The following is a 144,179-nucleotide window of genomic DNA, read 5'->3' on the forward strand; positions in this document are numbered from 1 at the left end:
TAGTTTAGTTTAAGTGAAAGTTGTGTTGAGAGATAGTAAAATGTAAAGTCTGAATATTCAGTGGGCTATGTAGACACATCCCTGCACCCTCCTGGAGCTCTTCTGGAGTTAGTACACACATGCACACCTGGAGGAATAAAGACTCAAATGGTGACAGAGCTAATTCTTAAAATTTTAGCCTATATTCCACAATTGTGGCTCCACACTTGCTCTTGCAATATTGGTTCTGAGTGGATATTTCTGACTGTAGAAGTCTTTCTAACCAAATGAACGATTTGAATGTATGAGGAAAGCAATTTTTTACTTCAACACAGTTTTTCTATATTGATCAAAATTTCCAGAAATATTCAAAACAGAATATCCATATTTTGATGTTGTTATCCAGAGATGTGGATTCTCTTTGTTCATTGACTGAAATAACAAATAAAAATGTGTTTGAACATGCCCAAGCTCACTGACATGAACATAAAATCCAGATTCTTAATTATCACCCAATGATATGATCCCACCATTTAGCCCTGAAGTTGCCATTTAAAATGGATTAGACAAAATATTTTTACTGCTTTCCCATTACTGATGATATTATCAAGGCTAACTTTTATGGAGGGAAAAAAAAAAAAAAGTTTGTTTTCTAAAGTTAATTAGCATGAAGATAAATCTTTTTACTTCTTAGGGGAATACACAGAAGAATGAACTAAATATAATATTTAAAACTATTTTATCCTTCAAGAGTTACAAATTTAGACAATATCTTTCATTCAATTTAACTCTACCTTCACTGAGTCTCTTAATCACAGGGTTGGCTTGTTGTAATATTACCTCTGGATATGCACAGTGTCAGTAACTAAGGCTTCTGAGTATTTTTTTCTGGATAATTTAAACCAGTGAAGTAAACTCAGGAGGTGACAGTCAGATGCTTTGTCTCGTGTATGTTTTTCCTTAAGTATAGGTGAGTTCTTTTATACTCGAGCAAACTTATTTTAGTCCAGACATGCAAGGAGGCAAATGGGAGTTAATCCAAACTCTCGTAACAAATGACTTTTACAGTTGAAGTAATTAACTGTTTCTCCCTATCTCTTCCAGGCTTATCACCCTGTTCAGATGAATGATGACATCTCATTCACAAAAGCACAATGCAACGTCCATAAGCAAAGTTTACAGTAAGTATTTTGCAGAATTAATTTGAGAAGTGTTGAGGGAGAAATACTTCAGGCATAAAGAAACTGTATTAGCTAATGCCTTATTGTTTCTCATGAAATTTAGAAGACTTTAAAAGGATGTCTCTAAATACTAACTCAAGACCAGCAAAGCTAGTGACCATACATATTATGTGTTTGGTTTTTTTGTTTGTTTGGTTTTGTTTGTTTTTGTTTGTTGGTTTGTGGTTTTTTTCCTGTTGTTTTTTGTTGCTTTTTTCTTCTTCTTTTTTTTTTTTTTTTTTCCTACCTATCTCCCTGCAGTGCTGACTGCTACTTATTCATAGAGTGCTATCTAGGCTTCTTAGTATCTTTATTTCTGTGTAAAGGCTGAAGTATTTGGTCATTAGCTTTACCGTTCTCTGAATATTAATGAATCAGGGTGGATTCGTTTTAAACTGAACTGATTACAAGATACAGGAAGTTTGGTACTTTATAACAATGATCTCTATAGGAAAGATTGGTACAAAAAGTGACACAATGCTGTCACAATGAACACTTTAAATAGTGTCATACTAATAATAGCTCAGATATTTCTGCACTGAACTGTACTGTTCAGGCCGGTTGCATTCTAAAAGCTACCTAACACTACCTTGGTGCCTTTTCTACTGCTATACAACTGTTAATATGATTGCAATATATATCTTTCTATATTTAGTTCTCATACTCCACTAGAACCAGAACTCTGTCTTTTGTTCTCTTAAGAGAATTGTGCTTAAAAATGTTTGTAACCTTTTTACAATTACTGAATTGGAATACATCTGTTGTAGTTAGGCTAGGTCATCTCTTTATTGACCTTGAAGGATTTGGAGAACCTGAAACCTCAAATAATCCAAAATATTTTAATTACTCCCTTATCTTTCTTCTTCTTCATCTGTATTAAAGTTTTCAGTCTAAATTACTTCTCTCCTACCAACTTAGCCACAGTATCCAAATCTTTGTTTACTGTAACAGTTTACTTGTAAGAGTGCCTGTAAGGGTCAGATGATACTTAGGCTCTATATTGAATACTCAGAGAGAAGGAGAGAATTTACAGTCTGAAAAATCCACCCCAAAACCATTATTATTCAATCTTAGAAGATGGCTGAAGGAGAGCTGAGGGAATAAGGAATTAAAATAATGAAAAGATGTAGATAACTATTAATCATGCTAAGACAATATTTGATATTAATGGACCTCTGAACCTTTTCAGAACAATTTTGTTCCCTTTAGCAAACCAGGGAAGCATTCAAAGTCCACGGGAAACTTCTTCTACTTCCCGTGTACACAGCTCTTGGCATAGTCCTCAAAACCTCCAAAGCATACCTGAGTTTGCAGTGGGATTCTCACATTGTTTATTTACTTCTAGGGTTAGACCCAATAGTGCTTTCAAAAGCAGAGCTAGAAAAAAGCAGGGAGATGAAGAAATTATATTCTCCCTCATGTGTGAAAGCCTATTGCCTAGATCACCCACCCAGGCAGTGGTAAATGATGGTTCAAACATCTCCTTTGCTCAAGTCAGACTGCTAGTTGGAGGGCATGTTGTCCACCTTCTAGAAGAAATGTTCAGCAGATGAGTTGCAAAGTATCTAAGGTTGAAATAATTACATTTACAAAAATTTTTCAGGACACAAAGACTACCCTTCTTAGATAAAGCATACCACAAAATGTATGGCTTCTGAATGTGTATTAGTTTTTTTGTGATATATAAATCTTTAAACTGTCTTAAATTCTAGGTCCATCTTTCTAACTTATGACCATCTACCTTTCTGAGCTCATTATTTCTTTTCTCTTCTTATGGTGTGAAATGTGGGGCTGTTATATGCAGGGACAGGAGCTGGATTCAATGATCCCTTTCAACTCAAGACATTCTATGATTCTATGTTCCTTTTGCTCTTCAGGCTTTCTTGTCTTTTTTTTTTTTTTTTTTTAATTACATGCATATGTTTATCAATTTGTGAAGGAACAGCTGTTTGTGATAACAGTCACATCTCTCTATTCACTCTTTGTGTTTCTTACAAAAAATGTTCTTATCATGACAGTAAAAAATTACCCCTTTAGTAAATGGCTTATGGTGTCATATTGTTAGAAATTCTTCACCTCATCTTCCATCTATACGTAGTGGTAACTAAGATTATGTCAAAATGGTAGGTGTTTTTATACAGTATATTACATCTGTGTCATGTGAGGCCATGTCCTAGTTCCTGGTAGCTCTTGGCTGGGTAGTCTGTCTCTTGATTGATGTTGGGATAATAATTTGGTATGTATCGTAGGAGAGATACCAGGACCTGAGATGGGGATTCATGACCTATGAAGTGAATAATTTAAGGACAAGGACTGCTTTGCAGAATGCATATATTGTAATCTAATATTAATCAAAACAAAATTAATAACTTACATTTTCACTTACCTAGTAGATATGAAGCTGAGTAAATGAATTTAACAGAAGTGAGACTGTAGCATTGACCTTAATGTCTTGACACCAAAATTGATGGTGTTTTACCTTAACTAGGATTTAATAGAAGGAGAGGTCATGTATGTATCAATTTGTTAAAGAGAAAAAATAAAACAAACCAATTGTCAACAACATTCCTTACAAACCCAAATATTCAGCAGGGATGTTACATTTTGGTTTGTTTTGTCTTGTAACAAAATAATGAAAAATTAAATTCTACCACTTTTTGAATGTTTTTGAACATACTTTTAATTATTCACCAAAAAACATACTACCATCATGCACAAAGCAATCACATACTATGCCTAGGCATCTGTTTGTACTAATTACCAGACACAAACTAAACATTTGAGGATATAATCACACTGAAATATATTGTTCAGAGAAAGTATGAATCAAAACATTGATAAGTTGCATGATGAAAATATAAATACATTAATGAAAAACACTGGAATAGAATAGAAAATGTTGCATTTTTAAAATGGTTTAAGAATAAATTTTAGTTTTCCATTAAAAAAAAAGCAAACAAAAGTTTGAGTTCTTGACTTGATGAGTTCATCCTGAGGTGAAGTTTTCTTGTCCTTTCACTATCTAGACATCAAAAGTAAGCACAAGCTGTTGCATTAATATGCAATTGCTTGTTATCTTATGATATATCTTGATAGACTGTCTTTTTAATTTACATGCAAGTGTGTCGTGTACATTTTATATCAGATTTTTGGTTAGCAAGTGCTGTAATTACCTCCAATGTGTTCTTGCAACAAATATAATGTCTTCAGTGATTTTTTTTCCATTTTTATTACTTTTTCTACTGCTTCCTATTTCTTGATATTTTCCTCCTCTTAATTTTTTTTTTGCAATATCATTCATATTTGCATTCCTTTTTCTTGACATTATTCTCTTGCGTCCACTTATTTTTTCCCATACTACCTTACTGTTCCTGCATTATTTTACCACACAAATTTGTTCATTAAATGATTGTGTTTCTTATTTCATTTCTTACTAAGTTTCTCTGTGCATGTGTGATTCTCTTTGTAGAGAAGTTTGATAACACTGTGAACCATATGTGGCATTTAAAATAATGGTGTAATCAAGGGAGGAAGAAAAAAAGCTCTCTTGGACATTGACTGGACTATATGAGTCACATATTTTGAGTAATAAATCAGGCATCTCTTTTCCCTCCATTTGCCTTAAAACTCTGAGCTCAAAAAGGATTTTAGCAATGGCATAGGAGCAGATGAGTTTGAAACTTTCAGTGGGGTAAGGCTGAGATTTAAAAATAAAATAACAAAACTTAAGCTTATGTAACTTACACTGTGATAATATCTAGGTCATGTGATGAAATTACCACAAGAACTTTAGAAAACCTAATGACAATTTTTTAGGACTCTTGCCTCTCCAACTTTCTTACCTGAATCTGCAAGTTATGGACTTTCATTCTATATTTTTTTGCAGCAGCATTGACATTGATTGGGAGGAACAACACCGATTTTACGACCCACTTAGATTTAAATGCTGCTCCTAAATCTCTTTTTTTCACCAAAAATATATAACTTTTGCTCTTTCATCCTCTAGCTTCTCATAAAAACACAGTCTTATTGCCGGGGTCCTGAGAGCACTATTGATCTTATTAGCCCTGATGGGCCTGACCTGGGATCCCCCACTCAGGGTCCCTATGTGTCAGGACCCATCCCAGGCACACCAATGCTGTAGGGGTCTCTGTGCTCAGCCTTGTCTCTGGCTCTGACTCTCTGGGGACCTCATCTCCTGGCCAGACTCTTCAATCCTGTCTTGTCTCTGGTCCCATCTCCAGCTGCTTGTGATGGGACAGGCCGGCTGTGCCCCAACTCTGGCTCATTCCTCCCTGAAAGTTCTGGGGGCTGTCAGTGGTCCCTGTCACTCTCTACCATGTCAGCCCACCTCACTGGGGAATGGTGCCTGTCAGAGCTATTGTGACTTCATTGCCTGCTGGTATTTACACCAAAAATTGTCAATAGGAGAAAAACACATCTTCCAAAGCTCAACTGGAGCTGAGCCTGGCTACTGCTGCAAAAGGGAACAAAAAAAATATCCTTCTATAAATACATCAGCAACAAAAGGAGGGTTAAGGAGAATCTCCACCCTCTGGTGGATACTGGGGGAAGCATAGTGACAGAGGATGAGGAAAAGGCTGAGGTACTAAATGCCTTCTTCGCCTCAGTCTTTATTAGTCAGAACAGTTGTGCTCCAGGTACACAACCCCCTGAGCCAGAAGACAGGAACAGGAAACAAAATGAAGCCCCAGTAATCCAAATGGAAATGGTTAGTAATCTGCTACACCACTTAGAGACCCACAAGTCTATGGGGTCAGATGGGATCCACCCGAGGGTACTGAGGGAGCTGGCAGAAATGCTCACCAAGCTACTTTCATTTATCAGCAGTCCGGGCTAACCGGGGACATACCAGTTGACTGGAAGCTGACAAATGCGACACCCATCAACAAGAAGGGCTGGAAGGAGGGTATGGGGAATTACAGGCCTGTCAGTCTGACCTCGGTGCCAGGGAAGGTCATGAAGCACATCATCCTGATTGCCGTCATGCAGCACATACAAGAAAACAAAGTGATCAGACCCAGTCAGCATGGTTTTATGAAAGGCAGGTCCTGCTTGACTAACCTGATCTCCTTCTATGACAAGGTGACACATTCAGCGGACAAGGGAAAAGCTGTGGATGTTGTGTACTTTGATTTCAGTAAAACTTTTGACACTGTTTTCCACAGCATTCTCCTGTAGAAGCTGACAGCTCATGGCTTGGACAGGCATACTCTTCACTGGGTAAAGAAGTGTCTGGATGGCAGGATGCAAAGAGTTGTAAATGGAGTCAGCTCCAGCTGGTGGCCAGTCATGAGTGATGTTCCCCAGGTATCAGTATTTGGGCCAGTTCTGTTCAATATCTTTATCAGCAATCTGGATGAGGGGATTGAGTGCACCCTCAGTAAGTTTGCAGATGACACCAAGGTAGGTGGGAGTGTTGATCTGCTTGAGGGTAGGAAGGCTCTACAGAGGGATCTGGACAGGCTGGATCATTGGGCTGAGGCCAATTACATGAGGTCCAACAAGGCCAAGTTCCTGGTCCTGCACTTGGGTCACAACAACTACATATACTGCTAAAGGCTTAGGGAAGGGTGGCTGGAAAGCTGGCTGGTGGAAAAGGACCTAGGGATGTTGGTTGACAACCAGCTGAACATGAACCAGTAGTGTGACCAACTGACCAAAAAGGCCACAGCATTCTGGCTTGTAGCCAACAGGACTAGTGAAGTGATTGTTCCCCTGTACTAAGTGCTAGTGAAGCTGCACCTCGAATCCTGTGTTCAGTTTTGGGGCCCTCACTACAGGAAAGACATTGAGTTACTTAGAGACAGTTCAGAGAAAGGCAATGAAGCTCATGAAGGGTCTGGAGCACAAGTCTTTTGAGGAGCAGCTGAGGGACCTGGAGCTGTTTAACCTGGGGAAAAGGAGGCTGAGGGGAGACCTGATCGGTCTCTGCAACCATCTGAAAGGAGGTTGTAGCATGAAGGGTGTTGGTCTCTTTTCCCAAGCAAGAAGCAATAGGAAGAGAGGAAAAGGCCTCAAGTTGTTCCAGGGAAGGTTTAGATTGGATATTAGGGAAAACTTCTTCACAGTTGTCGAGCACTGGAACAGGCTGCCCAGGGAAGTGGTTGAGTCACCATCCCTGGAGGCATCTAAAAGATATATAGATGAGGTTCTTAGGGACATGGTTTAGTGCCAGAGTTAGGTTATGGTTGGACTCAATGATCTTAAGGGACTCTATCCCCTAGAATTCCAAAAGGAAAACATGAAACTGAAAGAACAGATAAGCCAGGCCATCATAAGTGTTAAAGACAGTCCATCTGTTCTCTTTAGAGTAAAGGAGGTCTCCAAATAATTGATGGTAAAAAGCAATGAATTAGTTAATATTTTAATCAATTAATACTGTATTAAGCTGTTGTGGTTACTTTCACTGAATGTAGGATGGATTTCTTATGTCATCACTAAGGATGAAACTGTAAAGCTGTGGGTAAAAGTTTACACCTGAGGAGAAGTAAAAAGTTACACACACGATCATGAATGGTACATGCTCTTATATCAAACATATTCTTGTTATCCATCTCAAGGTATTTAAAAATTCCTTGTCCCTCAACTGGAGTTGCAATTTTTTTAATTGTGTTACAGTAATTTACTTTAGATTGCCAATCATTTGTGCAAAAAATAACCAGAAATATTGTGTGAGTTCTTCTGGAAACAGTTGTTAAGTTCTGGTGGTCAGGATAAGCCCTTGACAGTCCCATTCAGATTCCTAATTTCTAGGGAAGTTTGGGTTTTCTTCTGCCTAGCTCTGTAGTTCCCTGACCAGTACTTGCAAGTTTTCTTGATTTCCTGTCTAATGTGCCTGAATCCAGATTTTGGATTTCCCTCAGAGTGCCAGGTGTCTGAAAAATGGAAGTTACAGGCTTTGACTTTAAGGCATCTGAGATTTTTCTGTATGTTTAGTTTTTCAACTTAGGTTTTAGATAAATTTATGTGTGTGTGCACATATTTGCAGAATCAGGGTATTTTCATATATATAGCAAATAATAGAAAGTTATTTTCAGGTATCAAATTAGAGTATTGGAAACATTTATCTAGCCTGAATTTACAACAGGAATGACCACAAGGACAACCATACCCGAGAAGTCAGAGACAGCTGTGCATTATATAAATAATGTATCAATTAAAAAAAAAAAAAGTGGGACACAAATTGTAAAATTATGCCTTTAGGTTTGGAAATATTTTCTGGCAAGTTAGGAAATCTGGAAAGCTACACAAAAAGAAGCAAACTGTGCTGAGATCTCAGGGTTCTTCTGTTATTTATTTACATCTGAATCAAATCCCATTGTAATGCTCCTGAGGGCAATAATTTTCAATGTGTAAATCAGATAATAATAAATCAACCAATACACCATACAGAGGCCCTTAAAATAGCAATGTGGTTCACATGAAAATAATTTTACTGAAGCCAAGACCCAATAAATGAGCTAAGACCGAAGTAGATACTGTACTTACTTTTAATTAGATAGAACTCTATGTCTTAAATTACCTCAACTACAGAATATCTCAAAGTTATAAATCATTTATAGCTTCCTCTGTCTTGGGTCACTGAACACTCACTGTTCATCAAAATATATAGCTGCATTCTTCTGTCACTCCCATAACATTTCCTCTCTCTAATATCCCTTTTTTCCATTATCACTTCAGGAGACATTCAGCTTTTTATTATTGAACCTAATGATAAGCAATGGATGAACAGAAAACATTAAATAAAATAAAAAAAAAAATACAAAGTTTTTTGCAGTTATACATTTGTAAATGATCTTTAAAAAAAAAGACACAACAAAAAAACCCCTTTTGTTCTCAGGAATGCTGAGCACAAAAACGAGGTGGAATCCTCATAACAGATGTGCTCTTGGCTCCAGCTAACTATTCACAAAGGAGAAATATATTTTCATTTTAAATGCAGGATATTGGGTTGTTTCTGCTTAGGGCACATTTAGAGTTTAAGTGTTTGCAGGATCCTCTTAAGCTGTGTTTTGTCTCAGCACTTGTTAGTGGCTGTTTTTCTCAACAGAAGACTGCAATGGAAATTAATGCATTCTACAAATCTGTAGTATGAGATACAAAACGAGTTGAATTTTGGGATTGATTTGTGTGTCCATAGTTTCTCAGTCCATGCATAAATGTATATGTTTCATTGTTTTTTTCAGATGGCATCCACAGATAAGACAGGCATTTGGAGTTTTTTGCTGTTAAAAACAATTTCATCCTATTGTATTGAATAGATTTCAGACACATAAGTCTTCAGTCCTCTACTGTGTTGCAGATCCTTCACACACATTGAAAAATGGCTCTAAAGGTAGCATAGCGATGGAGAGATTCCATGCCAGGGGGAATCCTGATATTTCTTGAAACTGATGCCACATGCTGTCCAATTTATTGCTTGTAAAAAGGGAATATGACTGGATCTTCCTTGCATTTTCAATAAGTACTCAGACATTGCAAAGGCTAAGGAGACTAAGAACATCTCTGGTAGTTTTACCCCAGACACCATACCTTAAGACACACTGTGCATTCTTCAGCTGCTGTCAGTCTGCAACTCGACAGTCACTTTCTTCAACTTTTTGAACCAATCCCCAGAAGATATGTGAAATTCCCCTGTGTGGGCATCAAGGCTCTGTATTAATTTAGCTGATGCTAACAATAGTTATGGGAAGTCACATGGTCAGCTCAACAGTAGGTACCATAGGTTAAATGTCCCCTCAATCCTCAAGACCTAATTTCCCATTTGTAATTGTGGGTATCACCTGGAAGACAGAGGCCCTGAATACTCTGCATTGCAAAGAAGGTAAGGATTCATATTTCACATACTGTAAATATGGTTTTGCTTACTTTCAACTGCAACAGAGTTCCTGCATACTGGTTAGTAGTGTTTCATAATGTACTTCGGGAGTGTAGAAACTTCATAAGATTTACATGAGATTTACTCTTTGTAGTTCATTGATATTTTATAAGTTGAATTTACATTTCTTTGAGACTGAGGGAACAGAACACATGTTTGTGAACAGTATTGCAGTGATTAATCTTCTCTGGCATTTGATATGAATGTAAATAACCAAAAAATTAGAAGTTCAATAGCCTAGCTGTAGGGCTGAACTCTAGCCTGTAACTTAAGTCATGTGTGTTACACAGGAACCAACACTCTGTTCAGATAGATTAGATAGATGGTGTTTAATATTGATGAAGTACAGAACAATCATAGAAGTGACAAAGTAGAAGGCCATTACCAGTACCACAAAAAATTTACAGACTGCTTTGTAGGACACTCATCATACTCAGAGTAAAACCTTGAAATTCATTTGCATTAGAAGATAAGGTATAAAGTGCCTGTCTTGATTTTAATCATAGTAGAAAGAATGAAAAGAGCACTTACTGTCACAAAATCTGGAAGACTGTATCTAACTGTTTCTACAAACAGGGTAACTTCACTTCTACTCTCAAATGGCAGTTTAAATATTTATGTCAGGTATATACACCATCATATTTAAGAGTTTTAAACCCATTTTCTGCAGGATTTAGGTCAGAAACTGGAGAATTTTAAAATTCTTTAACTTCCTTTAAATATGTTTTTTGCTCACCATCAATAAAATAAATACCCATGACACACAAAATAAATAGCCCTCTTATTATCTGACAAAAAAAGAAAGTAAACAAAATTATAGAATGAGGAGATACAGCTTTTTTTTTTTTTTTTTTAAATTTGAATTTCTTATTTTGGCTTTTTTATTATTGTCCTGAAAGTATTATAAAAGTTAGGAAATATGTGTATGCGAAATCTTACCCACCAGTTCTCCTTGTGTTTTCCTAACTATGTCTAAGTTCTGCCCTCCTTTTTATCACACTAATAAAGTCCTTTGGGACACAGGAGTAAGCCAAAGTGTTATGAATAGTTCTTGGCTATTACATTCAAGTCCTTTATACAATTCTGTTAATAAATATATTCAGCTCCACCCAGAAGCAGTTATGTTCCTCGTCTCCAGTTATCTTGGTGAAACACTGTTGAAGAATCTGGCTTCTCTCAAGATAGATAAAATCTTTGTTTAGATTTCTAGCCAAAGCTTAGTCAAGTACAGTTTATACTCATTCTTTTTCTACCATTATCCCTTTACTGTCAATATATTCAAGGAGAATAGCAATGTCATCTTTAAGCCAAATTCTCCTCTTTTCTGTTTATAGCTGTTCTTCAAAGACAGCAATTTTGACAAGTAACAACAGCTCATTCACTAGACATACCATGTGTGTTATTTTGACAGATTCATACAGGGTCAATCAACTTACCTTACTTTCTTGGCAATCAATGTAAGCTGAGTGGGGATGTAAATTCTATCATCACACAATCAAAGTTATAGTTATTAAGTGATTACTCAGGAGCAGGTTCATGAACAAGTGATATAAGCTGAACAAAATACAGTTTGGGTTTAGGTTCTATTGAAGATTTCATCAAATGTTGTGTTTGTATGGAAGCAGCCCATAGTCTTGGCTAGGGAAGTGTAGTAGAGCATGACAGCAATTTAAATTGAATTGTGATGGCTGACAGCTCTACTGGGAAAGGCACTACTTGTACATGAGCCTTCCTGTGGAGCTTGTCCTGTTTCTTTTGACTACTGTTTTCTGGAACAGCTGGGTGCTCTTGCAGAATCACAGTTTGTTGTTCTTGAAGCTTTGGAGTGATCTGAAAGGCTTTAGCTACTTATGTATGGCAGAAATGTATGTGTTCCAGCAGTATTTTTCTGCTTGTGTTATATATAATATTGCTTAAGGAGAAAAGTTACCTTGGGCAGTGCCATACAAAAAACAGCGCTGAAGTGAGAAGGCTGGAAAAAGAAGAGAGTTTGAAAGCTCACAGAATGGACTTGAAGAATGTGTAGAGCATATCACATGGTGGACAGAAATGACGGATATGGAGTTCCAAGAGTTTTATAATTTGATTTCTGGCTAGAAAGCATAATTCTACTGTCTCCAGTCCATTCAGGCAGAAGACCTCCTACAACAGTCTATGGAGTATTTAATTAATATCTTACTTTTCTTGCATCAAAGTGACTAACAGATTGGTTTTAAATAATAATTTTCCGAGAATCTACTACTTTGTAATTGTTTGTGACCAGTTCCAAACAAACAAGAAGAAGGGGCAAAAAAGTTTACTTTTTCTTAAAAAAGTCAGAGATCACATTAGGCTCTGAAACATAGCATCCATTTTTATGCTCCCCATGGTGTATTTAAATAATGAATTTTGCATTCCTTAAGTGTCCTTGACTCATAAGCATCTTTGATCCCCTTTTTTCAAGCCTTGTTAAACTCTGGATAACTTGTGACAATTCTACACTAGGTGAGAGTATGTATTGTTACAAATCTACATATCTTCTCATTTTGCCATCAGTCTGTTTTATAAAAAGGAAAAAGAATAAAACAAAAATCTGCTCTTTCTTTTCCCTATCATGTTGCATGTGTTTATTAAGTCTATTATTCATTCATACTTGATGAAAAGTATCTCCGTCTTTTTCAGAGTTTCTTCTCATGAACATTGTTCTACAGCCACAATAACTACCATGACCAGACTGTTACAGTGTTTGTAACCTTACCCATATTAAGGTAGTGAAGAACATAGAGCAGTATGTGCAGTGAAGATAGACTCCTGGTTTAAACAAAATGTTATAATATTCTGTAATTATGTTTGTTTCATTCTTCAGGCCTTCTAATGCTATGCTGGGTTTTTAAACAGTATTACACACTGAGAAGATATTTTCAGTAAACTGTCCATTGAACTGAATCTTTACTCTTTCTAAAATCCTTTTTGTTTGTTTTTACTGAGACAATAGAGATGGTTTACAAACCAGAAATGTCTGGTTTACATTATATCTGCTAATATATCTCGTTTGGCATTCACCAGCAGTGAACTTCCCCAGATCTTTTTTTACATTAGAATGCTAATCCTGCTGTTCTCCTTCTGTGTTTGTGCATTTGATTTTGCAACTATACAGTTAACAGAAGGCTACTGAAAATAACAGAGACAGCACTTACCTTTCTCTGAGCCAACTTTAGAGGTAGTTTATTTTAAGATGTGAAACATCTTTCCTGTGTTAGACATCCAGGTCTCACAAAATGTCTGCTTCTTTCTAGTGATTATAAAGGGTTTTTAGGGTGACTGATTCAGGTAAACTCCAAGTCAGATTTCAGATAATACCAGTATTTATTAAAAGTTATTTCTTTCTATCTTCTACTCTTTAGTTTAATAAAGAGTTTCGAAACAACTTCACAAGTTTTAATTGATTTTCTTGACACCTCCATGTCCAGTTCATTGGCCATCAACATCCACTTCTCTGTTGTTCTGCGAATATTTCTGGATTGATCTTCTTGAGTCTTGTGTTTATGGGCACAGTACAGGACCTAGATTTTCAGTAAAGTTAAATGTATATTTAGTGGGCAAACTTTTAAGATTGAACATCTTGAACACCTGAAGTGAAACCAGTTGTCCATCTACCCAGTATCCTGTTGCTGGAAATAGCTAGAAATAGATGTCTCAGGAAAAAAACAAAAAAACAAAAAAACAAAAAAACAGAGCTACTTCATCAGATATCTTCCAGGCTTCTCTGTGATCTAATTTCTTAGAGATTTTGGAAACAATTCTTTGTTCTCCAGAATTGAGATCTCTTAAAAAAACACCCAGACAATAACAGCTTCAAGCAGGCCACGTAAAAAAAAAAGGAAAAGTAAAAATCCAGCTGGCCACCACCATAGACTTTGAGGACACTTCAGGTCCCTTCTGTGTATAGTGTAGACAATAGCAACAAGGTAACAATTCTATGACATGTATAACTAGGCAAATTAATACTTCAATAATATTTCAATTTAACCTGTAAAACTTATTTTTCTTAAATACATTCACTAAACCTCAGTGTCTCTAATCTCTTCACCTTTAGTGACCTTGAAACATATGCTGGCACACTGTTTTCCAAACTAATACACAGTTGGAACTGTTTTTAGGTACTTTATGTGCACACTTCCACAAGACTCTTTTGGATTTGTAAGTAGACAGCACAAGGAATTATAGTCCATATACCTGATGCATTTCATTCTTTGTGAATATCTCTTTGAGGCCTCCTCAAAGATCAGATGATAACTTTGAGTATTTAAATTTGCTACACTTTTTTATATCTGAAAAAGCTGTTATTCAGCACATTATTGATTTATTCCCCTAACACTGTGACATTAACTTCTGAGGAAACACAAGTTTCTACAAACTGCTGTATTTTAAGGAATTTAAACAAAAAATGTATTTAAAACTTCAGGAAATAAAAATATTCTCATGTTTTTGTATCATGGCAAGGCTGCTTTTAGTTGGCTTTTTTGGTAAATTTTGTCAAAGTGTCCTTGAGAATCTGGACAAGATTTTACATCTGTGTTTCCAGGAACTATCCAATATTTCTTAATATCCAATTTCTGTGACTGAGGCTTCTGTCTGTCTTCAGGACATGCATATCCTTACAAGGTAATGTGATCCCTCACAAACTCACATTTGTTTTTTGAAGTTTAAACCATTACTCCTTAAAAAGCTTTAGAAGCCTTTCCGCTCCTGCCAGATGTTCTTCCGATGTTTTATGGAAACAAATGAAGTCATCTAAATACGTGAGGATGTTTAAAATTCTCAAAATGTGGCTTAGATCAGCTAGTGCCTTCTGAAAAGTCCCTCATGCACTCACAGTTTGAAAAGCATTCTAGAGGACTGAAATAATTGACAGGGTGTCATAAATATGTTTTTTTTGCTCTTAATCTTCAGCTACTTTTTTTTTCTTCCTTTCTTAATTTGATGGTATCCAGATTTGCTGTCAAAACTGGTAACATATTTTGCTCTTGACATGGAGTCTGGTGTGGAAGGAAGTCGGTAACTATCCGGCCCTGTCTATATATTCTGTTTTCTTAGGTCAGTACTTAAGATTGTTGGGCTTTTTCACAGTTACAGCTGAATATTTTCAAGGCAATGAAAATCGGCTAATCAGAACATCCTGTAGTATATAGTTTAATCTTTTTCTCAGTGCTATCTGGGAAGATTGTGGAATAGATCCTCCTAGAAGGTATGCACATGGAGGACAGGGAAGTGATTCAGGTCAGCCAGCACAGTTTCACTAAGAGCAAGTCCTGCCTCACCAACCTAGTGGCCTTCTACGATGGAGTAACTACATCAGTGGACAAAGGAAGGGCTACAGGTGTTGTCTATCTGGACTTCTGTGAAGCCTTTGACATGGTCCCCCACAGCAGCCTTCTCTCTAAATTTGACAGACATGTATTTGATGGGTGGACAAGGAAATGGAAAAAATTCTTCACGGAAAGGTTTGTCAGGCACTGAAACAGGCTGCTCAGGCAAATGGTGGAACCACCATCCCTGAAGGTGTTTAAAAGGCATTTAGGTGAGGTTCTTAGGGACATAATTCAGTGCCAGAGGAAGGTTATGCTTGGACTCAATGACCCTGAGGGTCTCTTCCAACCAAAACTATTCTATGATTCTGAACGTACCCTTAGGATCTTCTTTGATAAATCTTCACAATTTGACTGTTAATAACTATTATTTGTGTATTTTTTCAGCTAGGTGCAAATCCAACATTTTTACTTCTGATATGGAATTCTAAACAAAGTGTTGTTATATATACCAGGTCTACTGAATCATCTATATACAACAGACCTGTTACAGTATCTAGAAATGAAATTACACACCTTATACACGGCTGTTGCTTACTGTCTATGGTGTCTGTCTCTGGTTGCCTTATTATTGCTGATGTGTTAGCAAAGTGACTGTTCATTAAGTTACTCCATTGTATCTGTGAGTTCTAGAGTTGATTTTTTTTTTACTTTTTATTATCCTTTTCATTTATATAGCTTTACTTATTTTCTTTTAAATATAATCATGTCTTCCTTAGTATCCAAACAAGAACACTAATGTTCTGGATGTTGTATTTAGTGGATTCTTTAGAGCCAGAGAATGGATTTCATGAGTGATTACTTACTGACAATGAAACAAGTTGTCGAAATATTCCATGAGCCATTCTTTCCTTAATAAGTCACTTGTTTGTAACTTAGTTGTTGCCTTAGTCCTTTTTTAGCTTCATCCTTCAGTTCTCATGCTTTTCCTCTGCACCTAAACTTCGATACATATATTTATCATCTTCTTTCATTTTCAGATAACTTGAAGTCTCATTGGTGCAGTTATATTTGGTTTCTGTTTTGTTTGTACCAGTTCTTAACATCATGATAGCATTTGGCTGTACCTTTACTATTATCTGTTTTAGAAATATGGATATGCTTCTATGACACAATATCTGATTACATCTGTAATTGGGAATTTCAGTGCAGACAAGAGGTCAGTGTCAGAAGAATGCAGTTTTAGAGCAAAATCCACCTTTGTTACCTTATAAGTAATACAAAAGAGCATGAATAAAAAAAAAATGGAAAATTGATATATATTGATTTTTCTTCCTTGCAAACAAACTGAGCCAGATACCCTGATCTCCTACCCTGTTGTTAAACGAGAGCTATCTGGTGTAAAAGATGGTCACTCCTAATGGTTTCTTGCCTAAGACCTTTTACTTTGTGTCTGACTAGTTTGATAAGCATATTGTGATGTATGATCTACAATGAGCTACATTTGTACCATAGGCACTTCCAGTGAGGCCCGACGATAAAATTGCATGCTGTTGTCTTTTTGAGGATGTGTGTATGTGAGCATTGCTGTGGAACGAGAAGCTGTGGCTTTGAGAGAAGAAAGTGAGAAGAGAGCTGTTGGGCCAATGCACTGAACTCATCAAATGACCTGACAGTGAAGCACAGGGAGATTCTCTTTCTTTCCTGCAAATAATTCTCAGATCTACCTTTTTCCTTAGTTTTCTGAAATATCTCTTTATTATGTAAATATTTATATGCAAGACTTAGAGATCTTGTTGGACATTGTTTCCCTGGGTCAAAACTTTCTGAATAGTGATTTGCAAAGCTTTTTGAAATATTTAAGATCTGCTACAGTGCTCAAGTCAAATGATACTGTGTGACTGCATACTCTCTTCAGTAAAACTTAATGATTCACAAAAGTCTGGAAAATAATTAGTTAGGTGGAATTCTTTTTATCTGAGATATTGTCAGTGGTGTGCTACAGAGTATAACCTTGCAGTTATATATGAAGTGCTTGTTACCCTAAGGAACTATGAAAGTTTTAAATGAGATAATTTAAAGTAGGATAAACTCATGTACACCTCTTCAATTAGTGTAGATTCGCGATATACACTAAAGTTTGATTAAAATTTAGGAAGTGTCACCAAGAAGGAAAAGTAGCATTATTAGTGAAGGGTTCTTTGGACCAAATGAAGTGCTAACACAATTTGTCGTAATAATAAATAATATTTCTACACAATGGAAGAAGACTTCTGGAAATAAAAATCAGCATAGCTCCATTGAAATCAATATTTGTTTACTGAGTCCAGTAGAACAAAACTGATTTAAACCAGTTGAGATCCTGGATCGTTGTGTTTATAATAGAAACCAGTTGTAATACATGTTAAAAAAACTTACAGGTGATTGTCAAATAAAGGTTAGGCACACAAAACCACTAAACACATGATCACAAGCTAAGTTTATGCTGCCTTTTGAAAATGTACTCTTAAGAATATGTTGTAGAGGGCAGGTTGGCTAGCTTTATTACTTCTAGGCTGAAGCACTTCTAAAATACGTGAAGCACTCTAATAATTTTAAGGTGATCTTCCTGTTAAACTGGACATGCTCAGAAACTTGATGACTCCCAAATGGAATGGCACTTCACTCTGCACATCAGTAGTATTGAAAGTACACTGTTTTTTACATTTAGAAAACCAGTACATGTTCTTTAAGTACACCTTTATACATTTTGGCATAACAAAAGATTATATAGTTCAAAACTTCCTTCATTTTCACACAGGCTAATATTTAAAACATTGAAAAAATATTCGCTGCTGCTAAACATGTTTTATAGTAGAGATGGTAATGGAATGCAATAACATGATTTTTTAAAATTTTCTTTCAATTCTTTCATTCTCTCAGAGGAATGTACCTCCATGTATAAGGCACAAAATGCTTTTTTTATGTTTCCTTTAAAAAAAGCTCAATGAAACTCATAATAAACTAATTTCTACTGTATAAATTTGTAATTTTAAGGTATTAATAACTACATTCCTTCGATGTTATTTTATTAAAGGTATTCTGTTTGGTAAATATCAGGTGGGACCAAGGAGAATGGGGAAAGGATAATGATGAAATAAATCCATTAATATAGTGAATTGCATACCCATGAATAGATGATTATAAGCATGGATATAGGTACATTCCTTAATGTCAATATGCACACGCACACGCATGAACAAATTCATAGTATATGTTTACAGTGTGAACATGGCATGCCTGTGGATGAAAGGCTATCCAACCATCAGTGGGCTGATGACCTGAATTTTGACTTGGTAGGTAATGCCTGAAATTTGACACTGTCCTGTTTATATTAACGAACGAGAAAATAAGATATAATTTCCTTTGCCATTCTGTTTTCTATCACATTAAATATGGTCCTTCAGGCTTTAATGAGTATTTTCAGACAAAAATTAAAATCTCTCACAAGCTACTTCGTCAGTAGTGCAATACTATGTATGCAGGGAATCAGACTTTCCAGATGATATCAGGATCAGTTCATACCTTATCTTTTCTTTATTCTTGCTTTAACAAATTACTTGCATATGGCTCTCATTTTTTCAGAAAACATGTTGTTCCATATAACTTACTCATCACCAGTGCTACGTAGGCTTTCTGAAGCTAGTTTTCCTGCTTTTTGAAGTAAAGCACCAAGTAAAATCCACCAGAAAAGCTGACAATGTAGATATTTGTTTAAAGAAAGACCTTTGCCTTTGTACTAAGGCAAAAGAGGAGTACGAACAACATACATATAACTGGCTCTGCTCTAGTGTTGGGTAACCTTCAAGAGAGAGACCAAATGTACAGCTGGGGACAATTTTTCCACAAACCACATTCCCAGAAAGGTTTGTGTCTGTCTACAGGGTATCAGAATATGTTCAGATTATTTCAGCTGATCAAATTACTGCTGCTTATCAAATCATCTTCTGTGAATTGAGCCAAGGTAATTAACATATGTGTACCTTCTTTTCTCAAACCTTTCATGCCCTGCTGCAAATGAAATTAGATACCTTTTTTTTAAAATGGAGCTAAGCACATTAACCATTTTGAACGTTAAAAATCATAATTAAGCTGATCAATTGACAAATGGTAACTTGTTAAATTGCAATAAATTTATTGCTTGCAATCATGTGAACATACATTTAAAGTAATAAGATAGGAGTTAAGATTAAGAAGTTAGGCACAAACTAAACTAGCGAAGACTTATTTTTTTAAATGGTAAGGTAGAACTAACAAGCACAAGCATCTGGCATTAGCTTAGTAAATTACCATGTCAGTTTAGCTGGAGCAATTCTAAGTGCAGAGGCAAGTTAATCAGACTTAGCAATGATGGAAAGCTACACTGGGTTGTACCACCAGTTTTTAGTCTATAAATGAACAATAACTATGCTCAGCTGTAGCTATGTGTCATGTTTGTTTAAGAAAAATTGTTTTTCTTCAATGCTTTGTGATTTCATTTGCCACATACTTATGTAAACAATAAAGAGAACTTATGTTTTATAGTTACGATGTCATGGGAATTATTTTGGCTATCACAACATTACAGTACTCAGGCATGTTTATCAATGTGCAGGTCTAGAGAAAGCATTTTTAAAGCCTTTATTAGGATGAGGATTTTGAGGGCAGCAACCTTCTTCCAGTGCTTCATGGTTTGTATATCAAGGGACTTTCTGGGTTCTCTGAATGTCAGGATTTCTATATTCCAGCAAGGGATAGATGAAAGACACTCTTACTGCAGAACATGCTGTTGCTCATTCTAATAGGTAAGTCTAGATGCAGCTACTCTTTGTTTCATTGAAATAAATAAGTTTTCTTTTGTCACTTACGAGAAACTTGGGGCTCTACTCAGTTGCTTACACTTAGACAACTAGTGTTTTTTGAGATGCCTTTGAATACGGGGTCCATTTTCCATTTAGAGGATCATGTGTCGCTTTGTAGGTCCTGCATCATCTCTGCAAGATCTTTACAGAAGTCTTGGATACCTGCAGCTTTGCAAGTGGCAAGTTTCTTTTTAAACACTTTAGGAAGATGGTTCAGGTCTTGTCTGTAGATCCATGACTATATGTGCCTGTGTAGTGTGGAATGTCTAGCTCTCTCTATGATCAAAATGGAAATCTAAGTAAAGAAGAGAGTAGGGTCTGGAGAGAGATTCAGCTCACCCTAACAAAGACACCTAGATTTTGTCAACTGAATAGCTGTCTGTATCATCTACTATATTAGCTAGGTCTCTACTGATTTGATGCTTATGCATAGATATCTAATATGTACCTTTAGTCTGTCATTGAGTCCTACTTAGATTATCCTAGACTTCAATGCATGGAAAAAGATGCAGACAGAAACAGTTAGAAAGAAGGACAGGTTTAATTTAAAGGATGATTACACTACAATCTATTCTCTTACTGTAATTAATGCAATAATATTTCAGTTTTGATTCAAAAGAAGTTTTGAATGGACCTTGCTATTGTTATTATTAGAAGAGTGTAAGATACTGGACAAATGTAAAACATTTTTACAGTTTTATCATTTCCCTTAGTCCTTCTTAGAAAATACTCTGTTTACTGTCATGTTTGTTCTCCATGTAAGACAGAAACTTCTGAGATGGTAAAATCAATAATTAAACAAAAGTTAGTCTCACGCTTAACAGGCATCTCAGAGCCCTGGTGACACTATTATCCAAACAAGCAAACAAAGTCTCTGCTCCATTGTATAATAATGTGAGTAAATTTAACACCATAGCACATGTAATTGGATGCATTAGAATTTTCACATTTTAAAAAGAAAACACGTTACACTGTTTTAGAATTTACATTCACTTTATTTTAATTCCTATTTAAAAATCAGGAAAATATCTTATTTGCTCTGTTGTATTTGTTTATCCCTATGTATTTTATCTTACTATAACTTTATTATAACGCTATAAGAGTGTGCTTGTATTTTGGTTTGGGATTTTGTGCAAAAGAGATATCCACAAATAAGTGTATAAAAATATGATTCGTTGTAGTAAATATCATTCACATACTGCACAATAATTTTGAAACATACATATCTGTAAATGAACAGATTCAGAAGACAGGATAATATTAAATATCCTTCTATTGAAGACAGGATTATAGAGTAAATCCTTCACATAGTGAAAGTTTAATGTGCTAAATAAATTCCTCTACCTAAAATAGCAGCAAATCAAAAACACACTTGAAGTTTTTTCCTGCTAGCCTAAATAGATATGTTAAACTATTTAGTAACTTCTTCATAACAGGAGGGAAAGGGAACCCTCTAGTGCATGAAGTAAGAATTAAACACGGATGTTATCTGAAGCTGTAACTGTAAAAGGTGTATTCAAGCTAGATTTTACAAATTAAAGAAATTAAATAATGTATATGTGTTTCTTACTTAAAAAATATTTTGATTTTGGCACAAGCTCAAACGTCATGATTAGAAACATTAATGTGATTAATTTGATCTGTTTTTCTGGCCAATAATATATATGTGTATTTGAGTTTTATTATCTATTAGAAATTGTTATCAAGCTAAAAAAATGTTACTGGATCCAGCATGAACTCAAAAGTAATAAACATTATGAGGAGCATGATATCTTTTGTTTTCATTAAAATATTTTAAATTAATCATATCTAGAAAGTCACTGCTGTGATATTTCATCCTTCGTGAGTACTCTGTTGCACTGAAAAAAAAAGTCAAAATTCTCCCTATGGGGAATTTCAAATATTGAACAAATGCAGTATCAAGGCTTTAGTTGTTTCTGCTAATGAACACCTCTGTATGTTTCTCATTTTTATTGATTATATGAATCTTGAATGACTGTTGTGAATTCTTGTCTTTGCATACTCACCCTAGCATGTTCCTATTTCAAATGTTTCTTTCATTCCTCATGCTCCTTGATTACTTTAGTAATACTTTTCTGCTTTTCTTTGGTCTTTCTAACAAACATTCAGCTACAGGAGAACTACAGATGTACCAAAATAATCTAGCTAATCACTTGTTGGAATCATTATCAAACACACACATGCCCTCACAAATGAGTGGATATTTCTAATTTGATAGCTGATGTATACACACTTTGCATTCAGCACAGACAGCTGTCAAAGACAACACCAGACTCCAGCACTGAAGAATCATCCATCTATATTAAAGGTCTTAGAGCACTTTGTATTACCTTTTCACACTATTTTTATACTTGGACTTTTAAACTGACTTTAGTGAAGTTATCCCTGGTTCCAACAAGGTTTGTGAGATGCAAAATAGCCTTTGTTTCTGTCTGTTTCAGACAGATGACGAAATGAAATACAACCCAGTGCATTCTTCCTTCCCAGGGTGCAGCTGCATTCTATTTACTTCCCAGATTGCTAATAGGATATTTCAAAGGTTCTAGTGGTATAGTCTAGTTCACGACCTACCTCATTGTGTTGACTTCTAGATAATTTATAGACTTATTTTTTAAAAAAAAATTGTCACTAATCTCAAGTTCAGTGTAAATTTTTCCATTTGTAAAGTTGAGTTTAACTAAACTGGAAGCTTGTCATTAATTAGTGTATATCCTAACACAGGAAAATAGTAAAGGAAATGCATTTATTCAGAGATTTTTTTTATTACTTAGTATATATCCGCTCTTCTTAGTTGAGTTTATCTTTAGTTGACTGCACTTCATCTGAATGTTGATAGACACTATGCTGTTTTTCTATGTCTGAGTCCCTTTCTTCAGAGATCTCTGTTTTTATTTCCCTTCTACCTCCCTGCCTAACTTCTGCAAGTTATCCTACTCTCTTCTCAAAGCTTTTAAAGACCAGGAAGACTGGGAGCAAATATTGTTGTTGCCACATTTTAGTGTTGGGTCAGCTGATAATAATGCATCCCTCTCTTAATATGTTCCCTCTGACCTTTGGCTGCTCCCTGTCAAGGGACATGCTGAGAAGGAGATGAAATAAATGATTATGCTCAGTCATCAGTTTGAGAAATAGAACTAGGAGGAAGTTTTAGAAAGAGATCTCCTCAGCAGTTAAGAGAAGAGAACACCATACAGCAGAGAGCAGAGGTGAAACAGAGAGAAAAAATAATGAGGGCAGACGGCCAAGACAACCCTTTGGCAAAGAGGCCAGCCAGGGAGGTGGAGAACTTAGACGAAAACCTGAGTATCCAGCCAGAAGTCACGAGTTAAGCAATTCTTGTGGGAAAGCTTGACTGTTGGTTCTTAGTACTCATCAGGAGCCCAACAAGAAGGAAAGACAGACAGGTGTAGAACACTGAACCTCATAAGTCATTCTGTAACCACAGTCCAAAGAAAATAAAAAGTTCATTAGTATTGGAAAGTTTGACTTTTGCTGTGCTCACTTGACCAAATTAAGTACTCATACCAAAAGTATCAAGCTGTACTGGTCAAATGTATTGCATAACCTCATTCTGTGTCAAGTCTCAATTGGTGTAAACTTTGAAAACTCCATTAGCTCTGGTGAAATTATATTTACATAAGCCAGCTGAAATTCTAGCTCTCAAAATGCAAAATTAATTTGTTTGTTTTATTACCTTTAAGCTGAGTGCTCATGGGGTAGCAATAGAAAAAAGAATGTCGTAAGAACTCACTAATGTAACCACATAATGAGGAAATGTTGCATTTTTAGCATGCCTGAACAATCACTTACAGAGTGCTTGGTTAATGTGCATCATGGATTACTAAAGCTGATCACTAAGGGTGCAAATTAATGGGTATTTCATAGCAACAGATTCTCTGGCCCTGACAGTGGTGAAACACTTGTAACATTGAAAAGTTTTAGACCCTATTGACATGTATTTTCAATCAAAATCTAGACCAGAGAGGGTGGTATTAATATCACATAACTTCAGGGACTTAATTCATTTATCTAGTGTCTCAGACCAGAGAAATTAAAAACATCTCTGTGTCATCTCTTGTTCTCAAACTAAGTCCAAATAATGAGAGTGCCATGTAGGATTCTTTTGCAAAACAGTCTGGCTTCAAGCTGTCACTTCAGAAAGGCCTAGATCTTCTATGAATCATATATCTGTCATCCTCACACAAATATCTTTAACTTCAGCCTCTTGGGTAGCAGTAGATGCCAATGTTTTGCTAAACAAATCAGGCCCCAGATGCCTAGACTGTCAATGTCTAAATTTGAGCTAGTGATCTTCCACCCTCTTCACAGTAAAGACAAGTCAGTGCCTTTACTTCCCAATACCAGCAGTGAAATATAAATGTCCTCTTGAAGATAACTGCATCCAATAAATGCTAGTTCATTCTATACTGACAAAAGGAAGCAAAAGTAATCATCTGAGGTTATATATCCATATTTTATGTGGGTATTGCCATCTAGCACCATAATGTTAAATCTGTGTCTCCCCCCTTCCCTGCTGTCTTCTTTAGCACCATAAGGATTATGCCACCCATAAAACCAGTAGTACTAATACCAGTGACCACAAGTCTACCTGGTCTAAACTAAAGTGTAATTTTCTCCTTCGTCTGTGGAACGATTTACCCTGTGAGACACACATTATCTTTGTGTGCGTGGCACTAAGAAAGCCTTGGGGATAGCAATTGTTTAGTTCCATACAGGATATGGCCTTGCAGGAAAAGTATTTTGCTTTGTTTCTCATTGCACCTGGACAGTGTACTGATTGCAGTAACATTCTTTTGCAGCTAAATGTAACCACTTTTTCATAACAGGTCTTATTCACCTCATTATTTAGTAAATTATCTTTCTGAGGGACAGAAGGTCACAGCAATTTGAGCTGTTTGCCAGAGAATACATCTGCTAGTTTTCTTAATAATGCCTTTAAATGAACATCTGCAAACCTCCTGAGACTATTGACTGACTGTGTCTTCCAGCCTCTTAACACAGAGCAAATAAACAAACAACGCCCCATAATTTTAAACTTTAGAAGATTCAGCTTTGTTTCCTCAAGAAGAAAATAAAGGATGAAGCTGAAAGTGATCGTACTTTCCTGTACACACAAAAGAAGTTAAAACTGTGACTGAATCTTGATATTTAGTGTAACGGGAATACATGTGTACATGTGCACACATATGCACTTACACACACATAAATGTAGACGGTTGAATTCAGTGGATAATAGCGAATTGTTGAAGAGCTGTGTAAGAGTGGATGTATACAGAGAGATCAATATTCTTTCATAATAGTAAAGTCAGAAGGCTTTTCCACCTCTGCTTCTTAAAATTAAATTTAACGCAAATACATATAAATCAAAAAATGTATATTACAACAAAAAGAATATTCATACACTTTTGCAGTGTATGAATTACACAGTAAAAAGTTGTCTTCTACATTTTTGTTCATGTGCAGATGAAGGCATAACAATAGGACTATTTTTACAAATCAAAACATATTGTGATTTTCTGATTTTCCATTTTTTCTTTATTATTACATTTAATAAAATTTGTTGTAATTTTCAAGATACTTAAATTCCAGTAAATTAAAAGCTACCCATTCTTTCTGAATAAAATGTACTTGCTACCAAACTACAAAATATTGCGAGACTGCCAACACTGAGGCTGTAAAGAGAGTTAAGACATCTAGTTTTTATTCTTAGTGCCACGCTATATACTGCTTGTGTATTACTACACCATACCTATCAAATTGCTTATTCAAAATCCTGAAGTCTGTAAGGAGCATTCTCTTCCTTATTAAATTGGTTTTGGCTGGGATAGAGCTTATTTTTTTCACAGCAGCTTGCATTTGGTACTGTATTTTTAGATTTGTGACCAAAACAGCGTTGATAACACAGGGATGTTTCAGTTATTGCTGAACAGTGCTTACACAGCAGCAAGGACTTTTCTGCTTCTCATGCTGCCCCAACAGCCCTTAGGCCAGTGGTGCACAAGAAGCTGGGATGGGACACAGCCATGACAGCTGACCACAACTGACCAAAGGGATATTCCATACCATATGATGTATATGCTCAGTATATAAAGCTGTGGAAACAAGGTGGAAAGGGGAACATTCAAAATTATTGCATTTGTCTTCTCAAGTAACTATTACATGTGATGAAGCCCTGCCTTCCTCGAAATGGGTAAACCTCTGCCCACTGATAAGAAGAGAATTAATTCCTTCTTTTGCTTTGCTTGCACATGCAGCTTTTGCTTTACCTATTAAACTGTCTTTGTCTCAGCCCATGATTTTTCTCACTCTTACCCTTTCAACACTTTTTCATCCTGCTGCAAGTGAGTGAGCGAGCAGCTGTGTGGGGCTTTACTGCCCAACAAAGTTAAACTACAACACTTATGAAGAACAAGCATTATTTGGCCATAAATTAGACTTTCTATACATTGTAAATATAAGGTTTTCTCAGTGCAATTAACTGTTAAAATTATTTTAAATACTTCATTTTCTACCCATTTTGCTGCTGCTAAAATCTAAATTACATATTTAGAAATGGAAACAAAATCCTAACCAGTCTGAAAGTCCCAATGAAAGACTCAGTTTCTTACAGAGTCATTAAACCTAGTGGAAAGGGCACTCTCTGGCAAATGTAGGTTGGAACACCCTCAAATATAAGAATCTACTGTAGTAAAGAAGGCATGCCTTAGATGTGCCCTGAATTACGAATAAAAACCACAGTGCTTCACTGTTCACATAAGTCTAGAATACCTGCCCCTCCAGTAGATATTCCAGGCTGTCAACACCAATAGACGAAACCTGAACAAAAGTATAACAACCTTATAAAACATACTCTGAGTTGCCATACACTGATATTTCCTTTACAGAGTGGGGGGTGAGAAGGGAAGGGCAATAGTTCTGATGTTATATTCTACTGTCAACTTACTTAGATTTAAAAAAAATTAATGGCACCATAAAACTGACAGAGATAACACCACTGTATTTATAGCAGTCCATGGCTGTAATTATTTAGTTACTTATACAGAATTATTTAATAAAAGAGAGATAAGATTAGTGAAATCTGCAAAGTTCAAGTACCATGTGAAAAATTTCAAAAGTGAGTCCCTTCAGTTTAACTCCTTTTTTTTTGTGCCCACACACTCACAATCTGTTTTTCTAATGCTACACTGAGTGCAGCTTTTGAAAATATTGAGTTACTCAAGAGCTCAAGATTAGACTACCTATAAACAAATATTAATATTACCTAAATGACTGGATCTTTGAGTGGGACCCCATATATCTGCCTTTACCATCAAAAATGTATGCCTGAAGCCTACACTTCTTTTTTGTACTATTTCTACAGTAACTGGAAGGAGACAGGAACCTACACAGAAAGACAAAGAAAGACAAATAAACTGGTGAAGAGTCTTAAGCACAAGTCTTATGAGGAGTGGCTAAGGGAACTGGGGTTGTTTAGCTTGGAAAAAAAGAGGCTGAGGAAAGACCTTATTGCTGTCTACAACTACCTGAAAGGAGGCTGTAGCATGGAGAGTTTTGGTCTCTTTTCCCACATAGCAAGCAATAGGAACAGAGAAAATGACCTCAAGTGGTAACGGGGAGCTTTAGATTTGATATTAGGAAAATATTGTTCACTGAAACGGTTGTCAAGCATTGGAACAGGTTTAACAGTTATCATCCCTGGAGATATTTAAAAGACGTTTAGGTGAGGTTCTTAGGGACCTGGATTAGAAGTGAAATTGAGAGTGCTAGGTTAATGATTGGACTTGATGATCTTAAAGGTCTCTTTCAACCGATTCTATGTTTCTATGATTAATCTTATCTGTCTTGAACATTTATTTAAAGAAGATATGAATTTATCTTGGGAGACGCATACTTTCACTGGTAATTGTGGAATCAAGATAACTAACACAACTCAGACCTCTAATTTTTAGACACTTGATGCTAAGTGAAATGCATCCCACTACAGGTGATTGTCTGGTATAAAACTAGTGGATTTGTGTTATACAAATGTCAAAATACTGACCTTGCAAGACAAAGCTTATATGCAAGTAGTTCTTGTTCCTTCCTTTTAGTGAAGAATGAAAAGTAATAATATTGTCATCAAATTGCAATTCGCAAGTTTAAAATTATTTCTCTCTGTACATTTCTGAATTATATAAAAGAATAAAAAACCAGCAATATTTATTCAAAACTTAGTTTTTCAAGTGGTGTAAGAAGTAAGATTAAAAAGACTAAAATATAAAGTTAGATTTCTTGGCAAGCAAGATGAATTATGAGCACCCAACTGCTTTCATTAATATTTAACTCTTTATTCAATACACCTTTATTCAATAATATGTTCTTACAAAGATAAGGTCATTGCATTAAGAACAAATCTCTAGGCTCAGGCTGTCAAAGATACTAAAGGTAATTTAGCATCTAAGTTCTGTTAGGAAAGTTGGTATACAATATTTGGGAATCTGTGACAGATTGGCCTTCAGAAATCTCTCTCTTAGTGTTTAATTAATTTCTCAGTCTCTTAAAGCTATTAAAAAATAATTAACAACTGAAATTCTTTAACATAGAAAATTGTTACCTGCAGATTGCATTCTCCTGTGAAATGCTTTAAGTCTTCTAAATTCACTTAGTTTTGCTGCACTAATCATCATTTCTGTTGCATGGGAACCAGCTGTTTTGAATGAGCAATTAAGTTATTAGGTAAAATGGAATAAGATGTTAAAAGTATTTTCTTGTTATGTTCTTTTTTTTTCCTTCAATTTTTTCTGCCCCTTTTTAGCCTGCCATAAGGAAGTTACAACAACTAATGTAAATAGGTGAAAAACGAGGGACAGGTGAACCTGGTCAAACGTATTCTCATCTAATCAAGTCTTGTTCGCTTTGTCTAAGCAAAGACTTCAGTCACATGAAGAAGCCTGAAGGGACTCAGCATGAAAGTAATGATTAGCAACAATTTTCCAGTTGAAAATTCAGTTGAAACTTTCACATCCTCTTTTTACATAATGAAAAGAGAGAGTGTACTTGGATTAAAGGTTTACTTTGGATTAAAATCAAAATAATGGGTTTGTTTAGTTTGTTTGGTACATTTTGCATTGCCTTCCTTACCTATTGTTTTTGTTTGGTTTTTAAGAAAAATCTGTCATTTTGTGTCATTTATTCTAGTTTATCATGTAATTCAAGAATTTTGTTTCAAGGCTAGCTTGTAAACTATTCTGAGCTTCTATTCTTTTTATTTCAAACAATAACATTGCAAATGCAGAATTAGGACTTGTCCAGCCATAGCTCATTTATTTTCCAGGGACTCTCATAGCCTCCAGGCTAAACATCTGCGGTGATTACACCCTGTTCTAAGGAGTTACTTCCTCTTCAGAAGCAGCTATGTAATGTTGAATTGACATTATACTCTACAGCCTTTGAAGCATGCACCATTGCCAGAAGTGAAATCAAAACTCAGCCCAACAGAGTGTACACTTCGGAGTGTCTTGCAAATATATGTTTATATGGACACTGCAGAAGGGTAGCTTGCATCAGTGTAATGCATATAAACCTCTCTGAAATACCGAAATATGGTTATTGCAGTGGAGATTACAATGTATTCCTTGCATCTGTTAATCTAAATCATTGGGACTTTTAACAATCTCTCTACAAAAGTAAATGAGATTCTAACTAATGAACACTTTTTTAAAAAAAATCAACATCCCAAGTTCATTAGTGCCTGAACATTTCTTTGGTTTCACTTTGAAAAGCTAAACTAACTTAAGGTTTTAATTTTACTATTGTACATATTCTATATTTAAACCTTTTGTTCAGTGGAATTCATTAATTTATGGTGTTTAAAGTAGTATCAATTTTTTAATATACAGCATCACAATGCTATCTTTGAATAAAATGTTATAGACTACATCTTCAAATGACCCTGCAAAACCAGAACAAAAACTAACACAAGCAGACATTTAAGACATATTATCTTCCATGACTCCCAGAAAATTGGATGATTATTTGTGTTGTTGCTGAGTGTGGTGGAAAAAGGCAAAATCTCAAAGAAAGGAATCCTTTGTTATTTAAAATCTATTATATAGGGACCTCTAAAAACATATTGTCTGCCAAGTAATCACAAAGCAGAACAATGATTTAATGCACAGGTTATGGTACTATGTGGAACTGCAAAAGTTGTAAGGATAAATGAAGGATAAAAATAATTAATTAAGTGGTAGGAGAAGACAGCTGTGCAATCACATCTATCTATTCCACATTTTATCAGTCAACTGGCAGTGAGAATCAAAGATTCTCTGGTACCTTAATCAACTTCAGAAGGTATTAATTAAAGGGTTAGAATGGGGAACAGCAGGCAGGAAGAGCTAGCAGTAAATTAATGAAGTAGAGCCAAGAGAGGCAGAGTAACTGAGAAAATGATAGGAAACAGGAACAGATTAGAAGCAATCAGTAATTGGAAAGAGTAATACTGGGGAGGAAACTTTATTTGAGTGGTATGTGCAGAAAAAGAGCTGTAAAAGAACTACTGTAACCCTTGTTTTTTCTTTTAACACAGACATTTCCTTACACACAATTAAAGTAGATTTGAGGGATTAAGAAATAAATGTCTCTGAGCCTGTGGGAATAGAGTTAGATCTAGTGTCTTGGCCCCTTGCCAGTTTGGATATTGCCCCAATTTCTTAAAGCTGCATATGGCAACTCTCTGTACTTCCTGTCCTAAACTGCCAAGTAGCCTTGCTTTATGTTGTCAAACAGCTGCTTGTTCTTAAGTAGTTTGGGAGTCTTTACTGTGAAAGATGGTATAACCAAGAGTCTGGGTCAAATAAATTGCTTGGAGTTACCAAAAGGAAGTTTTACATGACAGAAGTTGTAAAGGTAAAGCCTTCCCAGAGTTCCTGCTGCAATGAGCATGTGGAGAGCAGGGAAAGGAATGTATTTGATGCGTTTGTTTGAATGAGCTTCTGGCAACAGGACTTCTATTCTGGTTCTCATTGGACTTGGTGAACTTCTCACTGGGACAAGGTTAGGATTTCGGAGTCCTTTTAATGAGTCCAAGTGGTGGTATTTGCATTGGTTATGTTGAGAGAGTGGATTTTGACAGAGTGACTTTCATGCCCTCAACAGCATAAGAATTCAGATTTAACATGTCTGAATCAAGGAAAAAAAATACATTTCAATGCTGAGAAAGAAAACTGCCTTTGTTAAGTCTTTTCCTGGGCAGTGAACTGGATAATGAATTATGATATAATCTTTACTATTGTCATTAACGAGAAATTAATCCTTCCCTTAGGAAATAAGACCTACTGGATGTCATTAGTCGAAGTTGATAGACTCGCTTGCCAGGACAAATTTCTCCTGGATACACTTGCAAAAACACAAACAGACATCTTGACTTCTGTGTCTGCTTGGCCAGTGCAATAAAATACAGTTGTAATCTTGGTAACTAAAAGGGAGGAAAGGGAGTAATAAAATAATTACCTCCTTTCTGTTTCTGCCCAAGGCCCTTTTATAGTTTATTTCCTATCTGTATTTAGCTCTGTTTCAACTAAAATGGTTTGCAGACCAATTATTCTTTTTCTGGGCCTTATTTGATTTCACTTTTTTCAAAGAAGTGAAAAAAAATCATTCTACAAAGAGTGCTGTGGCAAGCTCTTTTTTCTTTGTAACTTTCATTTTTGCCTAGTAGCTTTCTATTCTGCTTCATTCCTCCTGAGTTTGATGAGTGTTATAATGGATAGTTTTGAGGGTTACTGGGTGAAGGTAAAGTTCAGGCAGGTTGCCTTCTGGATGACCCTCAGTGACAGCTGTAAATGAGGCAAACCATTCTAATACAGATTTCAGACTTACAATGGTCCACTTCACCATTTGGGGGGTTGGGAAACGAGGAATGGTCTTTATTAGCTAGAAGAGATTGTGCTGTTAAGCAGCTTGCAGTTCACATGCTAACGGTTAATTTTAATGGACGGGTTGTGACATTATTCTGAAAGAAGTTAAAATAACATTTTAACAGCCTGAGGTAATATAAGAAGCCTTGCTGTAATAAAACACCCCATTGATACAATATCAGGAGAAAAGGAACTTTTACATTGTAGTAATAGATATACAAAAGTAAGGTAATTTATTCTCATGCTCTGCAGTTTCTGCTATTAGAGATATTCTAAGACTTTTGTAATACTAATGGTACATCATTCTATGGACAAAGTTTATTTAAAGCTATAGAGGCACTAGTTAGAATATAATTTTCCCTTGATTCATGTGACTGCAGGAAGACATACAAATGCTAACAGACTCTAAGACACTGTAAGTAAATGTTTTCATTTTGCTGCTTAGGATGTTTTTCTTGGTTGGAATAAGTATTTAAGATGAAAGCGATTATTAGCACCTGATTTTGTTAAACTAGTTGGAAGAGAGAGATTCTTTGAAAAATGCATTAAAATGTTGAAGCATCGGTACTGCTGTTAGCCCCACAGGGATTTTAGCAATTTCATGTGTGAATTGTTTCTAGTGACGAGTGTAAAATATCAGAACCTATGTAATATGAAAAAGACATGCCGTGGAAGCATGGATGGAAATGAGAGTGCACTTTTATTTCACATTTTAGTAGGAAGTATCCCAAAGGGAAAACTTTTATTTGTCTGTTTTATTTTTTTTAATGTAATTCAGTCTTCAAAAATAGATATAAATATAACCTTCTAACATCATACTTATTTTATGGCACAGGTATCATTGTTTGGATGCTGTACATTAGTATTTTAATGCCTATGCATATTTAAATTTCTTTTAAATGTTTTTTTAAAAGGTAGCATGTAATTGTATTTATTTAATCCTAAACTTTATTCAAACTTAGTCCAGCTTTTTTCACAGTATCACAGTATCACAGTATCACAGTATCACAGTATCACAGTATGTTTGGGATTGGAAGGGACCTCAAAAGATCATCTAGTCCAATCCCCCTGCTGGAGCAGGAACGCCTAGGTGAGGTCGCACAGGAATGTGTCCAGGCCGGCTTTGAATGTCTCCAGGGAAGGAGACTCCACAACCTCCCTGGGTAGCCTGTTCCAGTGCTCTGTTACCCTCACTGAGAAGAAGTTCTTTCTCAAATTTAAGTGGAACCTCTTGTGTTCCAGCTTGATCCCATTGCCCCTTGTCCTATCATTGTTTGCCACTGAGAAGAGCCTGACTCCATCCTCGTGGCACTCACCCTTTATGTATTTATAAACATTAATAAGGTCACCCCTCAGTCTCCTCTTCTCCAAACTAAAGAGCCCCAGCTCCCTCAGCCTTTCTTCATAAGGGAGATGTTCCACTCCCTTAATCATCTTTGTTGCCCTACGCTGGACCCTCTCCAGCAGTTCCCTGTCCTTCTTGAACTGAGGGGCCCAGAACTGGACACAATATTCCAGATGGGGTCTCACCAGGGCGGAGTGGAGGGGAAGGAGGACCTCTCTCGATCTACTAACCACCCCCCTTGTAATACACCCAAGGATGCCATTAGCCTTCCTGGCCACAAGGGCACAGTGCTGGCTCATGGTCATCCTGTTGTCCACCAGGACCCCCAGGTCCCTTTCCCCTACACTGCTCTCTAATATGTAATTTCCCAACCTATACTGGAACTTGGGATTGTTCCTGCCCAGATACAGGACTCTACACTTTCCCTTGTTAAATTCCATCAGGTTATCCCCCGCCCAACTCTCCAGCCTGTCCAGGTCCCGCTGGATGGCAGCACAGCCTTCTGGCGTGTCAGCCACTCCTCCCAGCTTAGTGTCATCAGCAAACTTGCTGATGGTACACTCAATTCCCTCATCTAAATCATTAATGAATATATTGAATAATATTGGCCCCAGTACTGACCCCTGAGGCACTCCACTAGATACTGGCCTCCAACTGGACTCCGCACCATTGACCACCACTCTCTGGCTTCTCTCTTTAAGCCAGTTTGCAACCCACCTCACTACTCTATTGTCTAGACCACACCTCCTCAATTTAGCTGTGAGGATGCTGTGAGGGACTGTGTCAAAGGCTTTACTGAAGTCAAGGTAGACCACATCCACCGCTCTGCCATCATCCATCCACCTTGTTACATTCTCATAAAAGGCTATGAGGTTGGTCAAGCATGACTTACCCTTGGTAAAGCCATGCTGACTGCCCCTAATGACCCTCTTATCCCTGATGTGCCTTGAGATGACACCAAGGATAAGCTGTTCCATTACTTTCCCAGGGACAGAGGTGAGGCTGACCGGTCTATAATTACCCGGGTCCTCCTTCTTGCCCTTTTTAAAGACTGGAGTGACATTTGCTTTCCTCCAATCCTCGGGCACCTCTCCCGTTTCCCAAGACTTGGCAAAAATGATGGATAGCGGTCTAGCAATTACTTCAGCCAGCTCCCTCAGCACCCGTGGATGCATCCCATCTGGACCCATGGATTTATGGACATCCAAACTACTTAATTGTTCCCTAACCCAGTCCTCATCGACTAAAGCAAACTCCTCCATTAACCTGGCTTCATCCGGGGTCTCAGGGGTACAGGGTTCCCCAGGACAGCCTCCAGCGGAGTAGACAGAGACAAAGAAGGCATTCAGCAATTCTGCCTTCTCTGTGTCTTCTGCCACCAGGGCACCCACCTCATTCATCAGTGGGCCTACATTGCCTCTGGTATTAGTTTTATCTGCTATGTATTTGAAAAAGTTCTTCTTGCTGTCCTTGACCCCTCTCGCCAGCTGTAATTCTAAGGAGGCCTTGGCTACCCTAGCTGCCTTCCTGCATCCTCTAACAGCAGCCTTATATTCCTCCCAAGTGGCCAGTCCCTGCTTCCATGACCTGTAAACTCGCCTCTTCTGCTTGAGCATACCCAACAGATCCCTATTCAACCTGGCAGGCCTTCTGGCTCCCTTCCTCGACTTCCTACATGTGGGGATGCTCTGATCCTGAGCATGGAAGAAGCAATCTCTGAATGCAATCCAGCTCTCTTGGGCCCCTTTTCCTTCAAGCAGTCTTGCCCATGGGATTTCCCCCAGCAATTGCTTGAAAAGGCTGAAATTAGCCCTGCCAAAGTCCAGGGTTGCAATTCTACTTGCTATTCTGTTCCTGCCACACGAGATGCTGAACTCCACCATCTCGTGGTCACTGCAACCCAGGCAGCCCTCGACCTTTGCTGCTTTCGACCAGACCCTCTTTGTTAGTGAGGATGAGATCCAGCAGTGCACCTCTCCTGGTCGGCTCCTCCACCATCTGCATGAGGAAGTTATCATCAATGCACTGGAGGAACCTCCTGGACTGTGGCTGGCTGGCTGAATGGTCCTTCCAGCAAACATCAGGGAAGTTAAAATCACCCACAACAACCAGGGCCTGTGACTGTGAGGCCACTCTCAGCTGCGCATAGAAGGCCTCATCAACTTCCTCAGTCTGATCTGGTGGCCTGTAATAGACACCTACAACAGTATCACCCCTGCCAGCCTGTCCCTTGATCCTGACCCATACACTCTCAACTCGTTCCTCATCCGCTCCTGGGCAGAATTTAGTACATTGCAGTTGCTCTCTCACATAGAGAGCAACTCCACCACCACGCCTGGTTGGCCTGTCTTTCCTGAAAAGAGCGTAGCCATCCATGACCACATTCCAGTCATGTGAACTGTCCCACCACATTTCTGTAATTGCCACCAGATCATAATCTCCCGACCGAACATAGGATTCTAACTCCTCCTGCTTATTCCCCATGCTGCGCGCATTGGTGTACAGGCATTTCAGGGAGCGAGCAGAGCACACCAATTTCTCCCTAGGGGCACAGGAGGCCACCCGGTCCTCATCTGTTTTAGAATGCTGCCCCACTGGGGCAAGCCCAACTACAACCCCATCCCCCTTCGAGCCCAGCTAATTCCTGCCCCAGCATCCTTTTGCCTCTGCGAGATAAGCCTTTCCTGCATAACACTGTCTGGACTGGAGTCTTATAAAACCAGCCATTATCAAAAAAACCAAAGCCCTGCCTGTAGCACCAGTCTTGGAGCCAACCATTTAGAGATTGAATTTTCCCATTCCACCCCACATCGTCACTTGAAGAGGGAAGGAGTGAAGAGAAGATCACTTTTCTTCAGGCACTGTATGGTGATTTCCTTGTACACGATTTACTTGGAGAGAGAATCAAAAATACATGCAAAGTATCAAAATTGGGTCAAAATAACAATGTTTAGCATATTTTGCTGTATGAATTAATAAGTAGTATAAGAATATTTGTGGGAGCTGTGTAATTACCTGTTCCATTACCAGAAGACTGAAACATTATTATCTGTATTGATGTAGACAGGAGCGCACAGGAGATATAATTAAGAAACACACACTATTTTTGTGATCTAAGGTACCGAGGAGGTGATCCATGCCAGTCATAAAGGAACAATTGCCATGACTTGTTTTCTCAGCCAACTGCATGCTGTTTGGCAAGTTAGCAGGGGAGAATTACATGGGTTATATATAATGGAATGTCTGAACAGCTGCCGCAGTGAGGGCAGTCGACAGGTTTGTCAGCTTTTAGAGTAATTAACCCAGCAGGAAATTCATTCCCAGGTGGCTACTGGAAAGAATCAAGTTTAGTGAGGCAATGACAGATGAGAAAATGAGAGTAGAGATGTGTACAAACATCTCTCTTTTTTTATAGAACAAAAACTTTCCTGAAATTTATGGGGTTGAAACATAAGAACAGAATCATTGGTTCAGTCCATTTGTCCATCTAGGCCCAAAGCCTTTCTTCAGCACAGGTCTCATAAGCAGATACTCACGGAAGAGGATGAACAGGACAGGCATGTATCTTCCTAATATGCTCTCAGATTCCAATTCATTTCAGCTGAGGAGATTTCTGGAGTCCTGTGTGTTTTCTCTCCTTGATCACCACCCTTGCACAACTCTTCCAGGTGGTCATCCAAGCTTCTAATGAACCTCGTGAACTCTTTGCAACTGCAAGACCCTTCAGCAAGGAGTTCCACAGCTCTTCTGCCCACTGCATGAAAAAAACACTTTATTCGCTTTGAACTTGCACTCTGCTGTCTCTGCTGATGGTCCCTTCTTCTTTCAATGGAAGAGATGAGCAATTGTCAGCTCCTATCCCTTCTCTTCCTCATACTCATCAGTGTATATACCACCCTTATATCTTCGTTTTCCCAAGCCGTATCTTTCAATGAAGTATCCCAGCCTATTTGAATATTCCACACATGGAAACAATTTCATACTATTTTTCATTTGATTTGCCTTTCTTTGGAGGTAGTTACTGAACAAAATTGCATTTGATTGTCTAAGTGGAGTGATCACAATTTAATCTTTGCACTCTTTATGTAAATTAGGTTGTATAAACTACAATAGCTGAACCAAGAAATAAAGATATGCCGGATGATCTCTTTGGTGATAAATTACAGAGAAGCTCAAGAAAAACAAATGAATCCAAATGCCTAAATGTAATCCCTTGCTATTCATTCAGTCCACATCAGTACACTGTAGAGAACCTATTTTTTCATAGCACCATAGCAATACAGTAGTGATATCTGAATTATTCAGATGACTAAGTGCAGGAGAAGGATTAAAAGGTGTACAGGAACTTATTTTGCAAGGAAGTTATCAAATATAGAAGTGAACGAGAAAAGGAGGCATTCATGAACAAGCATGTTGAAACAAACCAATAATTTTATATTATTCTTCAAATAAATGCCTAATCCAACTATGCTACCAGCTTGCACAGGAAACTGGAAAACAGGAATCCTTAGAGATAATTCAGGAATAGAAGCAATTTACTGCAGGTAGCAACCAGGGATTGGATTCAACTGTGCATGAAAAACAAGGACAACTTGGAGGTAATTTCAAAGAACTGTTGTTACCCACATTGTTTAATGAACTATTTAGTGATTAGACTCTTAGTCTCAAAACATTTACATATTATATTCTGGATAGAAATTATAAAGCAATGTCCACATTTCAAATAAAAGAGCATCATAGTATTTTCCATGGTCACACCTATGGAAATGGCAAGCATAAAGTGAAAATTAAGCATCCAAAGGACTATGTGTAATGATTTTTAATACAAAGTAAGTTAAAATACTTTCAGGGTTCTTCATAAAAACACTTCTTAATGGAAAAGCAAAACCTTGACAGATAAAGTAAAACCAACCAACATATTGTTCCATTTTATACTATGTGCATGTGTTCTGTTTATTTAAATATAAATACATGTACAAAGAATACAATTTTTCGTATGTTATTAATTACAATATTAATTCTTCAGAAAATGTTATAGAATAGCCACAAGAAATAGTATTAGTTTGACTAATAGGGTATTTCATTGAAATAAAGCTTTTAAAGGCTAGTTTTCTCCCTTATATACTGGATAGGTTCTTACATATTATACTTAGCCCTTTTTGTTTTACAAAATAAAATCACATAAATATTTCCATTGAAAGCTTTAGGTGAAACAAATGCCTTGATTTCAATGCCCTTTCATACTTAATTTCAGTAAAACCAATATACCTCTGGGCCAAATAGTAAAATGCAACTGTCATTGTAGATTAATTTTATAGTAGTCATTAAATAGCATTTCTTGAGTGGTTAGTATTGGCTCATGCACAGACAGTATCATGAATGAAGCAGAAGTTCAGGTACCAAAACTAGAGACTGTATTTTGTGACATTGAAGCCATTCTTCTTTCTTGAATGGTTTTTGCTGTTACTGTCGTTAATTTTTAATACTTCATGTTTATGTGCCTATTCTTAGGTACCTGCAAATTTATTTACACCATCAAACATGCATATTCATTATTACAAGAGTAATTTGAGGAAAAATACTGATGCATTTTTACTCCACGTGGAGTATAAGAATGAAGTACCACTCACTGTAAGAGAAGACCAGGCTTGAGACCATCTAAGGGAAGTGATTGTGCACAGGTCCATGGGACCTGATGAGATGCATCCAAGAGTCCTGGAGAAACTTGCAGATGAAGTTACTAAGCCTCTGTCCATCATATTTGAAAAGTTGTTACAAACTGGTGAAGTTCCTAGTGATGGAAAAGGGCAAACATTACTCCCAGTTTCAGAAAGGTAAAAAAGGGAGACCTGGGGAACTGCAGGTTGGTCAGTGTCTCCTCTGTGACTGAAAAGATCACAGAGCAGATCCTCCTGGAAACTATGCTAAGGCATATGGGAAATAAGGAAGTGATTGGTGACAGCCAACCTGACTTCACTAGGGGCAAATTGTGCCTGACAAATTTGGTGGCCTTCTACAGAGGGGTTACATAATTGATAGATAACGGGAGAATGATTGACGTCATCTACTTGGACTTGTGTAAAGCACTTGATACTGTCCCATGCAATATCTTTGTCTCTAAAATGTAGAAACATGGATTTGATGGGTGGACCACCTGACCAATAAAGAATTGGCTGAATGGTTGCACTCGAAGAATTTCAGTCAATGACTCAATATCTGGGTGAAGACCAGGAATGAGTGGTGTGCCTCGAGGATCCCTATTGGGACCAGTATTATTTAACATCCTTGACAGGGACATGGACAGCGGCATTGAGTGCACCCTGAGCAATTTTGCAGATGTCACCAAGCTGAGTGATGTGGTTGATACTCTAGAGAGAAGGGATGCCATATAGAGAGACCTTGATAGGCTAGGGGGATGGGCCCATGTAAACCTCATAAAGTTCAATAAGGCCAAATTAAAGGTCCTGAGTCTCAGTCAGGGCAATCTCAAACAGGCTGGGAGGCACAAGGAATAAAATCAGCCCTGCAGAGAAGGACTTGGTGTCATTGGTAAAAGAAAAACTGAATATGAGCCAGCAACGTGACCTCACAGGCCAGAAAGACAACCTTATCCTGGGCTACATCAAAAGAAATGTGGCCAGCAGGTCGAAGGAAGTGATTCAGCTCCTCTACTTTGTTCTTGTAAGGGTCCACCTGGAGTATTGTGTTTAGCTCTGGGGCCCTCAGCGTAAGAAAGATATGGATCCGCTCAAGCAAGTCCAGAGGAACACTACAAAGATGATCAGGGGCCTGGAGCACCTCCCCTATGAGGACAAGCTGGAAGAGTTGGGGTTGTTTAGCCTCGAAAAGGCTCTGGGAAGACCTTATAGCAGCCTTCCAGTAACTCAGGGGGACTTACAAGAAAGATGTAGAGAGGCGTGTAGTGATAGGATGGGGAGTAATGGTTTTCAACTGAAAAAGGGTAGATTTAGATTAGGTATTAGGACAAAGTTGTTTACTATGAGGGTGGTGAGACAGTGGAACAGGTTTTCCAGAGAAATTCTGGATGCCCCCTCCTTGGAAATGCTCAAGGATAGGCTGGATGGGGCTTTGAGAAACTTGATCTAGTGGAAGCTGTCCCTATCTATGGTAGGGGGATTGGAACAAGATGGTCTTTCATGTCTCTTCCAATCCAAACTATTCTGATTCTGTGTTTTACCATTCAAGAAAATGACTGATGATCATAAAATACTTAAATGACATGACCTTGCCAAATAGTATAGGATAAATGTTCCATATGCATTTACCAACCATTGTTTATATTGATCTATATAAAATGTTATTTGACATGAAACACATGTGTTTTAAGAGTGATTAAACTAAGGGAAAAAAATACATAAGAATAGTCAAAGCTATGTGTCATTATACTGAAGAAGGTACAGGTTAAAACATATTATTTGGAGGTAAGGACTATTTGCATTCAGCTTTGAAATTAAATAGATTTTACTTTTGAGAAGGACCTCATGATGCTCTGTTTGTTGAAAAGAAAAAAAGAAAAAAACTGAGTTTTTATCAAAGAATGATGTGGGACATGCACAGAAGGCTAAAGGCTGGAGACTGGGATAGGTGGAATCACTTTGCTATAGTCATGGTTCAAAACAGATTGATTTCTAAGAAAACTGGTTTCAAGTTCTTCTCAGATATATTTCTCTTAAGCATTAGACAAATGTCTAAACCAAAAAGGGATATGGTTACTGCAATACTGAATACTGCAAAACCTTTCTGGTTCCTGTCCCATAGCCACATCCGTATTTTAAATTAGATGCATAACCGAGGGAGAATTAGAGGCCTCAGAAACAGATCCAAAACATTTAGCATGCTAGAAAAAGAGTTTTGGGCCACAGGTTTCAGTCAACAGTATTAAACTACATGTTTTACAGACAGGCAACTTCCTTTCATAGAAATACTTTATACTTTTCTATTGTGCCATCAACAATGTCATGGTATCTAGATATTTAAGTGCATTATGTCATGTAAGTTCACCCTATGTATCAAATCAGAACTGAATACTCTGTTCGTTTTTTTAATCAAGAGGAAAAAAAACATGTATGACCCTTAGATAATTATTTGTAGAAAATGGCACATCACCATGAGGAGTCTTGAAGTATTTATGGACAGAAAATAGGGATACTGAATCAGAACATATTGTTTTCTTTTGTGTCTGTAGACTATTTTAATACACATTACTAAATATCCAGTACAGAAATGAAGCAGAAAGGCTTATTTGACTCTATATCATCCTGCTGGCCTGGTGTTCCTGTCAGAAAAGTAGGAAATGAAATGTTATTACATTCTGTGCATAAAAAGTACTTCAGGACCCTGGAGACCTGATTTATTATATTCTTTGCAGACCTTTGTTTTCTTACTAATTTTTCCATTAGCAGCTCAGCAGCTTTTTGGAGAAACTTTCTCAGGTTATGGGTGTATTGATTGCCACTTTACATGAAACATATCCTCTTTTCTGTTACCACCTTATCCTGTTGTGCTAGGCAATCTTTAGCAAGCTGTATTTCATTTCTCTTTTCTGCTTTATGCTGTGCCATATTTTACTCACACTTCATTCTCCTATTACGTGTCTTATATTTGTTTATTCAATAAGCTTGGAGTTGTCAGTATTTATGCCTCAGACAGTCGTAAACTGTATTCAATGAATTATTGGACTTCTAGTTTTGTGTTTCATAGAATCATAGAGTTATTTTGGTTGGAAAAGATCTTTAAGATCATCAAGTCAAACTGTTAACCTAGCACTGTTGAGTCCACCTTTAAACCATCTCCTTAAGAACCTCATCTACACACTCATTCCGGGCATAATACCAGAGTCTGTTTCTTTAAAAATAGCTCACCTCTAACTCTCTTGGCTGATTTAATACTAAGGAATCTGGAAGATGTAATCTCTGAGGATAAAGTGGGTGGAGATGTTTGGTGGAAAAAAAAAAAAATAAAAAGAAGATACTGCTTTGGAAGGAAAATGTACCAAATACTGGGGAGCAGGAAAACCTGACAGCTAATTGTAACACAGCAAGAAAAATTCTACAGAAGTTAAACTCTCTGTTGATTTGTTTGTATGACAGGGGTTTAGGAGAGTCTGGGGAGAAAATTACTAGGAAGAATGCCCTGGGCAGTAGTGTAATTTGGAAAACTGAGACTACGCATCATGCAATAAAAAAGTCACGAATATCCAGAGAGGGCTTACTGAGTTAGATGTTTTAGAGAAAATCTTTGACATCTGAGTATGAAGAACATTCTGAATTCTACACAGAAATACAAATTATTATTGAACATTTACCTTGGCACAGTCTCTCAGGAGAAAATACTGAGACTGAGGAGGTGCAACTGAGCAGAACTAATTGATGATTCAGGGCATAAGAGAGACTCGGATGACCTTTTTCATTTTAAATAAGATTCTCTTTTCACAGAAAGGGGAAAGATTTTAGGTCAGACAAAATGACTGGAATGTAAAAAGCACCTGGAGGATATATGTGAAATCATTGAAACAAGCCGCTATTGAAGAAGAGGAATTTAAAACAAAACTTGTGTGAGAATACAGTTCTCTACATGATGTCCATCTGCCTCAACTAGATGTGTCAGCAGTTGCCAGAAGTTTGGTGTCACTTGACCTGTGTTGCTGATGTTGTGGGATTAGTGGGATTATTTTAAATATTAAACAAATATTATGTACATGTAGCATTCTATTTCACAGCATAGAGAATTTTCAAAAACTAAAGACCTTTTCCTACTTGTAGGCAGTAAAGAGCTATGTTTTTCTAGATGCAGTCAGAATTTCGAATTTTTACCTAACCTAAATGCAGATGACCATATTGACATAACATTTGAACACAGATGAACTTAAAGGCCACAAAAGCCTTTCACTATGTATTTGGCATGTGTGGTCTCAAGTTCACTGGTATGTACCAGGACTCCATACATACTTGGCCATCCTCTAAGGATGATACACAAAGTCTCCATGTACAATAGGGAACACTGAAAATTAATCACTTAAAATCTAGGAAAATACAGTTACTTAGCCATCCCGTTGTGCTCCGGTAGCCATGAGGGCAAATCACGTTCTGTGGTGCATTAAACACTGCATAACCAGCCAGTCAAAAGAGGTAATAATCTTGCTGTATTTAGCATTGGTGTGGCCTCCCCTTTATTTCTGGGCACTGCAATTTGAAAAGGATATTGAGGTGCTTGACTGTGTCCAGGGGACAGCAAAAAAGATTGTGAAGAAGCTGGAAGGCTTATCCTGTAAAGAGCAGTTGAGGACACCACATTTTTCTAGTTTGGAGAGAAATAGACAGAGGGGCAACCTCAGTGCTCCAGAGAAGGAAGCTGAGCTTGAAGTCATGGTCTTCATGAGTGTGGTGAGAGTTGCATGTCTGAAATGAATTAATTTCAGGCTTCCACTGAGTTTTAGCCATCTGTTGGACAGAAATAAAACATTTTTAGTTTTGGCTTCTAGGTCTTTCTCACTGTGGGATCTGCATCTGGTGCACTTCCTTATTGTGTTGTCTTGCCCAGATTTTTGTTCCCCTTGATAGTGTATTTTGTGTGATAAATTATGAGTAAACAACGTGTATATGTTTTTGATGAGGCAAAGAAAAAATATTGCACTCCAAAATGACATTGCTTTGTTATTGTGAAATATAAAGAAGGTCCTCAGAAATGCACACTGATCTGATTCTACAAGTGTTTATTTTGATTTGTGAACACTCATAGAATTATCTGCACTTGTACATCAGTCCTGGATAAGAAAGAATAAAACTTTACTTAATGTGCAGGAAGGAAAAATTCTTTAAGAATCTTCCTTGAAACAGAGAACAGGAATAGGAAGAAGATGAAGAAAAAACATCAATCTCTCACAAAAAAAACCCGACCCACATTCATCCCATGAAAGTGGGACAGGTAAAGATCAGCAGAGTCCTGGAGCAGGAATTTGCTGTCTTGCATAGAAAGTCAACAAGAATCAAATGCTTCTGACAGGAAGAAATGTACAGAAGCCCAAGTTAAATGTAAGAGAAGGTCTACAGAATGTTTCATCCACGAAGCAGAAAGTGTGAGAACCTTGAAATTAGGAAGTCTCTTTTCAGCTTCAGTGTATGCTTTTTCAGTTCTTACAGAAAAATAAACCTAGACTCCAAATAAAGTAGAAAGAGTTAATAAGGATTTAGACTAACTTAAATTGCTAACTTAACTATGCGATCTCAGCAGCCTTAAGCAGAAACGAATACCTACAGGATTTTTCTATCTGATTAAACTTGGAGGTGAAGTCTCAGTACTCCAGGGTACAGAAGAGAATATTCAAGAAATTTAGCAATGAATAAAGAAAGCATGATAAATTACAAATTCTATAATGTTGTCAATTTTTAAAACATACACTCTATATCAGGGGTGTCAAACTAATTTTCACCGGAGGCCACATCAGCCTCACAGTTGGTTTCAAAGGGCCAAATGTAATTTTAGGACTATATAAGTGTAACTACTCCTAAATTTATACAGTCTTAAAATTACATTCAGCCTTTTGAAGGCAACCACAAGGCTGATGTGGCTTCCGGTGAAAATGAGTTTGACACCCATGTTCTATAGGATATGCAACTGTTCTTAATACAGAACACCTATTCTCAGGTTTCATGGTTCTAAACACTCTAATTTAAAAGCCTTATGACTTCTAGTGCTGAATATTCTCAACCAGTAAGTTAAGCCACTTAGATATGATTAAACTGACTCCTATTTATTGAAATAAGTCTAGACTATTTTTGTTATCGAGCTTATTCTAGAATATTTTTGTAGTGATGGGGTTGTCAGTGTGAGCTTCTTTCAAATGTGTCGCTTTATGAAATTGTCCTGCTTTAGCATGTCTTGTAGTAGCATTGCTCTCAGAACTTTTAAATTTTATTAAAACTCATTATTTGTTACCAAAAGATGAAAAATACTTAGTACTCAGCTGCATGTATTTTTGCTTTAGAAAATGTGAAATTTTTTCCTAGTTTGATAGACATTTCTATTTCTAGAAGACACAGGTCTTCTGTCATTTAAATTTTAGTCTTAACTCAGGACAAGAAAACCCTCCATAAGGAATCTGGAAGTCTAAGACTAACATACAGTAATCACTTCTTTTCCCATTTTTTTTTTTTTTTCAATACAATTCACTCTTTCTATTTGGTTTTAAAAATAGGAATATCTGACTATATATTTTAATAAAGTTGAAGAAAAGGAGGGAGAAGATTCTAGAAAATTTTTGTTTGGAAGTTTGTAGAAGTGTGATGTATCCATCATTAAAAACCCAGTATTTTTCTTTTTAAGTAATAAATATTCTGCTAATAAAACAGTATGTTAGTTGTTTATCACTAAGGAATATTAGAAAATTCAGAGATTATGTAGCTGAGGTATTAGTGTTAATGTATAATCTTCTGTTAAAAACTTTGTACCAAAAGACAAGGTGTGTGGGAAGGAAAAATATGGGGGAATGCAGGAAATTATATCACATTGAGCCTGACATCTGTATAGGGCAAATGATTTAGTAGAATACTGCTATCACTCCAATAAAAGAAGTAGTAGACGCTGGCGTACATATGATCCACTTAGATGTGAGTCAACAGGGGTTTCATAAAGGGAAATGCCGTCTTACAAACCCCTTGGACTTCTTTAGAAGGATATGAATCAGAATGATCCCATTGATATAAAGGGACTTCAGTATGTTTTGGGCTTAATCCCTCACTAAATGAATTTAAGGAAACTTTGCAGTCAGGAGATAAAAGCTAAGCCGAATACTCATTTAGAGAGTACAGATAAATAATAGAATCATAGAATAGTTTGGGTTGGAAGGGACCTTCCAATCAAAAAAACTTTGCCTTCCAAATAATCTTGTCTTTCTATGGATGGAGCCTGTAACTGGAGTTCTATCCAGAGCTGTGCTCTGGAATGTACGTCATTAAGCATGCTCATGCATGAACTGGAAAAATATAGTGATCAATGAAAAAACAAAGTTTTCTTATACCAAAATTATTTGTCATACTGAGAATGATGTCAAACTATGAAGAATTGTGCCAGAATCTTATGAGACAAGTGAATCAGTAACTTAGATAAAATTCAAAGACACAAATATAAAGTGGTACAAAAAAGAAAATAATCCTTGCTTCCTGGTTTCACACATGAAAATAAGAACTCTGAGGTGATCATAATTAGAAATGAAATGTTTAAGTCCTTCAGGAAGTGGAGATGAAGTCCACAAAGGATATCTAGAGTATTTCCCACAGATGAGATATCTAGAGTATTTCCCACAGATGGGTTTTACAGATGTGTTTTTGGCAACTGAATTTCTTCATTTGTCTCCCTTGACTTTGCCTTATTTGAAGTTTTTACATCTAGTTCACATGAACATATACAGATAGATGTCTTAATTTTGGTGTTTGTAGTCACATTGTATACGTCCCCATGTTGCCCATTTATTATATTTTGATTTTAATAAACATAAAGTTGTAGTCTTCTAGGCATGCCTGTGTCATCTTTACCTGTGCATCTCAGCCTATTTGTGTCTCAGTTAAAAGGAATTACCTCAAATGAAAAAGAAGTAACTCTGAAGTGCAAATGATCCTGTTCTGCATGAAATCCATTCAAGGTACAAAGAGAAAGTTGTTGACTTTTCTAAACTTTGTCAGTTAATCTCCAATCTTTAGCTATTTCTGATACCCCAAGTTGTACTGACAGTGATGGCAGAATGGTACCTAAACCACCAGAAAACACTTAACCTGAATGATCAGTTCATTTCAACAATGACAGTAGATTTCTAAGCTGTTCCTGAGACTTTTTTTCTGAGAGCAGTACCACATACCATCCCACCACAGATGATTTCACTGCAATAGGAGCTCCAGTATCATCTAATTGTATTGCTTGAGTTGATCTAAGGGACTGCAGAGTTATGAAAGGAAAGAAGATTAAAGTGAACTCCCATTTGAAATCAAGTAGCTATAGTACATGGCAGATAATCCTGTTGTCAGGAGATCTATGCCTGGAAAGGAAATGGTAATGGTCCTGCAACCAGTGGAATACTGAAAACATGTAGAAAAAGCAGTTTATAGGAGCTCCTAAGGTAGCTGCAAGATATTGCATGGAAAAAGAGGAGAAAGGTAGAAAATTATCTCTCCAGAAAAATTGCCCCATAATAAGAGTTACATGACAACATAAGCAGAAAAAGGTGAGTATCTAGTCTCTGTTTAAACCTGTAGTTCACATTTCTGGCTAGCTGCAGCAGATGGGGAAAGGCAGAGTTATTTTACAGAATGTCCTGATGGTAAGATGCTATGACTGAAAAAAAAAAAAAAATGTATACATCTTTTTCTGGGCTTTATTTTTCTATGTGCAAAATAGTCTGATATTATGTGTTAACTGCTTTCTCATTACTCTGTTGATCAACTCAGAACTGGAGGAACTTCCAGTTTGTGGAGGATGTTGTTTCCTTAGAATTTCAACTCAAATTTGTCTGGAAGCTTCTAGGCCTCTGCAGCCTCAAGGGCTTGCCTAATTCCCGTTTCACTGAACATCTGCAGCAGGACTGAGAGGCCCTCTTGCAGCCAGAGTACCATTCATACTTCTCTGACACTAACAAGTCTTGAATGTTTTTTTGTTTTCAAGAAACCTAGTTTCCATGCCCCAGGTCTTTAAGATAGTCTAAAAATTCAAAACATTAAGAAGGTTACCCAGAGATATGACTTCCAGGGTAATTAATGAGAACTCAAGAGCTGAACTTTATTTAGACTCTAGAGTCTCGAGGACCCTGGAGTCTTTATTCCATAGTAGGGAATATGAAAACTGGAGCTTTTATTGTGCCTAAATCACAGACACTGGCATTGCTATAATACATCTAGGTGGTGGGTATAACCCAGGATAAGAGGCAGCACATTTCAGTGTTCCCAGCCCTGGGACAAACCAACCAGCAACCCAGGGAATGCTTTCTTTGGAAACCTGATTTGAATTTGGTGAGACTTTATCAGAAAGTTTGAAAGTAATTCTTTTGGCCCAGTGCACACAGAGAAGCTATCTGTAATTTTGTCAGCTTGGCAGTTTAGAACTATATCCTAAAGTAACTGCTTTTTCTTCAGTTACAGTGATTTTATAAAGTGCTTATTTTTTACCTAATACATGAAAAGTTGTGCTAGATACTGTACGTTAAACAAGATATAATAAGCAGAAAACATGGGTTGATCAGCAGAAGCACCTCATGCTTCTTTGATCAGTGAAAATATGTATTTTATGTTGCATGCTAATTTTTTGAATTACCAGATTCTTCAAAATCTCCTTTTTATATAACTTCAGCATGAAAATGACAAAGCAATTTGTAAACTTTCCTTGTAACATAATCTTTGTGAGATGTAGTGATGCGATGGCTTTACAAACACCTCATCACAGAACTCTTCAGAGAAAACAATCCAGTTCTGTCTGTGTAGATTTCTCATCTCATGAACATGGCTCTGTTTAGCTATTTATTCAGGCCAAGACTACTGGACATCTTGGCTCAGAACTATACTGCAAGACAAAAGAAACAGGGCAACCTCTTAAGAAGCTTTCTTCCTTCTGGTATAAAAAGATACAGTTGAGTGGAAGTGAACAGACCTCTATCCTGAAAATGATTTTTCTTCATTTCTAGCTCTGTAATTTCAAATTTAAATATCATATTCCCTCCATATTAGAAAGACAGATGTGCATGCTTCTGTTCATGTTTACCTGAAAATATATCTGTACTATAAAGCATATGTTCTTTTTTTATTTGCAGCTATCTTTTCAGGGGCTGTCTGCCCAGCTATATGACTGCACTATGACAATGTTTGTTTCACCAGAAAAGGTTTACAGGAGCAGAATGTAGAACACTGTAAAAAGTATAGCTTTTGCAGCAAGTTTCCTTCCCTAAGAGGTCACATCTGTAAAGTTTTCTTTGTTTTCTTTTTTTTTTTTTTTTTAATTACAATGGATAACACCTGTTGAAACTTTTATGTCAAAAAAAGACATGAACTGGCAGGAAAAAAAGTGAAAGCACAGTTTTCTGCCTCTTTTGACCTCCATAAACACCAGATGCATTACAGCTGGAGCCTGGAAAAATCATCATGTCATCATAAGTTCCGTAATAAATGCAGTGCAAGTGTACAGCCTGCAGGCAATTCATGTGAACGTGATTTGGTGTCAGAAAAAGACGGTACATAGGGGAATGAATCTCTAGTTCATTAAATAAACTCATCCACTGGTGAACAGCTAGTCTAGATGTGTACAAGGGTAAGAAATGTCTATATGAGATAGAAAAGGGAAGATTTAATAGGAAACAAAGATAAAAATTAAAAATGTACCTAACTTTGTAATTTTTGAAAATTACAACATTTTGTACCTCAGTCTCTTATCTTTCCTCTTTCTTCCCTCAGATGGTCAGTGAATAAAAATACATACATGCTTATTAAAAAATGCATGTGATTATATGCCCTGACAAATGTAATCATGGTGAATGATATGTTAATCTGCTTGTAATAACATAACCTATGGATGTTGACTTTTTTTTCTTGTTACAGTCACTTCATTCAGAAACTCACGACTGTGCTTAGCTCATCACTTTGGGACCTATCAGGATAATGTGAGTATATAATTTTCAACCATAATATAATGTTAATGATGCTGCCAATTTTACAGTTCTCTTATTTCCCTCTCCTTCATCTCCTATCATCTTTTCAAATTATTTAATTATTGAGAAGGTTCTAAAGCTGTCTTCAAATGAAGAGTGTATTTAACGAATTTTAATTAATTAGAGTGATTTTTTTTTTTTAAACTCTTACTCCATCTGACCACTATTCAAATGCTGGAAGCTATTGCAAGCTTTAAACATGATATCCCTGTAAGATACATTAAATGCCAGTTACTTGCATGCTCATCTGTGATGGCTTGTGGCAATTTGTTTTGTTTGCTTTTTTTTTTTTTTTTGTTAGCTTTATCAGCTCAAACACCATCTGCACATGAAAGTTTTTTCCCAAATACAAAGGTTTTCTGGGAAAGGCAGAGAGAGAGAAGATGAAAATTTGCATTAGTAGCCAATGTATGAACAAGAGAACCAATGGGCTGACAGAGAGATTAAATTCAAAAGGAAATTGTTGGAGCTCATACTGCTTCTCTCCGGAATTTGTTTCTCAGTCCTATGCAAGTTAATCTCAACTTACTGACCTTCAGAGGTGCTGGAAGATTACACTGTTTGAAGAGTCTGGCCTTTGAGAGAAATTAGAAAAAAGGACAGAAACAGCTTTCTTGAGGTGATACATCATTTGGCAAGATTTGCATAGCCTTGTAAGTCCTGCTTGTTTGAATGAAGCTAGAAACTTTTCCATGTACAGTACAGCTAGCCCTGTAGAACAGTGAGATGACAAGACAGCAGAAACAGAATAAGCCATAATGAACTCTTGTGATTCTTTCGTTCCGTGCAAGTGATCATAGTTTGCTTAATATGTTATGTTATGAAAGTTTTTACACCATTTCCCATATGATTTGAATCAATGTGGCATGTAATTTGAATGAATCTAATTCTGGTCTCATTGACTGAGCAGAACTACAGGGCACATGATTTGACCCAGACTTTCTATTCTGCATATCAGCATATTCTTCCAAATAAAAGCACAGCGGACATGTATCTTCTTATATCCATATTTGAAGTAGAAAACTTTAGTGTGGTGGTGATCCTTTGTATGAGAAGATACCACCTCACAGGTGTTCTGTGGTTATACTCATGGCACTAGAAAACAGCCAGATCACTTCTGTCACCTGCTCCTGAATGCAAATCTATACCCACATATGGTGTTGTTTCTACATAGGTGTAATTTTATAGATACAGCAAATAGATCAGCCACTGAGCCTCTGATAGGATAGAGCCTTAAATTGGAAACAAACTGACGAATGAAGCTATGTGAAATTCATACAAAGATCTAACATTAATTGGTATATAAGAGTAAAGTTAGCTGTAAGATAGAACCATGCAAATTCCTTGTGCACAGAAAGCAGAACTACTACACAAAGTTTTCACAGGACAAAGAACAAGGGATAGCTGCTCTTCATTGTAAAAATAAGTGTCAGGTTCTTCTACTCAAGTGACATTGTTGGTAACAAGTGAAATCAGTACTTTTTGTGAGAATTAAAGGACGGATTTAGGAAAATCTTTCAACATTATAGATGAGGTGACGCAATAGAAAGACACTTTTTGGCAGCATCTGTCCTTTAATGCTGCAACACATGGTAAACCATTGTAACTCTTACCTGGAAGCTTTTGGATGTCCTTGAGGTAGAGAGGGTTAGAATTTGAAGATTTTTTTTTTTTTTTTTTTGTAGGAAGGATATAATTTACAGGGGTTTGGTGCTGGATACTTTTCATTTTTATTTTTGTTACTGTTTGATAAAATCGTTTTTTTTAATCTTTAATAATGAGAGAATATTTATAATCCTTTGACAATACCTGACAGCCATGATTGCCATGTCAGCACATCATTAGGGATGCAATAGCTAACATTTTTAAGGTCACTTTCAACCCTTGCAGGCACTAATAGTCCTGACTGTTCCTGTCCATCTACCCTCAGGCCTCTCCCCACCCTGCCCACAGTGGTGGGACAGGCCCTGGCTGCCAGGCTCTGCCCTGAGGGGCATCCTGGGCAGCCTCTGTCACTCCTGCTCCCTAGCCCAAAAGGAGCTGTTGTCCCACAAGACACCCAGACAGTCACTGCTGGTCCTTCATTGCCACAAGAAACTAATCAAACCAGAACTTGATATAACTTTGAGACTGTCATTTTTGTAGGAAAGGTGTTGTGTAATGTCCAGACTCCTGTCATGAAAATATCTACTCAGAAATTCTTAAATCTTAGTAGCCCTATCTGAAGTCTCACTTTATTTTCTTTTATCTTTCCCAAGTTCACAGAATGACACAGAATGGTTAGGGTTGGAAGGAACCTCTGGAGATCATCTAGTACAACCCACCTGATAAAGCAGATTTACCCAGAGCAGATTGCACAGAAATGCATCCAGGTGGGGTTTGAATGTCTTCAAAGAAGGAGACTTCACAACCTCTCTGGGCAGCCTGTTGCAGTGCTCTGGCACCCTCAAAGTAAAGAAGTTTCTCCCCGTGTTTAGATGGAACCTCCTGTGCTTCAGTCTGTGCCCATTGCCTCTCATCCTATCATTTGGCACCGCTGAAAAGACTCTGGTCCCATCCTCTTGACAACCACTCTTGAGATATATATTTTCCCTCCTCCTTTTCAAAATATATGGTTGTGTCATTCAGTCAGATTCATATGTTATGTTATGCATATGGCTAAAATGGGTTTGCATGGGAGAGGAAGGTCAGGAAGAGGCAGATTAATTTATTCCATACAAGAATTTTTAAAGTACAGTAAAGCTACTCATTGTTCAGAACTTACAATGAGAACTGAAAGTATTTGTAAAAACATTGTAAGTGTCCTTAACTTCAATAAAAGTACAAAGAGAGAGTCACTGTACAATTCAAAGGTTTCTTAATGTTTTTCTCATATTTCCTCTGAAAAAAAAATTAAAAAATGATAGTATAGAGAGCCTTTTCTCCTTCCTTAAATTTCAAAATGATATGGGAACAGAAATGTCTTTGATTTTTTTCCAGAGACCTCTGACAATTTTAGTTCTGGACACAGGAAATTTGCTTAATGGTTTGGCCAATATGTCTGTCATCTATAGTCATAGAAATTAGAACTAGAATTAACCTTGAGAGCCATATAAGTGATTCCTTTACTTTTTAATTAACTATGTCCAAACCGTTAGTATCAAATATTTGTCAAATCTGTCCTTAAGAACTTCCTGTAATGGAAATGTTTTTCTTATTCCCTGTGGACACGAAGAACAAATTATTCCCTTTCTCATAGCAACAAACACCCTTATTCATGCAAAGACTATGCCCTTAGTCCTCTGCAGACTAAACAGTCCTCATACCTACAGTCATTCTTTGTAGGTCATGTTTCCTGTACTTCTGCGTGTTCTTGTCACATAACCTCTGGTTTATGAGGAAGATAGATTTTTTTCTTTCTTTCTTTTTTTTTTTTTTCTTTCAGTATTATGAGCAACACTCATGTTTATACATCTCAGTGCTTGTCCCCCTTTCTGCTGCAACTTGACATTTACTGATTTGTGTTAGGATTAGAAACTGTCAAAGCTAGACTGAGGAACCCTGTGCAAAACTGTCTGTCATTTTGATGGTTAACCTGTGATTTAGTCATCCTGTAGAATTTTCTGGCAAGTTTTACTCCCACTCTATTATTTCTTCTTTGCTTTGCACCATGTGTCCTAATTGTTATTAAAAGGTCAGCCAAGACAATGCTAAAAACTAGAGAGTGACTTAGAATTCTCTCTACTCTTAAGACCTGTTTTTTGTTGTTATTTTTTGTTTGTTTGGTTTGTTTTTGTTTTTTTTTTTTTTCGTATTGCATTGCTCTGATGTGATTTGTTGTTAACACCATCTTTCATTTTCCAAAGGCTATAACTAGGTCACTCGATTAATTTTTTCCAGTACACTTCTGGCATCTGAAATTAACCTATAAGATCATAAAGCTGGTTCCCTCTGTCTATCCTCTCCCTCCCCCATTTTTTAAGGCTGCATACTATGTTCTTCCTTTTCTGCTCTGCAAATCCCAGCTGTCCTCCGAGAGTTGTCAAAGGCAATAGCAAAAGACTCTGAGATTCTTTTGGTAAATTATTTATTCCTTCAGGTGAATTTCATTACATTTATTAGTTTGAAGTGATCCAGTTATTAGTGTATGAGCACCAACGTGAAAAATGGTGGGTGGCAAACGCTACCACACCTCATGTGAGTATTTTGAATAGCTCTTGGGTAGTCTTGAATCTTAATAGGAGCTGGGAACCAAGGTGAGACTTTGCAACCTCAGAAGAGCTTTCCTTCTTCAGTGAGCACTCAAGAGGCATGGGAAACTTGAGGTCTCTGAATTCACAATGCTCTGGGGGCTGTAAGCCAGCACTGGGAGCATCTGAGACGAATGGTACTGCTCATCAGCCAGCTTGCCTCTGGGGAGCAGTTTCACAATTAGTTTCAGTCAGTTTAAACCACACTGATGTGAAAGAGATAATTCAGCCCTACCCCTATGTGTCTTTTGGGAGCAAGTGCAGGACTTCTCTTTTAGAAACAGCATGTTCTTAGATTGATATGAACCATATAAACCCAAGAATAAGAATGCGAGGCTCTCAAAACAGTATTTTCTGCTGTAAGGTAGGTGAAATAATTCTTACTGAATTTCTCTAGATATGTTGAATGCAGCTATCTGTCCTTCCTCTGTCTTCTTAGGTACTGTTAGAACAGTCATCTGCATACTGTCACACCTGGATACAGTTTAATGCTCAGTTATTAACTCAGCAGTGTGACGATGGCTGGTATGCTCACATCAACAGAAAGATTTTTGAAGATGAAGGCCACTAGCCGACAGTCACGACTTAGGTGTTCCACCAAAATCAGTGAATGCCCATTTAGTTAAAAGACATTCTCCAGATTGAATTTATTATGTGTTTAATCTATGAAGTGATGCACATGATGACCTGTGCATTTGAAGAGTTATGAAACCCATGTCTGATATGGATTTGTGGGAAGAAAAAGTAAAGATAAATTAATAATTCCTTTAAATATGTATCGGAATATATGATAACATTAGAATATGTGGTAACAAAGCTGATATATTTTTCCTCTTTGAAATGAATTTGCCAGTGTATACTGAAGCCACTCAGCTGGAAAACAGATTTACAGAAAAGGGCAAGGGAGTCCTGTTGGACACCAAGAAAAAATAAAACAGGAGTGTACCCTTGTGGCATAGAAGACTAGTGGTATCCATTAATTCATTAGGCACAGGACTGCCAGAACGTGGAGGGAGGTGATCCTTCCCCTCTACTCAGCACTGGTAAGGCTACACCTCTAGTACTGTGTCTAGTTATGGGCTCCCTAGTACAAGAGAGGTATGGGCCTAGTGGAAAGATTTCAACAAAGGACCACAAAGATTATTAAGATAGTGGGTTATTGATCCTGTGATGAAAGGCTGAAAGACCTGGGACTATTTAGCCTACAGGGGATAAGGCCCAGGAGGGCTCTCCTCAATATATATAAATACCTGAAGGAGAGTCTAAAGAAGACAGAGACAGGCTTTTCTCAGTGGTTCCCAGTGACAGGACAAGAGGCAATAGACACAAGCGAAAATGCAGGAGGTTCCATCTGAAACATTTTTTTTCTGTGAGGATGATCAGTCATTGGCATGGGTTGTCCAGACAGATTGTGGAGGCTCCACCATTGGAGATCTTCAAAAGTCATCTAGACATGGTCCTGGGCAACTGGCTCTAGACGGCCCTGCTTGGAGGAAGAGGACCATGTGTCCTTCACAGGTCCCTGCCAACCTCAGCCACCCTGTGATTCTGTGGTGTTGTGATTCTGAAATTTCTCTTTCAAAATGTGCTGTTGTGCATCAGTAGAAGAACAGGAAGTACTGCGAGTATTTTCTTTTATGTCCCAGTATGAAGAAAGGAAAAACCCTGAAGCCACAGGAATTGTTTGTTGAGGGCAAATTACTCTGCAGTGTCTCAGTGAGCAGTTAATTAAGGTCTTGGGCTTCTGCTCTTGAAAGTTAGCTTTTGTTTAAGAGACCCTAATATTTCGTGCACAGCTTTCAAAATAGTTCTGCTCAATATCCATTCATTTGAATAATTTATAACAAGTGCTCAAATACCATTTCAAATATTTGGCTGGAGTTAGCTGGAAATGAAGATTCACAAATATGTCAAGTGTTCATTAATCAAAGCACCAATGGATAGTGAGCGAATGCTGCTCAGCTCAGATGAGGTGGTGATTAAGCTTTTCACCACCTTTTCCAGTTCTAACTGCTGTGCCTCTTGCAACGTGTTTCCACTAGATGGCATGCTGTGCTTCAAAATAAATATTTTTTTTACACTATATAAGTAGGCTGGAATGATAACTTTCATGATAAATACCCACAATTTAAAGACTTAGAGTAGCAGAAAGATAGGTGTACATAATATAACCAACCATTAATGAATCAGATGTCGAAGTCATGGAGCTGTCATTATGGCTTAAATTTACACAGATACACAAGTGCAGAATCATTGTAACTGTACCACTTCAGTGCCAAGACAGTATCACTTAACTCAGTGAGGTAAAAATTATACTATTCTGTTGCTGCAGTGATTCCAAAGATTTCTTAGGCTTGTTATTAGTTAGTATTGGCCTGTTTAGACTGCATTATTTTACTGTTATGTAAAAATGACATGTAAAAATCAAACTAACATTAGATCTATCTAACTAAGCTACGTTGAACACACATTCTACTTGATTTCTGAACTACTTAAATTATGTTTAATTAATTTGTAATTCTGTTCTACAAAATTAAGAGCTGTAAATTGATTTTAATTTTTAAGCTGTCAATTAAATCAAGGTGATAATTTACTTTCCTAGTACATCTCAAGGTAATCTTTTGTTTTCTCATAAGTCTTGAAGCCCAAATTACTGCTGTTTATCATTTTACCATTTAAATTATGCAGTTATATAATTTCTGTAAAATGGATAAGATCATTCTTGAGTGATTACTATGCAGTCAGGTTCAGTATAGGTTACAGAAAACAGCCAGTGAGGTTGGAAGCACTCATATGAGGTGCAATCCACTCACACTGAGAGGATTCTTCAACATAGTGGGGAAGTGACTGGATAAATTATAACACAAGATAAAGAGGGCAAGGCTAAATTGAACTCTCAAGTTAGGAAGCCTAGGATCATGAAAGACTGAATATGTATGATAGAGGAAAGGCATGTATGACAACCCAAGAAGCAGGAGAGAAAAACGGAAGAATGTTTACAAAAAAAAAAAAAAAAAGATAGAAATGAAGATTTATAGGGAGCTTGCAAGAGGAAGCCAAAGGACTGAAAAATTAAAATTTAATTTAGAAGCCCCAAGACCTCCCTCTTATAAACAGCTTAGCTTGGGATGGAGTTAAGTCTTCTTAAATGTTCCTCTTAACTTGCAGGGTTATTTCAGAAAGGGAGCTTCCAATGAATCCTGACCATTCCTACAAGCCTATATCTTCCCTTTTCTGTTTCTGTTTCTTTGTTATTATGGTGCTACATTCAATATCAACATATCTTAGTTCAATTTCACTTATCCAAAAGGTAAATTCAAGGGAAATATCCAACATACTAGTCAGTCTTCTGGAACAACAACAAAATCTGCCTTTGCAAATGCAATCAAAACTTGAACATCTTTGACTTGTTTTTTCCTTCCTCTATTTTGCCACAGTCAGTAATAGGTACTTGAAATTTGGATGAACCTTAGTGTAATTTTATAGTTCCACTCGATTCAGTAACTTTGCATATATTGTATTGAAATCAACATTAACAGAAATTTGATTCTGAAAATGAATGGCAATAAAATTATTCCAATTCTTTACCAGCTCTAGGAAAAAAAAAAAAAATAAAAAAAGAAGAAAAAAAGTCATCATTTTTGAAAATAATGGGAAAAATCTATAGAGGTCTTCATTAAGCTTCTGTAGAAAAAGAGAAAAAAAACCAAGCTGGGTTCTGAATGAGGCTCAAGCAAACTGTCTGAAAATATAAACTATTTAATACTCTGTATGTCTTAGGGACATATGGATCTGTTTTTCTTCTGATCATATATTTTAATTATTTAGTGGAAATATCTTGCAGGGAAATACAAAAACCACTTGTTTCTGCACAAACAGCTACTTATTCAGGTATACGTATTGCTACACGAGTTAATTTTACCATAAATAGCACCACAGGATTTTGATGTTTGTGATATTTATCTTTTGTTTTTGCTATGAGTTGCAGAGTTCAGTAGCCTGATGGAGGCAGGCTGTAGCTTCTTCTTCCCAGGTCCAGCTAGAAGTGAAACTGAACACATCTTCCCTATAGGCATGCATGCAAACAGACATATAGAATACATATATACATATACAGACACCTGGCCACAAGAATCAGCTCAGAAAGAAAATATGTCACTCACATGAACATGAATGACACCGATGGCTTCATCATCTTCCCCTCTCTGGCTGATCAAGGTGGCCAGTCTCCGCAATAGCTCATCCCTAGGTCCCCTGTTTTTTTGTTACCTCATGCACAGATGCACACGCACACACCCACACACACATATGCGAACAGCTTTCTCAGTTGACTCCACCAGATCTCACAGGCTCTGCAGAGAAGTTAGAAAATAGAAATGGAGTTTAATGAGGAGACAGGACACAGTGCGGGAATCAGGTACAGGGCACAGCCACAAAAGCGCACTGACCAGGATCCCTTTATAGGAATGACCTCTTTTATCTCTTTATCCCTCTATTTTTCTATGTTTACTTCTCTCTAAACCACCTTGATCCCTCCCTTTTTTGCCTTTGATTCCTCTCCCAACATTCCCTGCTAAGTCTGGTGAAATCCAAAAATGCTGCTCCTTTGCATCTCAACATTAGCTTCGTAACACTAGACAGCAATACCCCTCTGTGATCTGGAGAGCTGCTCCTGCTGACTCGTGATCCATGAGGCCGAAGGTTTCTGAGACACCTGAGAGAGGGGCCAGGGCAGTGACTTCTCTCATTGATTAGATTATTGCTATTTTTCCTCTGCGATCCTTCTTGTTTGTGAATTCTTCTTGAATCTTTGATTGCATAACCTAACAGTTTCAACATGGTTCTTCCTTTAAGGGAAAAAAAAAAAAAAAAAGTGTTAGTCTGTTTAGAAACAAATGTCCTGTTTTCAGCACACCTGGAATAGTATGCACTATGGGGGAAGTTAAAAAAAAAATCAGATCACAATGACATATATTTTAGCATCTCTGTCTGCTCTTCTATTTGAGTCTCTTGAAATCTGTATTCATTCAGCATTCCAGTCAGGATAGTTTTATTGCAAGCATGGAGTACAATGTCTTTCGACTATTTCTTAGGTAAATAAAATTTCTAAATTTCATTTTGACAGTAATGGGTTCTAATTTAAGCATTTAAGAGTAAAGCTGCATTTTCTTTAGACTTCTTTATGGATTCCAGTGGACTTTTGTGGAGAGTCTCTGGCTGTGTGCTGTGAACAAGCCAGGGCTTGATGCGGCTGTGCTACACGGAAGGATTTCCCTGAGACACCAGAGACAAAAGGAAAGTGAACAGAGGCCGCTCTGCCCTCAACCCAGGCTGCAGGAGGGGCGTTGCCGCTGCGCATGAACAGTCTGTGAACAGTGCCCTGCAGCCAATCACCATAGTGGGGGGGGATGAGTGACTGTGAGTGTAACCAATTGTAGCCTGCACTTGCCGCATGGCCTTTTGGTATAGAGTATATAAGGCTTGGAAAAACGTGGTCTCGGGGACATTGATATTCAGTGTTGTTTAAGAGTTCATTAAAGAGTACGGATGGTAAATTCACATTGAATTAGACTCCTTACTCTCGCCCGGCCCGCCCGTTCGATCAAAGAGCTTATGCCGGCGTCTGGATTCGTCGAATTTGCTACCGCCACAATTGGTAGCAGAGGATGGTTCGTTAGCAGAGCATAACGCTTCGGATCTACATATGGTAGCAGAAGGATGGATCGTTAGCAAAGCATATCGCTCCGGATCGAAATTACTGCGGTGAGCAGCGTTCATAAAAACGGAGCCAAGCCGGGGTGTGGGATAGTGTGCTTAGTCCGGTATCAAAAGACGGGCACCAGTCGAGCTGACCACTCGCATCCTACGTTAAGACCGCGCTGATAAGATAATGGATATTGAAACAGCCGCGGCACTGCTGACGACTATTCTCTCTAAGAGAGGTATTGAATCGTCACAGGAAAAGCTAATCACATTGATTTTTTTAGCTCAGAAGTGGGGACACTTTGGGGAAGTTCCACTTTTGTTTTCCCCAACGGAATGGAGATCAGTGGGGGACACTATGTGGGACAAAACTATCAGAGGGGAAGAAGAGAAAGAAATTAAATCTGTGAGAGAATTGTGGAAAACCGTATTAGAATCATTAGAAATTATGAAATCGGAACAACGTGCCGCCCTAAGAGCCGCGGAGGCGCTTGTCCAAGAACAAACCTGGACTGATAAAACTTGTCCAAAAGAAAAGAGGGGCCTGTGGGCTACTCTGTGGGGTCTGCCTGCCGTTCGGGGTGGTCGCGGGGTCCCGGCTCAGCCAATACTTTCACAATCCGATCTGCAACGCGGATTAGAAACTGCGCGGCTCGTAAACAAAGAACCGGAAGTTTCCCCCTCCGAGTCTCTGGGACAATGTGCCAAGAAGGCGGAAGTGCAACTAGTCGACTGTCCGGATGTGGGAGGCCCTGAGTGCCGCCCTCCTCCTACCGCTCCGCCTCTGCCCTGCCCCGAGCCGGACGCCCCCCCTCCCTCCGAGAAAAGCATGGGGGCCGGGCCCGGACCGGCCGGGCCGGGGCCGCCTCAAACTTTGCCTCCGCAAGCACCCGCGGAAGTTTTTTGTGAGCCTCCTCCTACATCATTGGGCTCACCCCAAGCAGTAGAGCAGTTACTGCAAGTTATTACCAACAAGCTTGAACAACTTAAGAGTGTCAAATGTAGAGAAAAATAAGGAACAAATTGAGTTTCAAAAACCAGCTTGCCCTTCACAAACAATGCAATCAAAGGTGCCTATAGATTCTACTGACCAGCCGCAGCCCCGACATGGCAGATGGTCAGGGGTCATCAAAGATGCCATTCTAGAAGGTGATTGGTCTCCAGCAAAATTAGCCCTACCGGTAATTCAAAATATGAACACTCAGACAGCGGTATGGGAACCACACGATTGGAAAATTTTGCAGCAAGCAAAACAAACAATCATGAACTATGGTATACGTTCAGCAGCTACCGGACACAAAGAACATCTCCGAACCTGTATCACAATCAGCGACCAACCGTGAACCAGGCTTCTTTCACCTCAACAAGCCAAGCACCGCAGGAAGCCTCGGAGTTGATGTGGAGACAGCAGTAGATATTACATTGACCAATACTGCGATTCATAGAATACCAACTAATGCTAAAGGACCTTTATTTCGACAAGATAGTCTCATTGGAGGCCTATTGATTGGCCGTTCTTCTGCTAGTATCAAAGGTCTTATAGTAATACCAGGTATAATTGATGCAGATTTCACAGGAACTGTTCAAATCCTGGCCTACACTCTGCATCCGCCAATTTTTATTCCTTCTGGGAGTAGAATAGCTCAGGTAGTAGCACTGGAAAACTGCCTACCAATGCTTCCAGGAGTTCCTCCAGCATCCTCAACAGAAAGGCGTGATAAAGGATTTGGATCGACAGGTCCTGCAGTTTGCTTCACCTCATCAATGACTCAGCGTCCCATGTTACGTGTGCAACTATTTCAATCTGATTCTACTGTTGTTGTAGATGTAAATGCAATGCTTGATACTGGAGCTGATGTCTCCATCATTAGTCAATTCAAATGGCCACGAAATTGGAAACTTCAAAAATCAATCTCTTCCACTGTTGCTGGAGTAGGGGGTCAAACTACTCCAAATATAAGTGTTGATCCCATTTCGATTAGTTTCCCTGAAGGTCAATGTGTTACCCTTAGGGTGTATGTAATGGAATTGCCAAGCAGCCTTGAGGCGCTTATTGGCCGTGATGTCTTGGGGCAACTTGGTGCCGTGTTAACTACTTCACCTTTTCCTTAGTGGTCACTGGAAAGCAGTTGCCCAACCCTCCATTGACCTGGTTAACAGATAGCCCAGTTTGGGTTGACCAGTGGCCATTAACAGAAGAGCGACTGCAAAAGGCACGTGAATTAGTAGAAGAGCAATTAGTTGCAGGCCATATCAAGCCTTCTACTAGTCCATGGAATACCCCAGTTTTTGTAATACCAAAAAAGAGTGGAAAATGGCGATTATTACATGACTTGCGAAAGGTAAATGATCAAATGCAAGCCATGGGTGCTTTGCAGCCTGGATTACCATCACCTGTAATGTTACCAGAAAATTGGCATATTCTAATTATAGATTTAAAGGATTGTTTCTTTACCATTCCTTTACATGAGCAAGATACACAGCGTTTTGCATTTACACTGCCTTCAGTAAACAAAGCAGAACCAGCTAAAAGGTATGAGTGGGTAGTGCTACCGCAAGGTATGAAAAATTCTCCTACACTGTGCCAAATGTATGTTGCATGGGCACTTCAACCTATTCGTGCATCATGGAAACAAACAATTATTTATCATTATATGGATGATATTCTGTTCTGTCAACAAGCTGAGTTCACAGAAAGTTCCATAGTCCAAATTACTATCAAACTCAAAGAAAAGGGGTTGGTTATAGCTCCAGAGAAAGTTCAAAAGTCTGCACCTTGGAAATACCTTGGTTGGTCCATTTGTGATGCACAGATTCGTCCACAAAAAATTGAATTACATACTGATTTACAAACTTTAAATGATGTCCAAAAATTGTTAGGGGACATACAATGGATTAGAAATTGCGTAGGCATTACTAACAATGATATAGCACCTCTTACTTCACTTCTAAAAGGAGGTGATCCAGCTAAGAAAATAAGCTTAGAGTCCGTGCATCTCAAATGTCTTTCTGATATTATACAAAAAGTACAGACAAATTGGTCTAGCCGAAGACTTTCTGATCGACCAATTTCCCTCCTTATTAGCAATCTAGAACATCCGTGTGCAATCATCTGCCAGTGGCAAAACAAAAACGGGGAATTCCCCATAGATGTTGCTACAGATTCTTCCTTTTGTGCCACTGTCAGATTGAAAACAGAAAATGATTTGCGATTATTAGAGTGGATTTTTCTCAGTGTCCAACCAAAATTCAGTATTCAAACGAGACCAGAAGCAATTGGAGAATTGATTCAAAAAGGAAGATCTCGAATATTAGAAATTAGCGGTCAGGAACCAGATGACATCAGTATTCCGATAAATGGAGCCGATTTAGAATGGTGGCTGAGACATTCGATGCCTATACAGAATGCATTATTAGGATTTATAGGCAAGGTACATTCACGACAACCAAAAGGTAAACTATGGCAATTCCTTAGAACAAATCAGTGGTTAGAGAGAAGCAAAGTAAAAGCAAAACCTGTTGAAGGCCTTACAGTATATACAGATGCAGGAAAACGAAAACACCAGGCAGCATGTGTCTGGCAAGAGAATAGTCAATGGAAACAGCATTTAATTGAAGGTTCAAAAGAGGATTCATTGCAGACTTTAGAGCTCACGGCAGTAATATGGGCCTTAAATAATTGGCTGAAATCTGCTTTAAATGTTGTCACAGATTCTTTGTATGTAGCAGGTGTAATACCCAGAATGGAAAATGCCCTCTTAAGACAATCGAATAATCCTTGATTAGGAAAATTGTTTGTACAATTGAGAGCTATTTTAAATCAAAGAAAAGAACCCTGTTGTGTGATTCACATCCGCAGTCATCAATGGAATCTTGGTCTAGGTGAAGGAAATCAAATTGCAGATAGTTTAGTAAGTTCAGTACAGCACATGCCTCCAACAGATAAATTCCAACAAGCGAGACAAAGTCATGAGAGCTTTCATCAGAATGCCAGAGGTCTCCAAAGACAATTCGATTTGACTTTAAATGAAGCAAGAAGTATTGTACAGGCATGTCCTCAGTGTGGAAGCCAGATGTTAGGTATAGGAATCGGTGTCAATCCTCGAGGTTTAAAAGCCTTAGAAGTATGGCAAATGGATGTGACACATGTGCCAGAATTTGGAAGACTTAAATATGTGCATGTCACAATTGATACTTTTTCAAAAATGATATGGGCTACTGCTTTACCAGGGGAAAAAGCACTACATGTATGTAAACATCTTACAGCTTGTTTTGCTGTAATGGGTGTCCCAGAAAAGATTAAGACAGACAATGGCCCTGCCTATGTTAGCCAGAAAGTTAGAACTTTTCTAATGAAATGGGGAGTGAAACACGTTACAGGTATACCTCATTCCCCAACAGGCCAAGGAATCATCGAGAGAGCACATCAAATGATTAAAGGGTATTTGAGCAAACAGAAGCAGGAAGAGTTAGATTGTCAACAGCGTTTAGCAAAGGTGTTGTTTACCTTGAATTATTTATGTCTAACTGGAGATCATGAGGAGCCTCCTGTGATCATTCATCATTATCAGATCAGACTAGGAAGGAAAAACACTTTACCGGAATTCATGGTGAGATATCGTGATCCCACCACTGGACTGTGGAAGGGACCAGTACCTGTTATTTTTAATGGTAGAGGGTATATGTGTCTCTCCACAGATCAAGGTCCATTGTGGGTTCCAAGCCGAGCAGTAAAGCCGGAGTTGAAACAAACTCAACCAAGTCAACTCCCTGCAGCAGAACCTTTGGAGGTCACAGAGTGAGGTGTAACCTTTGCATTGATTTAGCTGTGACATGTATGCATACTATAGTTATATAAGTAGATCTTTAAACACCACTACCTCTTGAGTAAGTTTATCAACACCCAGCACATCGTTTGTTATAAGTTGAGTATCTTTAAACCAAAGTTCTTGGAATTTGTTTAATCAATCCATTGCGATATTTAAACGGCAATGGAATACCTCAGGTTTATTGCAAAGTGCACTGTTTACGTTGATTGTTGTTGTTATTTATATGTTATGTATAAGTTGTTTTTTTATCACATATCAAAAAAGGATTAGAACACACAGCTAATCAATCCTGGCTTGTCCAAAAAGAAAAAAAAAAGGAGGAATTGTGGAGAGTCTCTGGCTGTGTGCTGTGAACAAGCCAGGGCTTGATGCGGCTGTGTTACACGGAAGGATTTCCCTGAGACACCAGAGACAAAAGGAAAGTGAACAGAGGCCGCTCTGCCCTCAACCCAGGCTGCAGGAGGGGCGTTGCCGCTGCGCATGAACAGTCTGTGAACAGTGCCCTGCAGCCAATCACCATAGTGGGGGGGGATGAGTGACTGTGAGTGTAACCAATTGTAGCCTGCACTTGCCGCATGGCCTTTTGGTATAGAGTATATAAGGCTTGGAAAAACGTGGTCTCGGGGACATTGATATTCAGTGTTGTTTAAGAGTTCATTAAAGAGTACGGATGGTAAATTCACATTGAATTAGACTCCTTACTCTCGCCCGGCCCACCCGTTCGATCAAAGAGCTTATGCCGGCGTCTGGATTCGTCGAATTTGCTACCGCCACAGACTTTGCAAGTTCTGGCTTTTTATATGCACCATATTCTCCAGAGTATTTTAGACTTTATCATAGCAGCAGACCTTAAATTTTCACCATCTCCTAACACTTTATTACACTGAGTCTGTTTCTTAAGATGATTTCTCCATTTGCCACTGATCCTGTTGTTCACTGAACAGTAAAGAAGTAGTCTTATTCCACCCTGAAGTGCCTGAATGTTGCTTTAGTGATTATATAATGGATATTCTTGGTTGAATTGTCAAGTAAATTGAAATCCCGCTGGTCAACAGGTCTTTTTATTAAACCAAGGTCTTTCCTGCTCCTCTCAAATTACTTTTCAGATTGATCATGGCACTCTGTATATCTTTGCTTTGAACATCCTGTATGTTCTTCCACATTTCATGGTTACCATTATTCTGTATAGGACTTTCTGCTTTTGTTTCTCAAACTATGTTTTGTTTGTTTGTTTGTTTGCTTGCTTGCTTGTTTTCCCTTGTGTATGTGTTATAATATAGTAACTTACTAAGATATGTACATACTGTATGTAAAGGTATGTAAATGGTTATTTAGTCAGATTCCCAAGCTATACTGAATACTTTGATTTCTTTTTAGGGTAAACGAAGTGTTAAATGTTTCCTAGTTCTTTGTTTCAATACCATTTTGATAACAAACAGGAAAAAAAAAAAGTTTCACAATTGAAAACAAAATCCATTCTGCAAGGTCCTATTCTTCTTCTTCAGTGACAGAGAAACAATGAACCCATTAACTCATTTCCAGGACACTGGATTTCTTATTCTGTCTTGTTCTTTGGATGAGTACTCAGGTAGTCAAAAAGTATCATTTGTTAATGTAAAATTTTGGAAAGAAAGGTGCTAAAAAATAAATAAATTAATTTCAAATCTGTTATTGGGTTTCCCAAAATTTAGAAGTGAATTAGGGATAAATCTATAAGACTAGGTTTCTTTGCAGGGTAAAATAAGAGAAAGAAGACAGATGCAACTTCATATTTTTACATGAAGGAATAGATTAGAGGCAGACTGTATAAACAGAATTCTGGCAAAATGAAATTATCTGCCCATGGTCAAAGTTGGGGTTTGACGTAAAAATGAGCATTCAAAACAGCGTATTTCATGACTGACATTTTTAATTCCAGTCAGGAAAATACTGTCTCATGTCTCTTCCAAATGCAGAAATAACTACACAACTGGAGCTTGCTTTACAGATCTTCAAAGACATCTGTGTCTCTCCATTGATTTCACTGGGAATTTTATCAAACTAGTTCACTCTCATCAAAATTTCGGCATAATTGAGATTTCTAAGTTGAGCAGACTGAATCACAGCTGGCATTGGTACTTTACAGTATTCAAACCAAATGCTTTCTCCAGTATTCTGAACATGACTTCTAAAAGCTTCAGGGAAAATGGTGGATTCCCTTTCTCCTGTGTAAAGTAGTACTTTTCCTTAAATTGAAGGAGAACAATTTGAATAAACATGGCATGGATCAATAAACTAATTTTTAAGTCATCAACTTTCTCCACTTGAAATATTTTCACATTAAGATTGGTTCCTTTCTTCTGGATGGAGTAATTTCAGTCCTTGAAAGTAATCTCGTCTGAAGTACAATGCTCCTTAATTTTCCCAGAATTTTTGCTTAGCCTTTTACCTTTTGAGGACACAGTAGCTTTCCCAGAATCACAGAATCACTGGAGATAATCTAGTCTAGCATGCTTGCTCAGATCAAGATCAGCTAGAGTGGGTTGTTCAGAATCATGCCCACTCAGCTTCTGAATATCTCCAAGGATAAGGACTTCACAACCACTTTGATCAACCATTTCCAACATTTCACTATCACCAGAGTAAAAAGAGTTATTTCTTATAATTAAGTAGAATTTGTGGCTGTTACCTCTTACCCTGTCACTGGATACCACTTATTTAGTCCACCCCTCTTTTACATTTTCCTTAGTCTCCCTCATCAGGCATTTATAGACAATATGTTACTCCTGAACCTTCTTTTCTCCAGAATCAACAGTCCCATCTTCCTCAGCATCTGCCCATATGACAGTTGTTCCAATTCCTTAATCATCTTTGTGGTCCGTTGCTGGACTTTCTCTACCTCACTTGTCCACCTGTCTATATACAGTTTGTTAATGTAGATGTACTAAAGACAAGATAGCATTCACTGCTCTCCCCTTATCCATTGAGCCAGACATTTTTTTAAAGAAGGCAAAGAGGGTTAGTCAGACATGATTTCCCTTTCACTGACTTCTGCCAACCATCTTCTTGTCCTCCATGTATATGGAAATGGTTTCCAGAAAGATTTTCTCCGTTCCTCCATCACTTTTCCAGGGACTGAGGTGAGGCTGACTGGTGAGTAGTTACCTGGGCCCTCCTTGAATGTTGGAGTGACATTTACTTTCTTCCAGTCCTCAGAAATCTTCTCCAGTCACCATGATCTTTTGAACATAATCAAGAGTGACCTTGCAATAAGATCAACCAGTTCTCTCAGCACTTGTGGATGCATCCCATCAGGTCCCATGGACTTATGTATGTCCAACTTGGTTAAGTGTTTGCTAACTTAATCCTCCTTTGCTGAGGGTTGGTTTTCCTTACTCCAGACTTTTCCTATGGGTGTCAGGGGTCTGGTATTCCTGAAGGCTGATAGCAGGTGGTCCAGGTTCCTCCTCAGAAACTGCAAATATGAAGCTTCTTCTAGTTTTCTTCAGAAGGTCTCATTCACTTCTTCCTGATGAGGCAATCTATGGCAGACAGTAACTGCAACATTGGTCTGCTCTCTAGTCCTGACCCATAAGCTCTGAACTGGCTGTCCCGAGGCATCCATTGATGATGCATTTCTGCTGCTCTGTCTCTCTCTGCCTGCTCTCATTATCCTAAGGGATGAAGATTCAGATCTTCATTTCTCATTTGGTGCTTAAAGTAACAGAAAGCTTTTGCTTGGTTGGTTGGTTGCTTGTTTGCTTTTTGTGGCTATAGTTTCTTTCTTCATACGCATCTTACAATAACTGATTGTAAAACAGCATTAACAGCATTATGACTATGGCTGCTTCTTTCTTTCCCCATCCCCTCTCAGGTTCTCTTTAAAGCATATATATCCCATACAACTAGTTTTAATGGAAGATGGCTTTTTAAACATCTGATATTTCTATCTTTGAATTACAACCCAGCAGTCAATACTTTTAATTTGATTTCTAAGAAAGAGAGAGGAAAAAAAATGTCATTCAGGTAGCCTAAAACAGAATACAAATTCCTGGAGACTACTATTCAATGTTTTCCCACAGCCAATGAACAGATGGATAAATAAATAGAAGTCCTAGAAAATGCTGGCTTGGGATGAAACCACCCTCCTTTTTTGGGAATATCTTCACTGGTAACATACTTCCTATTACCATCTGTCTGTGATGAACTGCAGTCCTGCCTTTTTCCCCTTCTCATGCATTACTGAGCCAAAACTTCCAGTTGTGAAAAAATAGCTTACCAAAAACGATACATTGTTGTCTGCCAGTATCTCCCCCTTTTTATTACTACAGCAAGAGTTCATTCTCAAACAAGTTAATAAAACTTAAGAAGGTCTGTCACTTGACTTATTGGTCTTTTATCCTGGTGGAAATTTATTATAGATTAATCTGTTCAGAAAGACAATCTGTTCCACTTGGGCAACTACTTCTGTGACTGTAAATCAGCTGAGGTTCACCTGCAAACTTGTCTATAATTTTCATTCAAAGCTGAAACTTTTCTCTTCTGTGCTTTTACCAGACAGGATGAAGTTTTAATAAGGTTCATTTAATATGTTTAAGATTAAAATTTCTGTTTCTGACTGAAGATTAACGGGAAGAATAACAGTAAAAACTGAAGATGTTAGTCTGAAGCTAGAGAGAAATAAGAATGTTGGACAAACATCAGTTGGTATGTTTGAGATCCCTTTGTTTATCCAAAACACCACATCAATAAGCTCATTATCATGACTCAGTTGGAAACTCCTTTGATTATGTGTGCAAGAGAAGTCTGTGACAACAATCAAGTGTATGGACCATTCTCCAGCCTTGGAGCAAAGCATCATGGAATACACCATGTCCATATATATAAATTCTTAAAAATGAATAGTCACTTACTTGCCACAGGCCTTGGAAAGGAATGTTTCTCATAAGCTTTTCTACCTACTTACTGGCAAACATCTTTAACACAACACTCAAGTCATCTGCCTGCATCTAGAGAATTTATTGAGAGGTGGCAAAGATGGAAGTACAAGGCTGGGTTATTGTGTCATCAATGTCAGGTGGATCGTCATTGCATGCTGCCCCTTGAGCAGTCTTTCTTGTTAAGTCTCTCCAGCAGTCACGATCCAGAAGGTTTCAGCCCTCCAACCCTTGCACACCCAGAGTATAATTCACATACATAAGACCACCATGCATCTAGAGCAAGTTTTACCACTTTTCTCTCAAAATTTTACCAACTCATATTTTTTACCCTAGGAATAGTCAAATTAAAAAAAAAAAAAAAAGGAATCTCAATGCTCCTCATGTGAGTGGTTTTTGCCACTCCTTGCTGAACCTTTCCACTTTTTAAAGAGTTGGACCATGCCACTTGCTTGATGGGAAGGAAGCTGGTCAGCTCATATGCATTCACAGATATGTACAGGATCAATTTTCTGCAGATGATAATTTCTCTGCTGTGTTTAGTGCTGCTGTCCTGCATGTTTTGTTGGTGACATACTGATCAGTGAGTTACCTCATTACTGTGTAGATATACTCACTAGTGCTGCTACTTTGACATCTGTAGTTGCTCTGGGAGACTGTCTATGGAAAATATAACAGATTCTTTTTTTTTCTCTCATAGTACATTTCTCAGCTTTTGATGTGATGAGAAGACATGGTATGGGTTTGCTTACTGGGACAATATTAGAGGACTGTGCCAAAAAGAGCATGCCAAAGTAATATATCTTCATTTTTTTTCTACCTATTAGGTACATGATTTTGCCTATTGAAGTTCACAAAATTATGTCCAAATGTTGTTTGGGAAAATGATAGTTGAAAGAGAATTAAACCTTGCCAAAGATTGCCATCATCCAACGACATGGAGAGTGGTATTCCAGAAGCTGAACACATTGCCCAGGATTGTTTATTGTAGATCTAACCTCTCTAACCAAAAGTTAGATCTCTCACCATTATAAATGATCAAGTATGTTTTTAGAGTGGCTGAGCTTTGGACCATGGTTTTATCATCACAGTTGTCAGATTTTTGTGAAATGAAACACTACGGTGGAAACTGAAAACAAGCGATTTGCTAATACACTTTTATCAATACACATACACATGTATAAGTGGCAATTACAAGTATAAATCTTATGTTATTAATTATCTCAGTGATACTATGAGCTACTTTTCACTCATCCAAATTATGCAATATGAGATTACAGTCCTTTGCCCTGTAACAGGTTTTGATTCTTATGGTCAGAAAAGGTTCCAGCAAAAGGTCTTTGAAATGTCCCGTAGTTCTACTGCAACACTGCTTGCATGCCACAGCATCATCTGCAACCTGGTCTGGAGATTGGTAGCATTTTTCCTAGTAGAAACATGGACAACTCCAAATAGTAGCATTTTTTTCTTGATGAACATGGGTCATATCCAGCAAGATATGAAATAAAAGGTTTGTGGAGGTACTGTGTGTTCAGTTGGCTGCCTTATTAGCTATCCTTTTTGATGAAGATGAGCAGTCATTCATCACTGAGGAGCAAACCTATCCATGTTATTCTTGGGAGAAATTCTCAAAGATAACTGTTCCTAGAACCACTGGCAGGCTTTGTCTAACAAAGAACTAGAGTGACTTAAAAAACCAAACAAAACCCTATAAAAACTGAAACTCAGCTATGAAGTTATTAGGCATTGTGAGTGACCAAGGTTGCTCAATGTCATTCATTGTGGGTTTTTTTGTTAAGTCAGGCATGTACTATATTATTAAATAATATACTTATTTAAAAAATAAATATATATTTAGGGAATGGTAAAAGGAAGTTCCTTTAAAGTAGTGTAGACATGCCCTAAGTACTTAGATTAGACACTGATATTTTTTTTCAGATTAATCTCTTCTTCCTTTCCCAAAAAGTGTCATAAAAGCATTTACACAAAAGCATGCAGATACCTGATCTTTAAAAGAAAATCAACAAAGAAACTCAAAATGTGGGTTAACTTAAATGTTTTTTACCTTCAGAACAATGCTAGTAATCTAAGACCTTTAGATTTTTTCTGCTGCATAAAATTGCAGGATAAATATATGGAAGTTCCAATCTCCTTTTCCCACTCTACTAGTCTGTTGCGTAGATTTCAGTTTCCAGCCTGGGTTAGAAATATTTTTGGAGACTGGTGTGCCTGTGAATAAATGAAATTAGATTGCTTTTAAGCTGGAGGTTCTTAAATGTGCAGCTTGAGTCAGATTCCTTTCTTTGGTTGCGTCTCATCAGTGTAGAAGGAGGTATATCAGGTAAAAAAACCTTGTCCTGATTAGTATAGGCAGGAGTAAATGACTGCACAATATGCATGTAAAAAAAAGAGCTCAGTGCACTGTGCAGAAATATATTAGATTGATTTGCAAACTGTATTATATCCACTGTGGTATTTCAGTAACACCAATCAGTGATGGATGATAACATTTGAATTTTTTTTACCACCGTTTCTGGTATTTTCCATTACATTCAGCTCAAGTTTTATAATCCTCTTAAACTTTGTGGACGTGTTACCATGGTGATATTTTGAGGAATAGTTGTTAGGCCAGAACTCTTTTGTTTCTCTCTAGTTATTGGTCCCTGGTTCATCTGCACTCTCAGCATGCTCAGGACCTGTCCCTTGTGGGATTTTTCCTCTTGGTGGGGATCATGGTGTCAGGGAGCTGGACCCATTTGTTTTAAATTATGTCCTCTATTTGAGAAAATCTACAGCAATGACTGGCACTATGAATAGAGCACTGCATCAGGAGAGTGAAGAGAGCTGTTGGCCAACACAAGTAAAATGCCTGTTTCTAGCTCCTGCCACCCTTTTCTGCCCTGCTAGAACAGGAACCTGACGTCTCTGGCACCATTTCAGCTCTAGAGAGAGGAATGACAAAGCAAAGAGGAGCACGATACAGAGCAAATGACCAGCTCTACATTGCATCTGTGGTGGACCCTGCAGTTTTGTGATTTCCTTGATTGTTCTCACTTTACCTGTTTGATACTAAAAGGAAATCAGACTGTACATAGATTGATATCCTTACTGAGCTGGTGAGTGCTGGGAGTTTTTCAAGAACGCTCTCCTGAAAGCACAAAAACAGGTCATCCTGTTTAAAGGTAAGGGAAGTAGGTGGAGAAAGAGGCCCCCTTGGTTTAACAGTGAGTTCCTGAGTCTGCTTAAAACCAAAACAGAAGTGAACCAGAGGTGGAAAAATGAACAAATAATGCCTACAAGGGCACTGCCAGGGCATGCAGAGATGCAGTTAGAAAAGTGAGAGCTCACCTCAAATTGAAATTCACAAAGTTTCACCAGGGGCAAGTCATGCTTGACAAACCTGTTGTCCTTCTATGACAAAGTAACCTGCTTGGTTGATGTGGGCCAAATGGTGGGTTTTGTCTACCTGGATTCCTCTAAGGCTTTTGATAGGTTTTCCCATGGCTTCCTCCTAGAGAAACTGAGACATTACAGTCTGGTCAAGTGGCCTCTGGGTAGATGGGGAACTAGCTGACAGGCCATACTCAGAGGGTGGTTGTAAATGGCTTCTTTTCAAACTGGCAACATTTCAGTCAACATGTGGGGTCCCCCGGGGACCAGTACTGGGCCCAACACTGTTTAACATCTTCATAAGTGACCTGGATGATGAGATTTATTGTACTATTATGAAGTTTGCTAATAATACCAAACTGAATGAGGAAGTGGACACCCACCCTGCAGGAAGACCTTGATAGACTGGAAGAGTAGGCTAAAAAAAGCAGGACCATATGAAGTTCAACAAAGACAAGTGTAAGATTTTACACTTGGGAAAATATAATCCAGGAGCGAAGCACAGGCTGGGATCTACCCTGCTGTGAGCAGCTTTGTGGAAGAGGACCTGGGGGTCCTGGTGGACAACCAGCACAATATGAGTGAACAGTATGCTGCTGCAGCAAAGAAAGACAACAGCCCAGGATGCTGGGCTGCATTAGCAAGGGCATCACAAGCAGAGACAAAAAAGTCATTATTTGACTCTACTCAGCACTTGACAGGCCACACCTGGAATACTGTGTTCAGTTTTGGTCCCCGCTATACAAAAAAGATGCGGAGAGGATGGAAAGGATTCAGAGAAGGGCCATAAAGATGATACAAGGACTGGGAAGCTGCTGTGTGAGGAAAGGCTGAGACAATTGAGCTTGTTCAGTCTTGAGAAAAGGTGGCTTAAGGGGGAACCTCATCATGATGTTCTAGTATTTAACAGGTGGCGATGAAGAAGATGGAGACTTCCTTTTTGCAAGGAATCACATGGAAAAGATGATGGGTAACAGGTACAAGTTACTTCTGGGTCATTCTGATTGAACACAAAAGGGAAATTTTTCACAATGAAAACAATCAGCCATTGGAATAATATGTCCAGGGAAGTGGTGGATTCCCGAACATTGAACACTTTTAAGATTCAGCTGGACAGGGTGCTGGGCCATCTTGTCTAGACAGAGCTTTTGCAAGGAAAGATTGGACCAGATGATCCTTGATGTCCCTTCCAACCTTGTGGTCTATGATTCTATGAATTAACAAGTCTGTGTAATCTATTTGCATTTTCCTAATGTTATAGATGTGAACACAAAGTTAAAGAACTGTCAACAAATAATTTTAAGATCCTGTGGTTGTTCTACGTGGTTTATGCTTCAGTACATTTGTATGATTGCAAACACTAAGGGTTTGCATTGCATGTCAGTGATGTACAGACAAAATTAAATGAGAGCTAGCATGGTTATTACTCAATTATGAACACATGGAATATAATTAATATGAACATGCTTTTTAGCTGACAGGATATAACAAATCATGAAGTATACAAACAGTGCTTTAAAAAGTTTCATTATCTGTTTAAATTAAATTTATTTCCTCTGAAATTGCCTCATAACTTTACAGTACCTTTCCACAAAATGCTATCAGATTTTTATGTTTTGTGGTAGAAAATTCTGCCTTTCTTTCTCTTTTTTAATGAAGTGGCTAAATTTGCAATTTTATTCTGTGATGTCCATATGGAACTCAGTGTAAAATGAGTAACTAGCACAGAGACAAAAAATTTGTAAGACTGAGGAAAACACAGGAATGAAATTACAGAATTTAACACAATGCAGTAGTTTTCACTACCATATAATACAGGAATCTTGTTTATGTTTAGATCCAGAATAATCAGTTTTGTACCACAGATTTGTAGATGAATACTAAATGACATAATTGTTTCTCTCACATGAATTTTTTCATTCCTTTTTTTTTTTTTTTTTTTTTTAGTGTTATATCAGATGAAACCACTACAAAATTACTGGAATTACTTATTTTAAGGCAGTAATTAGGATTTCCTAGCAGGCAAGGAATTAGTGCATTTAGCAGGCCATCTGGCATGGACTATCTGAGCTACAAATTCTACCTTTTGCTTTTTTCCCCTTATGTAGATGTCATTACTCATCAGAAAACAGAAAATTTGTTTCTTAATTTCATTACACACTATGTTGCAGGCTACACAGATTCATCTTAGAAATATATTGAAATATATAAATGAAATAATGAAAATATTATTACGAAATATATCATTAAATATTATCTGAATAATGAATAATAATGAAATATATGTTTATAATGAAATATTTCACATTTCTTGAAATGAATGGCAATTAAGTATCTAGGAAGTTAAAAAAAAAAAAAGTATTCATCTGTATACAACCTTCCTCTAACAATGTGACCTATTGCTTTGAGATTTGACTTTTTTCATATTGTTAGTGATGGGATTGGAAAAATTAGTACAAAATGGCTACACAGCTTTCCAGTTTCTCAGTACATTGTGATGATGAAGACATTGAAGTGGTTGAGCAGTGCTTTTATGATGTATTAATAATACTTATCAATAACTAAGGCTTGGAAGTGTATTCTTGAGACTGGCAAAGATTATGCCTATGGTGATCCGGGCAATAGTATGTTAAAGAATTTATTGAGCAATAGCATCTATTCAGTATTATGCAGAGACTGTTAGCACTGTACCTGTGTTTGATTAGCTAAGGCTAGACCTTGTTCTTTATGTCGCTCACTTGTTGGAGGGATTTCTACTCTGTGGTTTTTTGTAGAGTGTAGAAATTTCCAAATTCGTTTAACCTGTCAGACTAAATGAAAATTCAAAGACAGAGAAAACTCATATTTAATACAGACAAGACCTGTTTTCAGAAGTGTTGAAAGTTTGCAGTCAAAGCAAATGGTCATGGTCAAGGAAAATAAGTAAATAAAAAGCTGATAATATTTAAGACATTTTGAATGGGCTTTTTCATAAGTATACTCATATGGTGGTGAAACAGCTAATTTAACTGAACTCTCAAGAGAGAGATTTACTTTGGAATGACAGTCTGCATCAAGATTGAGTGCAATCATGAATTTTCTTGTCACACAGCGTGGTGTTCTGTTTTCTTGTTTTCAGTCTTTATTGTAGTGAAGTACTTGTTTTTGGTGTTGTTTTTTTCTTTTTTAATTCAGTCAAGAATGATGTTTCTTAAAAAGACAGACAATTCGTAAAAGACTCAGAGAGTTGATGTTCTGCACATCATCTGAAATAAAAAATACTAACTAAAGAGGAAGGCTCTGATTATGCAATCAATCTTTTTATGCTTCTTAAAGCAGCTGTTTTGGCTGATGTAAGACAAAGAAATGCATATCCCTGCAATTCCTTCTGTGGGATTATGAATTGAAGAATTCACATATAGCTTTATTTTGGAATATTTTCTGTAATGAGAAGCAAATGGGCTTTCGTCTTAATTTAATGATATAATATTTTCTTAATAGCTATAAATGCTAGGAAACCTATAATCTTGAAATACACTTGGATGCTTCTCTTTATTATCTAGAGAATTATTTGTTTTCATTCCATTTCTGCTGTAGTGGTAATTCCCTGGTGTTATTCCTTCTTTATAATTTAATGCAAATATGCTGATTCTGATGCTGAGAAGACTTGCTCTTAAAAGGTATTTATGCTCATAATGGTGTATCCAAATATAGGAGTGTTCTAGTTTTTTTTTGCATTTTTGCTTTGTTTTGAAGTGCATCCATATGAAGCCAATTGAAATTTAGCTTCTTCTTTCATACAGGAAAAAAATGGTAATTAAAGTCCTCTTTACCAGTGCATTTTTTAATATTTTTTAATTTTTTTTTTTTTTTTTAAGAATATTTCTGTAATTGTTTCCATTCGGCTACCCTGAATATATTTTCCTTTTCACTCCTTGACTGAATGAAAATTCTGACTTAATTCCATTTTACCTGAGGAAAATGTTGAATGGGGTTTCCATTGAAGGACAAACAACAAAGATCCACTAAAGACAAAAGGATTTTGTAAATCATTAACAGCAGCAGAAACCCTTGGCTCCTTTCAACCTCTTTCCTAGTGTTTTCCCTTCCTAGGTGTCTTTTCCTTCAGTTATGGTTTATGAATGTTAATTTCACAGAATTTGGAGTGTCACAAAATACTTGTTGTGAGGAAAAAAAAAAAAGGAAAGCAATAATTCAGATCTTCAGATAATGTAAATTAATATTATGCCATCCGATTAAAAAAAACCACTGTTGATTTAAGAAATTCCTTCTGCACACATATCCATCACATCTAGAAAAACAAACATTAAGGAAAATGAAAGACTGGAAATGGGCAAAACAACAAATATAAGAGTCTATGTTCACAAGAATATTTTTCTACACTAGATTGAGAAAACAATACTAGCACAGTCATATTTTAAATGTTGAACAATTAAACTTTTTAATTACAGTAACAAATCATCCTGCTGAAACAGCATGTAACCTTCAGAGTAACAACATTCTTGCTTCGAGAGTAATACTTTATGTGTGGCAGTTTATGGAAAGCCTAGACCTAAGCACATGAATTTGTCTCACTGAGAAAAAAGAGGAAAGTGGATCAAATCAAGCACAAAAATATGTTTTTAAACTATGAATTATTAAGAAAGGGAAAAAAAAAAAAAGAGATATCACTAGAGTATTTCCAGGGGTTACCTGTGAGATATCACAGAAAACAAGTCTGTAAAAAACTTGAATAGGTCAGCAAGTTTACTTCCAGTCCTACAGTGAAATACACTATTCACAAGCGATGCTAGACTAACGTTGCCAAAAGGGAATGCAGAGTCTAGATATGCTTTCTACAAAGAATAATTTCTACAATCTAGTATAGTTTTAACTCGGACATGTTAAAACTTCTGAAAGCACTGTCCAGAAATGTTCACTTTATCTTAAGCTCATTATTTCTTGCCCTATACAAATATTTTCCATAACCTTCTCATCCACTTTGCATCTATTTCCTAAGTATTTCAGGACTTGTATTTCAGATTTCTCTTCCAGAGAACATGCAGCCTGGAACACTTGTGTTTCCCAGACCTGCCTGACTTTTTCTTCTGAACATTACTCCTGTAATATTTTTTGGAGGGTAGTGGGGAGAGGATTTGAAATTTCTAAGGGTGTACTTGACTTGAGACATTAGCTAATAACAAAACAAAACAAGAAAACCCACCTTCATCTTTCTGACAAAATGCAGTTTTGTCATTAGTTTCCCAAGATTATGAAGATAGATTCTATTCCTTTATCTTTTCCTCGTTAACTTCATTTATTTTTATATTTGCATAGATGATTATCTCTTCCTAGTTACTCTACGCTCTCCTTGAATTTGAATCCTACTTATTTTATTTTATTTAATTTCTTTCATTTTCCAAATGCACTTGAGTTTTATTCTGTTTTCCTATCTACTTGCAGGTACAAAGATGCTCAAAAGTCTTAAACCTAAACATCTGCTCAATAGGTAGGCCTCTTTGAGACATCATCCATAGTTGAACATTTGTCTCCAGGATGAGTAACTCATCCCTTTCTCTTACATGTGAAGATTTTAGAGAATACCCACTAAAACTTCTTCTTTTGAGGTAACTTTTAAATCATTTCTACTGAGGTGATCTATGATAGTGTTGAGCTTCTTCTGTTGACTGGAGTGATCTTTTTAATGTTACAGAATAGTAACAGGAAGTAAAAAATTTAGTAATCTGAGTTTCTGCCTATTTTCCAGCAGTCATCTAGATGACCATGCATACTGCTGAGTGCTAGTATACCTGTGAAGGTGCAATATGTAGCTGCCCATGGGCACTAGGGACTCTCCAGGGGCTGTCAGAGGAGGGCCTGGCAGCTGGGACCCATTCCATTGTCCCAGTCTGGGAACAGAGCAGCTGGGGAGCACTGGGACAGCCCCAGCCTCAAGTATCAGGCACCTTCTTAGAGACTTGATCAGGCTGAGGATGTTATCCTGTAGATCAGCCTGTGACATAGCAGAGACTGTATCTCAGGCCAGTCCCACTAACATACCCTCATTTACAAAAGAAGGGAGTCCTACCAAAATGACTTTCTTCACCACAATTCTCCTCAGGGTCACCAACTTAGACTCCTTCCCAGCTGGCCCTGAGCACAGGTCAGCAAACACTCAGGAGCAAGGAGAACTGTAACACTGGAACAGCCTCCTCAGAATGGTGGTGGCATCCCCATCAATGGAAGTTTTCAAGATGAGATTGGACAGCATGCTAGATAACCTCCTGTAGGCTCCCTTCGACACAAAAACTTGGACTAGATCATCTTCCAAGGTCCCTTCCAACCTGGACTACCCTATGGTTCTATGAATCTATGAAAATGTGATTTAGTTTCCACAGAGGCAATTAAAGGTGTTCCTTGAAATTATTGAAGGTGTTCCTTGAAAATCATCCAAAATATTCCTTTTCATTTGATATTTAATTTTAAAAAATCTTAAAGAACTATTGTGTTGGATTTATCCAAATTTTAGAACTGCATATATTAAAAAATACCTTATTATGTGGCCACAGTTTATGAAACATTTGAATAAATAAAAGACTCAGATTTTATGATTTTTTTTTTTTAATTGTAGTTGTAGCTTTTGTGTTCTGGAAAAGTTTTTTTAATACTTTTATTATTTATTTAAAGTTCATTGAAATCACAAAGTGCAGAAAAACTCACATGACGTTGCTAGACATAGTTGGTAAGCTTAGTATCTGGACTTTAACACACAAAATATCTGCACTTATTGATGCAAAACTAGCAACATGTGTTATAGCTATTATTTTGTAAGTGTTAATTATCTGTCATTTCTATTGAATAAGCCTTTGTTATGATTGCTTATTTTGTTTTCTAATTTCATAATTGTACCTCATCTGATTATACAGCACTGATTCTCAAGTTTGAACTTTAAATTCACATTTAAAAATGTCATCATGTAAGATGACATTCAATTAAAATAAAAGGTGTTTTATCAATATCAAGTTAATGAACTACAAAACTTTTTTTTTTTTTTTTTTTTTTTAAATACTGTGTAATGATGCTGGAGATTTCTGAAGAAAATTCTATCCTTAACTATTAGGCTGAATATGCTCCTACTGGACTTACCATATTTCAGGAAAGAGGATTTTTTTGCTTTATATCAATTTTCAGAACAGGGCAAAAAGTAAAGAACTAGAGGAAACCTCTCCATAATTATTTAGAGCAATTCAGAAAAGGATGAAGACTCTGCCTATATAAGGTAATGCATACTAACAGTTCCCAGTTAACAGTTCTTTATTAATTAAACATTACACATGGCCTTAAATCTAATTTTCTAAATAGCTATTATAAGAAGATTGGTATTTAACAGTAGAATTCTAATTATCTAGTATATTAAGGAACCTTTTGTTCTCAGGTATGTATTCATGGTTATTCACAAGTTTAGCACTATTGAATGAATCACAGCAAGTTTTTATGTAGATATGGGAGCAAGTTTCTAGAGAAGTAATTAAAGTTATTTCCATGTTTTTCAAAATATTTTGTAATAGAATCAGAAAGCTTCATGAATGTCAATCATTAACTGCTGTTTAGCATTTCAGAAGAACATGATGGGGTGAATAAATGGTTCTTTTTAAAAAGCTTTTTTTCTGTTTACAGTGATGGGTTTGATGGAAAATATGTGTCCATTATTATCTGTTCAACTTAATAAAACTAAATTAAACAAGGAGAAAGCTTTCCAAGAGATTGATTTTTTTTCTTGTCTGTACCAGGCACACAAAACTTTCTGAAGATTCAAGAGCTGAGGGAGACTGATGCAGTTCAAGTTTGCTAGTGAGGAAAAAAAAAAAAAAGAAAAAAGAAAAAGAGTGAGAAATCTTTATTTCAATCTTTATTTCTCATGACATCTTTTGTTTGTTTATTTGTAAATTCTGAGAAAAATATGTTGTCTGTAAGTATGTGTATATATACCTGGCCTGATCCTTATTAGTCCCAGACTAATAAATAAAACTCTTACAAAGGCTATGCACGTGAAAAAAAAAAAACAAAAATCATTAAACGTCTAGCTTCATGAAGCATTAGATAGCAGGCTATAAACATTACTAAACAGAAATTATTCTTTAATATTCTTTGCCTTTATATCTTAAATATCTTCATCATTTGTCCTGTGTGTGTCCATGGGCTGGAATGTATGCTTCATGAATTGTGAATAAAAAACATTACTTCTGTTGTTCAAGGTGTTTTGTGTTTGTTTCTTTTGTTTTGTTTTTTCTTGTATGATATGAATAAAATTCAGGCAAACTCTCTGGTTCCATTTCAAAAATGTCATTGATGGTAAATGGATGTATGTACTCAACAGACTAAACTATGTGTTTTTTTTTTTTTTTTTTCATTGAAGTAACTTATCAGGTATGGTTTATAGTTTACATGCTATATAGTTTGCGTTCACAAGAGTAATCTATGAGTGTTGTAAAGGTCATCTGATATCTTGACATGAAACGGATTTGTTAAAGTTTTTTACAAGAAAACTATGTAGCCAATTGGAATCTGTTTGTGCCTCACATAAAACTATAGATAAATTAAAAACAAAACAAAACAAGAACCTTCTCTCTCTCACTCTTTGGTTAATGTAAATGCCAATTTATTTTTAAGGACTAATGTATTTTGGAGTGTGTGATGGTGAATAACTAAAGTAATACATTAATTCTGTTTTAAAGGAAGAGTTGAGATAAATTCACCTGTTAGGACTTTTACACATCAAGGTTGTCTGTGAAAAATGCTAGTTCTAAGATCATACCTGTATGTTAAATAATTTGCAAAGAATAAACATAATTTTTTGTCAAAAAAAAAATTGTTGTGCCAATTCTCACTAATTATTAGCACTGTTCATTGCCTCCATGCAAACATATTTTTCTTTTGGTAGAGCACAAAATGTTATTCTATCTGTGACTCCGTTCATTGCCATAGTTCCTGATAATAGCCTCTGACTCAAAATGAAACTAATGATTCTCTTTGTTTGTAAACCTTATCATTACAACGCAGTAGAACTATTTACTAGTTAAGTATATTCAGTAGCTTCAAATTAATTTTAACCTGTTATTTCTTCCCCTAGGAAACCTGTGGCCATTATGAAAATGCGTAATTAGCTTTTCAAAACAATGTGTATCAACCTGCACAATCAAGTAAGCCTTTCTATTGCATGTTATCTTGCTTACATCTTTGCTCTCTCTTGAAAGTTACTGTAAATGATTTCACTGTAGAAGTCAAACTGTCTACTATGGCTAACAGGCCTGCTAAATTCCTAGTCTGCTATCCATTTAAAATTTTGGACCTGTTCTGTATGTCAGCATGAGTGTCTAAGGACAGATCTCTAGCTATACATCGTTATTACTTCTTTTAAAACGTACAATTCAGATGTCATTTAGAAGCTCACTAGTAAAGCACTTCACTATTCAATGTTTTCTTCTGCAGAGCTAAAGTTAGACTCTTCTTGACTTATTTTTCTTGACTAAAATAGCTGGTGAAATTACTATATTTCTACATTTCTCACCCTTTTTTTTTTCAGACCTGTTCACCCATAATGTACCCATTTTTATAGCCACATCAGATGGTCAGTGTCTTCTCCAATTCACTTAGCTGGAGTTATAAAAAGGCCTAACTAACATTTCAAGCCCCAGAGCTTCCTCAGATTCTAGATTAAATAAAAGTCTGATCCTTCTCTTTTGAGCACTTCCTTCTTTACAGAAAGTCAGACAGAGCAGTTGATTTTACTGGAAATTGCAGCACTTTCCATGGATACCTGATGTGAATAGTACAGTGAGTAGGACCCTTATGCACCTTAGGATAACAGATAAATGTAGGAACAGGATGTATTACTTCTTTAATTCTGTTAGTTTGCTTTGATTTTATTAACTCTTTCTTCCCCTTTTGCCCCTGAAATGATGCTTCAAACCTGAGGGGCTTATTAAGGTTTAAGAATACTTCATGTGAAATCAAATATTATCAGCTACTGAATTTTAGCTATTGCACTGTTTCACCTGTGGTGCACAAGGAAGATAAAGGGCGAAAAGGATTTGTATCCAAAGTGAAGCTTGCAGGCTTACAAAATGGCAGTATGAGAAAAGTCTGATGTCAAACGTGTGTGTGCGTGTATGTATTTGTACTTGCATATATTCTCTCGGCTGTCTGAGAATAATACTGAAGCTTCTAATATTCTTCACACCTGTTCTAGATAGCATCTTACAATAACATTAGTGAATAGCTTGGAATTTATAAAGTTCCTTCTAGCTGATGAAGAACAATTTACAAAACTAATTATGCTATACTAGTATAAAACAGACTACTAGCTGTTACCTACCCTATACAGTAATTCTATACACTTACTGTGTATGATTGTTTAGACTGTCACTCATGGCAGCAGTTTCTAAGGAAATTAAACTTTATTAAATTATTGACAGTAAAGCCTTCAACGCTTTTCATAAACTTGAAATAAATCTCAAGCGTAACTTAAATCTGTAAAATTACAGGTTTCTATACAGGATACAACAAAACAAACTCAGTTCAGAACTCAGACTTGTTGAACATTTTCAGTTCTAAATTCATATTACTTGTAGAGCAAGTACCATTAGAATCTTGACATTTAGTGTTGATGGTAGTTAAACTTCATATGGTATTTGCAGTACTCCCCATTCCAAGCATAGGGGAACTGAAAATGCCTCACTAATGGTAAATAACACAGTGTGATAAATGTCAAGACTTTAATGGTTCACTGTAATCATTATGGGATAGAATCTGCAAACTTATCCCAAAATGGGCAGCGTCTCCATGAAGGATCTCACTGACTTAAGCAGGACTGTTTGGTAGAAGAGCAAGCTCATATTTATAGTCATCTACTGCAAATGTAAGTCATATAACCATTCCATATTATTTCCTAACATGCCTCAGCTTTTCTTTAAGCTATTTTTTGTAAACCTATTCCTAAAACAGGGAAGTCCACTAAGGCATAGTCTAAGGTAAGGTCTGCTTGACACAATGTATAGGAAGATACGAAAAACACGTGAAATACATTAACACAGCACTGAAGCGAACTGAAAAATCTCTCCTGGAAGTATATATTTGTTTGGCCTTGGATACTGGGTGAAACAACCCATGTAGATTTTTAACTATTAGGTGTAAACGGCAAGGGATATTTTTTGGGGAGGGAGGGATTGGAGGCTGCAGGGTTGGGATCTGCCAGAGAAGGTTTGAGCCACAGCCAGTCAGGCCACAAGTTTTCTCATTCTTGTTCTTCCCATGCTCTCCCAATTCCTGCTAAGGACAGAAGCAATGAATGAGCGAGTGGTTGCATGGGAGCTTGTCTGCTAACCAGGGCCACTTCACTACAGCTAGGATCTGGCTAGTATTTTTTGGGTTTATGCTTGCTTCCACTATAGCATGAATACATAACTTTAACAAGGCAAAGAAAGAACTGTTGAATTCTCGTCTTTCAATCTGCCCCATAGGTTCTTGGGTCTGGATCTAAAATTATAGTTAACCTGATGGGTCTATCAATTTGGATTTAGCAAAAGTGCTTCTGAAATCCATCATCTGCATGAGCATACAAAAATTTTTCCAGCTCCTTGCTGCAAAAAGATGTAGAAATATGTTTACTTCTTTTGTTCTCTAATACTTCAAGTTCCATGCTAAGAAAATATGTAATTTCCATGGTGGGATTATTGGCTTGGCACTTAGTCCAGTCACAAACTTTTGTATCAGAAACTGTTTTCATAGAATGAATAGCACTAGTTCTTTGTGCATTTGCAAAAAGGGTTACAGTAGTCCTTGGAAGCCATAGGCTAATCTGTCCACTGCATTAAATTTAAACATGGTATAAACATGTATAAGGAAAAAAAAAAAAAATAGGTGTAAGTTTGCTTGCACTTCTGTCCTACTTTAAAATAAAGAAATAAAACAATGTAGATCATTATCATGAAATCTTGTAATGAAAGTTTTCAGTCACATGAAGCAATTTGAAAAGCATTATATTGAAGGAGAAGACTACTTGCTAAATATATAGGCCTTTTAGATATTGTTTAGCTATTGTGATGTAATATGAGCTTTATGTAAATTTGAAGTTATGATTCATTTTCTGACCCCCCAAAAAAGCTAAAATCACTGTTTGAAGAATATTGTACAAGTTCCTTTCTACCCTTCTGCATCTCTAACTTCTTCAGTTTATATGGAAGATGAAAACTAACAGTGCAGTGGTCCAAGGTAGATTCTGTTGTATGTTTTTATTAGTGAAATTCCCTAAAGCAGAGTGATCATGGTTCTGCATTTGTGCAGATCTGTAAGCAGAAATGATCTTTCAACTCCAGACTTGTCAGCTGAAAGGATAACCTCATAAGACTTGAAACTTGAAATTTAGTTTCTTGTTATCACCTTATGTCTTATCTTCTGCATGAAAATATTTCACAACATCCTTTCATTACACAAACATGCAGTGTGCTATTCAGCAAATACAATGCAATAGAGTACAAGATGTATTAATGCAAAATAATGGTTGACATTTAGCACACACAAAAGTCAGAAGTCAAAGTTATGGTTCCCAAAGAAAACATATTTCATGTCTCTTGCATAAACATATTCTTTAATGTATGTGCATGAAGTGGCTGAATTATGGTTTCCATGGGAACAATATCTCTGGACATATACATTTGTCATTTCTCTGCACAGAGCACTCAATAAGAAATTGCTTTTATTAATAACCTCAGTTTCTTGAACCCCAGCCAAACATTCATAAAAGTGGCATGAACATTGTGAACACTGATCTGAGTAATAGTTTCCCTTACACTTCTATTTAAGATTTTTATGACTGATAGTCTAAACTTCTCCCTTAGGTCTTAACTGATGAGCCTTTTGTTTAGTTGTTGGAGTTTACCTGTGATTCTCATCAGACCATGGAATTTTTATTATTCAAATATTCAAAGACTTCATTGTTAGATGTATGGTATCATTAATGGATGCAGCAAGATAAACAGCAGAGATATTCAGAGGCTTCAGAACTTTTGAAATGTAAACTGTGCAATAAAATAGTTAATCCATGGTTTGAAAAAACATGAAGATCCCTAGTTTCTAACATTTTGATTTTTTAGAATTAAGAGGACATGGGTTAACAATTTGTTTGAAATAGACCAAGTAACAAAGCATAGGATGTTAATTTCTTGCTGACAAGGAATGGGTAATAGTATGCCTTCAACAATAACAAGCAATTGTAATTTCAGGCTTGTTTGATATATTAGAAAAGACAAATATTACATCAGTATTCATGTCAAAACTTCATAATTATAATGTTTATTTCAGGTCTTGTTTTTATTTGCTTAGTGCTTTTTATAATTTAAATTTATTTTTATATAAAAGAGTATTTGTGAGACAGCTGTATGTAATCTGTTTCAAAATAATTTTTCCTGTATGGAAATATCAGTAGAGAATATAACAATAAACAAAATTGTCTTACTCTATTTACATTTGCATTACTCTAATACTGCTATAAAAATCCTAATGTAGATTTTTTTATTGTTTGTAGTGTTGAGTTTTCTTTTCGAAGTTATTGTGTGAGGAGTGATGACAAAGAGATAAAATTTTATATTTAATTCTCTCATATATTCTTCCTATCTGATGCACTATCAAATGTGATGGATTCATTAGAAGTTTCATCTGTAATACTTTTTTGTGCAAGAAGACAGAAGAAACTCTTGAGGAAGGTGTCCTAATTTGAATTTTCATACAAGTTTGCTTTTAGTTTTGCTTACATAATGAACTCATCCCAGTTTAATGAAAGATTCATAAAATCTCAGGAAACTGGTTTGATACTAAGTTTTTTCATAGATTTTTTTTTTTTTCTTTCTTAGAATTCTGGTCCTGAGTCATCTTTATATTTATTTTCATTCACCAAAAATAATATGCTCAAGAAGGGCAACAAAGATGATTAAGGGAGTGGAGCATCTCCCATATGAGGAAAGGCTGAGGGAGCTGGATCTGTTTAGCTTGGAGGAGACTGAGGGGTGACCTCATCAATGTTTACAGATATATAAAGGGTGAGTGTCACGAGGATGGAGCCAGGCTCTTCTCAGTGACAACCAATGGTACGACAAGGGGTAATGGCTACAAACTGGAGCACAAGAGGTTCCACTTAAATTTGAGAAGAAACTTCTCAGTGAGGGTGACAGAGCACTGGAACAGGCTGCCAAGGGAGGTTGTGGAGTCTCCTACTCTGGAGACCTTCAAGACCTGCCTGGACGCCTTCCTGTGTAACCTCATTTAGGTGTTCCTGCTCCGGCAGGGGGTTTGGACCAGATGATCTTTTGAGGTCCCTTGCAATCCCTAACATTCTGTGATTCTGTGATTCTGTGAATGAATCATTCTTGATGTAGGAAAATTCAAAGTAATGTATTTTCTGATTTTTTGTGATGAATTTAGGAAGGCTTTGTCAAAGGACTGAACACAAAATGATCAAAATTTTGGAGACTTACTCTGAAAAACAAAACTACAGAATTGTCCTTGAATTCCATGTTCAGTAACTTTGACAGGAATGCAGAGATACATAATACTTTTTGACTAACCGTCTGTCACATTTGTGTTGTTTTATATAACAATATTGTGAGATTGATATAACCATATGTAGATTTCTACATATGCACTATTGTTTTTAAATTCTTGAATAGAACAGGAGTTTGTAGGACTCTAAATCACCCTAAATAAGATATTAAAAATTTCAGAAAAATATTTCCTAAAAGAACCTATTTGTTTCCATTAAACACAAAGAGAGTTTACAGTGACTAGTTTAGATCCAGGTGTGGATCTGTAAACTTCTACAGCCTGGTGACATTGATTGCATTCTTCGTATTTGTTCTGTTTCCCTTGCAATCACATTACCAGCATTACCTCTCCTATTCTCTTAAGATCTTTTCATGCTTAAAAAAATGGTGTTGCTGCCCTTGAAAAAGTAAGATAAAAGTCAATAGGCAAGATCTTATGTATTTAGTATACACTATGTCTTGACTTAATTTGCTGAGTATTTGAAGGTCTTAGTAAAGCAGCAATGTAAACAGAAGAGAAAGAAATCCCAGAGAGGTCTAATAAATTAGCAGATTTAACGTTTGCTGTAAAGAATTACAGTATGGGTAAGATGATGAATATAGTAGTTTGCTTTTATAGAGAAAGACTGGTATACATTTGTGATAAGTAGAAACAGAGGATGACCTTGTATCAATGAAAGAATAGTCTATTCCAGATATCATTGTTTATCTCAACGAAATATACATGGACTAATTTATAGATTAGATTTGATACAGGGTTTAATGACAAGAAACATACAACATTTGCTTTGAAGAGGCAAAAGATCAATGTTGAAGTAATGAAAGTAATGATAAAGTAGTACCAGTGTAGATGGCATTTGACAGTTATATAAACACACTTTCTATGTCTAAATAGACATAGAAGGCTAATAAGTTAGGATATGAAATACAGTGTTTCAAGACACGTTTTGTAAAGCTGCTTTTTCAATGGTATTTTCAGCATTTATAGATCATCTTTTTCCAGGTCACAAACTCCTTAGTGTAGGTACATTTTTGTTTAGAATGCTGCTTTTAATTTTGGGAAGAGAAAAATGAGTTTCATCTTACTTAATATCTACCTGGCAGATATGACTTTTCCAGAAAGTTCTTTCATATAAATGGTCAGAGGCTTGAACATGACAGATGTGTAATGGTCTCTACCTTGACTTTTTGGACAAAAGCAAATAGTATTAAATATAAGTGGAAGAAAAAAAATAATCAACCATAACCAAAAGATTCAGATGGAAGTCTGTAACCACTGCCTGATGTGAGTCCACACCCCAAAATATAGGACAAAAATACTTCACTAAAGACCTAAACTGACAAGAGGTGTCAGAACAGTGCAGAGTACAACAATCCTGGTCTTCTTAATTTTCTTCATATTTCTGGCACAAGAGAGAGAAGTGACATGTGAGAAGCAGTAATTTGAATGACAGAAACAAAATTAATGCAAGTAAAACTCTGATCAAATCTCCAAATTGAAATAGTTTCCGAAAATAAAGGAAGGCTACTTCTGTTCCTCCAGTGTTGTTAGCATTTTCAAGACTACAACCTAAATACAATGAATGCTGAAATACCATTGTCAGGGTACAGAACATCAAATGTGCTTGTCTTGCAACAAAGAAAATACTCAATTTCTGAACAAAGATAGAGCTAAGCTTCATTGTTGGCATTGTCAGAGTTAAAGAATGCAAACTAGAGGAGAGAGGCTGGGACTGAAATGTAGTATCTGCAACTATCAGTGGTAGTAGACCTTTCCAGAAGTGCGATCTCTATGTGGTACCGCATGTAATGACAACATCACCAAGATCTAATGCTGGCTACGGACACTGGGTGAGATGCATCATATGATACTCACTTGATCATGCAGCATCAGTAGAAGATTGAGAGTAACCTCCACTCTCACATTCGCATATGTAGATGGTTTATATACATACAGATAATATATTTTTTCTTCACATTCTTCAACCTCAGCTACTGTCAGAACTTTTAGTAACTTCTGAAGTCCCGGAATGTATATGGATTACGATTGAAGTGTAGATGAACTTAGCTTAAATAAGTAGTCTGCTTAATATTCTTCAGATGTTTGCGGAATTCTCAGAAGGAATCTGTCCTGCTTTCAGCTAGGATAGAGATCATTTTCTTCCTAATAGTTGTTATACTGCTGCGTTTTACGTTTAGTATGAGAGTAATGTTGAGAACACACTGGCGTTTTAGTTATTGCTAAGCAGTCAAGGGGGAAGTAGTGAAAGAATTCCTTGTTTTGTTTTGCTTGTGTGTGGAGCTTTTGCTTTACTTATTAAACTGTCTTTATCTAAACACATGAGTTTTCTCACTTTTACCCTTCTGACTCTCTCCCCCATCCCAGCCGGAGGGTAGTGAGCGAGTGGCTCTGTGGTGCTTAGTTGCTGGTTGGAGTTAATCCTTTTATTCAGAACCACCTACTTTTACAACAAAACAACAATCAAAAATCAATACCTTAGTGTGAAATTCTTCACATTATGTATTTTCCTTATGGAGGATATGTAAGTGCAATACCTAAGTGCATGCCATCTGAAGCCTCTTCTAGCATAATATTATCTTATAAATAAAATTATGCAGTTATGTTTCTGAATTTTCTTGCCAATACCATTTTCAGGATGTTTTTTATTGTGGAATATTAAAGTTCTTAAAGTGGGGAAGGTGTGTGTCTTCCAGATACTGATTGTGTAGCTGAGCAGACATAAACATATAAAAAAACCCATAACTGCATAACTAAATGCTCTGAAATGGCCAGCTCTGCCAATTTCATACAAGTTGTTAGTAATGGAAAATGTCTTTTTATCATAATCAAATGAAATGATAGAACACATTGTGGAAAATCAACATAAACGCTCTCTGCTCTTGCACAATTGCTTACATAATTTATGGAGAAGGCAGACAGATTGACAGCAAATTGATACTTAGACAAATCTGTTTCACACACTGCAGTTTATCAAGTTGTTCTCCGGATGTGTTGAACTGAATGTTAGTTGTAATCCCTAAAGAAATTAAGAAACCAAAGTTATTTGAGAAAATGTCTGCCCAAAACACACAACCTCTTCCAAATGTTGTTTGTCTGAATACTAAAAATACGAAATCTTTCCTCTCAATATCAGGTAATAATAACATAGGGTGTCTTTCACTTTGGAGAGAATTACATCTCATTTATCTCTCTGTGCTAGCCCTTCATCCTAATTTTGTCATCCCTTGGAGAAATCAGCCTTGAAAATATCTGATAAAGTTCGAGGATCTTTCTTATTTTAATAAAATCAGAGGTTCACAGAAAGTTTAGAAGCAAATAAAAAACTTCCTTGAGCTTTTCTGAGCTAATAAACTCCTGGTTATGTTCTGTGAATAATGCAGCATAATTATTAAAGGTTTTTTTTTAAAATGGCTTTATGTATCAGTATCATAGAATCACAGAATCATTTAGTTTGGAAAAGAGCCGTAAGTGCATTGAGTCCAACAATTAACGTAACAGTGCCCAGTACAACACTAAACCATGTCCCCAGGTACCACATCTACGTGTCTTTTAAATACCTTCAGGGATCATGACCTAACCACTTCCATGGGCAGACTGTTCCAAAGCTTGATAACCCTTCCAAAGAATAAGTTTTACCTAATATCTAATCTAAACCTCCACTGGCACAGCTTGAGGATATTTTCTTTAATCCGAATGTCATAATATACATATTGAACTGTCTTTTATAATATACATATTGAACTGTCTTTTTCAGTTCAAATTAATATTTATGAAAGCATATATAGATCTCAGAATGTCATCTAAGAATCCAGATACAAAAATATTGAATCACTAATACCATGTCTGAGCTATGATTTAAATGACAGTTAAAAACCATAGTTTTGAAACTAGTTTTAACACTAATTTAAGACCATAGGAGTTTGGCAACTTCTCAGGAGTAGAGATACTGAGGACACCATCCTGAAAGTCTTTAAATTTCTTCTAATTCAATATTTTAAAATATGAATGTTCATGTTCATAATGAATGTTTCAGATGCATTGTAATTTTTTTATATTGTATTTTTTTAAAAAACTAAGTTGGTCTGTGAATGTGTAGTCTTTTGGATTTCATTAGCATTGGCTGTTTATCATTTCTTATGAGAAAGATTAAAGGACATGTGGGGTGAAACATCAGTCAACAAGAACTTTTTTTCTTGGCTTTGGAGGACTCTAAGAAAAACAATGAGAGTTCAAAGAAGCTAACAAATAGTTGCCTGGCAGATCTTTATCTGTTGAAACATGAGTGATTAGAAACTTGAATTTTAATTGAAAAAAAAAAAAAAAAAAAGTATTCACTGTTAATTGCTAGAGAAACCCAATCTTGAAGAGAATTCCATCTGTAATTATGTTATACGGTTCTTCAAGAATTTCGCAAATGACTTGATACTTAAAGCATAGATCCAGAAAGTGAAAGATTTGGATTTGCCTTTTCCTATCTGTTGGTTTGAATCCACAAGTCTCATGGAAATGTCATAAGATGCACATCAAATTAGAGAAAGATGTTCCCTCACCAGTTCTGCTGTTCCTGGGTTGCTGTGCACCTAAGATTGTGAAAATCCTAAAGGTAAAGGGAGGTGGTGAACACAGACCTGAATTTAGTTTGTGGTCCCTGAACAATTTTTTTTTCTGTATTACATAATAATTACTTAAAAATAGAAACAAAACTAAGTAAAATAAACCAAACATTTGCTTCCTCTGGTACAGCTTCTTTCTCTCTAATCCAATTTATTTTAACTGTTTTCATGAGAAGTCAGCAAATTCAGGTTGGGGAATGCAGTTCCTCTCACATTAGAAATGTACTTGCTGGTGCTGTACTTGATTCCATTGTCTATGTCATTGAGGAAGCATTGGTCCCAGTATGGACTCTCAAGGGACACCACTCATTGTTAGTTTCCACTTGGACACTGAGCCATTAACTGTAATTCTTTGACATCCAGTCAATTCCTTATCCATCTAACAGTCCACCCATCAAACCCATATTTCTCCAGTTTAGCAGTAAGAATGTTGTCAGTAACAGTAACAGTAACAAAGGCCTTAGAGAAGTCCAGATAAATGTGATCAGTAGTTCTTCTCCTGTCCACTGGTGCAGGGACTCAGTCATAGAAGTCCATTAGATTAGGCAGGTATGATTTGCCCTTGGTGAAACCATGCTGACTGCTTCTACTTACCTGTTTTGCTTATGTTTTGACAAATCTTCCAGGAGAATCTGTTCCATGATCTTAGCAGGCACAGAGGTGAGGCTGACAGATCAGTAGTTCCCAGGGTCCTTCTTTTCAAAAGTGGTTATAAAGCTTTCTTTTCTCCAGTCATTGGAGACTTTTTCTGACTGACATGACTTTACAAATATAATGGAGAAGCATTTAGGGACTACATCAGCCAGTTCCTTCAGGACCGTAATAAATTCAAACAACATAAACCAAAGCCTATCTTGTTTTCAGATGCCAGGATGCCTTAAGCATGAACCTAAACGCAAGACAATGAATGATCAGAGAATTTTAATGTAAAACATATTGCTACACAAACAGCATGATAATGAAACCTGGCAATCTATGAAAATGTGCTGTTTGGTCTCCAAATCTTCTACAGAAATAACTCTGTCTCTAACCATATTTGATTTGACACTCCTGACCAAGAGAGATATTTGAACTAGCCGCCATGTTTCCATGCATCAGTGCTACGTGCATGCAAACAACCCAGTCTGATGCTGCAGAAAGGTTTGCATAAAAATTAATTTCTGCTTCCTTTTCTTTCTGTGAAGGCACAGACTGGGATTTCCCTATATACTATGTTGTCATTTGTCACAGAACTTTCAGGAACTTAATTGCACTTAAGTCTTCTGGCTCTTTCCCAAACGTGATTGAAACTGTCCCAGAGATCAAAAATAACTTGAAGAAATAGAGCAATACTGAAAATTGTATTAGTAAATTTTCTTATCGAAAAGTGACACTCATTCAGTAAAGTGTCAGATAAGCAGATTTTTAGATTAGAACTCAAAAAGACATCACAAAAAAATAAGGTCATATATAGAACCTAAGGAACCAGACTGAGAAGAAAAATAGATGTTTATTACTAAAAAGAAAACAGGTAAGCTACTCAAAATTGACTGACAAAAATTCTGTGTACCACATACTTGATTTAGGATGTAAGATGCAGTATTCCCTTGACTTGTAGTAATACTTCCATTGATATAAGCAGTTCAGTTGTGTTCTGCATTATGCATTCTATTGCTTTTTGAAGCTGTTTATAATTTGACACTCAGTTTTCTAAATTGGATCAGCTGAAAGTCTTCTCTAGCCAGAAAATCTTGTTCATCTCTGTTTACTTCCTTGTTTTCCAAAATGCACCCCCATAGAATCTGACTAAAACAAAAGGATTAACTGAAATGGAGCCAACTCAGCAGATGAAAACTTGCAAGAGTTCTGGCAGAAATGGCATGAAACTCCCTGGGTTTGACAATATAAATAATGCTAACTGCTATGCAAATTTTGTCATGAAACTGCTGCTTATTCTACAAAAATTTGTACAATTCATGTAAGTAGCAGCTGGTAACCATTGTTAAAGCTCTTGAAAATCTAACTGGGAATATTAAAAAAAAATGGACTTAATGCATGAACTGATTCATGGATTTGTTTATTTGTCTGTTTTCCCTAAACACTTATTGAATAACTGCATTCGTTAGTGAATAAAGTGATGCTCATGAGTTTCTGGAAAAACACCTGAACTACTTAAAGGATGAAAATTCACAAATGGAACACATAAGACCTTAATGTATCTTGGAATAACAGAGGCAGTATCACATATTTACTCTAACTAATGATTGGCACACTAATGTATTTTAGGAAGAAAACAGAACAAATGATGACCTACCTCAGACAATTGCCTGACATTTGAGAAAGGCTTATTCTCTCATCTACATATTTTGCCAATGGTCTGTTTCATAATACAAATTCACTTCTCTGTCCTGCTGTTCCGCTAATTTGCAACATTTTTTTGAATTATTAGATGGGTAGTTTCTAAGCAAGTTACTTGGGAGGAGGACAGGAGGTGGGTGTTTTTTGAGAAGTGTGAGCAGTTGGTATATAAATTGTATAAGTGTCATGGATGTGTAAATGTCTGTTTATGATTTTCCTTCAAAGACTTTTACCATTACAAAGCATAGTGCCAAAAATACTGTGTGTATCTCCTATGTACAGCAGTGGGTGGAGTTGTGACAGCGACATATCTTTTTAGAAACACTAAGTCTCAAAATGTTGTCCATACATAACCACAAGAAAAGGAGAAAATAATTATTTCTGGTCCTGCAGGAGTCAGGATCAGAGAAGAGACTAGTAGGAGGGAAATTGTGTTGGGAATTTGTTGCAGACCACCTGATCAGGGCAAAGAAGTGGATGAAGCTTTTTTTAAACAGTTTCAAGAAGTTTCTGTTTCTCATGCTTTTGGCTGTCATAGGAAAATTTTCTCCCTCTGATATCTTCTGAAAGGGCAAAAACAGTGAATGTAAACAGGCAGAAAGATTTCTGGAGGTTCCATAACTGAACAGGGAACTCATAGCCAAGCTCCAATGCAAAAAGGCAGCAGAGACAGATCACAGATGATGAACGTAGAAACTCGCAGCTGGAGATGGTGTCAGGAAAGCCAAAGTTTGGCAAGAGACTTCATGGACAATAGAAAAGCTATGGTTACAACAGTAGTAAAGGTCTGAAAAATGAAAATATGAGAATATTGCTGAATGGAGCTAGTGATACAGGGGCAGCTGCTGGAGGGACACACTTCTACCTATGTACATACATGCATATTCTCACTACTAAACCTCCACCCCACTCAGCAATAGAGGGGAGCAAGATGGTGCTGTTGGTCTGCCTGTGTTCACATGAGTGTTCTGTGTGTCTGCCTGTGGTCTGTGAGGCTGGTGATGTGTATATGTGCATATGCATGTGTATATGTATGTTTCGTGTGCATGTGCCTGCTGGGAATACATCTTCAGCTTCACTACTGGTTGAATGTGGGGACATGGAACTGTGGCAGCTTTGTTCCTCTTGTGCTGTTGGACCTGACATGATGTATTTTCCTCTGCCATTGAAGTATGTCTACATTTCAATTTCTTAATTATCAGACATTTTAAAATAGCTAGCCCCACCTTGGTTGGATCTTGATGAGTGTTTTATATGGAATTAAATAATATCTTGATCTTTATTCCCTCATGTGGGAAGGTCGCTAGATGGCACAGTTGTACTCCTACAGTCACTATAACAAGATTTTCTTACACCGAAAAACATTTTGTGCATGGGGAGGGTAAAAGAAAAATGGGGCAGCTTTGTCGTTAGCTTTCTCCTTGAAATGAACCCATTTCAGCTAGGAAATGTATCTTGACCTGATGTCTTAAGATTCTCCAGTTTAGATTACACGTCTCAAAAAACATTCAATTTTTGTCCTGTATTAGCCCAATATAACAGCTTTCTTGGAAGCTTGCCATTTTATCTGCAAATAATAAAGAAAAAATTTGTTCTTGTACACATTAAAAATAAATGAGTATGCAGACCAATAAGAGAAAACTGATATTAAAAAGTCTCATATTTTGTTATTACTGCTTTTTTGCTCTCTCTGTTAACTCATGGCACAGTACCTAGCAAAAGGGATCATCAGTGTTGTGAGACATTGTGTGGTACTGTAATGCAAACACAAAACCTAATAATAAAAACATTGATTTAAATGTTCCCTAATCAGTAGTACCTTAAGGAGTGCAATGTAATTCAAATTTCCTTAATAGTGATACAGATATACTATATTTTATTTGCATGTGTTTATTTCTTAGACTATTTTTTAAGGATTATGGATAAGAAGTGTACTATTAAAGATTAATAGCTAGATCCAATGTTAACAGCACATAGTTTTCACCAGAGAACTATAAAACTTTGAGGAGGAGATTATAATGAGGTGGAGAGCTATTATGGGTATTATTTACTGTATGCTATGCGGTGATAGTACCAACCTTGTACATAAACAAAGATGTACTCATTCTTTTATTGGCTAGAACAAACAGAATATGTGCTCTTAAAGATTTTGCTGTATTGATTTCACAGTAAATTCAGAAATAGGTCTCCAATAATTTCAAATAATACTATAATCTTTTTTTTTTTTTTTTTTTTAGGTTGAAGTGAGACAACATAGCATTTTCAGATATTATAGCTGTTTCAACTAAAAATGAGTGAATCAACTTGGATAAATTGAGCTAACCTAGCCTTTGTCCAGTCCTTGAATTAGACTCCTGTTGACATTTGGAAACATCATAACCTTTTCATGTTTTCAAGTCTCTTTTTTTCTGGTCTTGACTACTGCTTAGGAATGGTCAGGCCAAGATATTGTGAAGGAATCTGACTTTAAAGGTTCTGTGTTCCTATACCCTGAAATAAACCCGTTGTCTCAAAAAGGCACAAGTAGAATTGAGCAAGAAAAAGATTTTTCACCCTGCAACAATCTCCTGCTGTGCATTAAGATGGATGCTACAACTTTCAAGATCTTATTTGGAAAAACAGACATCAGACAGGTCAAGGCATCCAGCTGGGAAAAATGGAAAGTTTGCTTCATGCCTCTGGGCCTCAGCCAAGAAGGCGTGTATTTGAAGCTAACTTTTTTTTAATCCCATACAATCTATTCCAAATGCCGAGGGTATCTTTACTCTCCTTTTGAATATAAATATTGTTGATATTGTACATGAAGAAGTTTCCAGTATTAACTACTTAAAAACCTTTCAATTTGATAAATTTATGTTTCAGATTTAAAATTATTTCATTGAAAAGTTCTAATACTTTCTTATCTCAAGAAAAAAACATAATATCTAAGGCATCTAAACCATCATTTTTACCCAGAGTTTTTAATCAATTTAAGTGACACACAGAATAATCTTCAGTATTTTTTCTTGGAGAAATAAATGAAATCATACAATTTAAAAAACAAAACTAAAAACTCCAAATCTAACACCCTCCCCCCTCTCCCCCCCAACTCCGAAGTTATTAGAAAAGGACTGATTATCATCAAGTCTGTTCAATGTCTTCCTGTCAACGCACATTTGAGTGTAGAGCTTCACCAATGCTTTTCCAAATCTTGGCTGCAGCATGGATGAGAGATGTGGTGTGATGTTTCTCCTGGGATAGCTGGAAAACTGGTTCCTACTTTATATAAGTTTTGAAAATAAGTAAGCTTTGTATAGAAGCTGTTTTTCATTATCTAGCTTTTGACACTGTCTGTTAGTTTGTTTGTTTAATTTGGAAGCAAGAAGAGACCTGATTCAATTCATGCCTGTGTGCTGCACACTAAGTCAAGTCATATTTGGTCTAGAGTAACATTATTTCACCCTGTATTTCACTTATTTTTGATTTTTGTTTGTTTGTTTTTCTTACAAAACAGTAGCAAATTAGTATTGTGTCGTAATATCTTCTTACTAGTAGCCCAAAGGGGCGGACACTTGGATCTTTACATGTTAGAAATTATCATCAGTCTTTCATGGTTGCAAGCTTTATTTTCACAGAAAATAAATGGCTTGTGGTAGGGAACTCTGAATTTGTTTATAATACTGAGCCAAGAATAAATATAAGAAAGAAAAAGAATCCAAATTCCTTGGGTTTTTTGCTATTATTTCTGAACTATGGGCAAGTGCAATGTCTTACAGCCAAGTTTAAAGGAAGAGAAAGAGACAATCTACTTATCAGCCTGAAGTAGAAACAAGCTGGAGAGTTTTATATCATTATGTTAATTTGTGGATGAAAATAATTGATAAGAACATTGGAAAATACAATATAGAACACATTCAGAGGCCATTTGATGCTCAAGACATCCTGAAGAGCATAAGTTTGTTGTGCTCCAACTGTAAAAGGGAAAAGGCTCTCCACATCCGTCAACGCTACCTGTGTATTCGTCTACTTGATCAGGTTCAGTCTGGAAGAATCGGAAGTGATAAGAACAATGCACCTAACTTCAACTCTATAAAATTAAACTATTACACAGTAGTTCTAGGTTACCATATAAAATTCCTCTATATCCAACATATTAATACTGCATTGGAAAGATGATAATTGATGAGATCTCTCTAAAGAGATCTTCAATGAACACAGTTAGGTAATTAGCTGATAGGTGACTAAAATGAATTGTAAAACTTTTTTGGGAAAAGGGAGTTTTGCACCATTTATGATGTCTACATTCAGACATGTCCTGACACCACAGATTTCTAAAAAGGGTTATTCAAACTTCAGCTTCTAAGAGAGATGAGTCAGCAACAGTCCTATGGCTAAGCATCTTTCATCACAATGAACCTGTTTGTTTGTTCTTTTTGTTCTTTTTGTTTTGTTTTGTTTTGTTTGTTTGTTTGTTTGTTTGTTTTCAGTGGCATATCTCTCATGATTTCTTGTGTTTGGGTTCAAATTTGAACTTTGTGTTGTACGAGTCCCTTCCATGACTTTAGTGCTGTCATTTCAGTGGTTTTATATGGAAAATACAAATGTCTTATAAAGCGATCTTTGAAGTGTTCAGACTCCTGTTGCTTAGCCCCACTTTTGTATTTCTCAGTTGTGGAAAACAAAACCAAAACCAAATCAAAAACCCAACAAGCAATTTGGATCTCTCTCTCTTGGCTGAAATTTTGACTGCATGCAGTTATACTACTCTGGCTTTTGCTGTGCCAGAATAAAATAGCATTGACTTTTACTCATACCTGGTTATTAATCTCTGTCTTTGGGGTATGCTATGTTGAATGTATACCTCAAACTTTGCATTTCCAAGATGATCTGACTTAAACAGAATACTTTCAATAGCAGAGTTTCTGGCAGAGTCAGGTATAAAACACCTACACAGTAGAAGATTTTAAATAGTGTATGTGATGATAACCTTTTGCAAAAAAGGAGTGAAAAGCAGGTGTCATAGGGCAGCAAGAGCCACCTTCTACATTGGTTCAGTTGCAAACACAGAAATGTGACTTGTTAAAAAGTTGTCTCAGGAATGACAGTTAGGTAAATAATGCACCCATAAAATCTGGCCATGAGTGACAGCACCTCTCAAAATGGATCGTGAATGACAGCTTAATGGTACACAGGAAGACCTGAGACCTTTGCTACAGTCAAAAAACAGCTGTAGGTTACTGCAGGTGCCTATAGTATATTTATACAAAAATTTGTGATAATCAGCAGAAGCACTGCTGACAGAACAAAAACTGAAAGTAAAACAGCAGAACATTTTGGGGGAAGCTTGACGTTTCCTTCTGCATAACAGAATGGATATTTCAAATACTGAGGTTTTGGTGGCGGTCAAGAGCTAGAATATTTTAACATGCAATTATTTCAACTTCAGAAAAGTACAGTTACTTAGAAGAACTTAGCTGAAACAAAAATTCACTAAGAAGAGAAACTGGTCTTGTTTTTAACAGAACCAGGACATTACACCAGTAATCTCAAAGGGATATTGCGAATGGGTGATCTGTTTTGCTTCAAAACCAAACAAACATTAAAGAAATATAATTAAATACATGTTCAGGACACTTTGCCAAAACAATTATGAATATATTCTGAAGTGTGAGAAGGTATTTAAGAATTTCTGTTATGTAGGATTGTCGATGCTCTATGCTACATGTACTCTATCTGGGAGATGGAGGCAGCAGAAGCTACTGGTGGTGCCATAGCGTGAGAATGGATACCCAGGAGAGAACAGCACACAACACAAAATCCATGGCTACTATACCAAAACTTGGCAATCATAATATGTAAGTCAAGTGTCAGTGCAGGAGAAAACAACCAACCAGCTGACCTCAGAATTGCCTCACCAAAGGAGAAGGCTATTAACTATGGTTATATTTTTGGAAGTTAATATGTTCTTCCTTTCTTTCTTCCTTCCTTCCTTTCTTTCTTTCTTTCTTTTTCTTTCTTTCTTTCTTTCTTTCTTTCTTTCTTTCTTTCTTTCTTTCTTTCTTTCTTTCTTTCTTTCTTTCTTTCTTTCTTTCTTCCTTCCTTCCTTCCTTCCTTCCTTCCTTCCTTCCTTCCTTCCTTCCTTCCTTCCTTCCTCTCTCTTTCCCTCTTTCCTTCTGTCTCTCTTTCCCTCTTTCTCTCTTTTTCTTTCTTTCTTTCTTTCTTTCTTTCTTTCTTTCTTTCTTTCTTTCTTTCTTTCTTTCTTTCTTTCTTTCTTTCCTTCTTTCTTTCTTTCTTTCTTTCTCTCTCTCTCTTTCTCTCTTTCTCTCTTTCTCTCTTTCTTTCTCTCTTTCTTTCTCTCTTTCTCTCTCTCTTTCTTTCTTTCTTTCTTTCTTTCTTTCTTTCTTTCTTTCTTTCTCTCTTTCTCTCTTTCTCTCTTTCTCTCTTTCTCTCTTTCTCTCTCTCTTTCTCTCTTTCTTTCTCTCTTTCTTTCTCTCTTTCTCTCTTTCTCTCTCTCTTTCTCTCTCTCTTTCTCTCTTTCTCTCTCTCTTTCTCTCTTTCTCTCTTTTCCTTCCTTCCTTCCTTCCTTCCTTCCTTCCTTCCTTCCTTCCTTCCTTCCTTCCTTCCTTCCTTCCTTCCTTCCTTCCTTCCTTCCTTCCTTCCTTCCTTCCTTCCTTCCTTCCTTCCTTCTCTTTCTCTCTTCCTTCTCTTTCTCTCTTCCTTCTCTTTCTCTCTTCCTTCTCTTTCTCTCTTCCTTCTCTTTCTCTCTTCCTTCTCTTTCTCTCTTCCTTCCTTCTCTTTCTCTCTTCCTCTGTCTTTCTCTCTTTCTCTCACTTATTAAATATTATTTGCTTATATAACTGACTTCTGTTGGGCATAAAAAAACCCTGAACATCACAAGGTATAGCTTAATCCTCTGATGTCTCTTAAAGCCTTGAACCAATGCTTTATCAGCTATACAAACTACATGGATGTTTTCCTCATTGCTGCCAGTCAAGTCTCAGAAGAAAGGTTTGCAATTCCTTAGTATGAAAAAAGATGAAGCTCATTTTTTCTTTTTCCATTTTATTTATTAGACATCATTTTATAAGTACAAAGCAGAGAGTGTACTTAAGGAAAAAAGTCACACACTATTGATAATCTATCTTCACAAAAATTCCTTTAGCAATGTTCCCAAAGGTCCTTTTTTTTTTTTTTTATATGTAAGAAAAAAAAAGTCTCTGGTGTAAGTAACGGATTGTCAGAGATGTGAGAAGAATAGACCAAAGTATAAATGAGAAGTAATTTTAAAAATCCACATATTTTGCTAATTACAAGAGAAACAGAATACTGTCAGGCCAACTGCTTGCTCCCTATTGCTGTGCGAAATAGTAGTGACTGAAACTGAAAGGAGGAAGATACTGTAAACGAGAAGACACACAAGTGGTGAAATGATTAATGTTGGATCTAAACAGTACAGGTGTCTAGCATTTCTTGAAATGTCCAGGAAATAAACAGGATATTTATTCTTCCTGACAAGAAGAGGAGAAGTGTGTGCTTGATTTTCCTCAGCAAATCGAGTGTTGAATAAACTGTTCTGTTGATTTATTATAGTGGTATCAGCTAACAGTCCCACTGAAAAATTTCCCTTGTTATTTTCTGTATAAGCCCCTATTTCAAGTATCTTCTCTCTGACCATGAACATTAAAATTTAAAATACAATGCATTCATTTTGGCAAAGCAGACAGATGTGAGAGATTTCCGACACAACTAATACTGCTCTGTCTTTGTCTCTCTCAATATATACACAGCAAAATAATCTTCCAAAGTCGGTGCATTTTCTTGTAATTTGTTTTTGTTATAATTTTATTTAGTTAATCTTGATCTTGTCCCTCTGCTGTATTTGTTTGTTGCACCAGCATATAATTGGTTTTAGTTCAGACCATATTAATCTTTTAACAATTTATCCCTGTGAATAGTTTTGCTTCTGAAGGTGTTTCACCATAAATGGCCTGGAGCTCAACCACTTGGAAATTCCACTGTGAGAAGTTAATCTGCACTTCACTTTCTAAGTGAATTATGTCTATTTTATCACAAGAGAAGACAAAACATATTATGTTTTCAGACTGAGAAACCTTTGCCAATGAAGTAAGATGTCAACAGAAATAGTGGAGTTTGTGTACTACTGAAGGAAAACTTTAATTTTACAAATGTAGTACTTCCTTCTGGTGCATCATTTTGAAAGTTCTAATTTTGTCATCTTCACATCAAAACTTCAGTACAAAACAAAACAGAGAGATTTATCATTATTCTACTGCATTTGGCAATTCTTTTGAAACACTGAACCCTTTGTGTAATAAAACCACAAGACAATTGAAAAGTAGAAAGGGAGAGGAGAGTTTTTTATCATCTTGGGAGGAGGAAGGAGACAACCCTGGATAATAGACTATACCAAAACAAAGACATTACCTGGACTAATATTTTTCTAACAGTACATTATAGATTAAACTTTTCAAGATAAAGCTGATAAGTAATTAACTGCTAATGGCTATCTTTAAATGTTTAATCATTAGTTAATCAACTTGGGCTATTATTGTTGTAACTTTTTGGGTGACATTCATCTAGGCTAAGTTTCATGCATCTCAAAATATTTTCAGTAAGAAATGATTTAACATATCATGAACTGTATTGTTTTTGTTTGAGTACTGATGTAGTTCTTTGAGTAGAGTTAGGTACAACTTGCATTGTTAGTGTCCTCTCTTTGATGAAACTTCTTGTATTTATTGTGGCTAACCAGTACAGTAGCAAAACAGTGGTAAAAACAAATAGATTAAAGTTAACTTGTTCTTTTGAACATTTTGTAAATAATCAATACAGTAGATACTATGAATGCCCTTTATAGTGACACTGTAGAACAGACAAAGAGAATGCACACACACACGCAAGTTTATAGTTAAGATTAAATGTGTTATTGTCATGTTATTCCATTTTTATAGTAAATTATTCCTAAAGATATCAATGTTCTTCTTTGCAGAAAGGAATGTAATATGAACCTGAATTACAATTTTTGAAGTTCTGTTTTTTTTTTCTTTAAGAATTAATTAGGATGGAAAAAGTTTCTTTATGCACTCAAAATTAATGTTTTTTTTGTTTGTGGTTTTTTTTTTGTGTGTTTTTTTTTTTTTTGTTGTTGTTGTTGTTGTTGGTTTTTTTTGTTTGTTTTTGGTTTTTTCCCAGGAAAGCAGACTTCATGATTAATCCGCAGTCCAAATTTTCTAAATAAAAATAAATTAGAGATAAAACACAAATTAATCTGTTTCTTAAAATTCATCTGAAAACAGACCTTTTGGAAAAATCATAGACAGCAATATTAAGGGAAGGGCTTCTGAGAAAATGTCATGATTTACCCGAACTTTAAAAAATTATCTGACATTGCATACATCCAAAAATTCCTTTTCTTCAGGAAAATTGCTTCATTTCTTGGTTTAGTATTCCATTTGTGAAGAGCAAACATGCAAATGACCCCCACAATATCCTTATGTAATGTACAGCTGCTTAAAATTTAACTCTCTGAGAAACAAGATACTTTGCAGATGTCGATATATTTTAAACCTGGCATCCGTTCATAGTGTGGTAGACTCACAAAAAGTATGCATTTCCCTTTTAGCATTCAAAACCATAATTTTTTTATCAGGAATTCCATTGCTAATGCTAAGAAAAACTAACCCTGATATTTATGCTTTGTCATTCACATGTTTAGTAAACAAATATTTCGACCTATTAGTATTTCAAACAAAAAATACTAGTATTTAGAGTTTTTTCATAAAGCATCTGCTTTCTTTTTGGCTAAACGTTTAACATGGAGGGTGATTCAGGTAGTTAAGAGCAAATTTATGCATTCCTGAAGGTTTACTTTCTATTTCTGTTCCGTTAATTTCTGTAAAGCATAAAATGAATAAAGAAAGAGTATTCAGGGGGTTTTTCAGGAAGATATATTCTTAAACATCATCATCTGAAACCTTTAGAATTTTTTGGTTTTAACTTATTAAAATACTTCATTTTAATATTTTGATATTTAAAAAAAAAAGTTCAAAAAGTTTGTTTGCAGTGTTTTCAAAGGACAAATCTTTCCACTCAGACATTTAAAATCGATTATTTTTCTAATATTTAGTATAATTTGTGAACAATTTTTGAGTGCACTTTTGTTTCTATATTTGCCAATACAGTAACTGCACTGTCTAGATAGTCTTTTTCTCTAACACACATTGAAATAAGAGTGTAATTTATCATGCCAATTCATTTTAATGCAATGTTAATTCCTTTTTATTTAAAAAGGCTCTCTACAACTTCCAGATTTTTGATGTACCATGTCACATACTCCTTGCTTACAGCAGTTCTGTGGAATACCTATTAGTGTCATTTATTTATAAGGATGATGAAATTGTCATCCTGTTATACAATTATATGATCTGTAAGTAGGAAGCTCTCAACAATGTTGCTGTTGCTAGTCTGATTAAGTATTGTCATTAAAGAACTTTAAATATAATGATTGACAAAAGAAACCTGTTGTGAAAAAATGACAGATGCAAACAGAACTTTCAAATAATACCATTGCAAAAGTTTAGTGCACCATCCTTTCTAGAATTGTCTATTCTTGGCTTTGATATTTGCTATCAGTCCCCTCTCATCCCTTCATTCCCCACCAGCAACAGCACACACCTCAATACTCTTATGCCTCACATTTTTGTTGTCACTCATCCTAGTTGCTTGCTGTTTCTGACAAATTTAACTGAACAGTCTATCTCCCTACACTGACCTTCTTCCAAGCCACTGAGCAGATGGTCTTACTATAACTTTGTCTAACATTTTCAGCCTAGAATACAAACATTTCAGAAAACAAAAGCGTCATAGAATCATAGTATGTCCAGAGTTGGAAGGGACCCACAGGGATTATCAAATCCAACTCTGTCCCTGCATATGACACTCCACAGTTCACACCATGTGTCTGAGGGCATTGTCCAGTCTCTTCCTGAATACTGAAAGGCTTGGGGCCACAACCACATCTCCAGGGAGCTTGTTCCAGTGCTCCAAAACCTTTTCCTAATGCTTAACCTAACTGCCCCTGATACATTTTCCTGCCATTCCCTTGGGTTCTGTCATTGGTCACCAGAGAAGAGTTCAGCACTTGCCTTTCCTCCTCCCTTTGTGAGGAAGCTGTAGACCATAATGAGGTCTTAGTCTCCTCTTCTCCAGGCTGAACAAATCAATAAGTTATTGTCCAGATGCTTTAGGAATCTTCTGGACCTGTTGGTGCCAGCTGTGTGATATTCCTAGTTGACATCTGGCAAATTGAAGTCCCCCATAAGGACAAAGGTAGATGACTTGGAGGTTTTGCTTTTAGTTCCTCAGTGTTGTCATCCTGGTTGGGTGGCCTATAGTACACACACACGACATCTGCTTTATTTGTCTGACCCTTAATCCCTACCCAGAGGGTCTAAACTTTGCCATCACCAGCTGCCGGCTCCATTCAGTCCAGCCTCTCTGCTACATACAATGTCAATCCCTGCTTCTCATACCCTGCTTATCTGTTCTGAATAGCCTGTAGCCATCCATCATGGCAAACTAGTCACAAGATTCATCCCACCAGGTTTTGCTAATGTGAGTTATATCATATCCCTGGGACTGGGCCAGGGCTTCTAGTTCATCTTGCTTTTTCCTCATGCTGCACACATTAGTGTAGAAGTACTTCAAGTGTGGTTGATTGTGCCCTTCACCTCATGGTGCAGTCTGAGAAATCTCACTGCCAAACATCTCCTGAAGCTTTGGTGTGCCATCCCACTGCCCATCACTGACCGGTCCTGTACTGCCCCCTCCCCCATTTCAATCTAGTTTAAAGCCATATCAATCAGCCTTGCTAGCCCCTGAGCAAACACCCTTTTCTCCTTCTGTGAGAGGCGCACTCCATTGGGTGTCAGAAGACCTGGCAAAGAACTGATCATCCCATGGTCGAAAAACTCAAAATTCCGTGGCTGACACCAATCATGTAGCCCTGTGTTGATTAGTTGGACCTGACTGTTCCATTCTGTATTGCTGCCTGTAAATGAAAGGATGGAGGAGAGAAAGCACTTGAGCACCCGAGTCGTTGACCAACTGCCCCAAAGCTCTGAAATCCCTTTTGATTTGCTTGATACTTCTTTTTCCTATCTTTTTGCCAAGGGAAAGGGTCTAATATTTTAGCTTTTCCCTCTCTTTTCTTCTTTTTTTTTTTTTTCCTCTTCTTTCACTGATTGCAAAATGCAAAACTAGTACAGAACAAAGAAATTAATTTATGTGGATGCTTCATAGAGCTTTAGTTTAACTCTTTATTCTTATACCTCTACTTTTCCTTCTGTACAGAGAGAGAAGGCAATGGTTACCTACTGACACAAAAAACAAGTGCATTTTCCAGTGATTCTCAGCTGTCAACAATGTTTCTGTACTCTGTAGGAAGATGACTTAATTATAGTTGCATTACCTAAACCAAATCCAAGTTCAGCCACAGGATTTCTGAGGGATTTGAGGAAAGTCATGTAGTCACAGATTCATCCCACCCAGCTTTACATACTCATTTTCCTTATTACTATGATCACACTCCACACAGACAGACCAGTTCTTTTCTTTTTGTGGAATATTTAGATGTCCATTAGTTTAAATTCTTTGCTGCAAGGTAGTCACTGTAAAATTACCCAAACAAATATGACCAAGTCTCAGTGCTATTGCTCACATAACAAGGACAACACAATGGGAGGTATAATCCCTCTATCATATATTTCTCTTCAAAGGATGTAGTGTAGAATTAACTAAGAATCACCTACAACTACAAATCTGGAGAATGAATTGATGAGATTGAAGTGCAGGATCACATAACATTTTTAGTGTCACTCCATCAGAAATTATAACTTGAGGAAACTGTGTAGGGTTGACATCAAAAGTTATCAAAACGAAAATCAGGAGCCAGAACATTAGATAACAAAGACAAGATCTGTAATTTTAAGTATTTTAATTCTTTTTTTTTTTTTTCTTTTAGGTTTCTGAAGGATGACACATTGTTCTACATGCTGGAATGACAGATTTCATCGTAAGCAGAGAACGGATTTGAGTGAGACATGATCTCATTCTCACCTTTACTAAGCTAAATAACGAAATAGTTGTATATTATTTGTATTGGGTGTACATGGGAAGGCTTTAGACTACAGGGGTGGCAGAGGGAACACCAACAGTCAGAGGGGAAAAAGGAAGAGGTGCTCCATGGCACAGGAGGTACCAACTGCAGCCCATGGAGACCCCATATTAGAGCAGATTTTTTCTGACAGGACCTGCAGCCTGTGTGAGAACCCACAATGGAACAGATATTTTTTTCCTGAAGGACTGCAGCTCATGGAGAACCCACACTACAGCAGGGGAAAAGTGTGAGGAAGAGGGAGTGACAGAGAGGAGATGCTATGGACCAACTGTAACCCCCATTCCCTGTCTCCTCTGCAACACTCAGGGTGAGGATGGAGGAATCAGGAGCAAAGGAATGAAGTTGAGGTTAGGAAAGAGAGGAGGAAAGATGTTGTTTTAATTTTGACTTTTTTGTTTCCCACTACCCAAATTGATAGTTACATTTTTATTTTAATTAGCAACAAATTAAATTTATTTTTGCCAATTCAAGTCTATTTTGTCTGCAACAATAATTAGCAAGCTGTGTCCCTTAGCTCAACTCGTGAGATTTTCATTCTTGTTTGTCCTATTTCACCTGCCTGTCTTACTAAGGGAGGGTGTGAGCAAACAGCCTGGTGGGCATTTGGCTGCTAGCTAAGGTTAACCCATCTCAGTATTCTATGGATTGTATAGCAAGCATTTAGCCATGATGTGTCTGTTAGCATTAAAAAAAAAAAGAAAAAAAAAAAGAAAAGCTAACCAAACTCAGAAACAATGCACCCTTTTGGAAATATGTAGCTATACAGTAATATATCATAAAATCTCCAGTTTTCCCTTGGACATATAAATTGTCCTGCGAAGTACAACCAGTATTGTAAGTAAATTTAAACATGTTCTAGGGAATTCTGAACACTTTAAACTCAGAGAGACTTTATATAGCGTAGATTGTCACTCAGAAATTTTTGTCCACATTTAGAAACTTTAGAGACACTTCTAGCCATTTTTTCCTCTTCCCTTTGTCCCCCACTTTTAGTTTTCAGCATGTATAATTAAGGTGGTGAATAACACCATCACCACTAGTACTACAAAGAACATTTTTCTAAGAACTTCCAGTTCTAATGCAGCTGAAACGATACATGCAAATCGTATTTTTCTTCACTGTCACAGATGTACGTCTGCTTTGAAATGTTTTATATATAACTTGCCTATAACCTATAAGAATACTAATATCTCATTAGTATTGTTACCTGTGTGTTAAAAAATTAAGTAGTTTACAACCTAGGCAAATGCATTGAGTTTAACAAGTTAACAGGATCATAATTTTTATAGCTACCTGTTAATGCCGCTGTGTTTGAGATGGTGTCAGCAATTCTGTTACAAATAATTCAAGGATTTGTAACTCAGTAAGAGCAAGGCAATAGACCTGCCACATTTTAAATTGACGATTGGTTCAATGTATCTTCAAGGCTCAAGGGAGCACATGATAAAACTTAATATTTTCCTCTAGGGGCTTTAGTAAAGAAGCTAGACATTCCTCTTTATCCAGGGAATTTAAAAAGGTTCCTCAGTACTACCTGAATGTAAAGTTTGACTAAATGTGATACAGTTACATGCCAGGATAGGATGATTTTGGGATGTATTCCAAGAACAGACACAGCAGTGACTAACACTATATGTCAAATAATGAATTATAAGAGTGATGTTACTCACTGCAGAGGACAACTGAGAGGTCACAAAAAGAAGATATTTTTTCTTACCAGGTTATCTGGGAATCCTGGGTATGCCTTAAGAAGGAGAAATACATAATATATTTCCAGGCTTCTTTCCAAAAAACACTTAAACATTCATTTATTTGTACATTGGTAAACAGTCTTGCTGATTTTGTATAAACTACTCAAAGGGTTGAAGCAGACATTTAAAGAATTGCTGGATTGTTACTGAAATGGAGGCATGCTTAGGAAGCAGAAGAGCAGCAATGAGGTTCAAGCCAATAACTCAATCATGTCACTATCATCATTCCCAATGTTTTTTTCAGCATTCATTTCCATCTTTCTTAAAGACTGGCCCCATCTGGAAGTCAAAATCAAAAGCAAATGGAGAATGAGTGAAGTGGTCATCTGACAAACACCCTTTATCCTGGTCTTTTTTTTTTTTTTAATAAAATGAGTCAGGAACTAGAAATTCTTCTTTCTCTTTAACTACTGTGGAGACTTCATTAAATATAAACAGCACTGTTGTGGTCATCTGAAGTTTGGTAATATGAACACTGTATTTGATCCTTGAGAACAACTTTGTCATTCTCTAAACAACGTATAGGTACTGCAGTAGGATTAATGGAGTTAACGTAAGAACTTGATGATAACTGTTGTGAAACAAAGGAGAAATGCTTTGCAGTGGATGTGTTACTGCTCACCAAATGCTACATGTAATTTAAAAAAAATACACTGACTACACCACACTATTTCTGATCTTTGTCTTGTCTTTTTTTTTTCCTTGTAAGTTTGAAGAGAATGATGACATAAAATTTATGTATATAGGTTTCTAAAGGAACAGCAAAGACTTCAAGTAACCTCAGCATGAGGTAAATACTAGGCAAAAAAAAAAGAAAAAGAGACCCATAGTGGACATATGTGATCATTAATAATGCCTGAGTGATTAGTACACTAGTCTTCATTTATATTATATGTTTAATTTCAGGAAATAGCAGAGGTTAGGGTTTTGTTTGTTTGCTTTCAGGCTTTTTGCCCTCTCCTAAAGAGGCACTGCAAAATAATTTTTAATTCACCCTTCATTTTGTGCTAAAGCACAGTTAGTTTTGTCTACTTGGTATGCCCATATCACTTGAAGTGCTATTGTATCTAAACATTCAAATTATTTCAGTCTCTTGAAATCGACAGGAACAGACAGAAGACTTTAATTTAAAGACTTGCTGAAGAGCTCATCAGGTATGCTTAGGAAAGCTCTTGAAGGACTTAACTATTTGAAAAGACCCTGTCAGGTTTAAAGCGTCAAGTTCTCTTGCATATGGGGCAGGTGAATCACCCGAGGAGAAAAAGATTCTGATACCACTTGAAGAACAGAAAGTCTTTACAATTTTCTTTAACTTTACTGCAACTAATAGAAAAAGCCTTTTGAAACTGTGGCTCATGGAGCAGCTTTCAGCATTTTGTGGAGAGTATTCAACAAGGTTCTTCAGGGCTGCCACTATGGTAAATTGCGATGGTCTCCCATAACACTCCATCAAGCCTTCAGAAATAGCTGCTGAAGCTGCTTTACTTTATGAGCTTGTATTTTCTCCCTTTGTGCTGGTCAGCCTTTGAAATGACATCCCCTGTGGATTTTGAAAATCTCTAACCATATTTCTTGTTTGTGAACTAATCATACAGGGCAGGGTTTTAATTCAACACTTTGCTCTGGTACATTAAAAACATTCCTTTTATTGAAATGTATGTCATTTCTAATCATAGTACATAGAGCTGTGCTTAAGTATCTACTCCCCATACAGGGAGATTACACGACTAGAATGTTAATTTGTCCAGTGCACAGACTATTTTAAAACATGAACTGCAGATTTTAATACCATTCCGTTTAAGCTGACTGGTATTTCACAAGAACCTTTAATTCTTCTGTGAAAATTCATGGGACACAACTTACTCCATCTCAGGAAGAATCTCTGAAGAAGATTAGAGGAATGTTCTCATGAGACAGGTCTGCAACTATATGAAACTGATAGACTGAAGCTATCTGGTAGATGCACCCACTGAGAGAAAAAAAAAAAAGGAAAAGAAAAAGAAAAATGATAAGTTTAATCAGCAGATGGCAGTAAGAGCTAGCAAGAGGCCTTAAGGCAGTACTCAAGCCTTTGCACATTAATCATCCATACAGCAAATTCCACAAAGTACAAGCTGACAAAGACCTTGCTTTGCCACAATCAATCTTTATTCACCATTAGATTACAGTGGTTAGGTACACTTGATTGCCTCAAGTCCAGCATAAAGCTTATAAATAACTATATATGTAATCAGCTTAATTTTTTGCCATTGTATTTTTTATTTTATTTTTGTTTTAAACTGAGATTGGGGTGCAATTCTTAGCTTTGCTATATCACCACCCAGTCCATCTGTCACCTTGACTGAGAAGTTGTAATTTTAGGGTTTGGTTCTGTAAATGTTTAAGGCATCATTCTATTATTTACAAAGGGAAGTATACAGCTAATAGAGTGTATTGAAAGAAAACTGTCTCAGCTCACTTGTCTTTACTCCAAGATTTTTACTGCCGTGTGTCTGTGTTTCAAACTGAAATGGCATCAGAATGTTGGAGTAAATGTTGCATTGTACTGCAGGAGCCATTTTGGACAGCTCTGTTTCCTAGCTCCCTTTTCTTTTTCAAAAAGTCACAACGTACAAAGGATGTTCTTTTTCTTCACTTTGTAAAGTTAGCAATGCAAATATTTTCCTAACATGCACTCAGCAACAGGGACTGTATATGTATACTCAAAATAAAAATAAAAAATGGAGTAATTACATGGATTTAATTAGGGTTTCATTATATATTGAAATAAATTATTAAGAAATACATATTTGTGTTTAAGTGCTTAGTTTATATACAATATTAATTCCATGCTATATTTCTCAATTTGGCTCCGTTTGTGCAATCTATGTATTTGTGCATCAGTCAGTCCCATGATGTTTTATCATTCAGCTTATCAGTTCTTTCTCCATGGAAGAAAATTCTGCTACTTTTCTGCTTCTCATTCAGCAGAGCAAATGTACAAAAAATCATGATAAACATAGAATTTATTGGAAAAAAAAATGTATTTTCATGGAGTGACACTTAGATAATACTATAAAAGATTTAAAAAAAAATAAAAGGGACTAAAAATGCTTGAATGAAAGATAAATTATTAGTGACCTTCAGTGATAAATACAGAGGTTGATATTAAGGACAAGAGAGAAAAGAATCAGCTCAAAAAGAAGGTCTATCATGACAAAGCGTGGAGTCAGGGGCACACACGCTCACATATATATACGTGAATGTAATTAGAGATATTGACAGAATAATCACTTTCAAGTACTTCTTCAATGTTAGAAACCACTACAGATCTTTTGAGTAGCTGCATTTTCTGTTGGATGCTTGCTTTGAGAAACTCAGCTGTCAGAGTTCAAATTTGGATACCAAATGTCAAGTACGTTGCTTAATAGAAATTACTACAACTCAGTGAATGTGTCCCCCCAGGGTACACTGATTTTTTATATTCTGCTGAAATCAGTTGAAGTGTGTCGCACTGACATTGAAAGAAAACAACAGGTGGTGATATCAGATTTCCCAGGTGAGGACTGCAATTGGTTGATCAAACTGCAATTGCTTTTTGCTCTGAGGTAAATCCAAATATACATAGATTGTTCTCTGTAGTCATGCTTCATTGGTGTCCAGTCAGCTTCCGACATCATCAGCTTAAGCAACATTTCATTTATAGGCAGATAATTTTATCCTTTTGCCAAGGACATTTGCATAAGTCACAACATTCTGTGTCTGCCTTGGCTGTAGGAGAGTCATCTGTTTCATGCCTTTTAGAAATAAATACACTTTACTGAGAACTTCTCTAACCTAGCATCTTTGTATCATTTGTTTTTATTTATCCTTTTACATATTGCCTTCTCATAAAAGCAAAATAAAGCATTCATTAAAAAAAAATAATCCCTTACTAATCAAGTGCCAAAGAATGCAAAATAGACTTTATTAAAAGCTGAGATTTACTCCTTGCAAGTATAAAACATTTAAGCAGCCTGTAATTTAATCTTCTACCCTTCTTTCTTTTTTTTTCCTTTTATCAGGTGATTGGTAGGGTCTATCCATTTTCTTGATTAATACAGCAGTACTCATGACACAGGCAATATCTCAAACAGAAGAAAAGAATGCTAAATAGAATACAGTATTTTTTGAGAAAACTTTTGACACGAGGCTGAAGAGGAGGCATGAAATACCATCCAGGTATTAACACTTAGTGAGAATAAATTTTCATTTTTGTAATTTATTTATTTATTAATTTATTTTACACTAGCAGAATGTCTGGACCCCAAATCTCTTAAAAATAAAGGGTCTAAATTTCACTAGCTCTTCTTTTTAATTCATCTTCACGGCCTGAAACTGGTTGGAATTGTAAAGAAGGTCAGCAGGTTAGAGTGCACTTCATTAACTTTATATGAATAAAAATAACCACTGGAATCAAAGTCTATTCCACCTTATTCATTCAGAATGTAATCAGATAAATGTGAGCTTAACAGCTTTGCCCAAATTCAGATGGCTAATGTGAGTTCTCTGAGTACCCTGTTAGTATGGAGATTGTTAGGAGCACTTCCCTCTCTATTGCAGTTTTTTTTTTTAGGGAAATATTACAACACACTAATATTTGTCTTGGGAAAGAACTATTTATAAAGTTAATTCACTTCTCATTAATATAATAACTTTGGCACTAACAGCAAAATGACATAACAGGGTAACAGTGTCTGAAAATGAACAACATAAATAATGATCTGCAGTTCAGGCACTATCAATACCTTTACAAATTAGAAGAGTAGGAGACAGGTAATGTGAATCTGACAAACCACCTTAAGTATTTGGCAATGAAGGGAAATACAGAGGAAACGAAAGAACTAGAGTTACAGAAAGTGGAGGGGTAATAAAGACAATACTGACTATGCAGAAGTGATTTTCAGGTAGCACTTCAAATTAAGGAACTGAACTCAATGTTCCTCTTTGTTTCAAAATATTGATATTTAAAGCAATTACTCCACTATGAAGAAAATATTTTTTTAAGAAGGTTCCAGTATTAACAGTATGAAATTACACAACTATTTTATTAAAGAGAAAAGATTTGAAGCTTTATTAGTCCTTCATAGAGATATAGAAACCCCTTTTATTAAACAGATCCACACAAGACAGTGATCTTACAATTAATGGCCTGCAATACTGTCTGTGATCTAATTGACAGCCCTTTATATATACAATTCTTTGTGTTGACTGTCATTGAAAAGGTAGGTAGATGAAAATACCTTTCTGCAGCTGTCTGCCAATGTACTCATCCATCATTTGCAAAATATACTGTCTTCACTTTAAATAGCATAATTCAGTGTAGAGGTAAATTGAAACTGCTGTAACTCATTAATGTGGCCAGCTAGTGATACCTCTCAAGGTTCAATAACAGGATCGGTAATATTCAGCAGCTTTGTTGATGACATCAATTAATAGAGAGCCTGTGCCCTCCACTAGCTTCATGAAGATACCTAACTGGGAGGAGCTGCTACCCAGGAAATGGTGAAATGGAAATAGAAAGATCCTGGAGATCTCCAAACATAAATGCAAAGTCCTACACCAGAAAAAGAACAACCCCATGTGACAGTGCAGACTGGGGACTGACTGTCTGGAAAGCCACTTTTCTGAAAAAGACCCAGCCTCAAAAACAAATTGAATAAGTCAGGAATGTGCCCTTACAGTAAAGTCGGCCAACCACACCATGGGTAGAATTAGCAAGAAAGCATCTAGCAGGTCATAGAATGTCATTATTCCCTTCTAGAACTTGTGAGATTGCATCTGGTGTGATGAGTCTGCCTTCGGGCTTCCCAACCTGACAAAAACATTGGCACACTGGAGGGAGTAGAGCAAGAGGTCACCAAGATCAGGAACTGGAGCACACACTGCACACGAAGATGGAGAAATTTGGTTTGTTCAGCCTTAAGAAGAGAAAGGTAAGAGGGGGACCGTATTATTGTCTTCAAACACCTAATGAAAATGTGTGAGAAGAACAAGGGGCAACAGACACAGATGGGAGCATGGAAAATTCTCAGGATTTAAAAAAAAAAAAAAAAAAGGCATCCTATAACAGTGATCAGTCACTGGCCTGCATTGCCCAGAGAGGCTATGGAATATCCATCCCTGGGAGATACTCAGAATTTCACTAGAAAAGATCCTAAACAATGTGCTTTAGCAGTATGTTCTTTGAGCAGGAGTTTAAACTAGATCTCTTCTGGAGGTAGATTCTGAGCTTTACAGTGAGAAACTTTGCATTTCCTCATTCTATGCATGAAAACTTGGGATGCCGGGAAGAGAGAGATTTCTTCTCTGAACTTGAAAGACCATTGCAAGGATGGTGTGAAATTGTCTTCAGGGACAGGGTTTTAGCAAAGCCTGGACAATTAAGCTCATTTTACCAAAAAAAAGTGTTAACTGTTCCTGTGAAAAGGAACCAGTTTCTCCTGTGTTGAAACAACATATTTACAAGTTGTGACTCAGTGTGGCATAGGATATTTTGGTTTTCCTTTGAGTTTCATTTGAAGAGTTGCCTGTCAAAATCACACTTTTTTTTTTTTTTTTCTTTTTTAACATATTACTGTACTGTATTCTTACAGCTATTTCAGTGAGATGTTATTGGTATCTGTAATAGCTGTAAATATTCTGAGGGCATGTCTGTCTCACATAAAGCAGTACAACATCTATGGAACTGACCTACTGTTCAATGTGCTAGCTTCAATAACAACTAGTCTACATATGACTTCATATTCACATGACAGTTCTGTTTCAAGATAGCTGTATAACACTTCATTGGACAGTTAGATAAATTCTAAGGAAGGTCATTCAGTCTAGTTGATGTCTGAAGATATGGAGTATGTGCTATCTGAACTGACTTCTTGGGAAGTATACTCACTAAATCTCTTTTTTTTTTTTTCCTGATATCACAGTCCCTCAAAAGTTATTCAGATTTGGGTGATATTTCATAGAACAGCAAAAACTAGAGTGGGGAGAGTTGAGAAAGCTTATAATAGTGATAAAATACTCCTATCTAGAAGGTGAATGGACCAAATAGATGCAAAATGGAAGAGTGAAATGTTTTACTTATTGTTTTCAAAGTTAAATCCACATAGAAGTAAATAAGTTTTCACTTCAAAGAACTTTCTACTCTTTTGTTAAGGGTTTGGATTATCTATTTTTATTTTACTTAAAAAGGAAAAAAAAAAAAAAGAGTCACTAAGTCCGTTTACACTAAAAGTATCAGTTTATGGTTTCAGAATTCATATTTAGAAATTTAGCACATATCACAATAGAGAGCATTCCTTCAAATGGGTTCAGCAGGTATCTGTAACTGCCCATTAATATTTTTATTTCCTGGAACATATTAATTTTCCACCTGAAGTTCTTTTTTGATGGAGCTCTCCCAATTTATACTTGTGCCCAGCATTACTGAATCCTAGGTGCAGAATCTGGCATTTGGACTTGTTAAATTTCATCTCATTAACCATTACCCAATTCTTCAATCTATCTAAATCCCTCTGCAAGGCATCTTGTCCCTCAGGAGAGTCAACAGCACCTCCCAGTTCAGTGTCATCAGTAAAACTACTAATGGTGCATTCAACTCCTGCATCCAGATCATGGATAAAAATATTGAGCAGAACTGGCCCTAGAACTGACCCCTGAGGAACATCACTGATGACTGGTAAGCCAGTCAGATGCAGCCCCATTCACTACAGTCCTTTGAGGTCTGCCCTTCAGACAGTTCTTCACACAGTGCACTGTGAACCTGCTCATCCTACAGCTGGACAACTTGTCAGAAGGCTACAGTGAAGGAGAACGTCAAAATCCTTACTAAAATACAGAAAAACTACATCCACCACCTTTCCTTCATCCACTAGGTGGATGATCTTATTATAGAAGGTTACCATACTAGTTAAACAGGACTTTCCCTTTGTGAACTCGTGTTGACTGTGTTTGGTGATTACATTATTCTTTAAATACCCTTAATAGTACCCAGTATGATCTCCATAATTCTTCTAGGAACTCAGTTTAGAGTCACAGGTCTGTACTTCCCTGGGTCTTCCCTCTCTCTCTTCTTGTAAATCAAAATGACAGTGACTAGCTTCCTGCCAGCAGGGACCTCCCCAGACTCCCAAGATCTTTGGCAGATGACCAAGAGGGGTCTTGCTGTTAAATTCACTAGCTCCTTCAGTACTTGGGCATGAATTCCATCAGACCCCATGGACTTGTTAAACTTCAGCTGGTATATTCGGCACCTTGCAATTTCAGTGTCGGTAAACGGAAGGTTGCTGTTCCCACACCCATGGTCCCCCAAATCAGGGGACCAGGCAGCCCAGGTCTAATAATATAATGAAAGACTGAGCCAAAAATATCGTTGAATCCCTCTGTTTTTTTTTCTTACCTGTTAGTCAGATCACAACTTAAATGTCAGTCCAATGTTTTCTTTAGACCTCCTCCTGCTATTAACGTACTTTTACAAGCCCTTCTTGTGATCTAACACAACACTGGTTCATTTCAATTGAGCTTTGGCCCTGCATTTATGAACCACAGCTCTGTACTCCTCCTGCAAAGCCTGATCTCACTTCTAGAGATCATAAAATTTATTTTTCCTCTTCAGTTCTAAGAGGCATTCCCTGTTCAGCCAAGCTGATTTTCTTCCCTGCTTGCTTAACTTACAACACATTGCTCCTTACAACACACTGCTCCTGTGCTTCTAAAAAGTTGGTTCTTAAAAACTGACCAGTACTTGTGGAGTCCTAAGACCTCAGAAGCAGATTCCCAGCATATTCTGCTAAATAGTTCCCTGAATAGCTTAAAGTTTATTCTCCTGAAGTCCAAGGTAGCAACTCTGCTGTCCTTTTTTCCTCTTTACAATTAAAATTGTATACTCAGCTATTTCATAATCACTGTGGTCAAGATAGCCACCTACTATCAGATCCTCCATGAGCCCTTCTCTATTCATAAAAAGCAAGTCTAGGAGGGCATCTCTACTAGTGGTGACAGCTACTTATGGCAATAAGTTATCTCCTACAAACTTCAAGAATTTCCAAGATCTCCTTGTTACTGTAGTATGACGTTCCCAGTTGATGTCTGGGAAGTTCAAATCTTCCATAAGGATGAGGAAGATACTGAAAAATTTCAAGAGTGAATGGCAGAACTTTGGAAACTTACGTGCTCAGCTTTCTTGGTTTTTTTCTGTTTTGTTTCCATTGATCGTTGTTATGGGTGCTATTTATTTGCATAAAATAGGCACTTAATGCCATGTGAGATCCCTTAGATATATAAGATATTCACACAGGGCTCACAGGTATGAGAGAAGGCTTAGAGGAGACTCATATCTCTCTAACCAGCAACAACTAGAAGTCTAGAAGACTACCACCTAGTGTCTAAAGCTACTCCAGATAACTACGCTCAGGTAGCTGACTCCCATCCGCTTTCTATACCTTGTATTTTATTTTAGGTGTAAGTTTCTTAGAGATTTTGGCTATTCTTTCAACTATTACCATTAGTCAATGCAGTGTAAATATCTGAGCTAAGCAATACAGCTGCACAGCTTCCTCACCAGATCAAGCTTGCTTTTGTCCATATTAGTTTGAAAAATCTCTAAGGCAAGATAATGTCTGTCTATAAAACACACTGTAGCCTGTAGGTGCTGTCCCAGCAAACATTTCTAACACAATGGTGGGAGATGAGACTTTAGAATTGGTGTTTAACTGAAAGATATGATCAAGATAATTCGGTGACTACAAATCACAAGAAAAATTTGGAGCAGCAGTTTACATTGCAGGGGAAAGGTTCTCCTTTTGATGCAATATATGCTGGTACCATAAGGAAATAAATCTGATCCTGTTACAAAAGGAAAATCAATGCCCTCCAAATAAACCATATATAAGACTGGGAGTTACGCCCTTGTAATCAGCTGGATCTTAATTTGGCTCTCAAGCTCTTAAGGTTCTCAAGGGTGGGATAGCATTCATCAAATGCATCAGAGGAAAAATACTGAGGAAAAGATGAATATAAGTGCAAATTAGTTGCCTCTTTCAGTAAACACTTAGGGATTTTATGTGTTCTTTGCATATTTTCTTTCAATAACCTTTGGACAAATCACAGAAAAAATGCAGGGAGAAGAAAACACATTCTCTATTATGGAGCTACACCACTTGTCTTTTCTCTCTTTCATCCCTTTCTTATGTCGTCTTTGCCTTTTAAGTCTCAGGCTAGAGGATATCCTTGTTAGCAGTATTCTGGTTTTATATTCTTTCTCTGAGAAATGTTTTCAACCTGAAATTCCCACTTTCTGGGCAAGAAGTGTCAGCTAGCTGTAGACTTCATACAAAAATTAGTTAGCAATCTGTAAGTAGGTTTGTGACTGCTGTGTATCATACTGAACTCAGTGTTAGCATGTGTTGGCATACTCTTCACATGTATGTTACATACAGTTCCTTAGGGAAAGTGGTCAGGAGCACAAAATTTTGAATGGATGGTGTGGTGGGTTGACCTCAGCTGGCTGCAGACACACACCCAGCTGCTGTCCTCAACAGGACAAGAGGGAGAAAATAAGATGAAAAAGCTATAGGATTGAGATAAAGACAAAGGAGATCACTTAGTACTGTTAGGGACAAAACAAACTTGACTTGGGGAAAATTAATTTAATTTATTGCCAATAGATTTTGATAGTGAGAAACAAAGACAAAAATTAATACATCACCTTTCTGACCCACTCATTCTTTTCAGACTCAGTTAAACTCCTTTATTGCCTATTTCTTTGCCTCTTCCCTCCTCCTCACTGAGTAGCACAAGACGGGTGGGGAACTGAGAGCTTACAGTCAGTTCATAATGGTTACTCTCTGCTGGTCATTCTTCCAAGCTACAGTCCTTAAATAACTGCACCAGTGTGGGTCTTTCAATGGGTTATGTTCCATCATGAATTCTCAATGGACTACAATTCCTTCAGGAAATCTCCACCTGTTCCAGTGTGAGGTTCTCCATGGGATCCAGTGTAGATATCTACTCTGGTCTGGTCCTCCCCGTGGGCTGCAGGGAAATGCTTTCTACACTGTGGTCTCTTCCATAGGCTCAGGGGAATCTCTGCTGTGGTCCCTGGAGCACCTCCTCTTTCTCATTCTCTGACCTTACTGCTTCTCACACTTTTTTCCTCACTCCTCAGTGCTGTGTGGCATTTTACCTTTTCTTACCCACATTTTCCCAGAGATGCCACTATCTTTGCTGAAAGGCTCGGCTGTGGGTCTGTTGGAGCCATCTAGAAATGACTGTGTCCAGCGTGGGGCAGCCTCTGACCTCTCCTCTCAGAGACCACCCTGTAGGCCCACTTGCAACACCTAGACACCTGCACCAATACAGATATACCTGCAGATAACTGTCAGTTTCTCCAGTTCTTGAGCACACACAGCTGCAGGTCTTTAAGAAACTTAAGAAGAAACACATAAGGCAGCAATGTCTCCTCAGGCACTTAAAAAGTTATCCATATAATATGTGGATTTTGCTCTTAATGGCAGGATCTAAGTGTTTCTCATGAATTTGAGTTTCAGTCCATAAATCTCTATACTCTTAACAATTGCTATCTCACTTTGGGAAGCAAGTGAAGGTAAAGAAATGTCAAACACCAGCAGAATCCTAAATTTATCGCTAAAAATTAAGTCTGCTTCTTGGATCTCAGTCTTTTGTGTTCCCTACTGCACAGATAATAAAGTGATGGACATTTCAGAAATCCTAACTGACAGACATACAGGGTCTTGGGAAAAAAAAAGATTTTCAGTTTGCACTGCTTCAAATGTATGAAGTAATCAGCTTATTCCTTCTGAAAAAAAAAATAAATAAATGTATCACATATATAAGTGATTTATCCACTGGACTAAAGGCCTAGTGCTGCTTTGAACAGCAATAGTTTCATAACAATGCAATTTTGAATTTTCAGCTTAGTTTGATTTGCCAGAACCCAAGAAGTCCATAAGTCTTTATATTTTCTGTAAAATATGTACATCTGCTTGGTATTCTCTGAATACGACAAAAAAGTATGAAGTGTTTTTTTTCTCTGCCTTTGATGCTTGCTGTGAAGTGTACAAAATGTTGTTTCAATGCAATAAGCATGTTTCTAAAGGCTAAATTTAAACTCAGTCTGTCATTGCCTCTTTTGACATTTAGAGTATGAGACACTTCTTAGGGGTTTCTCTGTACAGATATGTATAGACACCATTATGTAGTCTTTCTAGATGTTTAAGGAACTGATTATCTGTGAAGCAAATTCCTACCTACACTGTCCTCCCCTCAGTCCTCACAGTATTCAGATTCAGACTTTTATGCTACTATCTACTTTCTGCCAGGCAACACAACTTAGCTTGGAAAATTAGCTTATCTCCCAAAAATGGCAGCCCCATAGGAACTCCTAAAATTGGAGCTGATGAAAAGGTGGGTAGTTCTGTATGTGAATGTGTTTTCTCCACAATGCTGTTTTTAATGAACAGCTTAAATTTAAAGTCTACTCTTTCTGCAAGTATCAGCTATAACTTTTTTGTCTGAAAAAGAGCTGACAAATTAGCAGCTAAAGTGTCATATACTTCAGAACACACATGGCAGTTATTAAAATTCATAAGAACTGCATAGTGGTCACAGATCATGTGTCTTTCATCTGTGCAGTGCTCTGCGTAATTTTTATCAGACATTAGGAGAAGCATTTATTCACACCTTTCCCCTCAGAGCTCATGCTTTCTACCTAAATTCTGGAAAGTGATCCTATATGGGCTGCTGTGACACACTGTAAAGTTCAGTGAGGACGTGAGGAATGAATGTCACTCGTGGAATGATTTGAGTTCTTAATGAACTAGCAGGAACAGGCTCTGTGCTTATCAAAGTGTGATGTTTTCTCTTCCTGGCTTAATCAGTTTGTGTATTAATATTCCTTCCTGACCTGTCAACCTGACATCTGCCTGGTGTTCTCACCTTCCATTGCAATAATCTAATCTTGAAGTACAAAAGCATAAAAGGCTGGTGAAAACATTACACAAAGGGAATTTATGATAGATTTTTACACAATGAAAAAGGAAAATTAAAAGGAGCTAAGAGAAACGGCCGTAAAATACTGCATCAGTAAAAATCTACCATATTTAGTGTTCTGCAGTATTATGCCATTGTTGGTACCTGCTTTGGTATTTCATAAATCTGCTAACATTAGCTCTTTCTGTTGTCATGTGGGTAATAAATTAATATTTTTTTAGTTTCACACAACTTTTTCTAACATCATAAATTCATCTCCAGGAGGAATACTTTATTGCCTAGTTTCAACTACAGCAAAGTAAATTTCGATACAGGGACCACAGTGATGCAGCTGTGTTGTATTCAGCCAAACCTTTACTTCTGAAAAGACTAATTTATTTTTTGAAAGTTGTAGGAAAAGCAGAAAGTAGTATTTCCCCTAGTATTTTTTTTTCCATTGTTTGTAGCATATGATTGGTGATGCTGTCATGCTTTTTGCCTGTCTGGAAATATTTGGGTGACTATGTTGTGTCATTAGTGAATCTTCTAAAAAGGAAGTTTTCTACTGATTGCTGCATTAGTAACATTCTTATTCTTTACAGTTTCATTACTTTTGTTGGATTTTTCCCAACATCTTTCTCAATTATTACAAATTTCAGAATTACTTGATATGACATGATATGACATACATCCAGCCTATTTCTATGTGTTGAAGAAAAATAGAATTGCTTCTTACTGCCTTTGCCTTGCCTTGCATTGCCTTACCTTGATTTCACCTTCTATTTCCTCTCCAACTTCTTCACTTCTTTCTTCTTTTTAGTAACATTTTAGTGTCTGTATAGTAATGGTCTCATTCTGTTTGGGGACATTAAGATATTTTTCCTTCTAAAGTATTTTTAAAAATATTTCTGTATTTAGTTCTGCCCACCCTGGTTTCCACTTCATGAACATTTTTTTTTCATACACAATCCATTACCAGAATTCTTAATATTTAATTTGCCTCTTAACATCTCATTTTCTTTTCTTGTTCTTGCATTTTAAGTGCTCCCTTCATTTTAAAATTGATACAGGGTTGGATTTTAGTGAAATTAGCATGTATATGCTCTGTTAAATGAATCCATATTAATTTTTCTACAAAAGGAAAAAGATAAGTATAATATAAAGGGTGAGTGTCATGAGGATGGAGCCAGGCTCTTTCCGGTGACATCCAGTGGTAGGACAACGGGTAATGGGTTCAAACTGGAACACAAAAGGTTCGATTTAAATTTGAGAAGAAACTTCTTCTCAGTGAAGCTAACAGAACAGTCTTCCCAGGGGGGTTGTGGAGTCTCGTACTGTGGAGACCTTCAAGACCCTCCTGGACACATTCCTGTGTAACCTCATCTAGTTGTTCCTGCTCCAACAGGGGCATTGGACTAGATGATCTTTTGAGGTCCCTTCCAATCCCTAACATTATGTGATTCTGTGATTCTGTGATTCCATGAATTTGTAAAAATAAGTCTTGGGTAAATTAATAAAACCACTTTAGAAAAACAAACAAAATAACCCAGCAAAACCCACAATATTAATTCCTATATTGGGGTATCTTGTTGCACATTGTAGGGTAAATAAGTTTGTGGGGTTTATTTATTTCATCAAGAAGACACTATGGCAGGTAAATCAGCCAATTATCAGCCAGGAACTATTTTTTTTTTTTCTTCCATAATGTTCATATATTTTCCCTAAATAAATAAATAAATAAAGACGACCCCCACAACTATAAGGGATCAAATCTGTCTTTACAGAACTTCACAAATAAATAGAGGGAATTTACACTAAATACATTATAAACTAAATGCAAATTAACTGTTCTCTGAAGCCTTATTGAACATTTACAAAGATCAATTAAGCCTGGGCTAGAAGGAATAAAATGCAAGAGCACTAATGCCTAAAAGTATTTGACCCTCTTCTATACAAATACAAAAGCTAGTTGAGGACAAAAAGATACTTAGAAACTTAGAAAAAAATATCATGGTTATTTAAAGATAAAGACTTAAGGAATCCCACAGAAATTATTTTTTAAGCAAACTGAAGCATTGTATTGTCAAAGAGGTCAAAACTGCTGAACAACTTTAGTTCTGCATGATTTTATTGATGTTGGCAATCTCTATCAAATGAAATTTTCCTATTAGTATGTTTTACATGCTATACATGAGAACATCATTCAGATGGCCTAATTGTTTCCTTTTCAGATACCGTTATAGCTACAACTATTCGATAGATTATATATATATATATATTATAAAAATATATGCAGACCAGACATTTAAGATTAAAAACCAGTTATAAAATTACACTCCTTCTAGAAATAGTGAGCTGTTCTGTGCTCTAATACCAGCCACAAATTTAACAAAACAAGCACAGCAACATCACCATAGGAAAATGTATTTGTCATCTACCAAGACTTACAGAAAAACTAATATTGGAAGGGACGTCTGTAAGCCATCTAGACCAAACTCCTGCTTGGAGTATGGCTATATTGGAGTTCTTCAAGGTTGCTCAAAGCCATGTTTTGCTCCGTTCTAAAAATCTCTGGGTAATTTGCACATAATGACTTTTTTTTTCTTTTGTTTTACTTACATGTATATCACAATTTTCCTTGTCACAATTATGAACATTGACTCTTGTCCTTTTACTGTATACCTCTGAGAAAAATCAGGATCAGTATCTTTCTTTCTGAAATGGACATGTGCAGTGAGATCTTCTGTTTTCTCCCCAGTCTGTGTACATATGTCCAGATGCTTGAAAAAGGACCCTGTCACCCTGCTTTCTTATGGTTAGTGAGACATTCTTTCTTGTAGTCCTCTCTCAGACGTATTTTCCACCATTTCTTTGTTTATCCATGAGATAACCTAATGTCATTACATATCATCCCACAGCATAAAGTAGAATCTCACAGTAATAAAAAAATATATATATATTATAAAATTGGATACAGCCTACTAGGCTATAGTCAATTCACCATCTATTAAATATTCTGTTTAACGTTCAAAACATTATTTTAGGTAGCCTGTGTGCACCTATGTATTTAACTAAAACACAGAAAACACACTGTTACCTAAATATTGACTTAGACAGGATAGGGGAGATGACAAGATCTATTAATTTTAGGGTAAGAATCCAGAGAAATAAGCCATTGAAAGATAAAAAAAAACACAAAAAAAACCCCACAAGACATAGATTTTGCAGATCAATTGCCTTTTTTTGAGGAGGACGGAAATGTCTGAGTAAATGTTGAGTTGTTCCCATATTTATTCACATATCAAATGTAATGTACTAGAAGAAAAGCTGAGTAATATCAGTCATTTGGTAAGCACTTTGACCTAAAGAAGATATCAAGTGGTACCAGAACAACAGAAACTACACCTTAGACTCAGTCTAAATGACACTTGTTCACCCTTTCACAGGGTAATATTTCAAGTCTGTGCTATTTACCTCTTGAGTATTTCTTCAACATGAAGAACAATGAATGATTCTTGTCTTTTAAAATCAACTTAAAAACCTTTTTAAGCGTAATCTCCTGTGCAATGAAATGAATAGTACAGTAAGAGGTAGAGCAGTAGGAAATATAGTCTATGAATTTCATTTCAGCAATAACAGCCTTTTTGAATTTACTGCAAGTAATATTCATCTTAACTCATGTAAACCACTTCTGAGGAATGCAGTTTGTGGATAACATTAATAACAAAAATAGCCAAACCAGTCTTTGATATAAAGCAGCTGTTTAGCAACTGGAGAGTCATTTCCTATTTTGAAGAACAAAAATCCAACATCTCTCAATGGTGTAGTTACTATCTCTTAGACTTTAGACTTCCTTAAATTATGACAAAGTTAAATAGTGATGTTTTTGCTCTTTCTTATTGGAATAACACTAAAATAACTATTTTTGGTTCTGAAAGGAAGTGAATATTTACATCTAGCATAGAAGAATTCAATAATTCTGGTTATCAAAACGCAAGTTATTTTATCATACTTACATGGGAAATAAGTGTATAAAGGAAGAAGAAAAAAATCTACTTAGTTTAAAAATAAGTAAAATGAACTTTATTTCTGGTTCCTGTTGCAAAGAAAGTTCCCCATTTGCCCCATTTTAAAGTTTTATTTGGATCAGAATATTATTTTACTAACTTTACCAAAATGAACATTGATTTATGAAACACAGATGTTGCAAAACATTGTACATATTTACCTAAATTTTCATGACTATCTGAACATAGTCTTAATGTTTTTCTACTTTAAATTGCTATTGAAGCTGCCAAAATTGTACCAGTCAGCTGATTTTTAGAATCACCCACAGTTCATAGCGAAATGCATCTCTCTCTGTCTTTCAATCAAAACCTTTGGCTTGCCTTACTAGCAGATCTTGTCCACCTGTGAAAGAGATGGGACATAAAACAATTAATTAGATCAAACATGACTAAAACTGAAGAAATTTGTCTTCACCTTACGGACATGTAGAGTACCACACTATCCACATGATTTCCCTACGTTTTATTTTGAAGAAAAAATGGAATAAAAATATTTCTAGTGGCATCTATCAACTTTCTTTAATGTATCTTTAGGTGCAAGTTAGGAGGCTGATACAACAACAGCATTTATTGGTTTTTTGAACCACTATCTCTCATACATATTTCTATAAAAGTTAGTCTCCTTGTTAGTCTCCTCCATTCACAAAATCGCAGAATTCACTGGGTTGGAAAAGACCTCAGAGATCAAGTCCAACCCTTGGTCCAACTGCAGTCCATTTACTAGATTATGGCACTAAGTACCATGTCCAATTTCAGTTTAAAAACCTCCAGGGATGGTGAGTCCACCACCTCCCTGGGCAGGCCATTCCAATGCCTGACCACTCTCTCTGTAAATAATTTCTTTCTAATATCCAGCCTAAATTTCCCCTGGCAGAGTTTAAGCCCATGCCCCCTTGTCCTGTTGCTAACTGCCTGGGAGAAGAGACCAATTCCCACCTGGCTATAACTTCCCTTCAAATAGTTCTAGAGAGTGATGAGGTCACCTCTAAGCCTCCTCTTCTCTAGACTAAACAACCCCAGCTCCCTCAGCCTCTCCCTGTAGGTTCAAGTCCCTTCACCAGTCTTGTTGTTCTTCTGTGGACCCGCTCCAGCACTTCAATATCTTTCCTGAACTGAGGGGCCCAGAACTGAACACAATACTCCAAGTGTGGCCTCACCAATGCAGAGTACAGGGGAAGGATCACTTCCCTTGTCCTGCTGACCACGCTATTTTTGATACAGGACAGGATACCATTGGCCTTCTTGGCCACCTGGGCACACTGTTGCCTCATGTTGAGCTTCCTGTCAATTAGTCCCCCCAGGTCCCTTTCTGCCTGACTGCTCTCCAGCCACTCTGTGCCCAACCTGGAGTGCTGCAGGGGGTTGTTGTGGCCAAAGTGCAGGACCCAGCACTAGGCACTAGGCCTTGTTGAACTTCAAACTGAAAATTCTGAAAACCAGGTAAAATATCTGAGAATTGGCTTCCTCTGAGATTATACTGCAAAATTGATATTGAGAGGATTTCTTCTCTTGTAAAGTATTCACAGACATACTGTGTCTATCTGCCTGTGTCAGAAAGTTACATACTATCCAGAGGTAACATAGCCGGTATTTTCACCAAATTACAGAAGATGATTTCTCAGTTCTTCTAAAGTCTGCTTCAAAACAGAATTTAAGTTATTTATTCCTATTATACCATTAGCAAAAACCAAAACAAACAAACAAACAAACAAAAAACCCGACCCAAACAAAAAAACCCCGAACAAACTAAAAAAACAGGCAAAAAACCCCAACCCAAACAACAACAAACCCAAACAAATAAACAACAAACTTGTTTGTTTGTTTGTTTGTTTAAAGTTTTTTTTACCCATAAAATATGTAATTTGAATGGGAAAGAAAAAAGGACTCTTAATAACAAAGAAAGCTTAGAACTCTTACTGCATACTTTTCATTGGTTTGAGATAGAATGGGTTAAAGTACAAGAAAACAAGGAACTGATCTTTTATGGCAACATACGAATTGTAGTTTCACCTCTGTGCAGAATATTATCCCTTAATCCTATCTTCAGTTCTGACTTAATCAGGGAAACATATCAACTGTTTCTACGGTGAAAAAATGTTGACTTTCAACATCACAATCACATAATAACGTAATGCAGTCTCGGCAAACCTTCCCTTAGATGTGCAGCATCCTGCATAGTTACTTAACATCCTGCTATTCTTACATGAAATCACCAACCTTCTCAGTTCAAGAGGGTGAATTCAAAAGAGGGTAAGATAATATAAATGAGATGCAAGCCTAGCAAGTTTTCAGAATACTATCTTTTCTGTACCTAGCTAGATAAAAGCCTGCCTACATATAATGTCATGAAATATGGAGAGTATGCAAGAGGTATCGGATCTTCTAGACCTCATGATACTGACCCCATGATATTCTTGCTCCTAAGGTTTGCACATAAAACAAACAAGACTCCAGTTAACTGTTATGGAGGTCGATAGTGCAATGGTGAGGTCTTATTCATTTTCCATATCAGTGATACAGTTTTCTAGCTTTCCTTTTAAATGTATGGTTTAAATAACAATTTAGATTTTCCAGTGCTATGTGTCTACTGAGAACTTGAAAAGTGTTGTAAAAGTCAGTCAAAAAGTAAACCTTTAATGTTGCTAAATCAAAGCTATGTTGAAGTCACTTTCAATACTTTCAAGAGCTTACACGTACACAACTCCTCCCCTCCAAAACACATGTATTAAAGAAGCAAAATTTAGATTGAGTAATATGGCTACCTTCAATATCTGTGAATAACATCTTATTGAAAAAGATGTCTCAGAGTGAAGCTATTCAACTGAGTAAAATGCAATATATGTGATGTTTATGTATTTTTAATAGGCTGATCATTAATATTTCAAACCTGTTTCATTATTGTACTGCATAAGCACAGCTATCATATTTGATAAACACTGAGACTTGCTTTATTGATGATTTTCCAGTAACTGGACCAAGTAAGTCCGGTTTCCTTGATTTTGTTATTATATTTGCCTTGCTACTGAAAAGGAAAAGGTTATTCACATGGCTGGAATTGAGGCCCTTGCAAATGCTTTCCTCTTTCTATTAACTCTATGATATTTTACTGTAAGTATTTTTCTTTATATCCAGTTAGATATCTAAATGTGGTCTAATGCAGACCATATGAATATATCTCCCCAAAATGTATGCAGCAGTAATTGTGCAAAATAATTTCCAAACAAGGCAAGGCCTCTAAGTTCTCTCTTAGACTAACCCTGTCCCAGGTCTAGATATTGCAAAGATTGGGTGTAAGAACAATCTTATTTTTATTCTTAGAAGCGATCTGAATTCTACAGCTAGCCAATCAAAAAGTGTTTGTTAGCTGTATAATTAAAAATGGCAATATATTCACTGCAGAAAATAAAGATCCTGGCAGCAGAGGAAGTGAAAAGTAGAAATAGATAACCTTAGAGAACAGAGAACGTACAGAGGAGAGGGATGGTATTTGCTCTTCAACCTAAAACCTTTGAATAATTGAGAATTAAGTTACATTAAGAATTAAATCACATCAAGATTGTGATTTGGATTGTATTCAGTCTCCGCTGAGAACACCTTATATCATTGATAGTGTGAGTCTATGACATACAACTGGGTGAATATAATGTGAACAGTTTATTTATTGGTTAAACTATTTTATTTTTCATTGGGTTTTCTTCTGTTTTGTTGGGGTTTTTTTCTCCTTTTCTTGAGGTAAAGGGTTAAAACCTTGCAAATACTTTTGGATTCTCTTAGATTCCCAAGTAGGAAGAAGAATAGTAAGGCACAGAACAAAATTACTTGAATCCTCAGCTTTTAAAATGTCTATCCAGTCTGTAGGATAGATTACATTAGATAATAACAAATGTTTACCCCAATGAAGGCACATATCTGAGGCCACCAGAATCCAGGTGGCTTACTTTGATCTCTCTTTCATATTTTTTCCCGTAATTCTGTTCTCACGGAGGCACCCCGAAAGTCAATTTTAGGCAGACAACGAGTTCCAAAACAGACTTTATTCTAGCCAGAAAAGTGTAGCAAATAAACTGACTAGAAACAGGGTTTATACAATTATTTAGCCCTCCAACAACATGATACACAGGTTGGGATATCATTTGAGGATATTATTGGGGTACAACAACATAAGAATTATGAGGATACACAATGTACACGCATTCTCTCACAAAGAACAAAAGTAGAGGCCTCTCACTTGAAGGTACCCACAAGAAATAATCATTCTCCTGGGTTAGGCGAGGACTCTCACTTACCTGGGTTAGGCAAGGACTTGTTCAAGGATATATCCAATAGACAAAAATAGCCACTTACCACAGGAGGAGGTGAGGTGCTCTCAGTCCCGGGAAGTCTCCTTATATGGCTTCCCAGTCTAAGGGGAGGGCTCCAGTTCACAGACACACTGTCCTGAGACACCCGATTTTATAACCTGGTCAAATCTGGCTGTGGGCATTATAACATGGTCCAGAAGCTTTTCAGCTTCTCTGCACATCTCCTTTGGTGAGGACCCTGTCAGTTGGCTGAGGGTCCCACCCCTTCTGCCCCATCATCTGGGTGGAGGTGAAGTCACCCTGCCCTGGGGTAGGAGACGATGTGACTGTCAGCACCTTGGCACCACCCTGGGTGTGTGTGTTGGGACAGGCACAGTGGGGTGCAAAAGATGCTAAGGAACCATCATCTGTCATATAGAAGGCTCTGGATCTCATGGGGATGTGTAACTGCCACATCTATCTTGTAGATATGAGTGGAAATAAATATCTGAAATTGAGAGGATATCTAGTGTCTTAAACAAGACACAGGTATCTCATTCTCTAAGTCCTGCAACACGGCACAGTCTATTATGATGCTGTTGCTTATAGTAATATTTGCAAATGGCTAAGCTGCTGTCTTAACTGTTTGTTTTTGGCAGTTGAACAACCAGACAAATAGCATGAAGCTTTTGATCCATTGATGTTTCTCTTCTGGCTCTCTAGGAGCTTCAGATAAAAGAATATCTTTTAACTCTCAAAAAAATGCCAGAAACCCACACTGTGCATATAGATAACACACATTTGTATTTACTAAAACGGTACAGGAGGAATTGCCTTTCTGCTGTTTCTATTTCATCCAGTGCATTATAATTAGTTTCAGACCCCATCTTAGGGTAAATGTACTGCAGATCAAGTCTCAAGTCTCAAAGATGTGGAAAAAACAAACAAACAAAATTCGTCCCCAAAAAACCAAAGAAACAACGAACACCCAAATCATCCTTTAGCCATCAAACAATTAAGAATGATAACAGCTTCTGTGGTGATCTCACATAAGCATCATAAAAACAATATAATTATGTAGAGACAGATAGACCAATATTAATCTTGAATGACTCTTTATAGCACAGTAAATCGAATGTAACTAGGTATCACAATTTGAGTTAAAAAAAAAAAAGCAATAAAATGAGAACTTAGACTGTATATCTTACTCACAGGACTCACAGAATCACAGAATGGCTGGGGTTGGGAAGGACCTCTGGAGATCATCTAGTCCAACCCAACCTGCTAAAGCAGGTTCACCTAGAGCAGATTGCACAGGAATGTGTCCAGGTGGGTTTTGACTGTCTCCAGAGAAGGAGACTCCACAACCTCTCCGGGCAGCCTGTTCCAGTGCTCTGGCACCCTCAAAGTAAAGAAGTTTTTGCTCATATTCAGATGGAATCTCCTATGCTTCAGCCTGTGCCCATTGCCCCTCACCCTGTCATTGGAAGACCTGCCTGTAAACATTATGCATTGTTGACTTTACATAGTTATTAATTGCTGCTAGCTACAAGAATTTTATTCTTATAGTACAGGTTTTTTTTGTGAATAAAATTAAGTATCTCACAAAAGCAGCAGGGTTTTAGTCTTTCCTTAGAGAATCAATTGAAATTGATGTGCTCTCAGTTGAGATACTGTCTTGTTTTCAAAAAATCTCCTTTCCTTCTTTCTTATCCCCCAAAATGTTGTCATTTGCTTAGCCTTGCTCTTGTTTGCACTTCTCAGAGTTTTCCAGGTATTTCTGAAGTATTTTTCGTACTTCCTAAAGACACAAATAATGCCTGGGAATCCTGAACCTCCTGACACTCCTCCACTTTTCTTCTCAGCACCCTAAAAGAAAGTACTCTTTATTAGTTGTTTTTATTTTTTTTTCTTCTTTTTCACCTCTACAACTGAGAAGCATGTGCGGGGGTTTGTTTATTTGCTTGTTGTTTTTGTTTTTGTTTGTTTGGTTGGTTGGTTGGTTGGTTTGGTTTGGTTTGGTTTTACTTTGAAGTGAAACATGGGAAAATTGGCAAGGGCTTTACTGCTTCAGCATCCTCTCTCAGATTTGCTTTGATTTCTTGGACCTAAACAACTCTGACTATCTTAAAGCATATCTACATGTATAGATGCAGGCATAATAAAAATCACCTGACCACAATTTCATTCTGAGTTGTCCAAGCTGTTTGTATATGGGAAATATATTAGTGCAACTAACACATGTTGTATCTTCCTGACGTATCAGTAGCTCTGCCCTGACTAGCTTGGTACATACATAGAGTTCCTGTGTGTGTACACCTGTCTGTCTCCTTCCATTCAATAGGTTTTTGTTTCTTCCACTTATCCCAGTAGAAATTATCTGCACCACTTTGGGCCTGACTTCATTTTTTTATGCACATGAGTGACCAGCCTTGTGCATGTTTAGATGTTTAAAAACTCCTTTTGAGAAGCCATAATACAAAAATTAAAAAATATTTTCACAGAAACTGGAAGAAAAAGATTAAACTAGATCTTTCACCCATCATGCTGATCTAAATTTTTTTTTATGTCAGTGCAATTCTTTGTTTATTTGTTTAATTGGGATTGTCTGTGTTTGACATGCAATAAGGAAAATTAGAATCAAGTCTTCTATTAAAGGAAGCTCAAGTAGAAATTGATTTTTTTTTTTTAAATTAACCTATTCCTTAGGAAAATATGGCCTTTGCAGAGCAGACACGAGAGGATTTGAAAAGACTCAAAAGACAGAAAATGTTGCCTTTTCATGGGTATAATTTTAGAGTCATTTTCCAAACTGTTGGCGTTAGTTTGAACTTGCCCAGGAAGGAGGATAGTACACTAATTTTCTATCTGTTTCTTTACACAGTATTTAGTTTTATACTGTTCACTAAACAGGGTAATTACAGCACCAACCTTCATAATACACACATGCTGTATGTGTGTTTTGGAAAACACTTGGTTCAACATCAATATTTAACATAAATATTAAGGATCTCCAGTGAATAGAAAAGCTTTTTTCCCTTGAAATCAAGCTAGCATCTTTCAACATGCATATGCACCTGTAATATTTCAAGAAAACATTGCAAAACTCACTTATTTTTGCTTTAAATAACTACTTATTAGGCATAGGAAATTAAATGCAGAAATTGAACATTAAGCTGATAGATTTATTCATCTAGGTATAAAAGCAGAGAAAACGGTTTGTAGCAGTGCTTGTATGTCTGTATGTATTTCTTCTATGATATACCACCTGAAAGACCCGTGGGACATTCCATCTTGCTGTGCTACAAATGCAATGTCTTTTTGAAGTACGCTGTGCCATACTTCAGCAGCAGGGATCTTCCCGATGTCCTCCAACATAGAAAGAACTGCACCAATTATGTGCCTGAGGTGATACCTAGGAAGCTCTTGTTAAAATTCCGTCATCAAATTAGGTGGATGCTTGCAGACATTTTCCATCCTCTCATGCAAATTGCAGATTCATGCAGAATGTGAAACCATCTCTTCCAGAGATGAATTATTTCTAGAGCTTTAGTACAACTAACTTTGAACAGCAAATACTTTGCCTGTTGGATAGGGCCAAACTGCATCAAAGAGCAGGCTAATATAACTGTCTTTAAGCTTTCATACATTACTTTCATTTTCTTGATACTGTAACTGTTGGATGGTATATAATTATTGTGTTTTGGCTGAAATTTGTCTGAGTTTTTGTCAGCTCTTTAAAAATTTTGGTGAATAAAATACATTTCAATGAAATTGTGCATTCTTAAAACACCTTTGAACTTCTAACACACTCATTTTATATTAAATAAAAATATTTTACAACATAAGATGACTTAGTTGTTACAGGTAAATGGAAAGGAGTTAATAGCTTATAGCATGTCTTTTCTATGAAAAATAGAGTGCCTAATGGTTTATAAGGTTGGATGGATTCTTTTAAGAGACAGACAACAATGCTGAGTGTTTTTTCTAATCTTTAGATGGCATTTTCTGTGTTTCAGTTTTTGCCCATTCCTTCTTGTGCTGCAACTGGACACCACAGAGAAGAGTTTGGCTACATCAACTTCACAGCACCCTCCCCCATCAGTTATTTAAACACATAAAATCCACCACCCCCTCTGCCCCCCAGAGCCTTCTTCAAACTAAATAGTCTGACCTCTCTAATGTTACTTCATATAAAAGACATTCCAAGCTCTTAATCATATTTGTGGCTCTTCCCTGGACCCACCATAGTATGTCCATGTCTCCTTTCTACTGGGGAGGTTAGAATTGGACCCCACATTCTGATTGTGTCCCACTAGTACTGACTAGAGGAAAAGGATCGCTTCCCTCAGCCTGCTGGCAGTGTTCTTTATAATGTAGCCCAGAAGGTTGCCGGAATTCTTTTCTGCAGGGACATATTGGTACCTCATGAGCATCTTGCTGTCCACCTGGAGCGCAGGGCCTTCTCTGTAAAGTTGCTTCCTATCCAGTTTGTTCTCAGTCTGTACTGATGCATAGGGTTATTCTTCTTTAAGGTCAGGACTGGTATTTCCTGGTTTTGAACTTAAAGAGCTGGCCCATTTCTCCAGTCTGTTCAGATTGCTTTGAATGGCAACCTGCCCATTCGGTATACCAGTCATTACTCCGAGTTTTCTAGTACTTGCAGACTTGCTGATGGTGCACTTTCGCATCCTCTCATCCAGGTCATTAACTAAGATGTTAAACAGTTCTGGACAGAGTACTAGCACCTGGGAAACAGCACTAATGACTGGCTTCCAGCTGCAGTTCATGTTGTTGATCACAACTATCTGAACACTGAAGATCAGACAGGTTTCAGTCCACCTCACTCTCCATTTGTCTAACACAGATGTTATCACTTTGCCTACAAGGATTTTATGTGAGACAGTGTCAAAACCCTTGCTCAAATGGAGTAAAACAAGTGATGTTCACCCTGGACTGGTTTTGACTGGGATGGAAATAATTTTCTTAACAGCAGCCCACATGGTATTGCTTTGGATTTGTAACCTAAACATAATGATGTTTAGCTATGGCTTAGCAGTTCTTACACACTGTCAAGGCCTTCTCCGTTCCTCATTCTGTTCCTGCAGCAAATAGTCTGGGGTTGCACCAGAAGTTGGGAGGGGACACAGACAGGATGGCTGACACCAGCTGACCAAAGAGATATTTCATACCATAAGATATTGTTCTAAGCAATAAATCTAGGAAGTTGGTGGGGTGGAGAGGGAGTTTTCCCAAAATTGCCATTGTTGGGCATTGGTCTACTGGTGATGAGCAATGGCTTTTGGATCACTTATTGAGGTTTTTTTCTGTTTTATTTTCCTTTGACCTTTGAGTTTTCTTGGTTTTGTCCATCCAATTCTCTCCACTGTCCCACCGTAGGGCAGGGGTATTCATGTGAGAGAGAGGCTGTGTGGTACATAGCTGTCTACAGGGGTTAACCCACTGCACGCCTTCATCCACTAAGTCATTCTGTAGTAGAAAACCACTAGTTTGGTCAGGTATGATTTCCTCTTTGCCAATCCATGCTGGCTACTCTGAGTTATTGTCTTGTTCTTAATATGTCTGGAAATTTTCTCAGAATTATTTGCTCCATCATCTTCACAGGGATTCAGGTGGGGTTGATCAGTCTGTAATTCCCTGAACTCTCTTTGGCTTCAGATGTCCAGACGCAGCTGCTGATGTCTTATCAATATTGAAGAAAAAAAAAAATAAAATAAATAACTCAAGTTTGATCCCAGTAACAAACTGATCTCAACTTACTCTTTCCTTACTCCTTTTGAACATTCTAGGCTTGGAATATCACTTGATCCTTCTTGTTATAAAGAAAGTGTTTTGGTTAAATGGATGAGGAGAAAAACAAACAAAAAAAAACCCTAACACACACACACACCCCCTCCCAGATAACCCAATAATAAGAGAGACAGAAATTTGCTATTTATTTTTTTTCTGATTTGATGACTCCTTGATGACTGCAACAAAGAAATATAGGACATGTTTTCTTACCATCAGAGAATGTTTCAGACTACATATGACTAGATTCTGAGAAGACAGTGAGAAGTGAGAAGTGGTGAATCTGTGATCGGGAGAACTGGGCACTTTAGTGTCATTTTGGGAATGTTTAAATGCAAGTAAGGGTGGAGGCTACAGTTGGTCTAATCAGGTTTAAAAGATAATGACTTTACTATATTGCAATGGCACAAAGAGTCACAGAAAGATATGGCTGGAATATTTCTAATGAGAGTACTTATCCAAATAATGCACAAGGCAGGATAAAATATAGTTATGATAATCCTACTGGTTTTGCCTAGAAACATTTTAAAAGACACCTGCTGATGCATATTCCACAGAAATATACAAATTTTCAGCAGAATCTTTAGCAGATCTAGTTAGAGGATATAGAAGTTTGTCTGGAATAAAGTAGTAGCAATAGCAAGAAAATTGTGATAAATAACTAGCTCCTTGACTAAAAAATCCCTGTCCAAATATATTTTACACATACAATTTCAAGAACAACAAAAAATCCCTCTGATATCAATTAATAGACCCCATTGACTTCAATAGATCTGAGACAATTTACAATAGCTGAGACTCTGGCTCCAGATTTCATAATTCAACTCACCATAAAACAGGGAAGAGAAACTTAAGGAGGCAAACAATTCACAAAATCAAATTGATGTGCAAATGTGAAGTATTTCTCATCATAAATTAATTTGTCAGCAGATACTGGCTTTTATCAAACAGTTTCAAGAATATAATTTAACAGTGAAGGAACTGAAGTGGCAGTCAATCGTGATTTGTATGTTTTACCCTTCAGCATCCCCCATGTAAAGGTCTGAAAATAGGTTTTCTCATGGAAAATATGCAAAATTCCCATAACAATAGCAGAATAAGGAAATTCAACCTCAGTAAAACAGTATAAAGAAAATTTAATAGAACAATATGCAGGCAGTTCATCATCACAACTGTTGCCACATTTTAAGTAATAGGATGTCTGCTCCCTGAGCACAATGCAATTAGAATGAGTTCACAACAAATGTGTTCATTAAGCTGAATCTGCTCACAACAAGAATATAAGAAGAGCCATCAGACAGATGACTTCCATGTAGTTTCCTTTGTTTATCTTTTTCCTTCTCTTCTCTTCTCTTCTCTTCTCTTCTCTTCTCTTCTCTTCTCTTCTCTTCTCTTCTCTTCTCTTCTCTTCTCTTCTCTTCTCTTCTCTTCTCTTCTCTTCTCTTCTCTTCTGCATTTGAAGGCAAGATAGTTTTTATTTATAAACACCCACTTTAGATGCTAAATTATGGTCATTGTATTGATTTTTCCAACATAAGCTTGACATGGGAATTTGTGTTTCCCCTGTTAAAGTTCATATTGCTTATTCATTGGACTATATTATGGAAACAGCACATGAGTTAACTGTAAGTATCTTGTGTTTGGTTTTTATGCTAGCTGCCTTTTTGTCAGATGTGAGGGATGTTTTCTGCTAGTTGCATGATAAAATTTTATTACTCTGAGAATGAAAAACATGTCACAGGCATTTAAAATCTGTTTAGAGGAACTGATTAATCTAATAGGGAAGCAGATGAGCTATACTTTCTTTCTGTTTCTTTCCCTTCCTCTGCCATATTTCCTCACTCACTAGTGGCTTTTATTATGGCAATTTGTCTAGATCTAGCAGAGCTGAAGGGGAATAAGGAGGAAGAAGTGCTTCTCTGTGTAGTTAATAGCTACACTATGACATGAATGGTTGTTTCAGGTTACAGAGGAGTCATGAAGCTGATACAGCTTCTAATAATTGAACTAATTTGAACTGATTTTATTCTCACAGATAAGTGATGTAAATCAAGTGTAGCTCTTGTTGCATGTGTGAAACTGAGGAAGGTTTGCTGAAGATAAGGACCAGATGCTATCTAAATAATAAACCACAAAATGGAGTGTTTTATTCACAACTGCAAAAGAATTTGGCTATTTTTATAAGCCTGTGGAAGTTGTAATTATTTAATATTATTGATAGCCAAATCTTTGACTGGACTAACTGTTAATTGTTGTTATGCTTTCAAAAAAATGCAGCTGTGATCTAACAAGAACTATGAACTACAAAGTTTCTGAATAATAATGCTGGAAACTATGTTCCTACATCAAAAGTTTAAAAAATGATTGATATTGTACTCATTCTTGGATGTCTAAATTGAGACATGTTTAGACATACATTAGACTTTCCTGACATTTTGCACCTCTGAGAAAAGCTTGGTTGCATATCTTTATAAATGACCTTTACTTCCAAAATACTAAATATGTCATAATTCTTATTGTCAGAAAAGGGGAAATAAAAAATCAAAGCAGGTCTGTATCCGATGGAGACTAGTGCAGTTCGAGCAAGTATTAAGTGGAGCTGATATTCTGAAGTCCCAAATTTCTGTCTCAAAGAAAAAAGGAAATTTTGTTCAGTAGCTTCATAATATATAAAATTTCTGCTTAACTTGAACGTTTGCTTAGCCATTGCAGTTCTGTCACTGCCTGTACCCAGAGAAGCTTCGTGGTCAGCATAAAACTCAGTGTATAGCCAGAAACTTAATATCTTCACAACACACACAATACAAGGTCACCTGCTCACACAATGCAGACATTGCTTTTAGGTTTGCAGTTTTCCTGCATAGTGGGTGACCCTGAATAGATGACAAAATCCTGGGAGATGAGTCAATGTGAATTTGAGTAGATCTAAGGAAGGCAGCTTTTGAAATTATATTTGTACTTTCTACCAGTGTTTTATTTTATTGGACATCCAAATCGGGTAATAATCACCTCTGAATACACTCCTAGCATTAATTTACAACAGTTTAGTCGTCCTTGACCACATCTTTGAGATATGAGTATCTGTGAATTATCCTTCAGAGAGGATTTTCTCTCTGCATCCCAGGTGGATAGAAACCATTGTTGATAGCCTTGAGTATATTCTTTCATACATCTTTGTGTTTACGGTTTTCTGATGACTCCAGACTGGATTCTTTCATAGAATCATAGAATCATTTCAGTTGGAAGAGACCCTCAGGATCACTGAGTCCAGCTATGTCCCTGACAACCTCATCTAAATGCCTTCTAAACACCTCCAGGGATGGTGACTCCACCACTTCCCTGGGCCTCCTGTTTCCAAGCAACTCAGCTTTTTGAATTGTTGCTGTAACGAACCAGTCCTACAGGTACTATAGAAAAGACTCAGAAACCTCCTGTGGTTCTGGATTCCACTTCAGGGAAAACTTGCTTTAAAGTGAGAACTTGGTATACCTAACTTATGGGAAATGTTTTCCTTTATGTAATACAGATTAGTGTAACTTAACTTTGGATAGTACAGCATGGAACCTGGAGTCCACAGTCAGGCTTATAGAGTCGTGCTCTTAGCAAGTGTAAAAAGCTAACATTATTGGGTATTGTTCAAGTCAAATAGTACACTGCACATAGTGAAATAAAAAATACTTAGCCCTGACTGAAGTTTTAAATCCTGTCCCTAGTTATGGCATGAGCTTATGTGAAGAACTGCTAGACATTTGTGATTCACGTGAGAGATCCTTTACTTGAAGGCAGGTAACAGTGCTCTTTTTTGTTTCTTTCTTTTTTTTCTTTTTTTCCTATCCTCCCAAAGAATTGCCTGAACTTAAGCTAAAGTGTTGATTTCTTTTCTGACTGCAAGGCTCAACCACATCTCCTGCTGTGCTGAAGCAAGCACTAAATTCTGACTGCAGGCTGATTTTTATGAGAGGGCATTTCCCTCCCTTTGTGGAAGTTATCTCGGTTGGAAGAAAGAAACTTATAGTTTATTTGCTCTAGTGAACACAACACCTGTCCAGGAAGGTTGATTTCTGAATTCTGATCTCTGCTACAAGGTCTATTTTGCTATATAATGACTGCATTATATTGCATACTAGTCACCTTGGCCATTAATGGAAAAAGACCTTCAGCTTGTAACATACACTTACCCAAAACTCTCCATCTTTCCTTCATTCTCCTGAGTACATGGAAGAGGAACTTTAAATTCAGGAAAAAAAAAAAAAAAGTTTGATAAACTATAAATAGAATATTAACAGAAAAAAAAGTTAGCACTTACCAGCTGCACAGTATAGAGAACAGGTAGGTAAAGCAAATGTGCACATGTGTATTTATCTGGGGCGGGTGTGTGTATGTGTATAGTTTAAGAAAAAGTTGTTTTATATGTAAAAATGCTTAGAAATTTGTGAACAGCTGAAATAAAAATTAAAGAACACTTCTAAAATTATTTTTAGCTATCAGACTTTATCAATGACTTTGGTATTGCTGAATATAAAACAAAATAATCGAAAATCTGCCCACTCCATCTTATAAGGAACAAAACCAGCCATACAGGCAAATACACAGCTTGTTTTTTAATATGTCATTATGCAATTTTCTCTTCCAGTGCTCAGTTCTTTAATAAAGTTGTTTGACTTTTCCCTTGTGGCTTTACATAATTAAATGTTTCTAATTATGGGCCAGATATTTTCTCCTTCACAACTGATCAAAGTAAGATAGACAAGTATTATCTAGCCCTGAGTAATCATTGTTTGGAATAAAATATTAAAGTAGTCTTCCATCCAATTGGAATGGAACAGCTGTTTTCCTAGCTTTTCATGCTGTGGTTGGCAATCTGGAGATGACTACAAAAATCAAGTAGTATAATACTAACCTTGACCAAATTTTTATACTGTAGTACCTTTTCTTTTACTGTGGGCAGCCAATCCACCTACCTTACACATGTATTGCACTTAAGTTGTTTGTGTTCTTTCTAAACAATCTTTTCTGAAGTGAATACAGGACTTAGCTGCCAAAAACTAGGTATATGCATGCAGAGCATCCAAGACATCCACTCAGGCAAGGCAGGCAGATGCATTACTCCTGCACACTCCTGCCCTACTGCTCTGGGAGGCCTATGCTTCTCTGAAGCAGCAGTTGGTGATCAGTTGTGGTATTGTACTGCATTGAAAACATCACAAAAGATCCATGGGTCAGTGTACTAGCCATTGAATCTTGTCATACATGTCTCAAATGACTGTTGAAAGTCAATAAAGAAGTCTTTCAGAGGGTGATATAAACCAACAAAATAAGTATTAGTAACAGACTATTGTGACTAGTTAAAAATATATATTTACATGTAAGAATATTGGAGTAGGAAATAAAAGGATAAAAAAGTTAGAAGGGATAGAGTAGAATTACTAAAAATTTGAGGGAACAGAAACAACTGTCTGTGCTAATATAGGTTATATTCCTTTCAGTTTTTATGAATGGAACAAAAGATCTGTGATTCTTGCAAATCCTCTATGTCTATGTGTGTACTTCCCTCTGCTGGTGCAAGAGAACTACTCCCTGTTAGCCCTGTCCCTCTTAGCTCAAATGTTAGAGATCTGTGAAGGAGATTTGATGGTTTCAGTTGAGAATGAGTTGTGGTTGAAAATATAAATGGATGTGATGAATTTTGTGGGAGACTATTTAACCAATAAGAATCCATTAGGAAAAATACTAATTTTATATTCACGTGCATTGCTGGAACCAGATGCATTAAAGGTTTTCCACTACACATTTACTGAGAAAATAAGATAGCAAACTATTGGTTATTAAAAGGAATCCTCTGTATTGTGCAATGAGTCAAATTTATAGAAAACCAATACAATATCCTACATTAAAGAATGAACTCTAATGACTGCACATAAAGGGTCTGAATTAAACTTGCATGGATTCCCTCACTTTTTCAATCAATGTTTTGACTGACTTCTTCCTTTTTGTAGTTGCACTTATCTCACACAACTACCTTCTGATTTTAACTTGTTTCTTAAGAAGTGTATGTAACAAACATAGAGTCTTTGGGTAAGTAAGCTCCGAATCTCAGTTTCAGCTAATGCTCAAGAGTCGCTCAGAGTCAAGGTATCTGAAAGGTTTCTTTAAAAGACTAAAGATGTAAAGGGATGAACTCTACATGACAACTGGTTTCAGCCAGCTTTTATGGGAATTTTCTTGAGAGCAGCACAGTTTTACATTTTATCTGCTTACAAATTACACAGATACCTTCTAGGTACCAAGGCAAGAAGAACTGCTGCGATGGTAAACCCTATATGGCAGAAATGCACAGAAGTATATAAACACCTGAAATTACAAGTTGTGTAGATAAGAATCAAAAGACTGTATTAAGTAACCAGCTTTAAAGCACTGCTTAAACGGAAAGAAAATGATGATCCAGGTCAAGATGACTGTAAAGTGGGACACAAACAAATTCGCAAATAGAAGATTTCTTCACACAATGGGGTGAAGTTTTGGAACAAAGTTGCAAAAGGAGTAATAAACTCTTCCAAAAGGAAAACTACAAGTCCTGTCTTCCTCTGGAGTTGTATGTTATTTACTTAGAAAGCTCTCTGGTGCATAACTTTACAGAAACTGGGAAAGCAAAACTGTATAATACCTCCAATTAATTTCCAATGCCATATTACTCACCAAAATCCTAATTTCCCTTCCTTGTTCCCTAATTACTGGACTGTATGAGCAGTGCTGCAGCTGTATCAAAATTGTACATATGCTGACTGATTTCCAGTACTGTATACTCTAAATGAAAGATAACTGTCATGATCTTAGGTAAGCTTTTGTGTCACTGAGGATGCTTAAAAGACCACTGTCCACTTTCAAGACAGTTTTTACTGAAACTTGAGGAAATTTTGTATCTTTGAAGACTTAAATATTAGTTTCCATTTGTCAATGAGCTTGAAGGTATCAGATGATTGACTGACAGTCACACAGTTAAACATAGTGTACTAGAATGTCCTATTTCCTTAGGAAACCAAGCTGAAAATATGTCAGTGTGAAGATGAACTTAAATGATTTGGAGAAGAAATATTTTTTTCTGCTCATATGTTTCTGTTGATTATACATCATCAAAAGTGAACCTGTGTGCCAGACAGCAAAAAAGAGAAGCTTGTTTAACAGTTAATAAACTCAGCTCCAATAGTGAAAACTGAACATCTGTTAAAA

The 144,179-nt window shown here is 36.8% G+C and overlaps 1 long non-coding RNA gene across 3 annotated transcripts; it reads left to right on the plus strand.

The window, feature by feature from the left end:
- Positions 1 to 20,009: 20,009 nt before the first annotated feature.
- Positions 20,010 to 112,256, plus strand: LOC139827584 (uncharacterized). Of its 3 annotated transcripts, XR_011738390.1 has the most exons (6): positions 20,010 to 20,212; positions 50,140 to 50,201; positions 78,759 to 78,804; positions 81,086 to 81,181; positions 82,426 to 82,495; positions 107,883 to 112,256. It is a non-coding gene; the product is annotated as an uncharacterized lncRNA (long non-coding RNA). The 3 variants fall into 3 exon arrangements; XR_011738386.1 differs by lacking the exon at positions 78,759 to 78,804 and having other exon boundaries at positions 20,022 to 20,212; positions 107,883 to 112,255; XR_011738387.1 differs by lacking the exons at positions 20,010 to 20,212; positions 78,759 to 78,804 and adding an exon at positions 49,751 to 49,852 and having other exon boundaries at positions 107,883 to 112,255.
- The last annotated feature ends 31,923 nt before the right edge of the window (positions 112,257 to 144,179 follow it).

Source organism: Patagioenas fasciata, chromosome 1 (assembly GCF_037038585.1).
Source record: "Patagioenas fasciata isolate bPatFas1 chromosome 1, bPatFas1.hap1, whole genome shotgun sequence".
In the NCBI taxonomy this organism is placed as follows: domain Eukaryota; kingdom Metazoa; phylum Chordata; class Aves; order Columbiformes; family Columbidae; genus Patagioenas; species Patagioenas fasciata.